This window comes from Aythya ferina, assembly GCF_964211825.1.
Source record: "Aythya ferina genome assembly, chromosome: 16".
In the NCBI taxonomy this organism is placed as follows: Eukaryota; Metazoa; Chordata; class Aves; order Anseriformes; family Anatidae; genus Aythya; species Aythya ferina.
Window position 1 is genome coordinate 6456607 of NC_140315.1, and position 134935 is coordinate 6591541.

At 38.3% G+C, this 134935-nt stretch overlaps 2 protein-coding genes and 1 long non-coding RNA gene across 5 annotated transcripts; all 3 read left to right on the forward strand.

Annotated features, from left to right (window-relative positions):
* The first annotated feature begins 2800 nt into the window (after positions 1 to 2800).
* Positions 2801 to 47418, forward strand: LOC311445876 (uncharacterized protein). 2 transcript variants are annotated; one of them, XM_084538413.1, is made up of 17 exons: positions 2801 to 2922; positions 18846 to 18950; positions 20407 to 20493; positions 22084 to 22257; positions 23771 to 23919; positions 25868 to 26044; positions 26659 to 27082; positions 27281 to 27443; positions 30661 to 30772; positions 34907 to 34997; positions 35645 to 35731; positions 37968 to 38120; positions 39758 to 39887; positions 40043 to 40075; positions 41944 to 42047; positions 42945 to 43028; positions 46597 to 47418. In XM_084538413.1, exons 1-17 carry the CDS (start codon positions 2851 to 2853, stop codon positions 46699 to 46701), a joined length of 2250 nt encoding a protein of 749 aa, XP_084394539.1. In that variant the 5' UTR covers positions 2801 to 2850; the 3' UTR covers positions 46702 to 47418. The 2 variants fall into 2 exon arrangements, with proteins under 2 accessions (XP_084394539.1, XP_084394540.1); XM_084538414.1 differs by lacking the exon at positions 2801 to 2922 and adding an exon at positions 6711 to 6870.
* A 6255-nt stretch (positions 47419 to 53673) lies between these two features.
* On the forward strand, positions 53674 to 65517 carry LOC311445802. The gene is made up of 3 exons (XR_014698633.1): positions 53674 to 57025; positions 59928 to 62486; positions 63317 to 65517. It is a non-coding gene; the product is annotated as an uncharacterized lncRNA (long non-coding RNA).
* Positions 65518 to 65874: 357 nt separating this feature from the next.
* CBLN4 (cerebellin 4 precursor) lies at positions 65875 to 121109 on the forward strand. 2 transcript variants are annotated; one of them, XM_084537770.1, is made up of 5 exons: positions 65875 to 66224; positions 67745 to 67861; positions 70663 to 70798; positions 96698 to 96770; positions 121085 to 121109. In XM_084537770.1, exons 1-5 carry the CDS (start codon positions 65943 to 65945, stop codon positions 121092 to 121094), a joined length of 618 nt encoding a protein of 205 aa, XP_084393896.1. In that variant the 5' UTR covers positions 65875 to 65942; the 3' UTR covers positions 121095 to 121109. The 2 variants fall into 2 exon arrangements, with proteins under 2 accessions (XP_084393896.1, XP_084393897.1); XM_084537771.1 differs by lacking the exons at positions 96698 to 96770; positions 121085 to 121109 and having other exon boundaries at positions 70663 to 71031.
* Positions 121110 to 134935: the final 13826 nt, after the last annotated feature.

Below are 134935 nucleotides of genomic sequence, written 5' to 3' on the forward strand. Positions count from 1 at the left end.
TTTAAAAAAGAAGCAAAAACAAAACCAAAAAAGCTCTCATCATTTAGGCAGCATGTACTTTTCCATTTTAATGAATAGATATAATCTCTGTCTCCTAGGTCCTGTAATTTTATTTATTTATTTACGTACTCTTCTGGGTTCTTACACTACTCATGCAAAGCGTGCACACTGAGTTCATTACAAAATTAACCCAAATTACCTGAAAAAAATAGAATGCGATAAAACGATGTTCTACAGGAAAGTATTTCTTTTGCTGTGTTTCTGGTGAAACATATAGAAACTATTCAAATTCTCTGCATATCCAGCCAGTGGGGCTGGCATGGCCTTCCCCTGCCCAACTCTGGGGCATCCCTGCAGGCTGGCAGCCCCCAGGTGTCCAATTGTCCTGCAGGGTCAGACACACGGCCCCGCTGCCAGTCCTGGCCTAGCTGCCTTGTCCCTCTCAGCTGTCCCTGTTTGGCTGTCATGGTGAGTGTTGTCCAAGCCCTGGCACATTTGTAATCTGTACTTTTGTGTGGACAGGCTTCAAGGAAGGAGAAAGAACTAGCTCAAGTGACCTCTGCATTGAAAACACCCCTCTCTCCCCTGCCCCCTGCAGAAAAACTGCAGAGATTGTTATGTACATTCAATTAACTTGTCCAGCAAGCTTTTTCTTGGTCCTTAATTCAAAATCACAAATATGAACTAAACAAGAAAACTAAAATGAAGTTGAGAAATTCTGGCTTACAGCCTGCTTGCTCCTGACCTGGCCAGGAGGATGGGGAGTCTGAGCTCCCACTTGCCAGGATTCAGACATGACCTAGTCTGAGTTCAGGTGGAAAGGCTGAACATAAACTGCTGCTTCTTCATATCACAATATGTTATTTTCACTTTCAGCTTAAGAAATTTACACTAATGTAGAAGAAATTAAGCATTATGACTTTGTGTACCTTGTGAAGGTTTTATAGGGGAAAACATTGCAAATACTGGCAACAGTTGTGTGAGGATTGTGTCTGAGCATCACTAGATGTCACTCTCAACCTGAATTTAACTTCATGTACTCATGCTTGTCAGGTTTTCATTTTAAATTATTAATCTTTCATTCAACTCCCCACCTCCTTTATTTTCTTGCATTTAATGCACAGGGGATCTTCCAGTTCAGCGTAGCACAATCTGTTGCGCATAAATATTTTTCTTGCTTAAAACCAGGATCAAAATTGGGTCAAAAAGAAATACCTAAAACTTGCAACATGATCAATTTCTGTGCTAGATATTCACTGGGGAAACAGGAAAGGCAAATAACCCTGAAAGAGAGTTTGCTTCTCACTTTTGTTTGGTTTTCCTGTTTCGTTCAGTACTTGCTGGCATGGTCGCGGTATCCATCACATGTAATAAAGATGAGAATGTCCATGTCAGCCTAAAATATCCACTTTGCTTCAAAGTATTGGATTTTTGCATGTGTTAGAAAGCAGAGGTGATATTTAGGTGATTTACGTGATTTAATTTAAAAAGCATTTTCTTTTAAATTGCCAAGGGTTTCTGTTTGGATACTTCTTGGCTTCTCCACTGAGTCAAACATTTCCACAGAATTCAAAGCACTCTGAAGGAATTTGCATATCATCTGGGTTTTATTCACCTGTGTCTGTAGAGGCAGAAAACTTGGAAAATATCCCCTTCCCTCACTTCCTCCATTTCTTGCAAATCCTTACTTCTCTCGGTAAATACCTCTGTTTCCTTGTAGCCAGCCCAGCATGCTGCCAAGTGACTGGCCACTGCTGCTGTTTGTGCTGCAAGGTGCAGCCCCAGTGCCTGTGGCTGCTGCAGACTCACAAGCCGTGACAGACACAAGATCTGTCAACTCTCATGGGGATTTTTACTCAGCTCCTTAAAGGAGTCAGCATATCATTCCCTGGTCATATGCAGCCTCTTGAGCTTCTCTGACAGGCCAACCCAAAGGGAAAAGATGATGATGACAGCGGTGGCCCTGGTGGCCCCCAGCGGTTTGTGCTGCCCCAGTGCAGCCCCTCTGCGAGTATGCAGAGAACAGGAGAAAGTGCTTACTGAACAGGCTCTGAGCCCAGACTGACTCTTTTTAGATAGTGGCAGAGGCAGGAGAAAGTCACCTTCACCTCCTGGCAGGGAAGCAGCTTCTCTCCGGCGCAGGGGTGAACCCTGCTGCCTCTCCCCTGGGAGCAAGGTTCTTTCTGAGGTGGCTCTGGGCTGTGCTTCTGTCCCTCTGTGTGCTGTGCTGGAATCAGCTTCCCTGTGAAAGGGAACTGAAATGAACGTATCTGTATCAGGGCTTTCCATGCTCTCTTGCTGTACTCAAGTAGATTGAGGGAGAATTACCCCTTCCCAAATCCTAGGCATAAGAAAGAGCCTTCTTGGCTTTTTTCTTATTTATTTATTTATTATTAATTAATTATTATTATTATTTTAATGCAAAGGTGTTTGTGGTGTCTATAGGAACTTACCCCTTGAAATATTTATCAGTGGCCTTCCACTGTTCTCATCCATCACAGGGTGGAGAGGGAAAGAAGGGGCTCTAAGCACTGTGAAAATTTAAACTACCCCTACAGCATAGCCCCAGACATCCTCTGTCTCTGTAAAAGTAAACATGCCTGTGTGAGGATTAGCACTTTCAGGTGTGAGGAGGACCAGGCTGGCCACTCCTTTTATCCTCCCCTTTCAGCCTGGAGGATCTGGCTGAGACTGTCTGAGTCATGGGCTGCAGCATGCTGGCAGGGCTGCTCATGTTGTAAAGCCCCCCCAGGGCTGCTAAACTGGTGGCTTTAAAACAGTAACTGAGATAGAATAATTAAACCCCCAAACTGTAAAGCTTCTGTGGCAGGAGGAGTTGGGGGAGGAAGGATGCCTGTGCTCAGCCAGCTGATCACTGCAGACATTTGGTGTAAAACATGGGCCCAGCAGCCTCTGGGTCTGGTATTTTTGTGGGGTTCTCCTTTGCACCTAGGAGTGTCCCTCGACCTGCCCTCCCTTCTCACTGACAACCGTTTTTGTCTATTGTGTTTGAAGTTCAAGGCAATGTCTCTCCTTTGGTTGCTGAGCAGTGCATGTAAGCGCTTTATTGTGCCAGCCCTTAATGCCAGGATGTTTCTTTTTCGGTATCTCACGTAGTTCCTTGCTCCACCTGTTAACCTAGCTAAAACCTGTATTTGTGATTACGATATGTTTCCTTCAGAGGAGATGTTCTACTGCTTCTGGGCCTTTCAGCCTTTTTCTCCTTTCTTCATACCTCCATTAGAAAAGTGAACTGTTCTCTCTTCAATTGCTCATCTTCCCCTCCTCCATACCTCCTAAGTTTTTTTTTTTTTTTTCCTTGATTTACTATTGGCACGTCTCCTCACTTCACTGTCTGCTGATTAGCACCCTTGGTACGCTTGCAGTTGCACTAGGTCAAGCCTCACCTTACACAATGGAGTCATTAGGAGTTGCAGCTTCCTCTCATTTTCAACACCATTGCACAGAGGAAAGAACGAAAGGGCCCACTTATAGGTTTAGGCAGTAATTCTGAGGTAAAACAATTTCCAGAGAAAGGCTTTGTTTCTCAAGTCTAAAATATTTTTGGAGGGCATTCCAGCCTTGCTGAAATATTTGTGCTTCAAAGAGAAACATTTTTTTTTAAATGAACTTATTTATTTATTTATTTTTAAAAGGGGGGATGGATCATTTTGATGTGTTGAAACAAGACTAATTTTTCAGCCTGAAATGACTTATTTCATTATGTCCTTTTCTTCGGTATACAGATGTTTAGGAAAATTCTTTAATGAAACAAAAATTTGACACTTTTTTTGTCTTTTGCTTATTAATGAAATATTTCTGGTTGATAGAATAAGAATCATTTAGGTTGGAAAAGACCTCTAAGATCATCTAGTCCAACCTTTGAACTAACACTGCCAAGTCTGCCCTTAAACTATGTCACTAAGCACTATGTCTACGTGGTTTTTGAAGATCTTCAGGTAAGGCAACTCAACTACTTCTCTGGGTAACCTGTTCTCATACTTCATAACCCTTTCACTGAAGAATTTTTTCTTAAGACCCAACCTAACCTCCCCTGGTGCAATTTAAGGCCATTTCTTCTCGTTCTATTGCTTTGTGCTTCTGAAGTGCACTTGTCTCAGAACTTTTTTTTGAAGTTCCACAAAAACACAAAATAAGTTCATGCAGTGTTATCCACAATATGCTATTGGAAAACTCATGTGGATTTAGCATGTTTAAAAAGTGGGTAAGAAAATATCTGATTTTTGGCATTTGAAGTCATGCCTGCAAGGGCCCTGGTGGATGTGAGAAGCAGGACAGCAAATCAGGAGGCTGACATGGAGGTTCACATTTGAGGTTGGGCATGAAAACCAAGGAAAAATCTGTTCAAAATCTCTGTAAATCCGAGACATCTTAATTGTCTTTTTAGGCTAAAAAGTCTAATAAAGCATGACAGGTTTGTGCTGGAGGGAGTGGGACTAGTCTTAGTAATCGTGGCCAGCAAGTCAGACAGGCAACAGCACTTTCAGCAAGGTCAAAGCAAGGCAGGGTATGCTTCTCCATGCAAAAGATGCACCTGCTTGGCAGCAAATGCACTTAGTGTAAGTACCAAAATAGAAGGAAAAGAGTTTTCAAAATCGTCTTTGACACCGTCTTTTTCCTATTGCCAGAGTTGTGTATGTTGCTCTGAAGTAAAATAAATGTTTCTGATACAAAACATTTACTTTGTGTATCAGTCAAAAAAAACCCACACAGTGTTCTGGCTCTTGCGTGTTGGTTCAAAACCCTTTTCTGTATTGTTTTCTTCTTCACTGGAGGTTGTGTATATAAGTACAGAATTTTCCCATGTGTTTGCTGCAATGCATGATCCTGGCATATGTTTGAATCAATTAACTTGGAAGAAAAAAAGAAAATTACACCAGAGCCTTTAATAAAGGAAGGTGTAATTAACGACTTCAGATTAATTGAAAATGTTTGCTCTAAAAGTAGCAATTGAGCTCTGTTCTGATTAACTACTTTCTCACATACTTCGTAGCCTTGCAGAAAATGCTGTTCAGCAGAGAGCAGAGGGAAAAAAAAAGCCTATCTAATATCTCTGTAGAACCTTTATAAGAGAAACCTGTCATTTTCCCATTCTAAAATATTCTGCAGTACTGTAATTACATTATACAAAAACATTCCTTGATTCTTTCATTTAAAAGGAAAATCAGTCCCTCAGGGGCTGGAGACTCAAAGGGAGAATAGGCCAATATTACAAATTTGATTCTGGATGAACTAGTTGCTATTTTATTTTAAGCAAATGACTTAGGAGAGCTGTCAAAGAAACATGCTTCCCATGATTTCATTTTCCATTTTTTGTGAAAAATTTCAATCCTGTCATGCTGGACATAGAACAGTCAGAACTGAAAGCATTAAAAGACAGTCTTTCAAAAAATATTTCTTTAGAAGTTCTGGACTTAGTTGGACCTTGTTACGTTATTGACCTTTGTTAAGCTAACATTCTTTCAAAGAGTAGGAGATATTTTTTAATTAGTTCAAATGATTAAAAATTGTTTATATTAACATATATTGACCTTTCTTTCCATTTGTATTGCCTTTAGTAATCTTGGGAGAATTAATTTCTAATCCCTTCCCTCCCACACATTTGCTGTTGTGGTCTCTCTGGGTGTGTCTACAATTTACAGCAAGTGTGAGCTTAAGGGGTCTTGTTCATGAAGCCGTTGATCCTCTGTGGCTGTCAGATCCTGGTCTTAGGCAGAAATTTCAGACCTTTCTCTGGCATCTGAAGACCTGCCTGCAATGTGAATGGGTTGGCCAAGTCTCCATCCTATTGCTCTCCACAGCTTGTCTCTGACTGCAGCCCTAGTTCAGGATGCCTTGCCATTGGTATAGTACAGAAAAGCTGAAATGAGACCCACCATCAGAACAAAGCTTTTCAATTCCTGTCATGTTTTTAAAAATCGAATTTTGGGGATTTTTTTTTTTTTGTCTTCCTTTTTGCTTGTATTTGTAGCAGAATAAATTTCCAAATATGAAGAGTCTGCCTTTCAGCCATATCTGTTCAGAAATTTTAATCTAATTTCCATAAAGTTTTGTGTTAATAGAAGTCACCATACACAGTAAGGGGAACCAAGGTTTATTTTGTTTGTAGCTGCTAAAAAACTTTTGTCAAATCTGGGGTTAGATTTCAAGAATGTTTTACTGTTAATCCACTCTTCTAATCACTAGACTCTCTTCAAATACAGATTACAAAGGCAGAGTCTAAAATACTGTTCATTTTTACAGAAATCTTGTAAGATAACCTGCAGGTGCATTTATGCTTTGATCCAATATGCACATACTCATGGTAGAGTTTAAAGACATACATTAAAGATAGCTGCTGTGCATAAAAATATTGCTGTGAAAATTGCCTATTGTATTTGCAGTTCTTTAGGCAAACTTTGCCACATTTAGTATAGAATTTGTTTTGTTAACTAACGTGTTAGATGTCGAGATAGATCCAATGTGCAGTAATAGATCATAATTTTAACATTCATGGCTCAGTGACTTTAGGAAGTCTCTGGAACATAAATATCAGTTCAAGAAAAGCAAACAGCTTCTACTTTTTTGTCTTTTCACAGAACTGCCATAAGGAAGCAAAGCATCATTATTGTTTCTTTCAGTTCTCAGCAAAAAAAAAGGAAGTAAGACTTAATAAAAGCCATTGGCTGTAAGATTTTATGAGAGAGAGAGAGAGAGGCAGAGAAAAAGGAAGAGAACGAGAACCTTGCTGTAGAAAAGCAGGTGTGATTCATGAATAAACTATAGTTTGTAACCCTATGGGATACTGATGAAACAAATAGAATTTTCACAGACATGGATAATACAAGAACACAAGACACTTTTTCACAGGTAAAGACAGAAACTGTTATGGCTTATGTGAAAGTGCTATTTGTTGTGCATAACTGAAGAGGTGGCATACGAGAAACTGAAATGACTTTGTGTTTTATTGGTAGGGAATTTGCAGTAGATTGTTTAATGTAATTCATTAGCACATAATATGAGCGTGGACTGGTTTAATATATCAGAAATTGTTTGCAGAAGGTGGTTATGAAACAACATTTTTCTGTACTCTGCTTTATTCTTAAGAAAGTTGAAATGTGCAAGGTTTTCCTGATACGAAGGGGGAAAAAGAGAAGATCTGTCTTTCTATTGCTGCTAGAGAGGATTTATTAATACTATATATTATCTGCACTAAAAATTTCCATAAGGTAATTGGAGGGGGAAAATAGTGTTTTATATTATAGGCAAATGCAGTTTTTGATAATCATACTGGTATTTGATAAGATTGATATGTCAGAATTGAATATACATCAGCTTGCAACACTACTGCATTTCTCTGAGAGTGCATGACAGATATATAGTCTTTGTAGCATTCTGCTGGTTTCAATACTTGCATGTTTGAAAGTCTGTTACCTGGAGAATTAAGCCATGGAAAATTGCCCTCTAGCTAGGAAAGCTGATAGCATATACTGGTGGAGAGTCCCTGGAGTAAAGAGCAATTAGAAGGAAGGGGTGTGTTATGTGTAGGTTGGAGGTGTGATGGAGTGATCTAAGTTGTTTCTGGGCAGCTACCAAGAGTGGCTTAGCTTGCAATTACTATGTGCTTTGAGAAGAATATGGTATCTAAGGAGAAGTCTGCTCTGTTGGTGTACTTCTACTTTTATGAGATGTTCACAGAAAGGTTTGCTAGGTGAGGCTCTAGGCAAACTCAGAGTGAGAACACAAATGAGTATGAAGCCTCTTTTGGTTTATCAGCATCTTTGGTTCATCAAAGAGGAAGAAGGGCATGGGGCATATTTTGCATTTTGTTCCCTCCATGCAACATCACCGTGCATGGCCTTTCAAGTGTTTTTTGAGGGCAGTGTAACAGGTCATCCAAAGACTGAGTCAGCTTGGCAGATATTAATTGCTTCACCTGAGGAGATGACACCTGAAATGTAATAAAGTTACAGGTCCCATCTGGCACTATTCAGTGTAACGATGTGCTGGGATCTATTTGGAGAAGCTGTTGATGACAATGCTGTTGAAAAGGCACACATTCAGACTGGCAGTGTTTTCTCTTTCTTTACTGTCTACAGCCCCTGTGTTTATTGCCCAACACTGACGCGCAGGCCTGAGGTGCAGCTTATGAATCATTGCTCTTATTTTGGCAGGTACTGCTGGGGAGGTCAGGGGCAGCACAGATGTGGAAATAACCAAATGCTTGCTACCAGAAAGGGCTTACATGAATGAGAATCAGAAAACAGGAAGCTGTAACCAGATGGTGATATTTTTTCCTTTCTTTCACTCCCCAAGGCCTGCAATAAAGCATGTGCATAAAGCTCAGGTTGTATGTTCACCAAGTGATTTGCAAAGCTAAATTGAGCCTGAGAAAAATGTTTGAAACTTTTTGTGAACTTCTCTTAAAATCTGACTGCATGTCTTTCTGATGCTTTTCATCTAAGTCTTCTGAGGACTGATGTAAGGTGGAACAGTTGTCAACCCTTTTGCTTTTCTAGACTGCTTTACTTTAATCAACCATTTTAAAGTACTTTTATCCCCATGGCTTTCCCATACAATTTTTTTTGCTAGACTTTTAGTTAAAGGCCACCTCTCTTAGGTGATTCTTTTCTTTTCCTGGTCTTTTCGAAGGTAGCTTAAAGCAGATATTCACTGTGTATATATGTCAAGGGATCAATTCTGTTTAAATAAGGCCAAATGATTCCATATCTTCTGACATATATATTCATGAACATGTACCCAGCCTCAGGAGGAGCTCCTGTAGCTTTGGAGATGGGCTATTTTTGTGAGACTACAAGTAAGAAATCCAATTTTCTCCTGACCTTCTGGGGCTTCTAAAGACTTCACATATTGGGTGGTCAGTCCAGCTCAGTTATAGATCTGGAGCAATCTGCTCCTTGCAGCTAATGTCAAGTGTTGATCAGAGCAAAGGACTTTTGAGACAGGTCAGGTTCCTTGGTCCTGCTCTTGTTTTGAACCTAGATAGTGCATGCTTTGTGGAGGCCGCATTTATATTTAAAACCAGAATCAACTGTAGACAGAGTTAAACATCAACGTGAAAATACTCTGTGTAGGAATCAGAGCTTGCTTTTCCTTGATCCATCTAAAAAATCCTCAAAACATGGGAATATCTTTCTTGTGTAAGGTAAGATCAAAAGACCCAGGGAGACTGCACTGAGTTCTCTTACATTTTCTAATCAGTTGGAGATAGCCCATTGAACAAAGAACAGGGGAAATGCCTGTGGGAGAGGGGCTGAAGTGCATCCTCAGGTATGTCTTCCTCATCATCCTTACAGCAGTAGGTGCTGACATCCCTCAGTGAAATTTCTTGCTACAGAGCCATTTGGACCTTTATCTGTCTTGTCTCATTCTCAGTGTGGTACAACTTCCTGAATGTGGCAGCACAATATATGTCGTCAAAGATCTTTTTGAAGGGATTTTTTTTCCCTGAGTTTAAGAAAACACTTAAAGACACAGTATAACTAGATGTACAATGAGCTGGTTCCAGGAAAGTTGACCTTGGAAAATGGAGTCTGCTTTTGTAGGGAAGCCTTAAGAACTTGGTGAAGTTGTGTAAGTTGTGTATATATAGACAAGGACTATATTCTGCTAGATCTGTTGGAGTATAAGGGGAGACTATAGGAGAGGGGGAGGCAAGGAGAAAGAGCCTCTTTTTACCTAAACATTTTGTTATGATGATTCATTAACAAACCAGAATCCTGGGATGAAGGGGGGGGAGGTGGGAGGGGGGAAGGAGGAGGAGGTTAGGTAAGAAATGAGACATCAGCAGAGAGATACTATTTTTTTTTCCCTTAAGTTTCAGACCTTATTTTGAATGGAATATAATAAAGAGTTTATTCATTAAACATTTCAAACAGTGTAGAATTCATGGAGACCTGGTAGTTCTCACTTAAACATTCATGAAATCAGTATTGCCTTCTCTGTTTTGCACTTCATACTTGTTGCTTAGCACATGTTAACTAATGTGATCTAATAAACCTTGAGTATAATGAATCGTGTATTGTTCAGCTTTTAATAATTTTAGCAGCCAAATTCTTGCTTGATATGCTTTTACAAGACGCTAGGGCACAAGATCAGATTGTAAGTCTGTGAAGAGAAATATTGCATACTTTTCTCCAAAATAATTAGATGTCACTGCTTAATAGTCTGGTAATCTTTGTTTTATCACAAGATTAATTGGACCATCATGTTAATAAGCAAATATGATAATCCTTGATAGTTCTTATCACTGTGGATTATTTTAATTGCGACAACGAAAGGCATGGAACATTATTATTTTAGTAACAAGCCGAAATACTTCTATATGAACTTCCTTTATTCTATTTTAGTCCATTTTGTAGTATAACATTAAAGTTTTACCTTAACACACCAAGAAAATACACAGTAAATTCATGCTTACTAAGTATTGTTTTGAAATGAAGTGTCATTTAATGTATTCAGGACATGTACTACATGTTTCTGTGGTGGCAGGGAACTGAAATCAATGGGAGTTTTACTCCTGTATTCAGTGTGCCGAGCATAAAACTATAACTGAATGAAGGCTTTGGAAAATATTCCCATAATATCTACTTCAAAGGCAATCTGCACCTATTTACTTAATTCAGTTGCATCCTCTTAATTAATTTGTACTGACGACAATGTTCAGCAAGAAATAAAGCTATCTTATCACATTAAAAAATTACTTAAAAGAAAAGATTCACTTTGTTTACATTTTTAATGTAATTTGTGTCTGTAGAGGCCACCAACATTTTGGAGGAAAACAGTGACAGTGGAAGAGATAAACTTCATTTAATGCTTAAGCATGAAGGAAAAAATGAAAATTGAGTGAACCTATATTTTGGTATTGAACATGGAACATGTTGGCCATCCTTCACACAAGCTGGAAACTATTTCACACTGAGAACTTCTGCATTTTCATTGGTGTGCCTTGCTGCAGCCCTGATAAAAACAGTTGAAAAGCTTTCGATAAATGTTTTCCCCTCCTATTCACAGTAATATTCTTTCTTAGTATACTTTTAGAATAAAATAAATGGGCCAGTTAACTTTTTAATTATTACAATCTATGTGAGAAACAGAAAAGTTTCACTGCTCATTGTATGGTGCAGATGCTGTGGTTTGTCCCTCTACAAACTTCACACACATCCAGGAATCTTGTGGTGTGTCAGTGTATGGCAGGAGGCACACAGGCACTTCAAACATGCACCTTTCAGGCACAGAAAACTTCTTATCCTACCTAAATATTCTGCAGTCTCAATTTCTGTTGTGAGCACTGCTTGTGAAGATATTTTGGTAGCTATTTGAAGAAAAACAGTAGCAATTCAACAAAAATACCATGTTAGGATTGGTTAAGTCAAGGTTGCACCTACTTAATGTGAAGTGAAGCAGCAAAATCACAAAATCCATGAGTTTTAGCAATAAAACATGTTTTTAAATAGTCAAAGTTCTTTCTTTTATTTCTTTGTAAGCAACTGGACTGAGATATAAAGAAGGTGTGAGGGGAAAACTCCTAAAATACTGTTCAAACTGCTGTGAATTTTTATTTGGAGCTTTAGAACTGTAAGACTGTGTCTTTAGACTCCGAGATTGCTGCTTGGAAACATCCACCTTTGCTTTAGTTGTTAGTACTAAATAAACTGGATTGAAAGTTGGAATCTAGTGTGGGGCAGAAAGCAGAATAGCCATTGATATACTGGTCCTATTCATCTCAATGAGTGCTGAAGAACCAAAGCACTGTGGGCTTGGCTCTGCACAACTGAGGGCATTCCCTTTCCTGCTTCAGATTGCCCATGCTGTTAGGATAAGCCTGGCTGAAACAGGATCTAGGATATGTAAGTTAGAAATTGGAAAACTTCTTATATTTCTCATGATCTGAAGCTTGCTGCAAAAGGTATCTCCATAGGTCTTCGTTTGCTTGTTTGTTTGTTTGTTTGTTTGTCTTCTTGCTTAAACTCTAACCATGAGTGTTCTGGTCTCCCTCCAACCTGCTCACCTCTTTTTGGGAGATGTGGAGAACATCACACTCTTCCAGCAGAAGCCTTTATTAGTGCTGAGTACTGGAAAGATGACAATGTGTTTTGCAGACTATGCTGCCATCTATAACCTCCCAGTGGGATGTTTTATTGCAACAGCGTGAAGCTGTTAACTTGTGTTGGTTTGTAACCTGCTATAACTTCTGAGTCTTTTTCTGAAGAAAATATGTTCCTCAGCTACCCTGTGTGTAGCTGGTAATTCTGCTGAACTTTCTCAAGATACTTTTTTCCACTTGTTGAATTGTGCTTCTCTAATTTGTCAAGTTTGTTTTGAATTTGAATACCCGTTGCAACCCGCTGTGGTTCTTTCCACCTTCATGTCTGTGAATTTAATAAGCAAAATCTCTGTTGCCAGATTGTTAGTGAAAACATTGAATAGAACAAAATGAAGTCAGTCTCCTGTGCAACACCACTCAATATACCCTTTGGTTTTTCACCTCTGGTAATTACTTTCTGAGTGTGGTTTTCTGACAGGTTCCAAGTGCTATTAGAACGAGGGTCCTGCTGAGAACGTGAGGGCCCGTTAAGTGGTGATTGAGGGAAACACCGATGTAATTGCTTCATGTTAGACCTATAAATCATCAGGTTTTCAGAGGGGACTTCAGGAAAAGTTTAGGTATAGAGATTCTTCAATATGGAGAAATCTTCAGAACTGAAAGAAAGAATAATCACTTTGTATTGTGCACTGTGCTGTATACATTTCACTAGGATCCAATTTATGATTCAGATTCCAAAATATTTTTGAGGCTAGCTCTTTAGGATTTTTTGATGTAGTACTTAATTTTTACAATAATGTAATAAATTATATGAAAATATCTTTGGGCTCCTTCAGCTCCTGCTGAAAGTGGCAGAATTTCCAGTGTTTTCGGGGAAATCAAGCTACTGTTTGATGAATACCTTCTTTGAATAAATGTTGACAGATATTATTCAGCCAGATATAGATCTGAACAAATAATGCAAAACATTATTACAGATGGATAATTTACTTGATGAATAGCAGCACTGTTTGACAAATAATATTAGTCTATCTCTATGACTGGCTACAAAAGATGGTATTGCCACACAAAAATATCACATCAGTCATCTGTATTGGTATTTCACGTAAATTACAAGTGAAAGTTTTTCAGATACCCCCAAAACATAGAAGACAGCCACTCCCCTACAAATATATGGGAGTACTCAGTACACTTTGGGCCAAGTTCAAGCCTGGTGAAACTGAATACATTAGGAGATAAAAGTTGATAAGAACTGTAACTTTTAAGGCAACCAAGATTGTGCCTGCTGTCTTGAAAATCATTTAAATGACATGTTCAACATGCAGGCAGAGTGGAGTTCAACATCGTACTGTAAAGAAGGCAAATACTCACAGTAAACTACAGTAAACTAAGCCAGTGCCTTTGATTTGGAGGAAAAAAAAAAAAAAAAAAAAAGCATTTTCTTTAAAAGCACAGCTTGGAGAAGGAAGTTGTTGCTTGAAATTTCACCCAAGGTCAATCGCTGCATTGTATCCTGGCACTTATTTTTAAGTTTCTCCACTGTATTTGCTTTCCAGAAAGTGTTGTGTACTGCAGCTGGAAGGCACTGAGTCAACAGAAAATCCCCAGAAGGCTTTACCTCTAAGTCACTTGTTCCTCCTTTGTTAGGTAGAAAAAAAATATATTATTAAAAGCTACATTAAAAAAAAAAAAAAAAAAAGACTTAAAAATGAATGAAAATATTTCACTATGCTGGATGAAAAAAAAAAAAGCATCAGGCAAGTATGTTAAAACAGAATATTCATTGTTGTGGAGACAACCAGCATTCAGTCAGGCTAATGCCAAGAAATTCATGAGACCTCTGTAAAGAAATGCATAGTTTCTACTTGGCTCTTACCCCTTGGTTTGAGCCCCCTTGTCTCTTAAAGAACTGATCTTAGCAGTGCTAAAAGGAAGATGCTTCTGTGGAGTGCAGAAGAGGAGGAAGCCCTCCTCCAGTCTTCCCTTCTGGGTCCTGCAGCAGCCAGACACTGGTTTGTCTCCTACCCCTTGCAGCTAACAGAGAATGTTTAACCCTGTTAATGTTTAATAAAGACAATGTAAGGAATGCTTAGCAAGAGCAACTAATAGCTTGACTAGATGTGAATGAAAATATTTCCTCATTTGTACAGGGAGCAGGATTTCTGCATGACATGGTTTTGTTGTCACAGGAAATGATAGAGCTCGGTGCATATTAGCTCTGATCTTCACCTGAGTAAACCTGAAATAATGTTTTACTGAATCAGCCCAATTATTGCAATAATTAAGATCATATGTTTAGCTGACTAACAGCCAGATTTCTTGCTCTTCAATTCCATGACTGTATGTGCACACATTCCAGGAGTCATTTTGCTTTAGATTACTGTCATATTATTAAAAAGCAGGTAGGATGGTCAATGGAATAAGAATGTGCTGAGAAAAATCACATAGCTAAAATGCCTCTGTAGGTAACAGAGAAAAAGGAACAGGTCTTACATGTGCTGAATTGCAACCTAGAGGGCCTAAGGGATGTCCACTGATTCTATAGGGGTCAGTGATGCTGTGGTGGGTTGGAGGATGTGAGCCAGTGGGCGTTACAGAACAAGAGTTGGAAGGAACAGGCCCAGGAAAACATTAGCCTGTCTTATGCCTCAGTGGTTTCCTGCACTCTGTGTGCCTTCTGCTGCTGTGTTCAACCAGCTGTAAAAGACTCTCCTGATGTGGCCGTAACCCCTCTTTCTTGGTTGATGCTCAGAAGATTTGGGGACCTTTTCTGATATTTACCACTGCATTTGGACTACGTGTAAAACCTTTCATACCTCTTAGGGCCTGTTGTGAGACCATACTGGGTGGATGGAGAGTGGTAGGAAGTCCTGTAAAGTGTCGAGAAAAGTACTGCATTAGCAACTGCCCAAGAATAAGCCAGAAATCTCTCATCTTGCCACTAAACACATTTTACACTGTATCTTGGACAAATATATGAACAACTCGTCCTATAGAGTAATGGATGTATAGAGAATTCCTGAAGCCCCATGCTCTTCCTTCATCTGTGAGTGCTGATTTTTCTTTAAGATTGGCTAAGTGGCTATACCAAATTTTGGGTGACTGAAGAAAATTTAGTCTGTATTTAATAAACTTCTTTAACCTGGCAAGTAAATGAATGCATTATTAATGGAATCTCATGTATTTTCTTAATGTGCATATTTTATAATAGAAAAAAAAGTATTTTCTAAGTCTTGCTATTCAACCTGGTATAGAAGCATTCTGTTTCGCTGCACCAGTCACATTCTATTAGGCAATACAACATGATCTGACTTAGTGGCATTTTGGTGGATAGTTTGACAAAACCTGTTTCTTTTTAAGAAAAAAAGAATGTAACCAAAATAAACACAAATATGAGCATTACAAAAATTGTGATGTGCTGAGAGAAAAGCCCCACAGATACAAAATGATAAAGGGCAAGATCTGTTGCTCAAGTTTTTTTGCAAGTAAAAATACTGTGCTAAGATATCAAAAAACAAAGCCAGATAGACTTCTGACAAATAATTTTGACAGATCTCATAAGCTGAAACGTGCCTTTTTTTGCCTCTCTTTTGAAATGTGTCGTGTCCACCCTCCCCCCACCCCTTGGCTTACAGATGTGCAGAGAGAGAGCTAACAGAGACATTAAAACAAGAAGGTGCTGTTAAAAATAACCTGTACCAAGCACGAGATTTTGAGCACTCTCTGGGGAATGCATTAACTGTCAGCAGTCTAACTTACTAGCTAACCTTCCTGAATTTGCAATATAGAAAACAATTTGCTCCTTTTTTGCAAACATTTGTCTTCATACATTATTGAAAAAATTAAGAAATGTTTCCTGTTTTTTTCAAGTCATAGGCAGAATTTCATTCTGGTCTAAAGATGGCTTTGGTGAAAGTAAGCAAAACGAAGAGCTGAATATTTTGTAGATAAAAAAATGCATTAACTTCTGTGAATTTATATGAATACAAATTTTGTACAAAAGAAAAAAAGAGCTTTTGAAAATCTTCAGCAATGCAAATCAGAAACACAATGAATTACAAGAAAGGGTCTTGGTTTTGGTGGATATGTTGTGGTGAGGTTCCCTGGTGCAGGATAGACTATTTGCCTGGAAAGACAGACCTTAAAATAGCCAGTGCTTGGCACACTGCAGAGTATGGAGCTGCACAAGAACAGAGATGGTGGACGAGTCACCGATATCCTGTGGGGAAAAAAAAATAAAAAGACTTCAAAGCCTCATGTTTTGGAAGCTGAAACTCCGTTTTTTGGCCATTCATAGGAAGCACCCCTGCAGATGTGCACAATATGTTGTGTTGTCAAACACCACTGTGAAATTCAAATGAGAATTGAGCTCCTACATTAAATTACGTGTGTGCTGAAGCGAAGGAGATAAATCCTTCTCTTGTTTATGTGAATCAGACTGTGTGTTTGTCATAAGGCTATGATGTTGTCTTTATGTTATTTTTATCCTGGTGCAAAATCTTTGAACCCTTCACCATAGAAAAGGACCTAACAGTTCCAAAAAGACTACCCAACTTCCTATCAAGAATTGCAATCCTGCAATAGAATCTTGCACTTTAAAGCTGGTAGAATTTAGCCCTAAGGAAACGATATTATTCAATTCAGATATATCCGTATTCTTGTTTGCCTACACAGAGCCTGTTCAGTAGGGAATTATCTTGTTAAGATCTAATCGTATACAGTGTGTGTGTGTGGTGTAAATATATGGCCATTTAAAATTCAAATACAGAATGTGGAGGTCATTGTAGAAACCTTATGTGCCTCAGCAAGTATGAATGAATTATCAGACTGCTTTTATTCTTTCCTTGCTGTTCACATTGCTATTTGCAGCTGGGAGCTATGCTATAAGTTACCTTTATATTAGCATTGAAAATTCCAAGACTTTAAAAACAAAATATTTCTTCTTCTTTTACTCCTAGTTTTATTTGTGGGCTGCAAAAAACATGCAGCATGTCTCTTGATCAGAAATGGGTTCTTGTGTTGGAAATCAGGAAAGCTAAAGTGTGCTCAGTGTAGTGTGACTGGGAAGAAGAGACAACCTGTGGATTTACGAGTCACTGACCTCTGGGGTGTAGCTGGTTGTTTTACATTGCCCATCAGGCTTGTGCTAAGTGCCTGTGGTGCTTGGATGGGTGGGCAGCATCTTGTTCAGCTGCAAGGCTGCTTTTCTGGGGCTCTGAGCAGAGAAGTTGCTGTATGCGTGGAGAGCTGTGGACATAGGTAAAGGAAGTGGCTGGTCAGGAGAGGAAGGAGCTGGGGGTGGCAAAGCAGCTGCAGCCCTGCTGCTTGCTCCATCTGCCTCTGGTGTCTGGGCAGCTGCTTGGGGGCTGCTGCTGGGCAGTGATCACCAGTTTTGTGTGGTAAAGCTGGTAGGGGGGAGCCCCCACCTCTGCTTACCCATCCCCTCCTGGGCAGCAGCTGGGCAGCAGCCCTCACTCACCAGCAATCCCTGGCTTTAGCTCTTTGCCTTCTTTTTCCTGTTGCAGGAGCAGCAAAACCAGTTGAGGTCTCGGTGCTTCATCCTTGGGGTAGCCAAATTTGGATTTGCTTGTGATACTGAGGTGCTTCTCGCTGCACAGCCAGGGCAGTGCTCCTGGGGAGGGCTTTTCTTATGGGAGAGCCCCACGTGGAAGAGTTTAAAAAGGATGATTTGAAAGAAAGATTTTAGCACAGAAACTTATCTCCTGGTGGGGAGGTCATTCTCCAGGGAGGAAAGAAACATCCTATATTGTAGCTAATTGAATGTTGTAGCTAATCCACCAGATAAAAGAACCACAAGTGCCTGGGCTGAACCTGAGCGTATCTGCTGGAACAAGCAATAGACGCGAAGATTTGGTAAAAGTAAGCAGAATGAGGAGTTGAATATTTTGTAGAGGAAAAAAAAACCAACCCACTCCTTTGTGGGAGTGTGACTTCCCTCGTTAGCAAGCTTCTTACACAAGTCCCGAGCTCTGGTACGTGCTCTTTCTAAATTTCTGGTTCTGCTATTGCTCAGGAATGGCTATTTTACTGGGGAAATCTTCAGTCTGTCTCAGAGGGCTGTTGTTTATTCCTCCTATGAAGGGCTGTGAAAAATCTTCTACAGTGTAAGTGGCCTGGTTACTCCACTTTCCTTTTCTCTTGCTTTATTCTGGTTTGGTATTGCAATTCCCACCCAGTTCATTTTAGAGTAACATAAATTAATGTGTGTAAGCTTATTGACAGTGCAACTTTTTTTTTTTTTTTTTTTTTTTTAAGCAAAGGAAAGGGGGAAGTGTAATGCCTGCTTGTTAACGTATTTAGATAAGTTCAAGTGACGGCTGTACCTGGTGGTACAGGTATCAATTTCTCTCCCCTTCACCCTGAAAATTTCGAATGGTCTGATTTTGCTTTCATGTTGTTTATATGCAGTACTTTTCACTACGGGTAAGACACAGGCAAGCATGCAAAATTGATGTTTTCACTTCTTGCCAGATTTTCTAACTAAAAAGATTTCCTCCTGGCAGTTCTGTCTCCAGATATTACCACCCCATCTTCTAAAATTGTAAAAGCCCCTGTATATTTGATATCTTGTGGACTCTCACCAGGTTTCAAAGGGGGATTATATTTGCTGGGCAGGTTGTCGATAGAACATAAAATATGAGTGAAATTGTAATTTTATGGCAGAAACTGTAGCTGCAACTGTCACAAGCAGTCAGTATCCTCAATAGCCAGATGAAAAAACAGTCTTTAAAAACATTTGATTGATTTTTTTTTCCAGTTAAGCCAGGAAAAAATCCTCAAAATTATGAACATGGTGAAAAATAAAGAAGTGAGCATTGAAGGAGCTTTGCATTTGGCACAGAAAGAGGTGTATGCTGAAAAGGTAAGGTCACTGTTTGATCTATTTTGCAAGACATCCAAATGTACAAACATGTTCTGGAAAGCCTGTGTTTGAGTGTTAGGAGCATATCTGTGCTGCTTTCAAAGCTGCAGCCCCGATTTGTGCAAACATACATTTCCAGTTTATTCCAGCTCAAACCAAATGTGTCTGGTACTAAAGGCTAAAATCTGCTGCTACAGTTGTCCTGTTCAATGGATATCTCATGTAAGTGCTGTGGCTACATTCATGTCATTACCTGGATTAACTATTTTAAATTTAGATTGGATGTGTCCATACAAACCTCCTTCTTCCCTGAATATGTTACTTGTGTACATTAATACATCAGCCTTGTACTCCTCTACTTATTCCCCGTCCAGTATCTCCCTCATTGCTTTCTATCTCTATCCAGCAGAGAATTCCTTGGAGAACTTTTCACTAGCTAGTTCCCTCTCTGATCAGGGTTTTTGAACCACCCTCCCTATGGGAGAATCTCCAGGAAGGAGTGAAATCTTATGATGTGCTAATGACACAATCTGAAAATTTCTTGCATGGCAGGAACTAATAGCAATTTTGAGACAAACCTGAGCTTTTTGGAATTTTAAAAAATATCTTTCTGAACTGCTTATTAACTTCTTGGCTGGAAAAAAGTAGAAGAAGCAGCAAAAATAAGTACTAATAAAAGTGGCATAAATTTTGCAGAAAGGCTGCAGACAACAAAAATATTGAACTCAGCAGTGTAAGACTATGTGGACATATATTCTCAGAGTAAGAAAAGAAAGGGTTCCTTTTCTACGTTTGCCACATTAAAGATTTTGTGATAGCTAATTATTAGAAATAAATGAAACTTAATATATTTGGATCATGACCTTCCCCTTACTGCATTTTCCCAAAGATGTAAAATTAATCATTGTCCATGCAAATGATATAACTGATGTAAGAGATCAGATATCAAATTGTATACCCTCACTTAATATCAAGGAACAAAGATTTGCCACTTTAATGCACCATATTCAAGGGCTTGTAAATATTTTTCTTTAAAGTCACCAGCAGTCCTTGTTTGCTAGTTAGTGCCTTTAATAAATGACTTATACTCATGTATTTTGAAATGTACTTGGTAAAATTGCATGCACTCTGTTCTTTTCTTCCTCTCCTTCCTGTTTTCTGCTCTCTATTTTGTTTTCCAACCAAATCTGTGATCCCTCCATTAGTTCAGCAGGAGTTGCAGATATTCTGTGAAAATCAGACCAGGAGGGTGCTTCCACATATCTCTGTGTGGAGTGTTTGTACAAAGCCCCCAGCACAGTTTGATCACTGTTTACTGAGGTGATTTCACCTGAGAACATGATTGTATTTGAGTGTACGAATAATAATAATAAAAAAGCAAAACAAAACTACAACAACAACAAGACAACACCACACGCAGTGTGGACATATTGCTGATTTCTGTTCTGTTTTTTAGGATTCACCGGATTTGCTAACTGGCTCACAATTTAACTTTAGTATCTACAAATACAAGCACTATCGGTGGCAGAAACGAATTCTGCAGGTAATTAAAAAAAATCTTACTTTTGAAGAATATCAGGTGCTTAAAATATTAGACACTTAGGTTGCTCAATAAATATTACAAGATGACTTTATACCTTCTGTGGTTCAGTGGGGTGCAAGATAACGAAGAAATATTCTCCATTTTACTCCAAAACTATTCTGGGAATAATATCTGAAACTTCTTTTACTGAGCCTCAGACAGGGCTGTAGAGTGAACTTGATCATCTAAGGGGTTGTTTCACCTCTAAGAAAACCCCAAATTTCTCACAAAGATAATTTATTATTATCTTTGCCTTGGAGGTGTTGTTATTTGTTACTTTGCTAATGTAATTTCGACTGCAACCCCTAAAACCTACTTACACACTTGGGAAGAAATGTACCCAGGGATACTCATAATCTCAGGCCCCACTGAAAGTAAGAGGAACTCAGGAATTCCCAATGACAATACACATTTTGGCAGATCTTTCTGAAAATTTTTCATTTCCAAATAATGTGTTTAAGATTTAACAAGTTGTTTTCTAACATTTATTTATTTTTCAAATGCTAAAATTGATTCCCCAACAGGTTCACAAACCCTCCATCACAATATTTTCATTTTCTGGGCCAGGCCTCAGCAGGTGTAAATTGAACCAGGTTCATCGACTTCAGTGCAGTCATTCCAGTTAACTTCATTCCAGTTGAGAATACAAAGCACTGTAAAAAGGTTTTAATTTAAAAATGACACTTTATTTGGTGTAGATACTCGTTCATCACAGATTGTACACATACTTCACACATTGCACCTTTCTTTTCTGGTGGAGCTATGTGACATGACTAGAAACAGGAGGATTTTCTGGTCAATATTTAAAGATTCTGATTGCGGTTTTAAAAAAACTTGGTTTTGATCCTAGAATTGTGTCCCCCCAGTGTATAAAGAGAGAAATTCAGTTTTCAGGGCTGCCAAATTGGGCTCTGTGGGGAACATTACATTCCTATTTCCTGGCTATTCCTGGCTATTTGCTAAAATGCAAATGTAGATTTTAAGGCAAATACCTTATTGACTTACTCTGCTCATAAGGTTATCAGTTTTTTTTGTTTATTTGTTTGTTTTGTTTTGTTTTACACACTTTGGAAATTTGGAGCAATTGCAGTCCTCTAGTTACCAGTAGCTATCAAAAGTCACAGGTAATAATGAGAGTGATTCTGCTTTGGAGATTTCCTGCTATAAACAGAAATGAGGAAAAGGCCATTAGTCATGCCATTAGTTTGTGCTACCACTACTGCTATGGGAAATTTCTGCATTGTGTTTCATAACAAAAGGAGAATTTCAAAAGAATTAATATTTCAGAATGATAAATCGATACATATTCATCTAAAGAAATAGATAGTCATTATAACTGTGTTCCCCCTGTTTGTTTTGTAGCTAAAACAAATACATTACTGTATCTCGATGATGGAAAGCCATTTTTTATTCTAATCATTGGCAAAATAGATATGTATTCTAAGCTGATCCTTTATCTAAATGTCCTTGCATGGTTATATTGGGGACACTCTCTTTCCCTTCCAATGAAGAGAAGTGACAGAATCAAGTAATGAGAGCTTTCTGTTCCAGATTGATTTCAACACAAAGACAATTTTTAACATTGAAAAAGGAATTATTAAGAAACAGTTCCCTTTCTCACAAGTCAAAGCCTGTGAAGATACTGAAAGAAGACGCTTCAGCATTGTGTTTCATGGGCGACAAGATTATGAGCTGGAAGCAGTGTCTCTTGATGATAAAAGGAAGGTAAGTTTTTATACTGTCACAGATAGATTGCTATGAATAACAGCTAATATTATGGTATGGACCCAGCAGGTCCCAGTCATAAATGGGAATTGTTATGCTGTGCATTGTGTAATCAAAGCAGTAGGCATGTCTTTATTCTGTGTATGTTGATACATAGAGCAAAAGGAACGTGAGTTCAGGATAAAGTTTGGCCACTAAGACTAAAAATCTACAACCAGCTCAGGATGTAACATGAAGATAGATCCATTTTTTTTCAACAAGAACTTGAATGCAGTTGGTCTGACGTAGTTGTATAAATCAAGCAAACAAAACTGATGTCACACACATTTGGATTTTAACTGAAGTTTTCTAAGAGATTGTTTTCTTTATACGAGACATACATTTATAAAAATGCATACTCTTAAGAATGAATGAGGCTAGCCTCATGCTGTGGGTGGAGTGGGGAGAGGGGGAAGAGCTAGTGGTTCCTCTTTCACCATCAAAGCATACTGTACTTATAAAGTTATCAGAGGAAGACAGCCTAGGTATTTGTGCAATTAATTTTTGCAAGATTTTGTATGAACTGTTTCAGCTCCTTTTGAGTTCTAGGCTGAATCAAATATTCTAAGGAGTTCGTGTAATTAGGCTCTACACTGAAATTTGAGAAACTCAAGTTGTGAAATTAGCCTTTCACCTGAATGCAGATACTGACTGTGTTTGGGGGTGGGCCAAGTATTGGAGTTCATGCCATCCCACTGCTGAAGCACTAAAGTCAGATGCACTATTCAGGCTGAGATATAGACTCTTAAAAAACATGGAATAGTTTAGTAAGAGTTTAGACTTTAGTAACCTGTTAGTAAGAAAATCTTTTGCAGACGGGTTTCTCCCTCATGAAGCTTATCAGTTTGCAACATAGGAAGGAACTTTTATTTCAGACAGCACCTCATGGCTAGTTAGCTTAATTTTCAAAGTTTTGTCTATCAGAAAAGCTTAAAGGTATGCTTGTTCTGTGGTAAGAACACTCAGATTAGGCACGGTATAACAACAAGAGTCATTTAAATTCACACCCACCTTAATCCATGCTACTTTCATCTATGCCAAACTTTCATTTTTCTTCTGGGTTCATTTGAGATTTCTAATTAAATCAGTCAAGTACTACTTGGGCTTGAACTGAACTGAACAGAAACTTTGTCTTAGATTGCTTTGTATATGAACTATAAAAGTAAAATTATGTTTTAGAGTAATGCCTCCAGAAGTTTTATTCTCCTTACACAGACAGGTATATTCTCCTTATACAGACAGGTTTAGGATTGTGGACATGATAAAAAAATTGCAGTTAAGTAGTTAAGCATCATAAAAAGATCCTATTTATTCTAAAAAAAATAAAAGTAAAAATAAATAAATAAAAATTACCTATTTGGCCAGTTCTTATGGTGTAGACAATGTTTTTGTAGCTGAAAAATCCACCTGTTAGTGTCTGATTCAATGGAATTAATATGGAAAATATGCTCTCTCTCTGGCACTTATTATATAGATAATATACCTTCTGAGCAGAATTATACAGAGTAACTCATACAAAAGACCAGAAGAGTCCTGCTCTAGAAGATCTGCAGAATGTGATGTGATACATGAAGGACTGCTGGATTTGCAGCAGAACAGTTTTATATCCACTGAATGGGTGAAGTATGAACTATATCTTTATGGACCTGTGGGTTGTAGATTATGTTGAATTGTCTGGCAAATACTTTAAGATTTTATTTTGTTGATAATAAGTTAATTGTTTAATTTCTTTTTAAAGTTAAAACTTAGATGCCCAATTTGCATGAGTTGAAAACATTGAAATTAACTGTTAGTGTAATAGTGGTGCCCCAAATGGTGGAGTCCTAGCATGTTATACTAACACAAGTATATAACAATGATGGTTGTCAGTGATTTTAATGATGGCACTTTATACTTACCTATTTACTTTTTATTCAATTTGCAGTCATAGTAAAAGGAAAGAAAGACTGGGAAAGCAGATAAGGAGTGTAGGAGTCGTGCTAGAGAATGTTGACTCGCACTTGCCAAATGGCTGCCCGTCCTACAGAGAGCCCACTCTTCTCTTGAGCCAGCTTCTAAAATATCTTTTTTTTCCCCCATGGTCAGGTATTGCTTATGTTATCAAACAAGAGAAAAAGAGGGGAAAAAAATCCATCTAGCAGAAACTAATGAAAAAATTTAACATTGTAATTATCTGCATGGGGCAATTATCTCAAAAGACTTCACAGTTCACATAAAATGATTTTAATTGTTTTTAAAAGGCTACTATTGTATGTCTTGTAAACACTATCCTCAAGTGTGTCACAGGATTTGTTACCTTGCAACATTTAACAAGTTTGTTAACAAACAAAAATTGATTTTTATTTATCTTGTGAAGCAAAGCCCTTGTTGCTTCCCACTTGATATTAATCCTCTCTTTTTTGGCAAAGTAAATAATGGTGGAAACATCTGGAGATCCGATTAAACTATAAGTCCCTGCTTTAAAGAAAGGAGAGATCAATATAACTGCCAGCTCCATTAAGCAATTCTTATCACTTTGACTGTTTATGTGGGAATAGATGCAATTTATATTTTATGTTTAATTCTTCTGGTGTTGCAAAACTTATTTAAATTCTTCATATAACACCTTAATCAACTAGCCACACCTTGAAGAGAGAGTAGAGGGAAAGAAAGGTCTGATAGGACTGTCAGAATGATAAAGAAATGCATTAACCCTCAGGAAAAGTGAGAATTAAAATGCTTAAATAAAAATAAAAAACACATACAGTAAAACCCTGCACTTGTTGAATGTGGGGCCTTTGTTATAAGCAGCAGAGCAGAATCCTAGAGGAGAGAATGAAGCAGGAGATTTCACTGTCATAGAAACTTTATGGTGAGGCAATTTGTGCCAGGAATAATTTATCGTTTGAATCAGTAATACCCACACTTTGGCATGGTGAATTCTGATGGAAGCCCTTGAGTGGAGAGCATTTGCTCCTTTCTCCCACATGACTCGTGGGAATGAAGGGGACCAGGATCAGTCCTCATGGAGGGAGAGCATGCACAGAGGCATTTCCAAGTGGGAGAGTTATTGGGCTATAAGGCTGTGCACTAACTTATATCCTGGTGGCTTGTTTATAGCTTGGTGGCAGAAAAACCTGGAAGACCCAGAAACTGAAGCTTCAACATATTATGCTCTGATCAGCCACATAATAAATTGTGTTAAAAGCTACCAGTCCTAAGGAACTACCATCACAAGCCAATGAGAAGCATAAAATGAGTCGGGGAGACAGACAGTGGCTAATAAATTAACAGGATGTATGTGATTTTTAGTCAATAGACAGATCTTGTTATTAATTTTGTCTAATTTGATCACAGACATAGTCAGGAAGTTAATATTTTATGTCACTGTTTACTCTGTGTCAGATGAGAGTAAGAAGCCTTTATCTCAAAGATTTTGTGCTTTAGTGTTGATACTTGTTGTCTGCTCCATGGAAGATGGTATTAAAATGTGGTGACTCATTGACAGTAGAAAATTCTTTAACAAAGACAAGGACTGTGTAAATAAGTAGTCTGTGAAGAATGAACAGAATCTCTATTCCTTGCCCTCCAGGTACTTGGTACAACTACGTGAAGGAGAATTGACTTTGTATTGCATAGGTCTGGGAAGAGAGAGCAAGAATGCACACTCTGTAATGAATACAATTAATTTGTCAGGTGGTGATGTGAGTGTCATCAAGGAGAATGAATGTGGTACCTTTTCAGTCCAGACCAAAGAACACAATTATTTGTAAGTATAATTGGTAATTAATAATCTGTTAAAGCAGAACAATTGAAAACAAGGTCAAGCAGCAGAGAATCTGTGTCCCAGAAGAAAATACAGCTAGGGGGGAATGAGGCCATCAAATTTATGTAGATAAACCCATAGCCATACAGTGATTTGAGTATTTTAAGAGTATTTTAAGATGGAAACAAAAGCACCACATAGTAGAACTGAGAAGGGGCATTGAAATGCTTCCCACAAAGGCTTGTCTAGTCCTTGTGTCAGGAGTCAATAGAGAGATACCAATCGGCTTGATTGCACACATGTGTGAAGAGGTTCTGACCAGCTTGTGCACCAAGCTCATAAGACTTAGCACATAGTTCACCTTCCCTCAAGGTGGAGAAGAGGAATTACGAGGTAACTGCACCACAAAGTCAATATATGGCAAAGCTTCAGCTCTCTAACCTTAGACACGTAAGCAATTAACTCTGTCTGAAAAGGTCAGAGTCAGCAGCACTAGGCTCCTTTGACAAGTAAAGCTGCTGAACAACATTCTGCTTAATAAGAAATATCTGTGGTTGTATTAGTCAGCATGTTATTTACACTTCCTTACATTTATATATGGCATTCTTAAATTTCAGGTTTCGAATACCCTTTACTGTCCAAAATAACAGGACAGAGGATGTCAGCAAGCTCCAGAATGAATGGGTGTCTCTCATAGAAAGGTACTGTCAGCTGTGCAAGGGTACCTCTCTCTCTCAGGAGGGATCTGAAGGAGACACCTCCTCTGAAGCTGATTACGAGAATGTTACCATAGCTCTGAATGAAGAGAAAGAGGAGGCACTCAATTTCGGTTTGAGTTCTGCAACAAGTGATTTGAACAAGCCTTCAAACTCCTGGACAAAGCCTGCAGAAGGGGAAGCAGCCCTGGCATCACCATCTCCAATTCCCATAAGTAAGGCAGAGGTGCCACCAGCCCCACCTGTGTTCCCACAGCCCTGCAGCCTTTCTCCCTTGACAAAGAGAACTAAAGCCTTTCACTGGGATGTTGTTCCTTGTGATAAGGTAAGGATGAAACTAACAATAGCTGTAAAAGAGAGGAAAAAAAAAAAAGGGAAAAAAGTAGTTTGTATTATCTTTATAATTATCATAAAAGTACAGCTGTGCCACAAACAAATGGGATGCACTTCTGTATGTTTGGGTAGAACAAAGTAACACTGTTATTTTGTCTTTTTCTCTTCCCTGTCATTCTTATGTTTTTAGATTCAAAAATCCATCTGGGGATCATGTGATCCATGCAAGAAAAAAATAGACATTTCCAGACTCTGTGATCAGTTCCAGATCCAGGACTTGGCTGTATTTTCAGGCAGTGAACCTCCAGTCAAACAGCACATCCTGTTAGATCAAAAAGTTGCACATAACTTCAGTAAGTGTATTAAGAACTGTATACTCCTATCTGAAGAACTGGGGTGAGAACCATATGAATTTGCTATTTGTGATTTCTACCATTTGGTGGGTAAAAGAGACAAGCTTGGGTCTAAAGGCTCAATTGCTGTAAATGTGGTCTTTAATGATGTAGAATAGAAGCACCAAACTGCTCTTCCTGTACAAAATATCTGGATGCGCCCTCAAGCTGTGAAGCTGTTTTCTTAGGAAAGACATGTAAAATCATATATGACACCTGTGAAATCAATGTTAAGACCCTGACTTTAAAGGCTTTCAAAATGTCGTGGGTTGGCCAGGTGACACAAGTCACCAGAAAGCAGGTTAGTAGTTTGCTCTTTGGATGCTGTGCTCAGTCTCTCTCCAACACTGAGTTAAATATTCATGTAGGTTGAAATGGGTTGGTAAGAAGCCTTTGAGATAGCTACAAGCCAGGTTGTAGGAACTCTCTTGGCCTCTCTCTTCAAGCTAACTCAGAAAACTTAGACTGTGAATGACTGTCTTGAATGATCGTGAACTGGATCCTTCCCTCCCATAACCTTGGTATGATTCTGCCAAAGGCCTAACCTAGAACAGTATTTTAAAACTGATGAAACAGTTCAACATGCGGTTCTAGTCTTGCTAATAAAACAATATAAAGGTCTTTCAAGAACTCTAATTAGAAGTATTGGATACTAAAGGAGCAAGAATAATTGTTCTTCAAAGACTATAATGGTTTCTGTTGCAGAGATGGCTTTCCAAAAAGTTCTATAACCGAGCACTGTTTTAAGAAACGTTACATGTGTAAAGAATTCAGGGCAGTTAATTTTGAAGTTTTAATGATTTCATCTATGAATATTGATAAGAAGGAATATACTTTGGAGATTGTGTAAAGTTTTAATTGAGAACTGTAAATAGAAATAACTTGTTGGAATTATTACATCCATTGACTAATAATTCGAAGGATTAAAAGGAAGTGAGTGATACAAAAGTCTGGTTGTAGATAAAAAGAATCCTGTAATAGCACTTTTATCTGCTAAATTATTGCAGTTTCTTTTAGGAAAATTCTTTCTTTTGGTTTGCAAATAGCACCATTCTTCCTTTTGATCCTATTCGTCTTACAACTTTTTTCATTGAGACATTCTAAGACCGTTTCTTAATCTTATCCTTAAAGTCCCATCATGTACTTATTATAATGGACAGTACTTAGATCAAAAGTTAATTTGATCCTGAGAATTCTGATTAATCTTCCTGCAAGTGTTACAAACCACAGTCCTTAAATTAATGAATAAAAAGATGAAGCTCCAAAATGCCAGTAGGTTAAAATTTCTTGAGAATTTAAGTGGATGTCCAAACACAAGAGAAAAATGAGAGTTCTGAGAGAAGATCTACACTATAAATTCAAGTCTGGAGTATGAGAAAATGCAGATAAAAGCTAAGTTATCAGGTGGCTTCTTGTTGATAAACTGCCACACAGAGAACAAAGTGTCAGAAAGTGAGAAACAAGAAAGACGCTTTCAGTTTACCAAAGAAAGAATCCAGGGAGGTGTGTGTTAATTCAAGAATGTGGGATTTCATTGGTGAAAAACTGACTTAGGATAGAAAACTGCTTCCGTGACTTGATTGATGTCTGTTTCTCTGTAAAAGAACCAGCTTCCCATATGTAAAATCCTTATTTTGCCTAGGAAAATATTTTGAAACTTAGGACGATGTGGTAATTTTGAGAAAGATTTCAAGTTTTGAGAAAGATTTCAAGAAATGGGTAGACACTGAGCAGTTAATTAATTTTAATTTTGAAGAAAAAAATGTTGATCATTTTTTGGAATGAAAGAAAATTTAGAAAAGATGCAAGGACTCACCTCTTCAAAAAAAAAAAAAAAAAAAAGGTGTGTGTTATAAAAGAATAGGGCTTTTCTTTGTTTTAAAGATAAACCACCATATTCAGAAAAACCACTGTTCATCCACTTTGTGCAGGTTTTCATGGGTATTCTGGAAAATGAGTTGAACAGCTGTAACATTTACAGACACAGTGAATTATGAATGTGTATATGAGATTAGAAAACTAATTCTGAATCTGTGCCACAAATATTTTCATTAGAAATCCTATTCTCAGAACAAGTGCAACCATGACAAGGAGCTGAAACAACCCTGTATGACCTTTGAGTGACAGAGAACATCTCCAGTTTTATTTGCAATTGATTTCTTTTGTGAAGTCTGACGACTAGAAATTATTCAGTTGCTAATTTCAAACACTGAAAATATTCAAGAAAGCCTTAAATGCTTTGTGAGTGGTTTGAGAAAAGGAAGCACTAAATTTTAAAATCAATATTTTACTATGAATTATTCACTGTGTTACTGGCCATGGATATCATCTTACCTTTAAAGCTTCTCACTTTCTCTGTTTAGCCCTTCTGTTCACTTCCTTGGTGTTTCAGATGTTACTTCCTCATTTTTTGGTAATGATGATGGAAACAGGCAGTAATTTAACAAAAAACAACTGGTAAGGCAAAGTAGTCTTGGGATCAACAGCCTTACTAGTGGTTCTTCACCTGTATGCAGAAGAGAAGTCTTATTTCCATTTTCCTATTGTAACGTGTATTATGAGCCAGCGCCAAGTCAGCACACATCTTAAACATTATAAAAATGTAATCAGATTTTAGAAGATTACCAAAGAGTATCTGTCAGTGAAGGTCTGACAAACACAGTATTAAAGCATACTCACTGTGCAGTGAGGAAGAAGTTTCCCATGTTGCCTTCATTTGATTAATTTTTGTTGCATGGACTCCAATTACCTTCTTTTGAACCCTAGAAATTAAACAAAGCAAGTAAACAAAATCCAAACAAATGAAAAGCTCAATTTCTTTAACATTCAAAATACTACAATATGCCAGTATGTGGTGTTGTTATTCAGAGAAAAAATATTTCGAATGTTAAGCTGAGTGCAAGAGACATATATAATAATAAGTATTTGAGTGTCATCTGATAACAGTATCTTGATAGTTCTGTCTTAAGCTTTGACTATCTTCTGACATAAAATATATTTTTGCTTGACTACTGCTATGTATATTAAAAAGAAATATGAAGACTGTGTTTTTGTTTTAGCGTTAGCAGCTACTAAGTGATTTTTTTTTTATAATCTGGAAAATAAATATGAAATGTTTTGATTTTTTTCTTCCCCTGAGCATTTTCTTCCAAGTAATTTAAGAATTGTTTTTCTGCAGACATTTTTCTTAAAAGTTTTCATATAAAACCAAGTGAGTTGAAAGAAAAACTATACATTATACATGAAGAGAGTGGTGGACTTACAGATGAGCAGATTACAGCACTACGAAGGTAATCTTTGGGGTTCAATTGTTTATTTATAAGATTCTATGTTTTGGAGAGGGCATAATTTCATTCAAATAATGGGTAGTTCAGGAAAAATGCTACTGAGACATTGAATCTATCCTGACCATAGATAAAATGTTAGAGTTGCACACAGAAATCTCAGTTCTTGCAACAGACATTGTAGAATGTTCTTCCAAAATATAACTCTTCCCCATGTTGTGTAGGAAGGGAACTGCAGGACATGACAGCAAATCTGACAGGACTTTGTCAAACTGGTTACAAGGAGCAGAGTTAGTAAAAGAATGAGTGAGCTCACCTGCAGTGAGCAGGTGCAGCAGTCAGAAAACTTCACAGCATCTCTTACTACAGCCTTATTGTCTATTGTGGGCTCAGAAATGAAAGAAAAAAAATGAATTCTGTTCCCTGTTTAAAAACTGATTTGAACATAGGAAGCCAGACAAGTGTTAAAGGAGAATATCAGTATTTCTGAGTGGCAGAGATCTGTGGGTTTAAAACAACAAAAATTTTGATATCTTAAAAAACAAAGTAAAAACCCACAAAAACAAACAAACAAACCAACCAACCAACCAACCAAACAAAAAAAAAAACAAAATAACTATACTGAGAGTAATACATTTCAGGAGTGTAAGCAAACTATAGGCATGTGAAATTTGTAGAAATTGGATCTTCTCTCTGACTAGTTAAAAACACAGGAAAAAAGTGGGTCCTAGAGTAGTATCCATTACACATCCAAGTTCCCATGCAAAGCATGTGGTACCAGTGCCATTTTATTATACATATTTTTATGAAAATTTGAAGTGAGACTGCTTCTTGCTTCTAAATGAGAAAAATGAGTGTTTTGTTAAAAGTGAGCTTAGAAAATCATGATGCTAGCAAAAAAAAAAAGTGAGGAAGTAGGTAATTTTTTTTTTTTTTCCTTCTATCAGTGTGCCTACTTTTTGTGCAGTGATTTTAATCCTTAATTTTAAGCCTTAAAATCCTGGTCCTAATCGCTAAAGGAATTTTAAAGTTTGCAGAATCATGTCTGCACTTAGAAAGTGATGAGAACAGGAAGGACAGATGTGAAATGCATGGAATTAATGTCATTTGTTGAGATGGCTTGTAGAGAGCTTACCTGAAGTATGAAGGGACATGGACAAGGCACTGAGTAATGAAATATTTTAAATATGCCAGTGTTCTGGAGGAGGTTTTCATGCTTCCTACATGCTTTACCATCTGTACCCCACATTTGTGCACAGCAGATTGTGAACTAGTGAAATGTGTATAACTCCACTATAATAGAGCTCCATTTTCTTTCAAAAGCTTGCTGTTTTTCATATAAATAAACAAGTCTATTTATATATTAAATATAACTGCACTTTCTAATTGCAGTGATGGAATTGATGAGAGTGTAATTGCAATGAAATACCTTGAACATTTGTGTTTTCTCCAATCACAGAAGTAATTACGGAGCTGGCAGAAGTGAGGGAATGCCCCAGTCTGAGCAGCCTATTTCTTGAGGGCAGCCACTGCTCATACCTACTTTTGCAGGAAAACACCGAACACAATCCATTGTTCAAGCCATTGTACAGCACTGCAGATTTGGTACAGGATCTCCATGCTCTTGAAATTAGTATAGCACCACTGAGATCAGTGATTTATGGCATCTGGACTCTTTGCCATCAGAAAACAATAATAACAATAATAATGCTGATGATTGTAAAGAATCTTCAAAGATTTTATTTTTACAGCGAAGATTTCAGAGTCTTCCTTTGATAGCAATAATGCTGAGGTAATTTTTCTAGCAAAGGAACATGTACCAGACATTGGCTGCTGTATTGCTGTATGTTCTATAGGATCAAGGATTCTATTCCTGGGATTCTTGTTTATTGTCAAAATCTAGGAAAATGTGTACAAATCTTGTAGGGAAAAGAAGCTTATTTCTCTCAACCATACAGATTTTAAAATATTACTGAAATACAAAGAGATGCATTCCCTGACTGGGGGTGGATTTCCAAGACAGTTAATTGTCTTACAACTGCCATTCAGACATTTTATTGAAACGGCAGATATTTATCTGAAAATGTCAGCAATCAGCAGTTTCTCTTGTAAATGCATTATAGTGGAGTTGCCATGATAGAAGTAGCAGGACGTTTAGCATTTTTGAAAATCTTTCCACTTCCTTTAGGAGTCATGGTGGAAAATTTTACCATTGAAAACTCCAGTCTCCAATTAGCTGAGAACCTGTGGCTATGACAGGAGTTTAAACAGGATGGTCAGGGACAGGAAAACTCCTCTGCGTGCATATTATACCTGTCATATGAGCCTGAACAGGAAATCTGAATTCAACTATCACAAAATGAAAAATATTTAAAGTCAAGAACAAGATTACATTTCTAAGAGCGACCAGTGAGCAAAATGCTCTACTCAGGTGTCCAATAAAGGTTAACGGAGGTAGTGGAATATTATTAGAAACTTCAGGACTTATTTTAATAGCAAAACTTTTCCATAGTTGTCTGAATGAATTCTTTATCCTGGCATTTTTAAAAAACAAGGTATGCTCTCTCTTCAAACTTATTTTTTCAGAACAGTGTGAGATTTCAAGTTACAAAAATTCCCCTGTAGTCACATTCATGTAAAAGATATTTAAGGAATGCATTTATATATTCTTGTGCTTCCTTTCCCCTGGCTTGCATTGCTTAATGCTTTAAGCTGTAAACCTACTAAATACCCTGTTAGTTTCATTTCATATATATAATATATTAAAAAAAGAAATGCCAGACTTCTGATTAAATGAAGATATTTGCTGTCAGTTTTTTTAAACTTTCTTTGAATTTGCTCCAAAAGTTAAACCAACTGTTTTTAATGATAAATAAAACTCTTTTCATTTTCCAGCAGATAACTGGTATTTTAAAATGAGATTTTTTTTTTTTTTTTTTTTTTGAAGATGAAGGGTGATGAATGGAATATTTTCTAATCTGCTTTAATATAGATTTAATAATTCAAAACCCAGTAATTATTAAATTGAAATGTCATATTAAAATATTGACAACAGGAAAAAAAAGGCTATTGTTTGTTCTGTATTTAAAATGCTAAAATCTTAGCTTTATTTTTCCATCTTTGAATAATTTTCCTTACTTTTAATGGAAATGTATATTCATCCTCATGACTATTTAATCATACTTGCTATATTTTTTTTTTTCCAGAGAAAAAGGAGATGATAGTAGACCTGAATACATATTTAAAATTCTTAACAATCCTTCTCATATGTTAGCTATAACATCCATTCAATTTTTCTTTTAGATGTGTTGTGAATTCCCATAGTGTATCAGGCAGGCAGATTTCCAAAGGATGGGAGCTGTGGTGTTGTGAGTTTATTTTTCTAAGTGCAGAAATGTTTAAAGACATAATTTTTTTCTAAAAATCTGTGGCTCTGGAGTGCTGTGGGAAAATATTTTTTTACCTTATTAAGAAGGAAGAAAGTTTGGGTCTGTATTATGTGCTATCACAACAAAAACGAGAAACAGATCTCGGATGTGATACAGTGCTTAGAGAGACAGAAACACCATTACCCACCTTTGTTCCATGGGCAATTAAAAATTTTTAGATGTACAGGGGTTGGTCAGACTGTGGAGCCCACTGACTAATCACACCATAACCTGAGCCTGCTCTGTTTTTGTGCTAATTTTTCAAAATTACTGCTGGAGATGAGCTGAACGAACATGTCCATAACTGCTTAAAAACTCTATGTTGTTTTTAGGTGCTTTTTAAAGGTTGTCAGATATGTTCATCCAATAAATGAAACCAAAGCATGTATATTAGGCACAGAATTAATGAATATTTTAGAAAGAATAGCATTAATTCCCTTATGATACAGTTTTACCTTTACCAAAACCCATGACAGTGTAAATTATCTGTAAGTCTGCAGATATAGATATGCAGATCTATCTGCAGATCATTTTTGTTTTCTGTTGCACCATTCACTCAAATGTCCAAAAAGTACCATTGGTTAAAGACTAAATATGCAAAATATAAAACAATAAACAGTGAGGAATTCTGATGTATGGAATGGAACAACTGTTTTACGTTATGGCAATATTCAAGGAAAAGGACATCTGACTTACATTTGTTGTTTTACAGATACATGCTAACACCAAAAGATGCAGAAAGATACCAGTCATTCAAGGGATCTCCTTCAAAGCTGCATGTAGTTGATCAGTTTATGTTAGAGGTAAGAAAACACGGCATTAAAACACACCATGCACTATTTCTGGGACACCTCCTTCTAGATAAAACCATTTCAAGAAGCTGTTAGTTGAAACTTAAATTTACAGCCTTAGTCAGAACCATTATAAGAGGATATATCTGATAAAGAGTTGAGACAGTAAAAATTATGAAGAGAACTTTACAGATCCATTTTTTTTGCATCTCCAATTAATATCACAGAATCACAGAATCACAGAATTTCTAGGTTGGAAGAGACCTCAAGATCATCGAGTCCAACCTCTGACCTAACGCTAGCACTCCCCACTAAACCATAAATATGTCCTCTTCTTCCCCCAAAATAGGAGCTAATTTAATCTGAGCTAGATTTTCCAAATCTCTAAATGTAAAACTGTGTATGTGTAGCTGTTCTTGTTCATGAGAAATGAGCACCATTGACTTTAATAGTGTCTGGCCCTACCAGCATACAGTGTATTGTTGGATATGCATACATAAATCAGGCATAGACAAGCAGATTGATTTTATTTGTCAGAGTATGCCTATAGTCTTAAGGCCTAGAATAAAATTAATAAGTGGGCACAGAAATTAAGGAAATTATGTTGCAGATGAATTGCTCAATGGGTTTTGTTTCCTGTTCTGTTCACTTCTATGCAGATGTGTAAAATCCCCCACTTGGGCCAGAGGCTGGATCTCCTGCTTACCATACGTGAACTACCTATGAGCATGAGAGACTTGGAGCCTGTGAGTGACTGCTTTAAAGTGACTGCTTTTCCAAATGACTGCTTTATCATTTGTTTGTAATCAAAATCTACCAATTAGACAGCAGGAGCCCAAGTGGCCTTGGTGCAGATTTCAAAGCTGTGTAGTTGGGATATATATTTTTTCACTTTAGCAAAATATTTCACAGTCCATAATGTAGATAATACATAGTGTAGGAATCCAAGAAGCCCAATGTATAAAATACAATTTAACGACGCTGTTCAAAAATGATAAGCAAAAAGATTAAAAAATAAAAATAAGTAATCTTTATAGATCATGGCTTTGATAACAAAGGGATTGCAAGTAACATGGCAGTTAGAGACATGCTGCATTTGAAATACAATGCCACTATCTGAATGCTTTTGGGAATCTGAAACTTGGGGTGATGTAGTCACCTGCAGAAAGCAGAATGTAAGCAACACGTAACAGAGATTGGATCAGCTAATACGACCCCTTTCCCTGGGTACTATGGGAAATTCAGTATTATTTATTTATTTATTTATTTATTTTTAATATTAGCTAGCAGAATTGTTCTCATTTTATTGTGTTTTGTTAATGATAGACTGTTCCACAGTACTGGTTCAAAACAAAACACAGTAAAAACAAAAAATAGATAGAGACATATGAAGGCTGTGATATGCAGGTATATACATGCATGTACATTTAATATCATCCTTTTTCTACTAATGGGTTGGTAAAAGATATTCACATTTTTATTTGGGGTTCCTAAACTTTCTTTTTTCTTTGGCCAGATAAGACAGAGGCAAATTTCACCATTAGAATTCAATTCTTTGTGTAGGGAGATTCATGCCTCAGCAGCTGAAAGAATTGGTCTAACGACATAGATACTTGAGTGAGTTTATTGCACCAGCATCTCATAGATATTTCTTATTTTCAGAAGATTGAAGGAGGATGTCTATCCTGAGGACTACTCACTCATTAAAGTGCAGTGTTGCAAACCAGACTTCAAGTCCCTCTCTGCCTTTTTCAGGATGACCTAGAGGATGGGGTGGGGTGAGGGTATGCAAATAAACAGTGTGCAAGTCTCATGGACTGGATCTTCCTGCTGCCTTACCAGTCAGGGTTTGTGTATGCTTTGATTCAGTTAAAAGGTTTGCAAGGTTTTGCTCTCATTCTACGTGGGAATGAAAACAAAATTTTAAAGTTCTGCAAGTCAGAGTTGTTCTCTTTTATTTGTCTGTGGCTAAAACCATAGTAACAATGAATAAAACTCAGAATAGGAACAGATGGAGGACGCTAGGGAGATGAACAGATTCCTGACCCTGTCTGGTACCATGCTACGCCTTTGCTATCCTCCACTGAAACCAAATATTAGAATATTTGGAAGCTATTATATACTGGTTGCTTTGAAGGATATTTATTGTTCAATATCAAACAACTGATTCAACAACTGATTAAATGCCTCTTTTCTTACTTATACATACTAACATATTTATAATGTGTAGAATGCAACTAAAATTCTATGGTACAATCTTGTATTGTCTTTCAGCACCCTTTGGTCCCGTGCTATGCTCTGTAAGTTTTGACATGGGTTTTCAGTGCTCCCTCATGTTTCATCATTTCTCTACTTTTAAATTTGTGTGACAGCTGAAGGCAGGTGTGATGCTAGAAGAATATATGTTTTCTAATTTCAAAATGAATTTACCTCATGTGTCTATTGCTCTAGAAGGGAGGTGTCTTCCCTGGGAAAACAGAAATTGATACTGAGTTTGATTACAGGAAATTATTATTCTTCCTTCAGGGGAAACTGTACTGAGAATTTTGATAAGTCTTCAGCTGGTATAAGCAGAAGGGAGAGAGGTGAAGGATGGAGAACCTTGTACTGCGCTTCGGGCTATCTGCTTCCCCCGATGCCTGACATTTGGTGCAATCTGGTGCATTCAAACAGCAAAAGGCTTTTCCTTTAGATGCGTTTTAAGAGATGAGGTTGAATTTCTTGTAGCAGGGCAAGTTTGGCAGCCACGGAGGATCTGACCTTCATCTAAGGCAGGGTAACTGTGCCAACACCAGCTTTATCTTGGGAGAATTTAACTGCTCCTTCCTGAAGCCCCCCAGCTTGTTCCCCAAAGAAAGTTCAATAGGAAGATAACAGCTAAAGTGTGAATTCAGGTGGGACAATGAGGCTTGGCAAAGGACAGGTATAGCACCATTGTTTTACTTGCACATGTAATCTGAACTTAAAGAAGATTTGTTTCAGCTAATAAACCAGAAAATCCAAGCAAGTAAGCAGCTGCAATCCAGCCAGAAATTTGTTGCTGTCTTGGAGTACATTTTAGCCATTGGAAACCATTTAAATGAAAAGGCTGGAAAAGAGAAAGCTAAAGGATTTCGATTGTCATCTTTGACCAAAGTGAGTAAATATTTTTCTTTTTATTAAAATCATCATATTATAATGTATGTTGGCCATTAACATTAACTCAATTTTGCCCTGAGTGTGGAGAAAGGCAATCATTTTTAATGAGTAGCTAACATTTTAACATCTGCTCTTGGTTACACTAGAAACAAAATCTGGTTTAATAATGTATTCTTTAATGTGTAGTATAACAAGATGCATTTCCCCATACTAGACAGCAGCGCTGTCTAGATGGGGGCACTGTGGTGTTGAATGTGCTATGTTTCTAATGAGGTAGAACATCAAAATGCTGATGTCCCTGATAGTAAGATCCCCTGGCAAGAAGAGATGTCTGAGCTGCAGGCCCTGGCTAGATGCAAGTTTAGATAAAAGTGTGTTTTGCTGCATTGTGCAGAGCACTGTCGTATGGACCTGTTTCATTTCACTATGGTCACAGGCTGTAGCTCCAGCATTTCTTCTGCAGGGCAGCACTTTTATGGCACTGGAGTAATTCCTTCACGGTGCTTCATTTTACTCTAAAGCAAGAGCCTTTTGCTACAAGTGCTACCGTGCAATGTCAAGGTCAAGTTTCAAAAGCAAAGTATAAATAAATGAACAATTACAAAGGGAGGAAACTTTGCCTGCAATGATTTAATGATTTTAACACCTCCTTGTACTCCCCATCAGTGCTCTGCATGGAATGGATGGGTGAAAAGGTTGGCTTTTGTAATCTTTTGCCTTTACTGATAGAGATGTGCTCTATAAACAAACAAACAAACAAAAAACCACCACCAACAAAACAAAACATCATCTACCTGTTAGTTCTTTATCAGTCTCGTCACTCACCTACCGCTTACATTACAGTAGGCTGAGCTTTCCATCAATTTTAAGGCAATGGCTTTCCTATTTTCACCATAATATGCCACTGGAAAATTCTGCCACTGAATACAGTTCCCACACCCCTGCCTCTACCTGACAGAGAGCATTATTTTTTACCCTAAAAACTAAGAAATAGATACAAATTTCCTAAGCTGCCTTGTAACTTTAACACCATTGTAAATAGAAGAAAATAGTTTTTTTTTTTTTTTTTAAACGTATCTTTTCCATCTGGAGACTTTAATATATGAGTGAGTGATTTATAACTCTAGTGGCAATTCTGAGATACAACTTTTTTATTTTATTTTATTTTTATAGCGGTTGTAATACCACATCTATCATAATGAAAAATGCCAAGAAAATCATTTTCTGCCACAGAGCATCTTCCTAGATTTAATTAAGAAACTTTACTGTCTTCATGAACACAGCACACGGCTTTTAAATGGAAAGGAATAATGACTCTGTTTGGAGGTCCAAAATCAGATGCAATCAATTAGAATACCTTAAGTCAAAAAAGACCTCTGTGAATAGGAAGAGACAAAAAAGCAAGGAAGGTCAATGGATATGAAAGTGTAAAGCTGATCTTAATTGAGAATGTCTGAGAGATGGCAGTTTGAAATGGAGAGGTTTAATTTCATTGTGTTTTCTATTCTTGTCAAATTTACATGGGAGCTATCAAAATCCATGCTGTTTTTTTTTTTTTTTTTTTTTTTTTTTTATATATATATATTTTTGCATAATAACTCAGTCTGTCAATCATTGCTGTATTCTACTTGCAGTTATCTCTGTTGCGGGGTAAGGAGAGGACATTCACCTTGCTTCACGCCCTTGTGGAACAGATCTTCTTACATGAGCCTGATTTGGCTAAATTTTCTCAGGAGCTGACAGAATTTGAAGCTGTTCCTGATGGTAAGTGGAGGGACAAAAACAAAAACAAAACAAAACAACAACAACAACAACAAAAAAACAGATAAAAAATGAAATCCCTCAACTTTTCTGGAAACCTCCATCTCAAATTATGAATGATATTATTAGCATGTTTTTCCATCTCTCTTCTTTTCCAGCTTCCATGAAGGGCCTAAGTGCTGAAGTTGATGGTATGTAAATGTGATTTCTGAATTCAGAGAAAGATTTTCATACTTTGTGCAGTCATTTGGAACAGGTTTTCATTGCACTTCTGTAGTTTGTAAAGAGGTGTAAAGGCTCAAAATATTGAGGTAAAGTGTTGCTATGGTGATATTTAACCTGCCATGTTACTGTGAAGAATTTTAAAAAAGAAATATTAAAGTGTGTCCAGGTGCTTTCGGAATATAAAAAAAATATACCGCCCATGGGAAATAGAGTTTATCTTAAAGTACAGATGTTAAGTGATACAAGAGCTCTGTCAAAGTTACAGCCGTAACAGAGTCTCTGGGAGCAGGCAATGCAGCAGGAGAAAACTTTTCACAGTTCAGTAGTGAAGTTCAAGAATTTCTTTGAACCAAACTGGTGTCCATCTCTAGAAAGGAGTCCAACATTAGTGAAGTCAATAGGAGAGAACAGAATAAAGTCACTCAAATGTAAGACAGACTTTGGAAGATATTCAAAACTTACCTTTGAACACTACTGTAAGTTGACCAGTCAATGGAACTTTTGAGAGCTGATAGAGAAGGTATGTAAGTGGATAAAAACTTGTGTTGTGTTGAAAATTTATAAAAATTTGTCTTTTGAAAATGTAGCATGGATGTTGACTATGTCACTACAGACTAATATATCCTATTTCAACCACTCATAACATATGTAAATGCCACTTGTTCTCAGCTTTTGGTTTGAAAAGCCCTTGCACCTATTTTGCTGGGCTCTGTGAGTCAGTCAGGCATGTAGCTTAACACCACTAAATAGTTTTTATTTTGTTCCAAGAATTTCCAATCAATTGTTTTAGGAAATATAAGTAACTGAATTTAAGAGTACAAGCAAATATACTTTTGTATTTATACATATATATATATTCTTCATATAAGTAAATATACTTTTATACTTATATATATAAAGTACATATATATATGTGTATAAGTAAATATACTTTAATACATATATACTTTGTTATATATATGTGTGTGTACCTATATATGTATATATATAAATCATTTATGTTCAATCCATTGTGTTTGTCAGGCACAATGTTGGTGTAAATTCCAAACAAAATATTTTAAAACCAGATATGTAAAGTCATGCTTAAAGTGGTGGAACAACCTTGGCATCAGAAACTGTTGGGGGCTATCAAAGGACATGAATTATGAGACCCTGAGGAGACTGACTGGCCTCTTCCCTCCTGGATTCCTGATGCAGATTTCTTTTTTTTAAGTACTGTTCTCCAGGGCAGAGAGGGAAAGTGGTGGGCCAAAAGCTACTGAACCAGCCTTTCCCACCATGTAGTTCAAGGCACATCCTGGGGCTCATGTGCTCAACTGAGCACAAGAGGAGAAAGAAACTGGACTGCAGCGTGGGTCAGTTCTTTTCCCCACATTTCATACAGACAGAACCCTCACAATAGCAGTCTGGTGTAGGGCATAGTGCCTACTGACAAGATTTCTTACTGTTACTAATAGGGGAATTTTTATTCTTTTATCTTTAATGGAACCCTGAATTTTCTACAGAAAGATGTAGTTTGGAAGAATGTTATTTTCATTGCTAATTCCAGTGCTAAAAAGCCAGGAAAGGTCAGATTTACAGCTGCAGCATAACCATACTATTGACCTCTTCATTATTCTGCAGTTGCTTGTGGTGTGATCATATGCTATTTCTTCCCCACAAGACCTATACATCTTTTAGGATTTCTCTTTGAAAACAGAAGGTTAGTATTGCTAGGTGATCATGTTATAGACCCATAATTTGCTTTTTTTCCATGTGTTCTAAATTAAATATTTGTACTCCTTTGAACACAACTGCATGCTAGTGAAATTGCTCATTTTCTTTATTTTGTTAGTTTTAAAAAAAGAATTGGAAAATGTTATTCAGTGCAGAAGGCTTATTAAACCCAAGACTATGAAGACAACACCCCAGGAGTTACAGTTCTGCAAGGAACTAAAGGTAACATAACCATAACCTTATTGTGGACTGCAGATAAAGGATGAGCAATCTATTCAGTTTTCACTGAATCCCACCCTAACAAGGGGGTCAGGAGCATCTGAGGAAAACCTTGTATTCTCCTCTGATAATATTTCATACCACAAGCTGCAGCATGGAAGGTCTTTTCAGAGGTTCTACTTCTCTTGCTTTTTCTTCACAGGCAAACTGGCTGGAGTGGATGAGGAACAGATAGTTCCATGGTCACCCACATTAAACACTTTGGAATAACAGCAGTTTTTTTTTTTTTTTTTTTTTTTTTTTTGTTTTGTTTTGTTTTGTTTTGTTTTGTTTTTTTTTTTTAGTTTGTAACAACTCCCTCTGCCCTCAGAAAACAGCACAGAGAAACATCATCCAAGAGCTTGAATAAGTTGTGATTATAGATTGATCTAAGATGATTCTGTCCATGTTAATGGCACAACAGGATGGGTTAGAGGATGCTATGAGAAGTGGCTGAGCCCCTATAGGGAGGCCAGTATGCTTCTTGAATAAATACTAGGTTGTCTTAAATGCATACATTGCAAAGGACCATGATCAAGAAATTTTGTTTTAAAAAATAAGGCTTTGCTTTTGACAAATGTGAGTGGAAGTTAGGACCTTATGATGCTTATCCAGTTCTGTTAATTTTAATAGATTTGGGTAGTAACATTAGATGATATTTTAATAAGTTATCTAACTTTTTTTCTTTGATGCCTTAATACTTGCAAGGAAATGTGTGTGTTTGATGTGTACTTATCTTTTGTGAAATGTGAAATTTTTGTGACATGAAAATTTTGACTTGAATTCTCTTGTTTTCACTACTGTTTAATATCTGCTGTAATACTATGCTCCTATATCAAATTAAGAAGTTTTTTATTACAGGATTTAATTCAGAAATATGAAGAGGATCTATCCCAGCTGTCAAAAAGATGTGATGAAATGAAGAAGCTTTATAGCAATGTACTGGTATGTGTTGTATTAAAGTGCAATGAAAATAGATCTACATTTCTTAAGGAAAAAAAAAAGAAAGATGCAAGAAGTTCCCATGCTTCTACATGCTTTATAGTTATACTGTCCACAGGAACTGGAAAAAAAAAAGTATCAATGGTGGAATGTTTTGAATGAAAATATGGCTTTTACTTTTCTTCAGGACTTATAGCCCACATTTAAGAGGTTTTATGGCCCAAATATCAGAAAGAAAAGTGGATGTTCAGCAATTTTGTAAGTCTAGCCAGTTTAATGGTTGAATGTTTTCAAGATATTATAGAAAACAGCATGTTTTCCAGTGTCTAGCACAAGTTGTATCTTCTGCTTGTAGAGCTTCTGTTACAAGGGCTGAGGGCTTTTTTCTAGTGACAAGCCTATAGTCCATGGCATTGATTTAGTTACTGTTATTTGAGGGAGAGAGAGGTGGAGATGTTGGTAGTAGCACAGATCTAAAAATGAGCAGAGCAAAAAGGGAGCTCCTTGGGCACAAGATTTCTGATAAACTATCTGTTCTTGCTTGTTCCTATTACATTCTCCCACACTTGCACTGGAGAAGCACCTAATTTTCTCAGTCAATTTTTGTTCTGAAAAGAAGAAAGTCATCTAGGTCCAAAACAATAGGAAATGTTTTTTGGGGTCAGAGGGTCACACCAAAAGGAATGATATAAACTCCATGCTGCAATTTTTAACAACATAGTGTGAAGAATCCTCATTTTGTACAATGTTCTCAGAGAAATTTGGGAGGCCTCTGCTATTGTAACAGTATTCTCCAGCAGAATAGTCTCACTGGGAGGTTTTAAAGAAAAAGGATGGCTTTGCTGAAACGCAGAGCTGATCTTGGAAACTAGGAAAACTTCCTGGCATTTAGACAGAACTTTAAGGCATTTATTTATTCATTTATTTATTTTGGTGTGTGAGGTCTGTGTGAAGGGGTGAGAGGGGGATTAGAATATAGGGAGGTTTAATATAGGCCATACTATATGTATATTTTATAACAAGAAGATGCCAGCAGGATAACCTTTGGGGACCTACTTGAAGAGACCGTGAAGATTAGAGACATGTTTGACCAAGGAAAATTAATTAGTAATGTTTTACTAAAAGGAATATTGTAACCACATACAAGCTTTTTTTTTTTTTTTTTTTTTTTTTATTTATTTATTTATTTTTGTGTGTGTGTATGTGTCTCTTGCAACCTTTAACAAATGGGAAAAATGACACAGCATAGTGTAACAAGACGTAATAGTATGGTAGCACATAAGCAAAGAACTCAGTGCCCAGTAGGTGGAAAAACAGTCTAAATGAGAGAAATGAGAGAATTAGCAGTTGATGAATGAAAATTAGCAGATGAATGAAAATGGTTGAAAAGCATTCATCAAAAAGTAGGGAGACTCCTGTTGTAAAATCATCTAGGGACATTGCTTGCCTGGGATATGGAAGACTTTGACCATTTTACCTGGAAGTCAGTTTCCAGAAGGAGCTGGCATGATGCAGCTGGTCCTGCTTGTAGAGCTGTGACATGCCCAGTGAGTGATGGATGTATCCTCCTACATGTCCATGCTCCTGTCAAACTCTCCCTGCACAGACATTGTTTCTGCCCAGCCATGAATACTCAGCCAGGGGGCATTAAACATACAAATCTATAGCACAGCATCATCTGTGAGATTCTGCTTCCCTTGCTTGGAATGGGAAATCCAAGACTCTTATTTGCATCTGAACAGGATTTCATTTTTTACATGGCTGGAAGTTTCCTCAAGTATTTACCCAGTTGCTTTTTGCCTCCCTTCCTTCTTATTCTCTAAAGTTAAGCTTTTGATATATTTCTCTCACTTGCATTTTTTTTTTCTTCTGAATACTGTTATTGCTAGGCAGATCTTTTTGTATATTTATAAAGCAGCAAAAACATAAAGCAAATATAAAATAGGATGGGTGATCAAAGACCAGGCTATCATCTGAACAGCACTAGGAAGGGATAGTCCAGCTTACCTGGGGGGATACCTGATGTAGAAATGTGTTGTAGGTGGTCACAGAAGTCATGTTGCTCATAAAACAGAAATCCACAGGCCTACCTTTATGATTTTATATTCTGTTTATAAAATCAATAATGACCTTGGCATGTGACACTTCTATGGAATTAACAATAAATTGTAGATAACTGCCTGTGGTATAGCTGTGGGCTATCAACTTCTCACAGATGGTCATTAGCTCCAGGAAATGTCTCTCTCATTACTGTTTAACTGATGGTACGCTACAGGTGAGTGGCGAGGTGTGCCAAAGATCAAGGGCTTGGAGCACCCAGGAGGTGCAATTAGGAGCACAACAGGCAAAAGTATTAATCAGGTATCACTGGTTAACGTTAAAGTTTTTGTGACTGGATTATATGTGAGGGGTTTCTTTTACTGTATTTATGAGTTCCAGGCAGAGAGATTGCTTCTAAGAGCATCTTAGATGATGTCCAGGTGAATGTGTCTAGGTAATGACAGATACCTGTCCAAACCTTTCCATTTCAGTTGCAATTTGAGATACTGAAATACAACTACATTGCTATTCAGCCTTGGGAGAGCTGTATCTCCCAATTACACAGTAGCTCTCAATTACAGGCAAGATAAGAACTTGCAGCAACACAAGATGCCTTTTTAAACCTTTTGTTGAAGCCTTTGGAACATATTCTCTAGATTTCTTCTGCTCAATTAGAAAGCCATTTTAGGTGCCCTTATGTTCTTTAACTCATTGATATCATTAAGGACAAATCATTGAAAATGATGGCAAGCCTCTTGAATTAAACCTCAGCAAGAGGTTTAAGAGACTGAATACTAAAAATCCTTTTCTGTCCTGGAACTGGAGAACATATGGGGAAGTGATTTTAGTTAATTCAGAAATCCCTCTCCTAGCACTGAACTTTGTAGAATGACTGCCTTTTACCTCTTGTTTTACAATAGAGCAAACATGATGCCAATATTGTTCAGGTTGCTTTTGAAAAAAATTCAATCCATTCAACTTTTTCAGGTGAAAAGAAGAACAGAGCAGGGAAAGGTGTCTCTTTGATAAATTACTTTTTCTTTCAAAAATACACACATCAAAGTGAATATTTTTGTTTATTTGCAAAATAAAACATCAGAAAATGAAAACATTTTGGCTTGAATATACTGCTACTATGTCCACTCTGGAATATAAAATATTTCCCTAATGTACACTTTCGTTTATGAATGGATTTAACTAACAAACTGCAAAGTCACGAAGCTGCATGATTTACTGATTTTCTCCTCTTCAGCTGGAGATCTGTAGTTCAGCCAGAGAAGCTGGTTTGTACAGAAAGCCAGGAACAGGCTACTGAGGTAGTTTAATGACAACTCCTGGGACCACTTTTGCTTGAGATGTTTTGGATCTCAGTTTAATGGATTTTTTAGACAGGTCTAAGTTTTCTACTAAATAATAATAATGTAGATATTTAACCTTTCTCTTGCTGTTTTCCTTTCTTTATGGTCTTGGAGATGGATAAGCTTATTTGGATAATATTAATGTTAAATATGTTTCTCTTTCAAATTTACAGGTAAAATTTGGGGAACCACAAGACATAGACTCTCAGGAGCTATTTGGATGGATATCTTCGTTCATTAGTGAGTTTAGGAAGGCCTGTGCTGAAGTCATGCAGTAAGGACAACCTTATTCTTATAAAGAGGGGAGAGAAAGAGAAATCCAGGAAATGTTTGAGTTAATTGTTTGGAAGTGGCCCTTCTAATAGGGAGCAAATACCATATAGTCTGCACATCAGTATATTTTGATTTTGAGAGGTATTCAATTTCTCACGTGTAATTTTGTAAGCGGTATTTGACCTGTCGGATCACAGATTACTTATGAGACTCCTTCATTTTTTCTCATCTATGTGCTTTTGTACCTTGAGATGCCTGTACACTTAGAAAGGAGATGTTCTTGACATTTTATAATTTCTTTTTCATCTTTTTCTTTGATACCCAGTCTTCTGACATTTAATTATTACTTTCAGTGAATGAATTTATACATGGTAATCTAATTTGTACTTATTTTTGCTGTAGTTTTCTAAATAATACTTCACAAGTTTTACAATGAAATGGGGAGCTAGTCTCCACTGTGGATAACATTTAGCAAAAATTCTTGGTTGTCTTCAGCTATTAAAGCATTGCAGCTTTAGTATTTAATGGTGAAAATGTCTGGTTGGGTGCTTTCTCCCCCCCCCCCCCATTAGTACAATAAAGCAGTGCTTTTTTTTTTTCTTTGGCTAATGTAATGAATTTGGGTAAAATAATGTAGAAGCCAATCAATATATGAAATTTGCATTGGTAGGAAGAGAACAATATCAGAGCAGTGAAATAAAAACATGTCATGAGGCATCAAAGTAATGGATACTGGAAGCAATTACTGATGGTTTTCAAAAGCAAAAATACTTTTGCATTTGTTGGCTTTTCCATATTTTTAATTAGAATAATTACATTGAGCTTAAAAATATGAGAAGAAAAGGAAGATTATAAATGCAAAGACAGAAATGGATGTGTTAAACACTGAAAGCAGAACACAGTTCTACAAGGTCATTGATAAAATTTAGCATTTTCTGTACTCCTTCTACAAACAGTGTTGTATGATAAAAAGCATACTCCTTGACTTACTTTAGATCTGACTGCCCAGGCCTCACAATGTTTGGGCTTTAATAGAAAGCCCAGTAGATAGAAATGAACGCTGTCCCTGGCTTTAATACTAGAAGGAATTAGATCTGATCCCTCTGAAAAGTTTAGTTGCACTTAAATCTAAAAATTACCTCCAGTAAAGAGCCTGGGCACCCTCCAGTTAGGTGCTACAATGCTTAGATTTTTAGTGCTGGTCGTGACAGTCAGTAAGAGACAACTACCAGAAATGTAGACATGCTTTGACGCTGTCTGAAAAATGGAGATAAAAGAAGCCTCAGTTTTTTTTCTTGTCTTGGCCTCAGTATTTTAAAGGACATCGCAGGCTGCAGTTACTGGGAGCTTAACAGCTTCTGCCGTGCCATGACTAGTGGCACACCTCTACACAAAGGCTCAGAAAAGCATTCCTGTGGTTAATGTGGGCATCAATACAAAGGCAATTGCTCTATTTCACATCAGCCATGATACATCTGCACAGGGAATAGGATGCATCAGAACCCTTGCCCTTTGCTAGGCACTGGGTGCTCCCATTTGGAAGCCAAATTTGCTCCTGAGGGCAGGTGCACACAAATTCTGTTTCAAAGAATTGAGCAGGAATCACACATGCACTTGTAAAATCCTAGTTCCAACCTCTCCTTTGAATAATCACTGAGGCAGTGAATTCTGCACTGGAGGATTCAAATCCTTATAATCCACCTCTTAAAAGTGTTCTGGCCAAAAGGTGTGCTATGCAGGTGTCAACAGGAGGTATCGGGTGTTTAGCGAGTGTGCTGATGAGCAAATGTGCAACTGCTCCAGCTGTGTCCTGGAGGAGGCAAACCTGGCACCACCTGTGAATGCCAATGGGCCTCACTGCTTAGGTTTTCTGGGTTCAATCCACCCAGAAATTTAAAAATTTAGAAATCTCAGGGGATTTCTAAAAAGCTTTTTGAGGGAGGAGCTCAACACATTGTGTATTTCATACACTAAACATCATTTTTCAGGCACCTACTTCTCATGTATAGAAAATGTTTTGTGTGAGGGAGCGGATGCCTGAACTGCATTGCAGCAGACACAGAAGTGCCAGCGGATCAGTGCAGCCCCTCACCCCTGTACCACTGATGTCACTGGTGTCCATAAACTCTTGTAATTCTGCATTAAAAAAATGCATCATTTTGGCTTCTCAGCAGTTTTGTCAGCTTTATGCTTCTAGTTAAGAACATGCAGTCATATTTCTCAGAGGCTAAAGGAATGCAATTAAAATATATATAGGATAAAATAGTATTTCAGATACTTATTTTACAAAACATTATTTACAGAAACAAATAAAGGGATTTAATTTTAGAGATTTTTTTTTTTTCTCAAAAAAATGGCTATATTGGTCTCAAGTCAGCATCAGAACAGTGATACCTGGTTGATGCTGAAGTCAGTAGCATCTCTATATATCAGGACCTATAGCATCTATATGTAGTGAGAGCTACAGCTTAGATCAGTCCTTTTTGACTGGAAGAGGAAAATTAAGTTCTTTAATTTCTTGCATCTCTGTCTCACAATGCACTATTCAGTGCATATATGTACACAGAAAACAACATTTGCAGTTCTTGATGTGTTATTACTGTGCAAAAATCTGAGCCATCTTCATTTATATGTGAATCATGTAAGATAATTCTGAATACAAGTGTCATTTCCATGGTATCAAGATCCCTGAATCCCTGAACAGCATTCGTGATGGTCATGATAAGTTTCATGTTTTTCTACCATTACCTTAGCTCAGAAGTCCTGGGAAGTCTCTTTTAACTAAATAGTTTTTTTTTCCTCTCTCTCTCTCTCTCTCTCTCTTTTTTTTTTTTTCTTTTCATGACTCATTTTTTTTTTTTTTCCCCTAGTCTTTTTTCTCTCTTATTATATCTAACAGCTTGTACTTGTTTTATAGCTTGGCTGGCATGGCTTCTTCCAATTAAAAATATATTCTACACAGTAGTCGATATCTGTGTCTTTGTGTGAATATCCTGGAGCATTAATTTAAAAAATTAATGACCAAGTACCTCCTTGGCAAGAGATTCTAGCCCCTTCAGAGAGCATGAAGCTTTCCTATGGAGTGGGAGCTTACAAAGGAGACGTGTTTCAATTTTCTCAAACAAGCTATTTCTTCCATTCCTGTGAGTTTCAGAGACATCCTGATTTATATGTAAAAATAAATAGACCTCATTCCCTTGTTAATTCTTTTTTTTTTTTTTTTTTTTTTTTTTCCCCCCCAAAATTTATTTTGCCTAAGTCTGGACTTCTCAGGTCTCTTAAAGCCAACTGTATTACTGAGTTTTAATGGTATTTATTTGTAAAAAATAATGACTGCTACACCTCAACAAGATCTAAATCTCCCTGTGGATAATTTCTGTGGAATCCTTCTTTAGCAGATGACAGTTTTATCCTGCAAACCTGCAGTCATAAAGTCAAACTTTCAGGTAAGCCTCCTGTTTGTGGAAACTAATACAAAGCACCCCTACAAGTTCTATCATATTTTTAACTCTGGGTAAATTGTTGCCCTACAAAATGTGCTAAGCTTACTTTTGGCATATAATGAAATACAAAAGCTTAATGATGATGTAGTTCTGTTTAGTAAAATTTTTCTCAATATTCACTAGTGTGAAGCTAGGCTGTGGGTCAGATGCTGTATGATTTTTGGGTAATGACAGCCCACCTGTGTAAGAACTGCTTGGTATAGAAAGAAATAGAGATCTCTTTCTTAGAGATCTCTATTTATTTGTCATTTATTTATTTCCTTGAGATACACGGTATGTACAGTACTTCAGGGAGAACAGGAAAGATAATTTCTCTATTTCATATTAGACATTAAGTATCCTCAGCAAAAGCCTGGCAAGAGGGAAGAGCTGTTCTCTGGGATGTGACCACATACGTAGGAACCTCTGACTTTTTCCACCTGCTCAGTGTATCAGTGTATTCAAATCTGCCCTTAGAAACACAGTGAGAAATGGAGCTTGTATAAGCATAGGTCACTGATTTGACTTGAGCTCCCAAAGGGACCTGTGTTACATGTGTAGTAGCTCTCACAAGGGCTTTCCAAGAATTCAGTTTGAAATACAAACCTTTCTGCCCAAGACACAGACGTTTTCTAGAGTTTCCTCAAACTAAAAACAGGTGTAAAGACATGAGACTATCCAGCACTAGATTCAGTGGGAAAAAAAGTTCCATAACTGGACAAATAAATCCTAGGACAGTGGCTGAACTTTGTTTTCCAGCTTTCCTATTTCTTTCTTATTTGAACTGAGGAAGGCCAGGCAACAGGCAGAGTGGCCCTGCATATTTTGTATAAATGAATGGCACAGCAAAAATAAAAATTATGGTCACTTGTAAGGTGTTCTTTGCATAAAAGCTTTGAAGTCACCTATGTATGCTGGTGTTTTAGTTTGAATCAGTGCCTTTCAAAGACAAACACCGATTGTATGAGAAGAAAAAGAGTGTATTAGACAAAGAGAATAAAAACTTTGGGTGTAAAAAGGGAAGCTGTTGGGCACTCGCTGTAGAACAACCAAAGCCTGAAAGTGTTCTTAGAAAATACTCACTCCTGTGTTTAAGAAGTAAATGATGACTCAGAAGAACCACAAACAAATTTCAAGCTGCTTGCCTTAAAGAAGAATGTATTAACAAATTCAAACTTCAGGCTGCTTTAACAAAGTGCTGAGGTTCTCCAACTCAGAAAGCTCTTGGAGAGATCCTTCCCTGCATCACTCATCAGAAATTTTGCTGTGGATATTAACAGAACCAAGATTTATTTCTCTGATTGGAAAGAAATATTTAGACTGCTGAAATGCTCAACCATTAAGGTTCCTTATCATATAAATGCAATTTTTTTTTTTTTTTCCAATTTTACTGGTCAGTACCCAATTGGAATGTACCAAAAGTAGAACAGCTTATTTTATTCCTGGGGTAGCAAAGAAAGGGAGGCATTTTTTTAAAGAAAACTCTAACTCTTGCAAGCATGGATGCTCTGTGCAAACAGGAATTTTTTTAGCATCGAACCTATTTCCCATCACAACATATTACTGCAATTGACGTGGTACATCTAAGAAGCTGACAACTTTTGGGGTATTAGATGCAATGGTTGTAGGGACCAAAGATTGTGCCTAAGCCTTACACTTAGTGCTTGTTTCCCCAGGCAGCAGGGATGAATTTTACCCATTGAGAATATTTCAGTCAAGGACAGTCAGCAGTAATTAAAAAACAAAAAACTACTAAGTAGGTAAATATTGTTTTAAGCTCATTTTACAAATAAGACATTTGAGACAAAAGGTTTCGGATGCAGATTTCAAGTCTCTGGATGCAATTTATAAATGCTCCATTGTGTTTCAAAACATAAATATCTGATACTCCTTTGCTTACACATGGATAAAGAACTGGTGGTGTATGTTGTGCTGATGTCATTTGCTCATAAGCACTGCACTAAAAAAGGAAAATGACCCCTAAGATTATTGTCCAAAAAGTTCAAGTCCTGATGAACATATTCATACCATTTATTTATTTATTTATTTATTTTTGGTAGCTTATAGAAATTTTCCTGAACAAGCTCTATAGGACTTGGCCTGAAACAATGTAATTATAAATAGAAATTTTCAAAACAGAACCATTTTTTCCAGCCAGTAAATAATTCCCAGTTAATATCCCAAGTTGCTGTCATTAATGCTTTAATTGAACTTTGTTATTTGGAATTCTGCCATTTAAAACAATCTGATGTCTTACTTTGTTGTCAGGAATTAAGCTGATTAAGGAAATTAAAAACAAACAAAATCCTTTTGATTATGGATTTACTGAACTTGCCCTACAAAAGGACGATGGGGCTGTGATGACTGCACTCTCCAAGCTGAAGTACAGCTCTCACTGCATTTGATGGAACAGCCCCGTGATCCTGCAGTGCACTGAGCTGACTGATGCTTCTCTGGATCTCAGAGCTTCCCATCGAGAGGGACTGCTTGCACCACATCCATGTGGGTGTGTTGTGCAAAACAGACATTTTGGAGAATGAAATTTAGAAAACTATTGTGATTTTTTTGTTTGTTTGTTTTCCAACCACTCCTCTTGCAGCTGTGGAAAAGTATTGATGTATTGAGCTGCACTTGGAATGTGACTATCTAGAGACTGGGACAGTCAGTTGGAGGGAGTAGACATAATTGCCAATCAGACAAAGAAATGTTTGTATATTTTTATATTAAAATTTCATTGTCTAATATAAAGAGTGCCCAGTGATACAGAGGACACAGCTCACATTTATCTTGCTTTGGGACAAGGTTGTAGGCTATAGACTGAGGAGCTAGGATCCCTAGAGCCTCATTTCCTCATTTCATGCCCCTAGAGCATCGTGAAACCAATTCTGGATCCAAATGCTCAAATTTTATGCAGAGCCTGTGTTTTAGGACCCTAGATCCTTTCTACTTGTCCCTCCCTTTCTGCAATCCATGAGCTGAGTTCACAGACACTCAGCTTGCTGCCAGGAAGAGTGTTCTGATACCTTCCTCAAAGGGCTGGAACACATGCGAAAAGTCACTTCTATGTTAAAGCTTTTTTTATTTGAACCCTTCAGGACTCAAATAATTGCTTATTAGCATTCATCTTGATGAAGTCATCCAGCAGAAAATCTTTGAACAGCCATTGAGAGAAAGCTCAGCGCAATGAACTCAGTGAGATTTTGTTATCTGCTGAAAGAAAGGCAATATTTCAAGCTGAAAATCCCATAGATAGGCTTCTGGTATTCAGAGATGTGGTAGTTGGAGGGTTAGCTTCCCAAGAATAAAGCTGGGAAGCAGGACACTAAGTATTATGAAAGGGCTTTCAGAACAGGACTCTCAGAAAGGACTTCTCCATCAAGTATATCAACCTCACTGGTTACTGAATACTGTAATCTCTTCAGAAGAAATTAGTGCTTATATTCATTTCTTTTCCTCCTCCCCCCTCCTCTCCTCACTCCCTCCCCCCCCCCCCCCCCCCCGTTTGGCTCAGTAGTTCTTTTACAGATTTCGTTAGCTTCATTACTAAAAAAATGAAAAAAAAAGTTTCATCAGAGTATCAGAATGGTTGAGGCTGGAAGGCACCTCTGGAGCCTGCATAGTCCCCCTCAAGCAGGGTAAGCCTGAGCAGGAGTGCCCAATCCAGACATGTTTTGAATCTCTCTGAGGTTGGAGACTTCACAATTTATCAGTGTGTTTAATATTTCCAGGAGTTATTAGCTTAGGACAAACAGAAAGAATGTGAGCTCAAGCCTCATTTCCTCAAGAAAAGTGTTAGAGAAAGTGACAACAGACTTTTGCCTGGGAAAGACAGCTTCCAGTCAAGGGAGAGAAATTGGTAGGTTCAATGGACTTGTTTCCTTAGCTGTGAAATAGGGGTATTGCTTTCTTCCTTGCATCTTTTTAAAGCATTCACTACTAAGGAGATAGATATTTATTGTTCTTGACAGCTTTACTTAGACTGAATCAGAAAGGTCTGGTTAAAAATTACTCAATGATAGAGTGAGGAAATTATTCAAACATAATGGAAAAATGCTATTAAAAGACTTGATTTTTTTTTTTTTTCATCCCAGTGGTGGCTACAGTTCATCCATAAGGAGTTTTAGATTACATATAGTTAATTATACAATGCTGGTGTCCAGTGAGATGAATTTGCTTTCCTTAGCAAGTGTGGAGGGGATTTAAAGGAAGACTTCTAACCCAGCTCTTGCAGTGCTATGTGTTTGTATCGGCTGATTGTTTTTAATAGTAGTGTCTTGTTTGGCCCTGAATTGTAAGTGCTTGGTTTCCAGGATGCTTTCTGGGGGCAAGACTTGTAAAGCATCACATACGCTTACAACTAATAGTGGAAAGGGCTGTTCATGAACAATTATGAGAGTTTACCTTTGGGATTAATAGGCAAGCTTTGCAGGACAGAAAGGGAATATGTTTTCCTGTCATGCTGCTGGCACAACTTTTACATTAAAAAAAAAAAGATGGAAGGATGGAAGATGGAAAAAAATCATTTGATATTTCTGTACTGAAGTGGCGATGTGTGCACAGCACAGAGGAACACTGCAAATGTGGTGTCAGGCCCTAGAGAGGTTTGAAAGTGCTGAAAAATATGGATGTATCTAACATGATCTTAATATTTTATTGATACCTCAGGGTGTGGGGATTTCTGGGGATTTCTTGTCCTTATCCACATCTAATAAACTACATTTAATATTTGGAGCAGTGTAGTATCAAGATCTGGCGAAGGACTGATTATGCATAGTTCTCTCTTGAAAAAGAAAACAAGCAAAAACCCAAGCCTACCCCCTCCCCCCTCCCACTAAATAACTAATCTCACTGTTTTCTTGCCACATACTTTCTATGACAAGAGCAGTTTTAAACATTTATGGGGACACACAAACAGAAAGCTCAAGTGTGAAATAATTTAAACTCAGTTTTGAATACCTGATCAAGAAGAACAATGCTTTTCTATTAGCATTCTGTTTTAGAGAGCAGTAGAAGCACTAGTTATGCCTGCTAGAGACAAATAAACCTTGGAAGAAAATCCTGCATCGCTTTGCTTTGATTAAGAATCATCAAAATATTTGAACAGATTAATCAATTCCCATCTGCTACAAAGGTTAGGCCATCCATACTTAGTGTGTTGCTAACTTATAGCTGAAAATTATCACTCCAACTAATGAAATAAAATAGAATATGTTCAACGTGAATATTAGATATGCTGTCTGTTATATGCTGACGGCTAATTTAAATTGGTACATGTTCACAGAAGTCATCATAACTTACAGGGTGAGGAGCTGCTTGTAGTGTTGCCAGAGAGACACTTGGTGGGACCTGTTCATTTTTAGAGCAATATAGTAATAGATGGGGAAATAGATATCCCCATATCTCAGAAATGATTGTCTGGAGATAAATAAATAAAACAACAATAATAATAAACAAGAACAAAACATTCTTTCTTCTAAAATCTATTAGGATTCACTTCCAGACCATGCTAGGTAATGGTACAAATACAAGACAAAGTGAAATTTAGTCCCAAATCCTCAAGCAGCTAACCAAGAGACACGTGTAGAATAAAAGACTTACTTTTCATGCTGCCTGAATAGTTGAAAAATTTACATAGTATTATTTTCTCCGATTGAAAGTCTCATTTACTCATCTTCTAGCCTAAAACCAATTGTGAATTGCAAATATTAGGACTGAATAGATGCTTGTTGTTAAATATTTTGCAGATTTAAGTTACATAAACTCCATGTACTCCATAAGTTAGGACCACAGTTTCTCAAAAATAAGGTGCATTGAGATTATAATATTTTTAATACAAATGAACTAAAAAATACTAACCAAAATACTAAGTTGAGAAAGTTATACTGTCACTATAAAGGATGTGTACTTTTGGGAAAATGGCAGAAACAGGCTTTGAGATTTAGTGTTCTGCCTCTGAGAGGGTGAAGTAAAATTTGTGTATTGAGCAATGAGATTGAGATATTTTTGCACATTCCAAGTCACAGATAATTTCTGGAATGATAAAAGTTTTTAGATGAAATTTGTTAAAGATTTGGTGTCAGATTTTCTTCTCTCCCTTTAGAATTGCTAACCCCTAGAAAAGCCAATGAAATAAATGAAATAAAAGAAATGAAAAGAATTTTGAAATCCTGAAATTACCAGAACAAAACAAATTTCAACATTTTTCTTTCTTTGTTCTTCAGAAATTTGAAGACATTTAGTCATAAAGAGCATGTAGATAGAACAAATCATTGTACTTCTCTCAAAGAAGCCATTTGACCTAAGACTTTTGCTTTCTTTGAAGCGGAAATAACATTTTTGGTACTTGATCTCCAAATTGTTTTGTTCCTTTAAAATTTTTACTTGGTTGATTCATTGAAAAAAAAATTAGCCACTCATCTTTGCCTGTTTAGACCTCTCTATATGAACCTCTACTGTGGTGGTTGCACTCTGCCATCCCAGGGGGCTGTGACACCAGCTCTGCTGAGCAGCTCAACTGCTGCAGAAAGGTTAAAGAACCTGCTGGAGGAGAGGTGAGAGGGTGTTGGAGGACACATACAGGGCAAAAGAAGGAAAGGAAATGGTAGTGGATGTTTCTGTTCCAGTTGCCAAGGTATTTCTAGAGAAGGCTGTGCCCAGCTTTGGAGATCTGCTTTCATGATATTTGTTCTAAAATGAGAAGAGAGAAACCAGATGACTTGGAGGTACCACACTGTGATTTTTATGTGTTTCCCAATAGTGTGTGAATATAGCAGGACAGTCTGATGTGACCCGTGCTGGAAGGCGGCTGGAAAATAGTCTTAGTAGCAAATGACTGCAATGAAAGTTGGTAAGTTAAAAATGAAGCCTATGATATACGAAAGATCAGTTTTTTTATTCTGTTAAAGTTGGCACATCTCAATAGATGGCACTAAAAATCCTAATGCTAAACCATTCCCTGTGGCTTCCACCCTGAATATCATCACAAGCCTTCCAGTAAATTCACTCCCTTTTAAATATCAAACAAGCAATACAACCAATGAACAGTCTTCTAATTCACTATCTTAGACACTTGCTTTAAAGCAAATTATTCCCACAGCAACGCTTTTTTTTTTTTTTTTCTTTTTTTCATTTGCACTTGTTATGAAAACCTCTCAGTGAGGAATTTATCTGGGACAACTGAGGGGAGGTAATCTATGTTCCTCTATTGATGTCAGAGGAGAGGTACTAAATTACACCACTTCAGGATCCAATTTTTTCCATGGTTTCCTTGACATCAAATTAGCAAACTATATCCACAAAATTTATTCAACAGTTTAAGCTAAATTGAGTGCCAGCAGATTACCAAAGCCTTTGCAAACTCCATCCTGAGTGTGCTGTGCCCATGTTGCTAGGTGGAATGGGCTCTGAAGCTCAGAGCAGGCAGCAAACCAAGTCCTTTCCTCTTCACTCCTGTTTTTTGATTATTATTATTTTGATTATTATTACTTTTTAAATTTTATGGCTGTATCATCTCATTTTATTCCTTTTGCTTAAAAAACACACTTTTTGATTCATTAAAATGCAATTGAAAATCTAAGACTGCTGCATATGTCAGTGCAGCATTTCCAAAATTATTTATTTCCTAAAACTGCACAAATGTATTAGGTAACTTACTTGAAAACACAAACTCTTTTTTTTTTTTTTTTTTTTTTTTCTAGACATGAACTGAAATGCAATAGTAAAACAAGAATTTAATTTTACTTCATAACAAGTTATAGCGCTTTCAGTACCTGCCATAAAGGTGGTTAATGTATGCTAGTTGCTTTTACAGTCTCAGGCCACAGAAGCCTTGTTTTTACAAGTGGGCTAAACATGTAAATTAGTAAGAGATTTACTGGAAATATTTTCAATAAAAACTCACAGAAGAAATATTAAACTATTTGTGGACAGTCCACAGCCAAGTTTAGTTATGAAATTTACTGGCTTATTAATGTTGCAAACAATTGACTCCTACCTAGGATCTGTGAAGGAGTAAAAAGAACCTACAGAGTCTCAGTTTGACATGGATATAAATCTGGAGTAAATGTATTGGACTTAGTATAACTGTGGAATATTTCCAGAGATCAGTCAAAGAGTAACGGCAGAAACAAACTGCTGCAAATAATCACAGAATCTGGCCATGAGCATTTCAAACCCTGATTTGCACTTTTTGCTTGGACCTGCAGTGTGCTCAGGTTTCCAGTATCGGCTAAACAGAGGGTTTGGTTGTGTAAGAAATGCTGAATAAAGACCTCAAATGCCAGAGCTGTCAACATATCTGAACATTTTTACCCTTACATGCATGCAGACATCCTGCTGACTTTGTTTTTTTAAATCACCTTTCAAATTCGCATAGAATTAAAAAATTCTCTTTCCACAATTTGTGTTCCATTGAAACACAAATTTTATGTAACAGAATGCCAGGGAAATTAAACAAGCTCCAAACATATAAGTAGAGATTTTTTTTTTTTCACATTGTTTTATCTGTTCTGGTGTTGCAGAAATTTTTAAGAAATACTTGAAGGTGGAATGGGAAGGGAAGGGAAGGGAAGGGAAGGGAAGGGAAGGGAAGGGAAGGGAAGGGAAGGGAAGGGAAGGGAAGGGAAGGGAAGGGAAGGGAAGGGAAGGGAAGGGAAGGGAAGGGAAAGATGGAATAGGATGCTGAGAGCTACTTTCAAAATAGACAGAGAGAAAGCGCTTACTTAGAAAGCCAAGCAAGGTGCCAGAGATGAAGCACACCCATATGCATCTATGGAGTAGATTAAAATAAAGCGAGGAAAATGTAGGCTTCGTTCTGCATCTGCCCGACTTCCATAGCAAAAAACTTTTGTTCATTTTAGTTACGCCAGCCGTATACATATATATGGCTGAAGGTTTTATTATAGTTCTATAATATTTCCATGCAATTTAAGTCTAAATAAATGAAGTGAAACTTACTTTATAAAATATTAATGGAATCTTCTTAAGAACCATTAAGCTCATTAGCCAGGTGAATTGGTTTTGCACTCAGCCAACAAACTGTTTAACTAGCTGAGAGTCACGGGGCCAGCTGTCCAAAAGATAAGTTAGTCTGTACTGCAGCCAACAGACAGATGGAGACGGCAGCCAAATCAGGAAGTACAATATTTAGCCTGAAAGAATGGCAAAAGACAGTAAAAAGTCCAACCCAGCACCGCCAAGCTCCGTAAGCACAGCAGCGTGGTTTGAGACTGTGTCCTGCCTTTTATTTTAGCCTTTCTGCTCCCTTTCCCTGCCTCTCCTGCCCAGTGCACCTTGCACGTCCTCACTAGGATGAGTTCAGCAAGAAGGCAAGGCTGGAGTGGGTGATTTTAATCCTGCGAGGAGGCTGACGGGTGCTCAGCCAGCTCAGTACAAAATCATGCTCCACATTCAGCAAACAGAGAGCTCAGCTTGACAGAAGGGAAATATAATTATGGTGAAGAAAAAAGGAAAGGAAGGGAAGGCGGGTGCTTGTTACCGAGGGGTTTGGAGAATCCACACAGCCTGTAGACATAAGCAAGCAGCTCCAAAGCACGAGAGGAAGTCTGAGGGAGATGATTTCTCCCTTTTGTGTGGCAAATGACTAATTATACAAAGCAACATGTTTCTTTTCTAATGATTTTTGAAAGGCATCATGCAATAATGTACAGAAACCATATTTAATTCATGTTTACAAGTCAAAAAATGAAAGAAAATGTAAACATGATGTTTTCTCTCTATTCTCCCTGCAGCTCTTCCCTTTGTCAGAAAACTGCCTAATGCCTTCTCTGGTGCAGAAAGTTCCCTATGAAAGGGCAAAATGCTTCCAGCTGGAGATGGTTTTAGGCCACCACAGCATGTGTCCAGAAAGGGAAAGAAACAGAGAGCTAAATCTTACCAAATTTCCATTCTTGATTTTTTTCTATTTATTTTACTTGTTTTTATTTTAAAGGAAGAAAGAAATCCCTGTTAGAGGTAGAAGATCAATACCAAGAAATTCTTTGTCAGATAAAATGAGGGCGATCATTAACCTTGCTGTTTATGAATTAAATCCAAACATCATGTTTCAACTCGTCTTTCCCACAGCATCCCCAGCAAACTTCTCTCATTTTGTACAGCAATTAAATAACAGCCCACCCATCCAAAGAGCACGAACGCTAATAACCTTTAAGCTGTCTTCCTGCTGCCTGGGTGGGAAAAAAAGAAGGAGATGTTTCGTGATATGGCTCAAACATTTTGCGGATGGGAGCTCTTCAATCTGTTTACTTACGCATGGATTTGGGGCTGGATTATGTATGTTATCCATAGATCCACTCTCCCTGGGAGTGTCATGTACCGTGCCAGCAGCTCGGCAACGGTCGATGTGTGGGCTGCCTGTGGCCAAGATCAGGCCCTGCCTTCTGCAGGGCAGCCCTAACAGCCCAGTTATAAACTCGGAAATTATTGATAGCAGGCAATGTTCTCTGTTTAAGTGTTTGAGCCATTGCCTCCAAGAATTTGTTTTAACTGCCACCATTACTTGCTGAGTTGTGATTTGGTGCCGTGTCTGAACAGTCAGAAAAGACACCATCTACAGCATTTTTCAGTGTGATGCTTTTGATTTTGAATGCCAAAAATACTAATTTTATTGGAGGTTATATTCACTTTATTTCCAAGAAGAAATCTTTTTCTTTTTTTTTTCTCATTTCAGCTTCTCTCCCAAATACACTTTCCCCAATGACTTCTATTTTGCTTTCCTTCTCCCAGAGCAGAGGACATTTATTTGACATAAGATTTCTTTTGCACTTGTAGGACTCGGCTGTTAAATCAGGATCGCTCTGTCGAATTTTGCTTGTCCTGTTATCTTGCTGCCTTCTTTCCATCTTGCAAATGGCTTATTGCTAAAGAAAAATTTTAATAGTCTTATTCATCTCTTGAATTCATATTGTTAATAAATGTCACCTGAAATCTCAATACTGGTTACCCTTTGGGGAAAAGAATACTGAAACATAGTGCCAGGCATCGAGTAAAATATCTGATCAAGCTGCTGCTGGTTCCCACGAGGATAGAAACTCTGTAGTCCCTGGTGCACGCCTGTGTTCCAGCTACCGCACAAAAGGGACAGTCTTGCTGCACCTGAGCCTCTTCTCAGTCCAATTCCTTCAACTCCATAACACATTGAAATTGCTCATTTTACTGAGGAATAATGAAGCCAGAAATCCATCAAAGCCAGTAGTACTGGAGAGCATGTTTTGGTCATGGAAAAGAAAATGATTCACAAAGCAACAAAAGGTTTGTCCGTATCCTTTTGTAAATCAGAAGAAAATAAAGCGACATATCCTAAGTCAAAGGCACCAAGACAAGAATAATGTCTGAAGTTTCCTCCACACCAAGACTGCAATTCAAAGGGTCTTTTTTTTCAGACAACACAGGATTCTGAAACGAGAACTGTCTATGAGCATGTGCACGGCATAATTATGGGCAAAATATAGGGGCAGAACCTGACCCTGTTTTCATGGTATCTGATACTTGGCTTTAATCACGGTCTCATTGAAGTGCACCCCAGTCAGGTTGGGGTACCGCTGATGTCCAAATTAAATGCCACCTGCCAAAGTATTTTCAGATTTTTTTTGACATTCCTGAAAATTTAATCCACAGTGCAGGACAGAGCCCACTTTGGTCTCCCTTTCATAGATAAGAAGGAGTACGATGTTAATCATTAATGTTTGTCTCATACTACCCATGCAGCTGACAGGTAATTCTAAGAGAATTCTTGTACTTTCTGACTTTTCCAGAGTAGGTTGCATGAGATGAGCAGCACTTAGCTTTTGCAGGCTGTGATCTCAAAACAGGTTTATAACCCCATGCAAACATGTGTGCAAATGTCTTCCTGACATGCATTTAACTTTATCACAACTGAGCTCTGAAATGAAGTAGCTGTGTTCACAAATGGCTGTAATTAGTTAGGTGCATACTTAATTAATAATTTGTTCACACAGCTCAAGGAACCTGTATGTACAAAAAATGCACACACAGCTCTGGGAGAAGAGCACACCAGCGAGATGTGCTCTCAGCTGGATGTTGGCTGCACTTTGCTGTCCGCTCTGTGCAAACCAGCTCCACAGGCACCCAAGGGAGAGCAGTGGGATGGGCACGTGGTGTGGCCACGCCAGCCTCAGCACGTGCTTGCAGCTGCAGACGAGGAAATGGGAAAGTGACCTTCCCAAACAGCTCCTTCAGCTTGCACATCGGCCCTTGGACCACTTCAGTTTCTGATGGTACTTTTTTCAGTTGCTTCATCTAAATTCTGCCTATTTTATTGTCTTTCCACTGTTGAGACAGTTCACAGAATCACAGAATTTTCTAGGTTGGAAGAGACCTCAAGGTCATCGAGTCCAACCTCCAACCTAACGCTAACAGCCCTCCACTAAACCATATCCCTAAGCTGTACATCTAAGCGTCTTTTGAAGACTTCCAGGGATGGTGACTCCACCACTTCCCTGGGCAGCCTGTTCCAATGCCTCACAACCCTTTCTGTAAAGAAGTTCTTTCTAACATCTAACCTAAAACTCCCCTGGCTCAACTTAAGCCCATTCCCCCTCGTCCTGTCACCACGCACGTGGGAGAACAGGCCAACCCCCACCTCTCTACAGCCTCCTTTAAGGTATCTGTAAAGAGCAATAAGGTCACCCCTGAGCCTCCTCTTCTCCAGGCTGAACAAGCCCAGCTCCCTCAGCCGCTCCTCGTAGGACTTGTTCTCCAGGCCCCTCACCAGCTTCGTCGCCCTTCTCTGCACCCGCTCAAGCACCTCGATGTCCTTCTTGTAGCGAGGGGCCCAAAACTGAACACAGTACTCGAGGTGCGGCCTCACCAGAGCTGAGTACAGGGGGACGATCACCTCCCTAGCCCTGCTGGTCACGCTGTTCCTAATACAAGCCAGGATGCCGTTGGCCTTCTTGGCCACCTGAGCACACTGCTGGCTCATATTCAGCCGACTGTCCACCATCACTCCCAGGTCCTTCTCTGCCTGGCAGCTTTCCAACCATTCCTCTCCCAGCCTGTAGCTCTGCTTGGGGTTATTGCGCCCCAGGTGCAGGACCCGGCACTTGGCCTTGTTAAACTTCATGCAGTTGACCTCAGCCCATCGGTCCAGCCTATCCAGATCCTCAAAGTTGATGTCATTGTCCACAACAAAAACGCATTGGAACAATTTATTTGAACTTATTGTAAAATTCATAGTCTCTGGCAAATACTGGAATATTCAAAATAGACAGAAGTCTCAAATTTCAATCCACATTTATATATATACTATATGTTATACATACAGATTTGTTGTAATTTGTGCACTGTTGAAAGGCTGAGCAGCATGAGGTACAGAAGAGACTATACAAGAGAGATGTTGCAATAGTGTGGGATTATTTATACATGTGTATTTATTTACAAAACATTGTGGAACAGAATCTTGCTGTTTTCACACAGCTCTGCTTCGCATGAGCCTTCCAGACAGGTGTTCCTATGCGTTGGCATGAATCTTTTAATCTGCAGATCCAATACAAAAGGAACAACGTTGTGAGGCAAGTCTTCGCCTCCTTTCTTGTCTCCTTTCTTGTTTACAGCAAGTGGTTTTTCTCAACTTGACTTGTTTTGTTCATTTTTGGTGGTGTCACTGTAATAAGAGGATATTGATGCATTCCTAGAGAACAGTAAGATTTCTTTTTACCTTGTCTGAGCAAAGGCATTCCTTAAAATTTGCATCTAGCTTTCTGAAATTTACAGAGTATTGTACTTACTGCTAGCTAAGGGGACTTTTTGGCTGTTTTACAGCTTCTTGAAGACTGAATTCTGCAGACAATGCTTCATCCTCACTTCTCCACATCACCTGAAAAACAGTCCCAGCTCACATTTACCCACAGAGAGCCTTTTATTCACTGGAGAGTGGGTTTCAGTGCTTTTTATTACTCCTCTTAGCTTCCTGTTGCTTCTTTAATTTCACTTGTCTATTAAGAGCCCAGATTTATGGCCAGCATTTGTCAGTGCATGGAGCTGAGGTGCTGCGGGAGCCCAAGCCTCTCGGGAGCCCAAGCCTCCAGGGAGGCAGCAAGCTGTGAGGGCGTTTGCAGCTCCCAGCTGGGTCAGCACAGATCTGGCTGGACCCAGGCAAGGATGGGTATGGACAAGAAGTACACAAAGGCTACTCTTACTTAATGGCTGACATGGGAAATATTTGTTGCAAAACTCTTATATGCAAAAATATTTGTCACATTGAACTTCATCTATCCAAAAATCACACTCTCCATTTCTTACAAGCCATGGACACTTTGCTGTTGCTGCGAATGAAATTCCATTGAGCCTGTTCTGCTTCTGGGAGCACTGTTTCATTTCTACCAGTCCTTCGATGGGACTGGGTTTCACCAAGAGATGTTTTCAGTGCATCATGGGACCAGGTGATGCAAGAAAGATCTGCTCTAGAAGCCGTCACCAGTGCCATACCAGTCAAGTCTGTAATAATCTTGGTGCGTGGGAGTACTGAGCAAAGGCACCTGCTTGTTCTTCCCGTCCTTTCAGCACACATCCAAACAAGAAATATCACTAGACAGGGGAGTCTAATCCAAACGTTACCAGCAGCAGCCATTTGGCAGCACCACGAGGCAATACCTGGCAATATTAATCCTCAAAGGGAAGACAGGAAAGTCCTTTCAGTGATGAGGGGTCTGAGCGAGGGGCATTGAGGGGGGCTGCTTCCCTCCTCCTCCTACCCAGTGCCGGGCTCTGGGGCATCAGTGGCAGTGCACACGGGGTCAGGGTGTCGTGCCAAAATGCAAGCCACAAAGAAAGGCACGGCAGGTCTGTGCCCCGGGAGACTCCTCCAGGTTTAGAAGCACGCCTTTCCACCAGGCTGCAGTTCTTACCCCCGCCTCCTTTTGGAAACGAGGGACGTTGCACTGATTTGTTGCTTTCCCTTTGGCTTTGCAGCTGCTTAAAAAGTTGCCTGGGAGGACAAGTGTGCGAGTCGGCGGAGGGGGCAATTTGAAGAGGAGGGTCTCTGTTAATGGAGCCCCGCATCTGCCCAGCTGGGCGAGGGACGGGCAGGTTTGTTGTGACATAACTCTTTGGGGAATTGTGGCGGAGAGAGGCAGAGAGAGAGAGATCTGGAGTCTGCAGCACCCCGGCGGTGGTATCAGACACGGGATCTGGCAGCTGGGGGGAAGCTGCCACCTCTCCGCTCCGCCACTCCGAGCATCCTGGATCTCCAGCTCAAAGAGGAGAGCGAGCCGGCAGCGGCAATCATGGCAACGCCAACTGGTTTTATTTCTTCGTGACCCCTCTATTCTCCTCTCTCTCATCAATAATTCACCTGAGGGCTTTTTTTTTTTTTTTTTTTTTTTTTTTCGCCACCCACCCCCCCTCCTTCTTACTTTCTTTTTTTTTTTTTTTTGATGTGGAGAGAGGAGAGAAAAGGGGGCGCCGGGAAGTGTTTATTTTGTCCGGCTGCTTTTTTGCGGCGGGTTTGAAAGAGGAGTCGGGTAACAAAAAGAAAAAAAAAAAAAAAAAAGAAGACACAAAGTGGTGGCGGGGAGGGGGGGGGGAGGAGAAGAAAAAGAGAGGGGGAGAAAAAAAAAAAAAAGAGGCAGAGGGAAGAAGCCGGAGGAAAAGCGAGAAGACTTCGGAGCGGCGGTGCCGGGAGGTGCGGGTGCGGGGCAGTGCGGGGCTGCCGGCGGGGCCTCCCGCGGGTGCGCGGTGGCCGGAGCGGGGCGCGGAGCGGCGCGGAGGGGCCGCGGGTGCCGACCATGGGCTGGCGGCTGCTGCCCGCCCTCCTCCTCCTGGCCCTGGCGCTGGGCGGCCCCGCGGCGAGGGCGCAGAACGACACGGAGCCCATCGTCCTGGAGGGCAAGTGCCTGGTGGTCTGCGACTCCAACCCCGCCACCGACGCCAAGGGCTCGTCCTCCTCCTCCCCGCTCGGCATCTCCGTGAGGGCGGCCAACTCCAAGGTCGCCTTCTCGGCCGTGAGGAGCACCAACCACGAGCCCTCCGAGATGAGCAACAAGACGCGCATCATCTACTTCGACCAGGTGGGCTTCGGGACCCGGAGGGGGGTCCGGGGGGATCCCCGAGGGGCTGGGGGGTGATCAACAGGTGCCGTCCCCTCGTGTCCCGCGGAACCGGGGCGCCCTGGGGTGATGCTCGCGGGGAACCCCAGCCCCAAAGCTGGGGAAACGGGAGGCTGGGGTCTCCTGAGGAGCAGGGGGCTTTAATTCCAGCCCCCCCCCCGGGAAAGGAAGGGGCTGCCCGCCGGGGAGGGCGGAGCGGGGCGCGGAGGGGGGCGGCCGCCGTCGGGGCTCCGGGGCCGTGCGCTCCGTGCCCTCCGGCCCCTCCCGGCCCGGCGGTGGATGGCACCCGGCAGGGTGGCGAGGTGAAGCCCGGCCGGGGGGGCTGCGGGGCCGGGAGAACCTGGGGGAAGACCGCCGGGGCCCTGCGAGCATCCCCGGGGCAGCCCTCGGGGACCCCGAGGCACTGGGGGACCGGCGGTGCCCGGGTGCGGGCAGCCCCGTCACACTTCGGTTGGCTGGTGGAGCCTTGGAGGGGGAAGAGAAGAACAGTTTTTAAGGAAAAATAATTCCAGTTTTCTCTAAAAACCACAGGTTCCTAGTACAGCCCCTCTCAGTCAGTCATGCTTTAACATGCAGGTTGCGGCACGTATTTCATATGCCAGGTCCTGTCCTAGGGCAGGTAATTGAGACTGATAGTCATTTTACTTCCTAGATCATATCAAAATGAGCAGTAAATTATCCTGACAGCCGAAGCCAGATTTGTTACGTAGCTTTATGCTGGTGATCTGAATCACCCTAACTTCGTGGGCATTCCTCGTGGCTTTCTAGGGCTGTGTCTGGCATAAAGGAGCCTGAAAATACCAATTAAAAATAGAGCATAACCGAGTGGGAAGAAAGAAAATATTAGTCATTTAAGAAGAGATTTAGCATATATGTGATGATCTCGTCTGGTACATTCCTCTTGGTTCCCTGTCTCTGTTTAATCAAACCCAAATTATTATTAGTGCTTACAAAAACAAAGCAGCAAAAGCTCACAGCCAGATCTCGTTCATATGCCAGGTATTTTGGTAGCTCAGGCTGAATCTGAACTGGTGAATGAATTACAGCATTCACACACAGCCTTCCTCACAGTTTGATACTTTCAGGAAGGTGGTGTTTTCTTGGCCAGTGCTTTTTAGCCAAAACCAATATGCCACTCCCAGAATCAGAGTTTTGATGTCATTTTTGGGGTATGATGAACAAAAAAAAAAAAGCCTTTTTTTAATATCCTCTAAGCATGTGTAGAAGGAAGATCTTGTAGGTATGACATAGTAGCAAAGTAAGAAACATTCTCCCCCTAGCTTACTTATAGTAAAGTTGTACAATAAATATAAATAAACATCCATTTTATCAGTAATATTTCAACTTAGCTGATAGAACAATGAATGAAAAATCAGAGACGTAGATGGACAAATATCTGTGGGGAAACATTTAATAGTCTATATGTATTATTTAGCTCTGAACACCTGTACTAATTCCCATTGTGTACTTTCTGTTTGTAGATCCTAGTAAATGTGGGCAATTTTTTCACATTGGAATCTGTCTTTGTAGCACCAAGAAAAGGAATTTACAGTTTCAGTTTTCACGTAATTAAAGTCTATCAGAGCCAAACAATACAGGTACGTTGATCAAGTATAACTATAAAATCTTTTACTTAAATTGTTTATTCACAATAGAATCTTGACGGAACACAAGCATTTAACAAACTTTCAAGGAAGAATAGCTTAGTTTAAAGTAACTTGTGGTGTACAGTTCCCAGCAGTGGAGTGAATGTATTTAAACCATACAGCTGTAATGAGGCAGGATTCTCACCTGAAATAAATTGCCACAGCTTCACTTCTGTACTCTAAGTACTAACTATCTGGTGTAGTGTGAAATGTTGAATAGAATGAGACAATCAAGGGTAAAATATATCTCTGAATTTCATTTGATTGCACAAATACTATTGAAAAGTCATATTTTTCTACTGGTTAAACTCACTGTCTTGAACACAGGGGTTCTGGGAATACCTACCACAGTTGCTTATGTTGGTAATATCTTGTCACCTGGCTGTCAGATCACGATGCCAGATAGATGCTCATGAAACCAGACTGCTGCGCTCTGCTTGTTCTGCCACTACACCAGAATGTTATGCTGCTTCTAGGGAACCTTCATGGCATTTTAAACTTGCTAACTTGCTTCACTATATAATGCATAAAAGATACCTCATATACTAAAAAAAAAGTGCAATTCTATGTTTTCATTTGCAGCTTAATAGCAGCTGAACTGCTTAATTAAATATAAATATGTACTATCTTTGAGGAAAAGCCTCTAAGTTCCTCAACATCGCCTTGCTGAGCCAAAAGTAAATTCCTTAAAATCATTCCTTAATCTTCACCCCAGGTCATGCAATTTCTGTGACATATATGCTGGCTTTCTAGCTTTGGAATAATGTTTGTAGCTTCTCCTGTTTCCACCTATGAGACCATTGGATTCATAGAAGTATCTGACGCTTTTATCCTGCTCTGATTTCCTCCTGAATGTGGTTTCCAGTGTACAGGGCTGAGAGGAAACTGATTTCTGCAGGAGGTGTGATCAGCCCTTTCGTTGTGGCAGCTTTGGCTTTGGTTTGCCATGTGAAAGCTCCTGAGAAAAGTGTAAATGGTACAGGAGGCAGAGGAAGCTGGTGTAAGACACGTTCCCATCCCTGGGGAAATTCACCTTCAGTTTACAACTTGAAATCCTGCTTCCATTCAGGAAAGGTCTTCCATTCAGATAAAAGTCTTAGATGAAATATTGACATCATGAACTCTCCTATAATGAGCTTGTAAACTATTTAATAGGATCAAATGATGTTCCTCTCACTCTCTTAAATGCTGAGGGTTGAAATGGCCTAGAATAACTGTATGTCATTCACCTTCATCAGATTAAAAATACGTATTGCCAGGAAAGATGTTCAGGCTTGGATTCTGGAAGCCTAGTGCAGCCTTCAGTGCTTTACTCCCAAGTACTCAAACCTGATAGTCTGGGGCCTATAACAGGGAATTTAATGACCTACCACATGACTTAAAATGTTTCATAGATCAAGATTTTCAGAAGTGATGGATGAATTTGGTTAGCTCCATTTTGGCACAGTTAATGTAAATCTGAGGCAAACCTGTGGTATGTCTTCTGCTGTAATCCAAATAGCTGTAAGATGACCTGCAGGGAAACCCGAACAACAGAGATGGTACAGAACAAATAAGATGAACTTAAATTAAGCAACAAGTGAAGTCTTGATGACCTTTTCATGTGTGTGATAGTGAAGGGGAGGACTGAAAACCATTGCAGTAGAGCAAACCAGCTTGAGTCTCATCCACATACAGACAAACACCACTAAATCACCTGAAGGCTTCCTACATAAGTGATATTACTATGCCCCTGAAACATCTGTTAGTGCCATTAAGTATCATTAAACCGATATTGGTTCCCTGGGGATATCTGATTAAGTGGATTTCCCAGATAAGCAAATGCCAAATCAGGGCCAGATTCTGCTGCCCTGACTTATGCTGAGCAGTAATTTATTCCACTGTGATTCCCATTAAAATTAATATAAGCATATGCAAGGCCAGAATACTCAGTTTAACCAAGCATTTCTTAATTCACCCTTCCATGACTGTATTATAGTCATTTAAAAAGAAATAGAAGTGGAAAACTAATAGGAAAAATGAAAATGCCTGAATCTGTCCATTCTTTTGACCCCTGCCCAACTTTTCATTTACACAACTGTCTGTGTAGTGTGGCTTTCATAGAAGAGGCCCTGTGTACATCCAGAAGTGTTTTATGGACAAATGGATTCAGTATCAAAACACAGTGTGGTGGTTCCTAAAGCTGAAGGTCTGTCCTAGACTTTAAAATTAAGCTGCAATCAATAATGGAAAGGATGTATGTTTTGCTCTCAATGAAGTGTAAGCTCCCAGCCTACTGGGAAATCTCATTAGGTGCCTACATTGTATCTCTGGGTGCCTAAGTTTCTTGAAAATGTCTTCTTTGTTCATAAAATACTGCCTTTAAATACCTTCTGAAGTAAGCAATGTGAAACAAAACTGAGGTACTAGCTTACAGGTCTGTATCACCAGAGAGTTAGCATAGATAGGGCTGTTCTGCCAACAATTAATGTGGTCATGCAACTGATGACAACAATATCTCATTTACCTTTCACACTGTCTGAGCCCGGGCCGTTGTAGTCAGTGGGCAGCATCGCACTGACCCCATTTAGCCGCAGATCAAGCCCATGAAACAAGTCCACACCACATGAATGTAATTAGTTAAAAAGAAACAAACAATAACAACAGCGAACAGCAGGACCTTAAACAGACCTCTGGCACTGCAGTTAATATTCATTGAGACTTGTTGATGTTTTCCTGTTAATTAGAGCTTTTCAGTGTTTTTTCTCTTGTAGGTTAATTTGATGCTAAACGGAAAGCCAGTCATTTCTGCTTTTGCTGGGGACAAGGACGTCACACGTGAAGCTGCCACTAATGGAGTCCTGCTCTATCTAGACAAGGAGGATAAGGTTTACCTGAAATTGGAGAAAGGTAATCTGGTCGGTGGATGGCAGTATTCTACGTTTTCTGGCTTTCTGGTCTTTCCCCTGTAAAGTCAATTTTCCTGTGACATTCATCCAGGTGTGGACTCATCATTGCCCCTTTTACATGAAGATCATTTTATCATCATGGGATTGATGTTTCTTTATTGTTTTTTCATGGGTGAATATGGATTCTCTTTATGGATTTTGGCCCCATCTGAACTACTCAGAAGTTTCACAGAATTTCGTGTGTTTAAATACAATATATTTGGATTGAAACTAAAGCAGACGATAAATATCTATGCTTAATGTTACAGTCTAAAGCTGCCTGCAAGATTTATTCAGATTTCATTTACTGGACTTATTGGATTCATGAGAGAAGTGGATTTTCTTTAATTACAAAAAGACTGGCAACCAAGTCTATAATTTAGGAGAGTTTGAGTTCAGACTTCAATCAAGAGTTAGTGTGTTGCTGCCAAAGAACTGTATATTGATATATTGGTCATACATGTTTTTGTCACTGGGACTTAAATGACATGATTTATTCCATTGTCTTGAGAAAGGTAATTATTATTGATACGTAATTGACTTTAATTCTTCTCTGCGTGTAGTCTGTTGGATGGCTCACCCATATATCTATGCTCTGTCACAAGTCACAGTTATGTCTAGCTCACATAAAGCTAAGAGGTTATGATTGTATTTTAGTTGTGTATGTAAGGTATTCCTCTTTTCCACATGGTGTTTTCTAAAAAGAAGTGCAGATTATTATAACCATTAAGAAAAATACTCTTACCAGGGTTAAAGGTGATCATTCAGGCACAACTTTGCAAAGCAGCTTTGCCCTTCAGGAAATCTCACACATTAATCTCACAGTTTTAATTAATGTGATTGATAATAACTGCTTTATTAAAAATCTAAGGGATTCCTTCCTTAGACACAGCCACTTTATTAGCTGGAAATGAGACCCCCCTCTTTGTAATTATGTCTATTTTTCAAACCTTTTGTTGTGTTAAAGGTATTATCTAGTTTTGCCTTAACTCCACAAGTGTATATAATTTTAGATCATATGTTTAACAAATATTAACTCTAAATAGCCTGTACCTAACTTGGTGCAATATCTTTTTGGCTTTTTGTACAGGTCATATGAACTCATAAGCTTATTTATTATGTCATTGTTACATAATAAAGATTAATATATGTTAGCTGAATTTTTGACCTTTGGATTTTGGAAGTCACTTCATGCTATTTTTTTATTGGATATAATTATTATATGCAAAGTGTAAGCTTTTAGGATTCACAGAATCTGTCCTCAGAGGCAGGCAAACTGTCACAGTTTAGTCTGGCAGAATCCTACAGGTGATCAGAATGATCTAGAAGTAACCTATGCATTTTATTTGAAAGTATTTAGGTAGAAATCCTGGCTTCACAGAAGTTAGTGTTAAGAATCACATTGATTCCAAAGGATTTTGGATGAGACCTGTGCTTTAGGTTTTGCCATCAGCATTAAACTCCAGTGCAATGACATCAAATATCAATTGAAAATGATCTTCACACGAACTGCTAATGAAACCTCCCTTTTCCATGTCCAAAAGTACACAGTGAATTTGATGGACATTTGTGCCTTGCATATCATGAAGGATATGGTTCTAATTTAAAACATACTGTGTAGTTGAGAAAAATTCTGGATGCAAGGATATCCAGAAATCTAGGACCTTTTCTAAAATCCAAGCTTTGGCTTGAACTGTTGTTTTAGTTGTTTCCAATTCCTTCACTTGTTACCTAAGCGTAGAATATCATATTGCTCTAACTGTTGCAAATGGTATTTCACTGATATAAAGTCTAATTGTGGCTGATGGTTGATGCTCCTGATAAAATTTTAGAGAACCACTGGCATAGAATAATGCCCAAATTCCTTATTTTTCTGGATCCAAAGTACAGGGTGGTTTTTATTTTTACTTATTTATTTATTTATTTAAATTTCAGGAAGATAGGTGGGTATGTTCACTCTCCTACAGGATAAGTCAGATGAGGAGAAGGTCATTTAATAGACACAGTATAGTTTCTGCACATAACACTGAAGTTTGAGAGAACTGGAAAGACCTGCCAAGAAGGCAAATGATTTACTTATTTGAAAAACATTTAAAAATGTTTGTTATGATTAATCAAAGTATATCACCACTACACCAAACAAATGTGTATATATAAGTATATATATCTTAAAAAAAAATGGGATTGCAGCACATAATATGCATGATACTATGAAAAATATATTTGCCATAAGAGTTGATTCAGAGGGGAACATCAGTATTTTGTATAAAATCAGTAAAATCTGAAAGCTCACTTTACCCATTGGTATATATGTAATGTAAAGGAAATATTGTTCCTGCACAGATGGAAGAAAAATGATATTAAAGGTGTCAGTATATGTTTTGGAATGATCAAATGCATCTAACTTCTTTAGTTTGTAAACATCTGAACTCTAAAAGCTGCCTTTAGCATTCAGCAATAATACTCAACTATCTTAATACACTGTTGATTTCCCCTTGGCAAAACATTTCTGATTGCTTGAGTCATTAGCAGTTATTTACTTTAACAAGAGAGTCTAGGAAGTTATTCAATTAAAGAGATATATTTTGATGGAAATGCCCTAAATTTTTCTGCTCAGACTCTAAAACTGGAATTCCTAGCTAATTATTTTGGTAGTGAAGGGAACAAAAAGTGTCAGGGAAGTCACTGAGAAGCAGCTCGTGTCACCTGTGCACAGCGCTGGGACCTGAGGTGGCCTCTGGAGGTGGGCAAATGCACGCCAGTTGTCTCGGCTCACATTTAAACATTTCAACAAGGACAAACTCTGGCTTTTAGGTTATAGTTTGAGCTATCTTCCAGACCCTGAGCTCATTTTCACTGCGTTGTCCCACACTTCAGTTGCTTCTGTAGGAGTTTCTCCCAGAAGAGGTATTTAGCATAGCTCATCAAGCCTAGAAGGAGCTGGGTTTGGAAATCACCATTTTTCCTTTCTTTCCTCATTCCTTTTCCCTTTGTCTTCCCGTGTTAATGCTACAGCAGTCAGCTTTGTAGCTGATACAGAAGGCTGAGTGTGCAAGAAAACATTCTGGCCATGTGTGGTTATCAGTGTTATATTGTTATCAGTGGATTCTTTACAAATGAAATCAGTATTTTTACCTTTTTATCTGTATTTCAGTTATGCTTCATCCATATTTTATTATAAAACCAAGGAAATAAAAAGGAACACTTTGTCATGCTTAGGTGATGTTTTTTAGCAGAGTTAGGTATCTGGGAGAGCCGGGAATGCCCTGATTTCCTAAATTCATCCTGTATAGAAAACAGCTCTCGTCTTTGAGTCCTGTTTGCCAGGATGAGTTGAGGATGTGTGTGCCAAATGGCTGTGGAGCCAAAACTGATACTGTTTAAAAGAACCTGGGTAACAAAGGCACTGAGGTAGCTTTGAAAATTTCACAAGCACTTTTCTCTTTCTAAAGAAAGGAAAAGCTAACTTTGAAGTATGGAGAAAGAAAATGCAACATTTCTTTATTTTTAATTGTTTATTATTATTATTTAGGCAATAATTTGTATTTGTTTTGCATTATGCCATTTTCTAGTAGTATCAGAATATATTCTGAGTGTCAATTAAATCACCTTCCCCAGGCCATGGCATAAGTCTTGTGACTTCAGTGTCACTGCTGAGAAAAGGGGAACGGGTTCAGGAAACAACCAGGGCCACATTCAGAGTGCAAACACATCCAGTGCTCTTGCTTGCTCCTGTTCAATCTGTGGACTGCTCCTTTTTCTGACAGAAGACATTTTTTGAAAGGATGTTTTGGAGTGAATAGCATACTGCTATATTTCCTCTTACATATTATCTAGATCTCTATTTTGAAGAAGATGAATGCAGCAAACCTGGATGGTTTTAAGTGTCCTGAGAAACTCAATATTAGTTATTAACTCTGTTTTTTTAAAGTTATTTTTATTTTTATATTTTCCAAGTCCATAGAAGAACACAGCTGCGGAATGTATACTATTTTTACAAACAGAATTTAGGATAGAGAAGATAAATGCAAGAAGCAGTGTATCATAATCACAAGATGGAAGATGAACCATTAACATGAAATATGGGCTGAGGCAGAGAAGCAGATATATTACTGAGGGTTTCTGAGTATATAAGGGTTTCTGAGTTGGCTACATGGTTTACTTTAGCAATTCATTACACTTGCCCTTCATGTTGTAAGAGCTCTTTATAATATTAAAACTCTTTGTCTTCTAAGGACAACGTTAACCAAATGACTCAATGTAAACAAATTAAGATCCCCAGAGAATGAGTTTAGTGGTTGGCACGTGCCACGATACTCTATATATTTGTATCTTTGTTATCCAGATGGAAAAAGCTCCTTTGAGAAAATGCATTGTTAGACTCTTAGACACTGAGCTAAAGTTATGTATCTGTTGCTGGTTAGCAAAGGAATGGGGTGGAGGGAAAACCTTTCCTACCCTAGAACACTAAGGGGAATGCATACAAAGGATAGTGATAAAATCAGTCACCGTTATATAAGCAATGGATGAATAATGGAAAGGTGGCTTGAATAGTCTGGTTAGTGAAAGCTGTGATCTAAGGCGTTTGATGGAAACAATCACTATTTTAATCTTCATAGTCTGGGGAAGGGAAAAAAAGCCAGTTGCATCATTTTTAACAGGTTCTTCTCCTCCTTTTTCTTTTCATCTTGTTGTTCAGCTTAGCTGCAAAAAAAAAAAAAAAAAAAAAAAAAAAAAAAAGTTCATTTCTGAGAGGGAGATGGGATTATTTTATTTTATTTATTTATTTTTTTCTCCCCAGTGTCTAATGTGGGAAAAAAAATCCATAAGAGGGGAGGAAAATGACAAAGTTCACATTTATTCAACTTGACTTAACTCAAATACATTCTTGACCTATTGTCCAGTTTAGTGAATTGCCTGTGTTCTGCTTATATGCATAATATTTTTCCACAATGCATGATGCTGACCCATCCTGTTAGGGCTACCATATTGTAATCTGATGGCTTTTATCCTGCTGGAGGAAACTAGATGTAGAAGTGTAGTGCAGAGCACTGGAGATTGGCAAATAAAGCAGCTTTATCTCTGTACTTACACGTGTGCATGGATTTACTCCTGCAAAGCAGGGCTGTCATCCCTGGGGCATTTGTGGTGCAGAGGGCAAATACGTGTATGAACATTTACACACCTGAAAACAAGCTGAGTGTGGTGATTTCTGAATTCGCACTGACACAAGAAAAACTCAATTCTAATCTCATTGTGAGGACATTTAATGTCCTGATGCTGAAAGGAGGCAGATCTCCATGGGATCTGGGCAGAGTGACCAAAACTCTGTAGAGGGGACAAGACCTGATGGCAGAAGGAGGGCCAAGGTCTTGAGGCCCTCTATAGAAGTTTTTGAGCAGTTTTATATCAGTTGGGCATGCTATCCCTCCTTAAGTTTTACTCTATTTAAAGGTCAATTTATTATTATTATTAATTATCTAATCCCTTTCTTTGCAAATGAAGATCTACTTACAGTGAACATATTCTTAAACAAAGGCAGTCTTTAAAGTGAGCACTGTCTGAAAAATAAAGCTATGAAAGAGATCTCCTAAATACATAGCAAAGCTAAATTTCTCTTAGATTGGAGGCATGCAATTAAGTATCAACACAAATTGAAATAAAGATACATCTCCTACATGACCAAACGTACAGGAACAAAATTTGTTCTGGCATCTATCCCACAGACCTGCAAACCAGCTGAAAAGCTCGGTACAACAGAGTAACAACTCATGATAGTGGCTGCTCCCATTGGGCAGCAGCAAAACCACCTGGCTGAACTGATCTGACTCCTGCTAATAAGATGCATTTTGGCATGAGGAAGGCTGGTGCTGGAGTCAGAGTGTGCTCCTGCAGCAACAGGGCTCCATGAGGCTCTGTCAGAGCCTCTCAAGCACCTGAACAGACCTGACCAGCCCTTGAAATGCTCCAATCTACAGCAGAGTGAAAAAAGTTCCTTGAAACAATTTGCTATCAGGGAACACTGTTTGGATTCAATTACAGTTTGCAAAAAGCAGACCCATTAGAAGAGTTTTTATTTTTTATTTTTACAAACAAAAGGAAAGAATTGTTTTGGATCACAAAACTTCAATAACTTCAATATTAAATTTTAAGCTCACACTTTATTTTGAAAGTTAAAGAATTAAAACAATAAAACATTTAAACTTTTGAAATAAATATTTGAAAATAAAATATTTAGACTTGTTTAAAATAATTTATTCAACCAGAATTTCATTTGCATAAAGATTATACGGTTTTGGTGGATCATTCAGACTTTTTGAATTATTATATTTCCAAATCTCTTGTTATTTTTTATTTTGATTTATTTATTTATTTTTTAAACAGAAAGCACAGGTCTTCCCACAAGCTTTACTTCAATCCTATTCACAGATTTGCTAAAGCACGCAAAACAGCTTATTGAAAATTCTGCATAAAGTTTTCATAAACTGTAGTTTTTGATTTCAGACAAAATCCTTAATAGCATGAGGAACTGTGGTTTAATCTTTGGGAAGGATCAAAGTGCAAATTTCCTCAACTGAGAAAGCCCAGCTCACGTTAAGCACACCTGGCTTAGAGGTTTCACTAGAGCCTCACTGAAGTTCAGCAGAAGGCTTGTGAAGACCTTCAACACAGGAGGGTCAGGAGGGTCCAGTTGTCACACAAAATATGACTTTGTGCCCACAGCCGGACTCCACCTTCAGCCCCAGTTACTGCTTCAAGTTAGGGCCACCCAACTTAGGTACAGAAGGGTCAGGTCAAAGTTTCGGCTTTCCGCTGAGCTTGTGTCTTTTAGACCTCAATAAATCTTTAAAGCCAAAAGGTTATTTGGTGGTAGGTAACAAGGGAAAATCTTCAGAGAAGCAATGCCCATCCAGATCAGCCGAGCCTTCACCTCAGCATGACATGAAATAATGCTTGGTGCTTTGCTTGCTTGGTGCTCTTCGTGGCTGTCAGATCTTGTGCTTTACTGGAGGTTTCTGCTGAAGGTGAGAAAGCCATCTGCCCTCTTATGAGTAGCTTTCAATAGACACATCCTCATCCCATAGAAACCTATTTTTTACATAGTAAATAAATCAGTAACCATTTAAGTACTGTAGGGCTGTGCAACTTCAGGAGCAAGACAGAGTCGCTTAGTCTTTTTCTCTCTATTGTAAAACCGAGTTTAAGGTGTTCAAAAGGCATTGTTAGATATATTTTTTTTTCTGTTTTCTTCTGGAAAGGCCAGCTAAGGAATTTGGTTTTCATGATGCCCCTTAGGGTCCCCACAAAGTAATAAGTCAGCATCATTTTCTAGCTGCAGTTGATAACATTTATTGCTAATTCTTTAAACCCTTCTTTAAAAGAAAACAACTCTGCAACCTGCATTGCACCCACAGGAATAATCTTTCTTTTCCTCAGTTTGGTAATTCAATTGTGACTTGTAAACTTGTGCAGTTGTAGCAAAAAAAGTATACAGTCAACTCCAATCTATCTTGAGGAAAGTAAAAAGTGCTTACCACTACTGGTGTAGTAAATCCTGGCTGCTTTATTAAATAAATGTAGAATTTCACTCAGAAGCCTTAAGGAAGAAGAGTTTTAGAATATCTGAACAATTTAGCACATTTTAAAGCTGAATAAAGACTGATTCAATTTCCAAGTGAGATTTAAACTGATGGCATACCAAATCCAACTTAAATTAACTTGAAAAGTGTGGGCATTATTTATGTCTTTTGAGTTGTGAAAGGCAAACCAGTCTACCGGATAAATTCTTGAGTATCGTAATCTTTTGGGTACTGGAAAAATAAAGACTCTAAAAAAAGATCCCACAACAGTTTATAATTTTAAGTCAGCCCTTAAATAGTCTTTTTTTTACATAATCTTTACACATGTGAGCAGGCCAAGACCCAGTGGACAGTTAAGCACAAGCATAAGGCTAACTGCTCAAGTCACTTCACTGACTTTAATATACCTGTTTCTGTGCCTAAAGTTATGTCACTTCTTAATTCTTTGTTTCATCAACAGAAAAGACTTTACAGGGATAGAAAATACTTTAACAAACATTTTGACATGTTTCTCAGAGATGAAATGTCCTCCCCTCTTCCAGGAGCTTCTGAGAAGCTGATTTGTGAACAGTGCAGGTGGACTTAGGCACCAGACCCCACCTTCAGAGAATAATGCAGCCAAGATGACTCACTTTAGTATTCATGCAATATCCGCTCTATTCTAGCAAAGGAAGGATTATGACAAGATAGGAAATATTAAAAACACTCCCCTTATAAGCCAGGTGGGACTATGGGAGCAGATATTGCTTTAGCTATGGTGGTGCTGCCCCCAGCTCTCACCCTACCCAGGCTCTGAGCTGGGAAGAGGACCGATGCCAGCACAGGACCCACAGCAGTGCCCTGCCCTTCTGCAAAGACCAGGCATGGGAAGTTGCTGGCTCTCACAAGGATGTTCTCATGGTGTAATATGTTGGCACAAGTCACCTGTTGTTCCTGGTGTCAGGGAGGAGAAAGAGGTCCCTCCTTCTCGAGCTGTCCCCAGAGGGAAGTTTCTTTCCCTTGAGGACCAAAGGAGTTGATCTTGAGGTCACTGCCCTCCCATCGGCGTTGGTGAGCCCTCTCCTGTTTGGGAGGACTCCTTCTTGCCCAGCTGGTGGGGAGATGATCCCTGCAGATTTTTTTTGTTGTGTCTTGAAGCCATTTAATTTCTCTCCCACTTGCCAAGAGGAACACAATGAGGGTTTCTTGCCAGAGCACTTGGTCTCTTAACTGTACCATGCCTGGAGACTTGGCTCCTAAATCATTTTGGGTGCTCTTGGAAAGACCTTCTGCCAGGTGAACTAAAAACTGGGTGTGATCCTGGGGCATATTCCTGCAGCAATAGGGTATTCCCCTTGGCCCGGGGAAGCAGAGCTGCTGGCCAAAGAGCTGCGACCCTGCTTTCCTCTGTGCAGCCTGTGACGGGAGAGTTTGCTCTGGCAAAGCCCAGAGAAAGGGACCTCTACAAATTTATAGAAGGCAATGTATCTTGTTCAAACAAAGAAAGGGGGAAAATAAAGACAGAAAAAAAAAAATCTCCTATGAGCAGAATTTACTATCATTACTTCTTTCACATTATTGGAAAAAGCTGGTGAAGTCTTACAAAAGAGTCTTCCTAGTCTTTGAATGAGTCATGGTAATAATGTGAACCTTATGCTGCTTTCTCCATCTGTGGAACCTCTCTTATCTCAATACAGTCTAACAGTGCAGAGGTGTCTGTATTGTAGCTGTAGAGAAAGAGAAACTGAGTCATAGACAATTTGCTTGGTTGGTTCCCAGACACAGAGGGAGCTGTTATCAGACAAGGACACAGAGCTCAGGCTCCCAGTATCTGTTCTCCAGCTCTAATCAATCCCTTTGCACCTAGCAATTATGACTACTTGAAGCAATGATCTTCATTGTGATCTCTCATATAGACTTCTGCAAAGATGATCTCCAAGCATTTCATGTATTTTTATTCCTGCAAATAATCAAGGCTGTTGCCCGTGTAAAAGTACTGGCACAGAGTGGGTTACAAAATATATTGTCCTTTAATGTATTAAAGATACTTTCTCAAAATTCATACTGGCATTGGGAATAGACAAACTCCCTTTGGCATTCCGTCTGATGTTGTCTATACGGATTGAAGCGAGTGGTTGGCATTTATCTTTGAAATGGTTAGGAACTGGATTATTTATGTATTTATGCATCATGGTTTTGAGATGCTTATTCTTTACCAACAGATAAGGAGTCCCAGTTTAGACTTATGAATGTAAGTCTGGGTGAAGCTGTAAAACTGGAGAATATTACTACACTGCTAGGAACTGTTTTGTAAGTGAGATTAATTTCTGTGGCAATGAGTTGCCAGGTCACTGGCCTTGAACATATCTCTGTGGTTAAAATGCAGTTGAAACAGTACTTTAGAGACAATTATGAATGGCCTTCAGTATTGCTCGTATGACTGCATTTAATTAGCTTGTAAAATGAGATTTCTGTGGGAAGAGGCTGGCTGTCCTTATTAGTTAAATATGTAAAAACTAGTTTTGTCATTAAGGTGAGCTAGCTAAATCTAAAACTGTGTCCAGTAACCACTGAATGTAGCTGAAAGAGGGGGAAGGAAGGAGCACTGCCTCGTGAATGTCCTTGGACTCTTCTTTAAGAAGCTGCTTTTGGGAGACTGAGGACCTGAAATGAAACAGTTTTAAATCATTTTAATTTATGGCCAGACTCCAAGTTCAATTCTCCACAGCTGTAAAAGTTGTAGCAAAATGATGCTTGCCCTTTAAACACTGAGTGCTCAAAGTGCTCAAAGGCAATGCAAAAACTACTACACCAACAATATAATTTTTTCTTGTTTGAAGCTGATGAATTTTGGAACTGGTCACAGAGAAAGTGAGAACCAGACAGCACAGGGACATTTCTTTGCTCCCAGCTTTCTTCCCACCTACTATTTTACACAAAATATTGCAGAATTCAACAGCTCAGTACAGCAAAGTTTTCCTTAGCTCTGTGCTCATTACTATGGTTCTGTAGGCTACAGAAATGCCTGTAAGCCACATAAAAACATTAATGCACTAAGTGAGTGTCAGATCTCAAAGAGCTTAAAACCTGGTGCAATGTTCTGCTTTAGTCCAAATCAGCACACAGGTAGGGGACCAGTGGTACAAAGGCCACCAGTGTGAGCAGGGCTGGGGAAGGGACAGTTCAAGCTGTGCCAAAGCCAGAAGGATATGCGCATACTCACCTTGGCTGCTTAATTTGCAAGCCTGGGGAGATTTAGGGCTATAAAAGGAGCACAATTGACTGCTGAGTCCAGGATTGGAAATCAAGCAAGCTAAAGTGTAAGAATGAGGTCACAGGAGCCTCCACAAGTTTTTTTTTTTTGTTTTGTTTTTTTTGTTTTGTTTTCATAGAATCATAGAATCATAGAATATCCTGAGTTGGAAGGGACCCTTAAGGATCATCAAGTCCAACTCTTGACACCGCACAGGTCTACCCAAAAGTTCAGACCATGTGCCTAAGTTCACAGTCCAATCTCTTCTTAAATTCAGACAGGCTCAGTGCAGTGACCACTTCCCTGGGGAGCCTGTTCCAGTGTGCAACCACCCTCTCTGTGAAGAACCCCCTCCTGACGTCCAGCCTAAATTTCCCCTGCCTCAGCTTAACCCCGTTCCCGCGGGTCCTGTCACTAGTGTTAATGGAGAAAAGGTCTCCCGCCTCTTGACAACCCCTTACGAGGAAGTTGTAGACTGCGATGAGGTCTCCCCTCAGCCTCCTCTTCTCCAGGCTGAACAGGCCCAGTGACCTCAGCCGTTCCTCGTACGTCTTCCCCTCCAGGCCTTTCACCATCCTCGTAGCCCTCCTCTGGACACTTTCCAACAGTTTCATGTCCTTTTTACACTGTGGTGCCCAGAACTGCACACAGTACTCGAGGTGAGGCCGCACCAGCGCAGAGTAGAGCGGGACAATCACCTCCCTTGACCTACTAGCGATGCCGTGCTTGATGCACCCCAGGATACGATTGGCCCTCCTGGCTGCCAGGGCACACTGCTGGCTCATATTCAACTTGCTCTCTACCACGACCCCCAGATCCCTCTCTTCTAGGCTGCTCTCCAGCGTCTCATTGCCCAGTCTGTACATGCAGCCAGGGTTTCCCCGTCCCAGGTGCAGGACCCGGCACTTGCTCTTATTGAACTTCATGCGGTTGGTGATCGCCCAGCTCTCCAACCTATCCAGATCCCTCTGCAAGGCCTTTACGCCCTCATTTGAGTCCACAACTCCTCCAAGTTTGGTGTCATCAGCAAACTTGCTCAAAATACCCTCTATTCCTACATCCAGATCATTTATAAAAATATTGAAAAGTACCGGCCCTAAAATGGAGCCTTGAGGGACCCCACTGGTGACCGCCCGCCAGCCTGACGCAGCTCCATTTACCATAACCCTTTGGGCCCTGCCCGTTAGCCAATTGCTCACCCATCGTATGATGTTTTTATTTAGCTGTATGTATTTTGTTTTTTTCTATTCTATAATGTGATCTCAAGCCTTCAAAAATAGGAAAACCTATGCTTTATTGCAGTGGTCTGGCCAGAACTGACCTACTCAACAGATGATACATGTGTCCAACAGATCCTTAGAATGCAATCTTCTGTCCTGTTATGGAAAATTCCTTCCAGAAAGTGGAAAGAATTACAGTGATGTGTGAAGAGAGTTCTAAACTGCAGTCTTGAATTTTAGATTTCTAGGGAAGGGGGAACTGAATTCAATGCTCAGAATCCTAATTGACCCTTGTGGTTTTAGTAAAAGTCATATCAAAACCGAAAATGGAATTACTTCTACAGAAATGGTGGGAAAGTAATCATACATATTTCATATGGGGACTTCAGCTTGATTCATTCTTATTCCAGTTTCTGCATATTTACAACTTGGCAGAGCTCTCAGTGTAGACTGGATGATTTGCCTTGAAGTATGTGAGATTTGTCAGTAATTTGAGACACTGATGTGGATGCCCATTTACTCTGTCTTATGTGTCCCATATTTTTGTTGTGAAACAGCATGCCACAGCTTCCAAATGAATGTTCTGTTTAGGGATAAAATAAGCTTGCAACTATGTAAATGAATTTCAGAGGAGTGGCGGGGAGGTTTATGTTGTCCCATTCTTAAGGCACTTTTCTCCTGAGCAAATACATTCAACATTTTTAGTGTACTCTAATTTGTATACTTTATATCCTTGGTTGATTCTCTTCTCAAACTGCTTCTATGCAGAAAAAGCCATAAGCAAACAGCAGCACTGGGAGAGCTTGGTGTATTTTGCCTCGACATGTTGTGCAGAGCATTGTGGCATGGTCCCCGGGTGTGCAGATGTGCAGGTTGGGCAAGCCGTAATCAAGGGAGCAGCAGTGAAGAGCAGAGAGCTGACAACCCATGCAGTTAGCATGGCCAGTAAAGCACAGATGTTGGGACTGAACCAGGTATTTGGTTCCTTTCCAGACCAAGAGTTTGTTCATGACACTCATTCAACAGATTTAAATGCAAAGCATTTACAAATGCAGAGGCAGATTCGCAAGTGTCTAACTTGCTGATTTGTGAATTGGGCCAGCTCGGCTTATTTCCACTTTCCATTTGACATGGCTAAAATCTTCTTACTTGCTTACACGAGTCTTTGGCTAAAGCCTTCCATTTACTGGGTCTGCAATTTCTCAGAAAGAGAGTGAAGTACTTTCTTTCAAACTGGGATTTGAAACCTATATAGACTTTATTCCTAACCTGAAACTGAACTATGTTTCCTTTCTCCAGACCTAGATGTGATGGCATTTCAGCATCACGGATAAGCTATTTTCTTTATGAGAAAGACTGCAGAGCCTATAAAACAGAAGTCAAATTAACAGGCTTGAAAACAAGGATGCAGAGAAGTTGATCTGGTATTTCTGTGTATTGGGGATTGACATTTGCTTTCATTATGGTACTAACAACTGAAGTTGTTTGCCTCATCCTTTCTGGATACTTCAGGCATTCAGTATGTGGTCAGAGCTTAGAAAAGCTGCATTTCAAGGAACTCAGTTGCATGTCAAGGAAATTAGTCCTAATTGTTAACCAAGATATATCGAGCCACTGATGCACTCAGCATCCCTGTTACATCCTGCTGATTGCTTTCACAAAGTTCTGCTCTCTGCTGTCTGCTGAGGTATTCTGAATGCATGGTGTAGGCACAGATAGCACTGTCTCAAATAAATAGCAGGTTACTGATAAATCTTCAGCCTATTTACTAAGACTGCCCTCCAGCAGATTGCTACACTGAGGCAAGTTGTTGGACAAAGAGTAGAAGAAGGCAAAGAGCTGTACAGAACAGGAAAGGGGTTACAGAAAATCTACCCCAGAGAAGAATACAGCCTGCTTCTGATTTCTGTCAGGTCACAACTCAGTGTCTTCAATGCCCTAAGTAAAAACACAGGTAAATGCATCTGTGTCTGTTCGAGTTCACCCAACAAAGCCATAATAACTACCACGTGTCTGACTAAATAATTGAGGCTTATATAGTTTAAAAATGGCTTTATTGTCGTATGGGAATAGATATTTTCATGTTTGTGAGGGACAGCAAGGGCTACAAGTACTGTGAACAAGAGACCTCATGTAACAACAAAATTTAGTACTGCTGTAATACTATTAGGAAAAAGTCTTGCTGCAAACTGAAATTGTAATGCTGGATCATAACCCATGTGTAGTCTGGTTCTGAATGTGAAGATTACAGGTCAAAATTGAAGGCTAAAAGTACAAAAATAACATTTCAGGGTAAGCAGCTAAAAGCTTTTATAAATAAGAAGAATTGAAGGTTGCAGGTAGTTTCTTTAAAAAACAGCCCTGGTAAAGGACAGTGTTTGAAAAATACAAGTAGATTCCAGTAAGAATCTGGAAAGGTGAGTCCTTCTTAAGTCATTTGTTCTGTTAAATGCTGATGTTCTCCACCAGTCCCTTCCTGTCCTTACCAACACCTATGGATTTAGCTGTGCAAAGTCTTTAGGATTCAGCCCTGAGAGGATCTGCAGCTTTTCTTGATTCTGGTAAAAACAAACCCTGCCTCATTGTCTTTTATGAAGCAGAGCAGCAGCAGCAACATCTGGCAAAACAGACACCGGCTTGTGTTATGTGGCAGCTTTCCTTGTGGTGCTGTTTCACCCTTCTGTAAGGTGCAGAGAGCAGTTTGCTAACATGTCAAGTCGCTGGTGAAAGCTGAGATCTTTTTTGCCTTGCAGTGTTGCAAACTGGGCCATAACTTAGTCCATCCATGCAGCTGCCTAAGACCGTTTAATTGCTTTATAACTGAGAAACAAATTGTGGTGATTTAACTGTGTTATAAAAGAGGCTTTGATATCATTTCTTTGCAAAGTGCAAAACCCTGGCTTTTTTTTTTTTTTTTTTTTTTTTCTTCTTGAGAATTTACTGTCTTTTAAAATTTCATGTTAATAGCTCTTCTGACAAATGTGAAAGAACTGTATTTATGACATTATCATCCTAGTTTTTACATACCTCAGTCTTGGGATATGTCAGCACTTTTATTCAAGTGTTAGCTTTTGTTGTATTTTTTCCTTATTCTAGTTTTAATGAAAATTTTAAGAATGTAATGAAAATATAATCCTAATGTTTAATTATGGCATTTGCTTGTAGGGTTTATGCATAACAAAAATGTCAAGGCCCATATATTCTACTGGAAAACCTTACTTTTAAGCAATGAGATTAATTATTCTTGAACATCTCGGGAGTTTATTGCTTCAGATATAAGCATTCAATGCAGCTTTTTTACTATGATTTCTCAAAGACAAACAATGTAAAATAAAGATAATTAAAGTATCTTGGACACACTTTTTTTTTTTTTTTTTTTTCTTTGTAATGAAGTGTGTTGCCTTAAAAAAAGAACCTCCTTAAACAAATTTACTAGAAACCACTTTGCACACAAAATTTCATGCCAGGCTAGATCATAATTTACTTTATTCTGTGCCTTTAAATATACCATTGTTCATTTACATTGCTGATCTAGATGCCAGTTTAATTATCTAATGTCAGCTTCTGTGAGACTGATAAAACTATTAAAACAGAAAGTCAGTGCTAGGGTGGAATAGCACTACTAAAATTGAAAAATAGCCCTTTAGTTCTGTCAGCAATACTGACACTGCTAAATTTCCTTCTAATATAAAAGGTGTTCGGTGTAAGTGCTACTGAATGGAAGCCCATGACCATATTATGAAGACACATGAAGCTAAATCTGAGGGCTGCGCCTTCAAGAATTGCACTAAGCTATTTTACTGTGGTTAGGATTTTGACACTAATGTGATTGACTGCTGTATGCATCTTCTGGAGGAGGAAAAAAAATCCACTAAAACGTTACACTTAAATAAAAGCCCCCAGCAAATTACTTGCTGCAGTGACATGTTTGCATGAGAAAGAAGCAAGGACATAAGAAGCTTTTTCAAAGCAGTGGTATACGTTTCCTGATTAAATGTGCAGTTCTTACCTTCTCATTGTGCATTTTAGTCATAATGTCTAGTTATAACAAATTCAACCTGATTTTTATCAATTTGATTTAAAAGTATATATCTTTTCCAACAGCCAGATTTAGTTTCTTCTGGAGCAGCTTTTATTTTGTTTAATCAATGATATTGATTTCCCTTTAAATATAAGGATTGCACAGTTCAACACTGGATGTAACAGTATTTTAAAGATGAAGTGACTGCCTGGTTTGCTAAGGTCTCTTCTCAATAAATCTCCCTTGGTTTAACAATTTTGGTTAGAATGAATCTTCATGAATTAGTGTCTTTTGATCCTTGATAGTGAAAGCTTTATAATATGGAAAAACAAAGCTCATAGCTTTTCTGTATATGTTTTAGATTATTTTTTTCTAATTAATTTTAACTAATTAAAAACTATGATATGGAATTCCTGGGCCTCCTTGAGTTTGCTTCTCTTATTCTTTTAAAATATTCTCTTTTTTCTTCCTCCTGTCGTTTATGGAATTATGAAAAATTACTAGCCTATGGTAAGCTCCTCCTTGTCTCACTTTTCTAAAACTTTCTTGTAAAAATGTTGGAGAAAAATCACCACAAACAAACAAAAAATCCAAACTGGATCCCCAACTTATCCTCTTATTATGTTAGGTGTTTTTATTCAGTGCATGTAAAGGTCTACTTAATATTTAGGAATATATATATATATATATAAAGGTAATAAATAGGAATGTATTCTCAGCCATCCCTAGTCCCCATTTTTCCTTCTTTTTTTTTTTTTTTTTTTTTTTTTTGGCCTTCCACCATTTTTTCCTGCAATAAAATAAGAAAAAAAGAGAATTCTTTATATTTTCCCCATTTCATTTTGTTACAAGTTTCTCCAAAAGAATTTAAGACATGTTAGATAGTGGTAGTTGTAGTGAGGGGCCTCTGTGCTCCAAATAACTCTAATTTTCCTACACAAGAAATTGAAAGGACCTAAGCTTTTAATTCAAGTTATTAGACTGGAATGCATATGAAAGAAGAATGCCTATTTCATTCTGGATTGAAACTTCTGAGAAACCTTTAATGGAAAATTTCTGAATGGATTTTGAACACCAAAAAGAACTACAGGAAAAAGAAAGAGGAGCATTTGACCATCTGCAGCATGACATGTTGAAGTCTGATCTTTTTATCCTTGTAAAGAAAGGCTGAAGCCTTTTCAGGAGAGGTATTTTCAGTTTCTGCCGTTCATGGTTTCTGTGTGCTGCTTTAAGCTGAGCTCAGAAATCTGGAGGGCTAGAGATGTTCATTCTTAAAAACATTAATATTTATTAGATGTAATTAATGCTTTTACACACTACTTACACCTAATAGAAAAGATCTGTGAGCTTGCTACAAGGTGTGAAATGCATTTATTTATAGTATTCAGAAATACATTAAGTACTTTCACAGCCACTCTACATAATCACCACGAGAAAAAGGAAGTTATAAGAAAACAAAGAAACCCAAAGCTTTTGAATGAAGCTCACTCCTGTATGGAGGGGTGAATTAAATGGGGATTCAGCGAATCAAAATCCTTGCACTGATGCTGTGCAAAGGGGTAAAATTCATCATAGTGGAAATAGGAGGGAAACTATAGCAAGACTTGAATTTGGAGATATGAAATTACACCACTAAATTTTATGAACTTTTAAATTCCAAATAATACATCTAACATAAAAACAACAACAAAAATGAAATAAAGGAACCAAAATATTGGTTTCTGACAGAGAAAAAAATTAATGAATTATCATGGCAATGTGAATTGCTGAATATTTTTGCTGAAGGTAAGACAGGAAAAGTACTGGTCAGAAGATTATCATCCTTTCCCATATAAGTATCTGGGTTTGCTCCATGCTGTCCTGTACAGAGCTGAGTTGATTACACTCATCTGAGAATCACTAGAGCAAGCTGTCAGTAAGACATGAAGTGGGAGTTAGAAACATTTGCTCTCCATATGCTCTGATTTGAGAATATCTTCAAGAGGATGACTGTGAGCAAGGGCTGTGTGTTTGGTGACTTTGGGTCTTCCTAACAGAACAGCAGTTATCATAGAAAACACACTGTGCTGATAGCAGACTTACAGATTGAATGGCATATACATATTAGCACAATTAAGCATGCTTCCTTTAACATCGATGGTTTGTATGAAATCAGTGGACCTACTCTGATTTATTCTACCTGGAGATCAGGATGATATGCTTTTGTACAGTCTCAGGAAAGAGAGCAAGATCCTGTGGTTTAAGTTTAAGTACTTTAATGTAGTTTAAGTAATCCTTTAGTTTCTCTAGCTCCCAATTCATGCTTGTGGCTTCCTGTCTTTCCACTTTGTCCTGGGACTCTCAAAATTGTCTTTCTTACATCATCAAACCCTGTTAGTATTGCCTCTATAGCATAACACATTTGATATCCTATAATTCAATAACAGTCAACCGGTCTACTTTTGACATCTGAATTATATTAAGAAAGGAAAATCATTATAAAGTGAATATGGTGAGTTTCCAGGACTCTGGATGATGCCCTCCTGAAGGCTGCTCATGTGCCACTGAAGCCAAGGAGAAAGAAAGGGCATCACAAATGCCTTGAAGATTTTTTGACAGTCATAGTGTTTGAATATGAGCAAATTCTTATTTACTTTGTTCAGTGCCACTATTAGTGAAAATCAAAGTGTCCGTAGCTGCATTTTATACTGTAAATTATTAGGTAATTAACCTTAATGCACCCTGCTCAGACTCGACAGCTTTCAAACATAGCCAAGAGCATATTTCAAATGCAACAATACATATGACTGCATCACTGCTTAATTATAAATAAAACAACCCTCTAATGCAATGTGAGGGATTTGGATGGTGCTAATGGAGAGTGCAGGAGGAAGAGGGAAAAAGAGAGATAGAGAGAATGAAATCATCTTTCAGCAGAGCAGAAAGACAAAGATTCATATCACAAGGATGCAAATAAAAGAGCATCCAACCAAAGGATGCACACTGATTTATTTTATTATGTTCATTATCTTCCACAAGGGATTCTGTTTATTCTCTTTCACATGCAAAAGTGTTTTATATTTAATAAAACATGGATGATAAATAATTAAACCAGACTGTCTATAAATAAAATTGAGATTTTAAAAATCTGTATCAGTGCTATCCATTTCTGGTTTTATGTCAGAAGTGGGCCCTAGCAATGCCAGGGACCGCAAGACCAAAACTGGTACCTTCACAAGGATTTTCACAGGGAAGCAGCTAATGTGATTAGGTTTAATAGAGGATCCTGCCTCCTAACAGAGAGTAGGAATGTGCATAAAGTAACAGGACCTGCTTAGATTTTCCAGTGTAAGAGTGCTGATGTACTCCTGGAGGTCGAAATATTTCCTTCTAAGTGTACCTACTGTGTTTGACAGGAGCAAGACAGCATTAATCCTAGCTACTGGAATTATATTATGTGTATTAAATAAATTATTATTCTCTGTATTTGAGATGTAGGGGAGAGAGAGTTTGTATCACCGCTGGCTATGTAACTTGATTTCAGTTTGAGGCACTGAAGTTGCAGTACATGAAAGTTTTACCCTCCACATCAAAAAGCTCAGACAGGGCAGCGCAAAGCAGCTTCACTTGCAGTGAATTTTCCCCCTCCTGGACAAGATGGGGTTTGTCCCCTAGATCATTCCTTTGCACTTCACATCTGTGATAGCTGGAACCCTATAAAGAGCAGTGATACAGAATAACCCAGGAGGGATGCACAACATCTGTAAGACAAAAGTGTTACAGGTGGGGTTAGATGAGCTCTACGTTAGGTAGAAAACCACCATCAGAGGCAGAGCACAGGAGGGCAGACTCCCCTTCTCTTGCTGCAGCAATGTATCTTATCCCAGATGTGCTCCACCTTGTCTGTGAAAAAGCTCATCCAGATTTGTCAAAAATTAATGTGTTACCTTTTGGCTTCAGCCTTGCATCTGGAGCTGTTAGGTGGAAGTAACTAAATTATGACTTACTATCCAAATAGTATTAATATGAGAAATGGGGTATTTTCCCAGTGAATGGAATTGCTGTGACATTGTGTTTGTATGAAAAAAAAAAAAAAAAGAGAGGGAAAAAGAAAAAAAAAGACACTCATTTAGTAACACGTTGCTGGCCCCATGGCTGTTTCAAAGGACCAAATATAGGCCATTCTTGTGTAGTCTGAAAGGGGAGGAAGGAGGAACAGGTCTGATGACACAGATGAGATCTGTTGTTAAATTACAGCATTAAAAAGAATATTTCAAGATTTCTGCATGCACACAAAGAACTGAAAGGGCTATTTGTCCCTCCATGGGTATGAATAACGCCTATTGACATTAAAGTCATAGGTTTAATTTATGCTCTGCACAGCTCAAGGGGTGAGGCTGGTTTATGTGCTGAGTAACAGTGGTGAAGCTTGCTGGAGGAAGCAGAATAATCTGAGAGGAGCTGCTAAATCTGGCAGAGCCTTCAGCTCCTGCGTGCTGTTAGCAATGCTGTACTGTGTCAGCTCTCCACAGCCGAGCAAGGACTGCAGACTTCTTAAAACAAGGGACTTGTAGCTGCAGGTCCCCCACTGTGAAAGCAAGTATAAATGCAAGTGTCAACACAAGAGTACAGGGCTATGAGGAAATGGCAGGAAACAAGCTTTTACACAGCAGATTATTCATCTCCTGTGCTGTAGCTTTCTATCCTGTGCGCTGCCATATAATATGACTGCAAATATTGCACTGTTCACACTTTAAAATACACTAAATAACATTTATAAAACAGTCAGAACTGAGAAACAGGATTATGGATAAAATTCAAGACTGTTGGCTCTGGATCTGCTGTACACGTGGATGCTGCTGCAGAGGTTGATGCTCTGCATGGCATGAAGAGGAACGCAGACCGGTGCCCAAATACCAAGCAGCAGGGTGGGTAAAGGCTCCCAATTTCAGTGGGAATTTTCTCTGGAGTCCCAGGGATGTTTTGCCTCCATACAAGCACTATTGTAAGGGGATAGGCAGGATGGAGGACTTTTGCCAGTTCCAACAACCAACCACAACTACTGCTACCTTGCAGGACTTCTCTTATAACTCAAGAAGTGATTATTCTCCTCTGTTATTTCAGTTGTCACTAAACAGCCAAAGCCAGCAAGCACCTTGTGAGTCACGGCTTCAAAAATGGCTCGTTACAAAACGGCTATTCCTCTAAGAGCTGAGCAGCACAGGTTAGGTCCAGACGCTGTCTGGGCCTTTACATCAAAAGGCAAAGAAGAGGGAAAAAGGCTTTTCCCTTGTGATCTTGATCCAGTCAGCTGTATTTTTGCTCTGTGTGAAAGAAAGTACCAGACATGCTGTCTTTCCCCTATCCTAGATCTCACTTGGAGGCTCAGCATCTTCCTCAGCATCAAACACAGCATTGTCCCACCTGTGAGGGGAACAATGTTGCCCACCTGTTTATCCCACAACTCCACACAGTTATAACAGTTATACTTCTGGAAATGTTGTGCCAAGACCAACAGCTAATATTTCATTAGGACTCATTAGGACTTAAACAGGGAGAGATTTAAAATTGCCAGGCTACACACACAGCTCCAGCAGCCGTGTCACCTTACATCAATGGGATATCTGAGGCCAATTTCCCTAACCAGAGGTCATTGACTTTTAGCACATAGAAAGGGAACATATTTTTATCCACTTTTTTTTTTTTTTTTCCAAATTAGGTGTGTCTAAAAATGTCCACAGTCATGAAAGACAGCTCAGCAGAAATGTACAATATATTATATAAACACACTAGAACACAAATCAATTTGAGAGGTTGAATCCTCTGTGCAAAACAAGGAGCTCAGTAACCCTCAAAGATGAGTCACAGAGAAAGAAGCTGCAGAACTGCAAAAATACAAAATATAAATTTATCTGAGAATAATCACTATTGTTTGATTACAATTATAATTTAATTATAAACCCAACTTTACAACAATTTTTTAAAGCAGGCAGTTAGCATTAAAGTATTTTATATGCCATTATCTGCTATTGAACTTCCTCATTATACAACAATTGTTACACAGATTTTCCCGTTGTTTAAGCATATTTTTTGCCACTTGCAGATTTCAGTTGTAATCTGATAATATAAACTATTTGATCCAAGATCAATGGCACTATTTTACATATCACATTGCGAGAAATGGTTGTTGAGTATTTGATATAATATATATTGATGGAGAAGCTCTTATTTTTTCCTTTTGCATGCAGATGGACTGACAAATAACAAACTTTTGGATATCTGATAGTCTTCCGCACCCCCATAATCTTTCATCTTAAAAAAACGAATCTATTTAATAAATCAGAAGTTTACCCCATGTGAGGGCCCCTACTCTTCAGCAGAACTTCTAAATAGAAGAGGAACTTCTAAGAGCAGAGCGAAATCCTAGATTAAAGAATAAATGATCTCAATTTCATGCGCTAATCCAACTGGTTCAAACCACTGAAGCTTCACTGACTTCAGCAGAACCAGGGCAATTTCTGTTGTTTGAGAATCTGTCACCTAACTTCTAGAAAGAGAATAAATTTCTGCCTCTTGCAGTGCACAAAACTGGCTTATCTCACAGGTGTGACAACTGGGTCTCCAAAATCATCAGCAGCTATTCCTTTGGGAGAAACATTGCCTTGTGGTGCAGATGCTGTTCTGGTAGGTAACATCGTGCAATCAATATGTAGAAAAGGACCTCACATTTCATTTGAGCTTGCAGGAGCCTGTAGGAATTATATTGTGTAGGGACTTTCTTATGATTACATATTGACTCTTTTACAATATGATAGAGAGAGGAAACTATTTCATTTGATCTCACTGAGAGAAAGGGGAGGAGGTAGAACGCAGATTTTTCTCATCAGGTGTTCCCAAGGAGGCTCTGATTTTTTATTGTGTATATGGTAATAGCTTCGGACAATTTTAGCAAATGGCATGAGTTGCACCTTATGGGGAAAAGGATAAAGACATTCTTTCACAAAGAAAATCAGAACATATCAAGCTATAAGTGTTTGGGGATAGTTGCGAGCACATTTTAAATTTGGGTGACTTTTTGTTGAAACTGCCACATTGTGGTCTGCAGTTCTGAAAGCTACAGAAAGAAAATCCTGTGTGAAACAGGGCCCTGGCCGTAATAATCAGTTCAGCCCCTGAGCAACAGTGGTTTAACAGTGCTATTGAGAGGTTCCTGAGGCTCTGCAGAAATTTCTCATGCTTTTCCACACATTCAGATGTGTTGGGAGAGGTGTTTGGTGAGGCTCCCAGACATTTCTTCAGCTCCATGGGAAGACCCAGTCAACACGTGGCTATGAGTGTTGCCAAATCTATTATATTTGCAAGCACAGAAAGGCAGGGAGAAGGGGAAGGGCTGGGTTTCCATGTGGCATATGCTCTTCAGTTTTCCTGCTCTAAACTGTCATGCAGAATGATTTAACAGTATTGGAAAGACTAAAAGAAATTGATTTAGCCATTAAAGAATAAGAAGAGCTCTCAGTGTTGTATCAGCTGTAGCTGGAAGGAGAGTTCAGGCTGGCACTAGAAAATTTATTAAATTGTTAGAGTCCACAGAGAAGATGAACTTACAAAAACTCAGTGGTTGATCTATTTTAGTATTTTTGGAGAGCAGCAAAGTGCTCCTCTCCTGAAGTACCAGCAAAGATTTCAGGGAGATTTTTATACAACCATAGCTCTGCTTTAGCAAGAAGGGTAATACTGACAATAATAATATATACAGTTCTATTATTTTTTTTTTAATCTGAGCTATGAAAGGCATGAATATCCTGTCCCCAAACTGAGATACATCATTTGGCTTCCTAGGGTGGAGCTGGAATTGCTCCTAAATTCCACTGGGATAAATCAGAGAACAAATCTTTAAGTTTTGAATGAAAATGTTCTTCATTGAATATGATTGCGTTTAATAGAAATAAAACAAACCCACAGACATACTAAACTAGGGCAAATAGAACTCAATGAATAATACACAAGTCTTTGAAGTGAAGCTTCCCACTCAATTTTTGTATCTATTTACACTGATACATTAATTAATGCTAAGTAATTCCTAATTGTAGTGATTTGATGGCAAAATTTTAAGCATACTGAAAAAGGGAAGAATAATAAATAAAAAGAGGTGAAAAATTTCCAGTAGCCTGAACTATTTTCTACTAATAATTTCACTTGAATGTAAAATACTACACAAAGCCAGCTAGTCAATTAATTAGCAGTTGGTGAATAAACATACATTTTACTTCTGGAAGATATATGTAGTTATTGTGTAGCATCTATATTCAGGAAGCCATTGTAACACGAAAATATACCTCACTGCTGTATTAGTAATCATAGAAATGTTATTCTGTCAGCATTATAAAATATTCCTAGTTGAAATTTAAGCTGGTAGGATGCAAGCAGGTATGAGTCAGGGAGTTCTGGGTTCTCATATACTTGAGTCGCATTTGAAATAGGCGTATAAGCACAGATTTCTCCAGCTCTTACACGTGTAGACATTTTTAATGCTTTCTGCTCAAAAAAAAAAAAAAGAAAAAAGAAAAAAAAAAAAAGAAAGAAACAGAAAAAAGCTCTGCCCTTTGTGCTTCCCATTGTGAACAGAAATTGTTTTCCCTCAGATTGATAACTTATTGATAGTTACCTTGCTAATCTTTTGGAGTTACGTCAGCTGAATTCATTTAAACAGTGCTGTTCACTAAATCCCTCTGATCTCAGAAAGAAAGCAGGGCTTGAAGAAATCAGAAGGCAGCAAAAAACTCCAAATTAGAGAGAGCATCTGATCTATGGATGATGAACGTCTACTCCTTCAGGTCCTCCTGGATCCATCTTGAGCAATGCAAGACATAGACTTGACTCTGATTGTCTGAACAAATGACCACCAAAGGGTTTTTGCTTCAGGAATAGCATAAGCAATTTTATAATCACATATTACAGACTTATACGACAGGAATAACATGGGAGATATGATCATCATAGCTTTGTACTGTTCCTTCATATTTAAAAGCACAGCTGGAAACTTTCTGGGGATGAAAGATATAAGATTCAAGTAACAAAGTACAAGAATCTTAGAGGTATGAGATAATATTGCATATATCACAGAACAGTCACTCACTGTCCCCAGATTAGATAATTCAAGAGACTGATTTCCATGAAGTTGAGATATGCAGTTCATAAAATGCATGTGTAATTGCTTTCCTAAACTGATTAAGCAATTCCCATGTCTGTGCATCCCAATCAGTAATTGCAGACCTAAACATCCATTTGCATATTTTCTGTTACCCACTCGGCATATACAATCACTGTGCTTGCAAACTAAGAGCAGTATTTTACATCCTAACAATTTGAGAATCAAATCTCTAAGCCTTTTTCTTATCTAACTTTTGTAATAGGTTTCACATTGTTATATTTAAAGTGGATTTTGGCCATTCCTCCTTCAGAACAAATAATAGGAGTCTTTCACTGTAAACTGAGATAATGAATCAGACACTTTCTGGAGAGGTTTCTGATAAATATCTCCTGTAATTAATAAACCTAAATGAACACGCATTGATCTGGTTACTTCTTGTCCACCAGTGATACCAGAAAAATACAAAGTTTGCGAGGAAATTTGAATATTTATGTAGGAAATTAATAGAAAAATAATAGAATACAAGATTCCTTGTTTCTCATTCTTTGCATGTCTATCACCTTCTCTTTACCACACTCTTTTATTCTTTTTGTCAGCTTCCTCTCCCTCCACCCCAAGCCCGCTCTAAAAGAAAAAAAGAAAAGAATTAATTATTATCTGTTTACTTTGTCACCTAAGTTCTCAACTGCACCTGCCCCAAACTGCATGTAGACAAAAAACAGAAGATAGTTTTGGAATGCCTCTCCTCAAGGTAAGCCTTTGCTCCACCCCATGTAAACATTAAATCTGCCTCTTGTTCAGAAGTGAAAAGCTTCAACAGGGAGAGGGAGAGTAGCACCAACTTGGGAACAAGGGCACGTTCCTGGGCCTCTGTCTTAGCTCCCCATGCAGAGAGTGGAACTGAGCTGGGTAGGTGTGCTCCATCCAAAATGAGCTGTGTTCTGCTACCCTTTGTTTATTATAGTAAAAAAGTGACCCTTGCTTCCCTTTAAGAAAAAAAAAAAAAAAAAAAGATTTTTACGAGGTAACTCCTCAGGTTACCACAGAGTAACATAAAGCAAGAGAGGCAAATGCCGTTCTTTCCCTTCCCAGCCAGTACTGGCAACCCCCTTACTAATGTGCTGTACCTCATAAGACTTATTCTGAGCTGTTCTGTACCTCCCCTAAGCTGCAGATGGATGCATGCATAAATCCAGAGGGGACAGCCACTGACAGATGAGATGCTGTGATGCTTCCTGATGCCAATGTCCAATGTGGATACGCTTATTTGTTGTCTTCTCAAAAGCAGTCAGAATTGCTCTTCTCTGAAACTATTTAGGTGGTTCAAGATGCAGATAATAATGACAGTGTTTTCTGGTCTCTAGGAATAGATCCAAATTTGGGATCCAGATCCAAAAGTTAAAGTGTTGTAGGTATTATAGTGCTCTATCATCACCCATAGTACACATAGGGAGGAGATGGGTCCCCACCCTCTCCATCATCAGCCTAATGCACAAGATTCTGAACTAACATGAATCAAAGCTGCAGGAGATTTTTCTGTATTTGTAATTTTACCAAGTCAGACTTTATGGATAGAGAAAATGAATAACCTCATTTTTAAATGGGTCTATATCTCTGAGATTGTAAATGCATAAGCCACATCAGTATTAATGGAAGTAATGTGCATGCATGTGTAGCAGAATAAACACATTAAGTGCTGTTAATCATCACTTAAACACAGAAATCTCTTTGAATAACAACAGTTCTGGCAGCTCCCTTGACTACCACGTTTTGGGATGCGGAGCCAGAAATGTCTTTCACTTTTTAATGATTTTTGAAATTATGTTATATTTTATGGATTAAACTCTGAGGAGGTGTGAACTGACTTAGCTGCACTAACTTCTATGGAGTAGTGCCAATTCATTCTTTAAGGCAATCTGTCTCTTCATATGAATAAGAGGGAAGATCAAATGTAGATAATATGGCAGAATCACCTTATTTTTTAAAAATACAGAAAAAAATACTTCCTCACCATATTCTTGAAAGTAGCCTTTTGTAGTAAAATAATTTAGATTTTTTTTTTCAAAAAGTTGATTTTATTATACTATAACAAAATATACTATAATATACACTTATGATTGTTCAAAAATAGTTTTCATATCTTTGAAAAGAGCTGCCATCTTGAGTGCTGCACGGAAAGGTTACCATGGACAACATTTTCAGCCTTCCAAAGTTCAGTTTCATTACAGCTATCCTACTTAATCCAAAATTAAGCTAATGAAGCTTGGGTCAGAAGCACCACAGTTGATGCAGTAACAGTAGATAATAAGTTGATATATGGGAACTGCATGCAAGGTGGAAACCTCAGGCCAGTGCAGGAATAGTAGGGACTTTATAACTGTTAACAGCCTTGAATTTTTTCCAAAGCCATACCCTACTATATGAATTTATGTTTCTTATTGATCCTTTTACATCATAGAGAACCCGAATGTGAAAAAGTAACAGGAGCTACTGTACACTTCAGATCCAGTGACTAGTTACGCATATGTGTACACAGGGTCTGAAGCATGGACTCATACCATACTTCATGTCCGAAGTATGAAGGCAGAGTTAATTTCAGTGTCTTGGTTGCGTCCCTGTTTCTGTTTGGTACACAGAGCCTGATAGAAAAAGACATTCTTCAAAGACTCACTGAATCACTTTTTTGAGTACTTTAGAGCTTACACATTTAATGCAGGGTGCTTTCTCCTGATTTCTTGACAGTCGCTGGCTACAGTCCCAAGGAAAGGTGGTAGAAAGGGAGAAGATACAATCCACAGAATGATCCACCCCACTCAGCCTTAATCTCCTTTACTCTCGAACTGTATGGTTTATCAAAACATGTGACAGCAAAATAACATGCCCAGCCTATGTTTTAAGACATAAGAAATTAAATTATTTTGCTGTATTAATTATATTCTTCTAGGTTCAAAGGTTATACTGTAACTCCTTTAATCATACCAAACTGCAGAAGTCCAAATTACCTAGGCCTTCCAAAGCCTTTCAACCCTTCTCCCAGCTTTAAGTTCTACAAAACTAAGATCATTAATATAGTCAATGTTAGGATTCAGATATTGGCCAAGGAGCATAACATTTCGGTCTTCTAAAACACAGATACCATCTGGAGGCCCTAGTTGCCACTGAAGTTAATACATTCCAGGGTAAGATGTGTGAGTCAGCCTCACCACATCATGCCACTTTGAGAGCTAGCTCCTTCCAGATGAAATGTATTTCTGTATTCTGTGACATGTTATCTACCTCCAGCTCTTTGAATGAAGTTCAAATCAGACTGAGACTGTCAAAAGGAGAAATAAACAGAGTTTCAAGCTCAGTTTTTCTAATGCAGCACTGGACTTATCACTGCCAGTGCTGAAGGCTGCCAACTCCTCCTGCAAGTCAGATATCTCAGATAAAGTCCCAGACAGCTTTTCTTTGAGGTCAATACATAACCAGAATATAGCTGCAAATGTTATAGGGTTTAATTAATCAACTGTGATTTTTGAGGAAAAAAATACAGTCAATGACCCCTTGTTTTTTTTTTCACACAAAAGATTTTATATGCAGAGACAGTAAATAATTTTATATTCTTTCTCCTCCAATGCCTTTGGTGGTCCTCATGAGCAGAGCTCATCCAGAGAGATTCTGTTTCCAGCAATAAGAGATGAATGTACCTTTGATACATTCACTATTTGGAGCACGCTTTATTGCCAGTCTGCACTGTGTATTTGCTTGCCAGGGAAGTTATAACACAACTGGGAGCACCAGAGTGACTGTTTTATGCACAACCAGGATTCAAGTGTGATTCCATTCCATTGGGCTACTAAGGAAAGAAAGAGAATGAAATACCTGCTGAAGTGGATAGCCAGAATTTCTTGTCTTATACAAGCCATTTATTTCTGTATCATTTGTGGGGTATGTTTTGAAAGGATAAATATTTTTAAAACCAGTCAGTATTTTACTGCATTGTCATAACTTATTTAAAACCTCAAAGCAAATTTTTTACTCTATTACTTTATATATGTATATATACATATGTATAGAGAAGACAGCTGTGTATCATCTGTAAAAATATCACTCACTATTAGTTTCTTCTATTAAAATGCAACTTTATTACCTACTGCAATTGTGAGAAATTTAGGCTGGTTCATATATTTTCCAATGTATGGAGAATGACATCATATTATTTTTGCTAGTAGACAGCAATGCATTGTGCCTTTCTCATAGCTAAATCTAAAATTATATACTAAGACAGTGATTCCATTACAGAATATAATTTTAAGATATTCTTCTAATTTTTTCATTAATGGCTTCAATGGTCACAGCAAATTCCAGATGATGTGTGGTAGTAACTGCTCTTCTGGTTCAGATACGAACCATCACTTAGCCTAAGAATTTCTTTCAGCTCGGCTGTGATTATATATACAGAAGCAGAGAAAATAGTACTTCTATTAGAATCAGTGACAAGCTAGCATAAGTCATTGGGACACATCAGCAAAGATCACTCATATGAGAAAAAGCTTTCTGGATTGAGTCCTAAATCTTTAGGATGAAATTCTGGCCCCACTGAAGAACTGATCTAAATTCTACCTGTGTGTACAAAGCAGCTTCTCTCAAAGCAGGTATTTCTATGAACCTACTTCATTGTTTAAAAGTCTATTTGCATTTTCTAAACTCCACGGAGCAGACTGAAGAGAAGAAATATTTTTAAAATTTAAACTACTGAACTTGAAAAGTTTTCTGGATCTCATGCAAAGGGAAGTTAATATAAATAAAACAAGACTTCAGTACCTCTGAATTTTTTATTATAATAAAACAATTTTCACTGTGTTCACAAACCTGAGGCAAAATATTACTCTCAGTGATGTAAATAGGAATCTTTTCAGTATGCATAAAAGGTACCAGCCAAGTCCTAAATTCATGTTTTTATTAGAGAAAAATGATCAAAAAAGCTGTTTTTAAACATTATTGGGTTAGATAGCAACATCATGCATTTCCATCTGATAATCTAAAGTTATTTCTGAGAGTTCTGTCTCCCATGCTAGCATTGCAGAAGTATCCGCCAAAGGTCCTCAATGTTTTTAATTTAAAAAATGCCTGAAAATGCATTTTACTGAATTTGATGCTGTCACTTCAGGAGCAACAATGTTCATAGTGGGCTGCATTCATGCTTGATCAGTGAGAGATAAGAGTGTAACCAGGGGGAGGTGGAAGACAGGCAGATTTTGGGTCTGAGAGCAACAGGAACAGTATTTCTCCAGGACATGTGCCAGGGAGATGGAAGAGGCGAAGCCTTTTAGGCTAACAGACATTTGAATGAGCAAGGGATTGGACTGTAGACCCGAGCTGAATAGCCTGCTTAGTATCCAGAGAGGGGTTTGACTGCGGCTCTAACAATTTACTAGACCCTTAATTACTCGAATAATTAGTAGGTGATCAATTTGATGAATTTGGTCCATCTGAAGTCAAGGCACTCTACTTTATTTATTTATTTATTTATTAATGGAATTAAACTGTGTTGTGATAGATTTTTCGACTTTGCATTTGTAACTTATAGCATTCCATCTAACATAGAGAGGCAAAAGTTATGTTAAAGCAAATCAAGTATAGCTCTGCCTTCCTTTTCCACTTTTTCAGCTATGGAGAAATATATTGCTAATCAACATGAAATGCAATTTTAACTGCATGAAAAGTACTTTTGCAACTTTAGGCAATTATAGCAAGTCTATTGAAAAAATTTCACTCTTGCGGTACTATCAAAATGCGGTATTTTTCAAATTACACACTGGATACAAACACTGTATTGAACTGACTTTTTCCACTACCTTGGGATGGACTCTTATGTCCTTATCCCTGCTGAATAGGTATTTCTTGAAGAGCAAAGCTATTGACTTCTGAGGTGCTATTTGCAGTATCAAGTTTTAAGAAACTCAAAAACTCATCCTGAAGCTATTTTCTCTTGGTTTCAGACAGTTATTAGACAGAACTGAGAAGGGGCCCAGGATCTTAACACCCAGAACAGCACCCAGAGCTCCCTCAGCTTCTGCCTTTGCTAATTCAGAAAGTATTTCACTCAGCAAAAAATATTTTCCCACTTTTTTCTAAAGTCAGTATGAAAGCATTCACAGGGACCTGGAGATTAAACTTCCTCAGCTGTGATTGTGTGGTCTGAGAAACTGGAGCCTGGGCAGTTTTCAATGCTGAGAGTAGCAGCACAGGCAATGCTGTAGCCTGGAAGAGGTAGAAGGAACCCAATGTTTGCTGTGTTCTGACCCATCAGGATCCAAACTTTCTCTTGCTTTGCCTGCAGAAGTCTCTTGAGTTCCAAAACTGAGGGAACAAAAGCTGATTTTCATCCTCTGGATATATTTTCTGATTTTAAAAAAGCTCATTTCCAATGTGATTAATTTTAAGAATACACTCAACTCCCATTGCATTCGGGGGGGCTAGGAGCATAGTCATGGCTTTCTGGATTAAAAAAAAAAAAAAAAAAAAAAAAAAAAAAAGGACTTTACCACTGCCTAAGAGCTGTGATTTACAGTTTTGTTAAACTACAGGATTTCCCACAATCTCACTGCCAATCTCACTCCAAGTTCAATGAGCACCAAATTAGGCAGTGTTTGCATGCAGTGGTGCACACACTGCTCAGTGACTGTACACAAGCTTCTGCTATATTTGCCAGCTATGAATCACACTCCAAAGTGGATACTTGGTTCATCACACTTATTGTGCTGGCAGGTTACTGTTGCTGGAGTAGGGTAGTATTTCTTATAGATGATTAAAATGATGAATGAGTTAGAAGAACCAGAAACTGGACTGGGAGCTGAAGTTCTGTACTCAAAGCTTATGGGATTATATTTATTGGGATGTAACTCATGAAAGACAGGGGCTCTTTGGAGTACACAGGGGGAAGAAGCTCATCTATCTCAGGTGTGAAGGTCCATAAAGCAACACGTAACAAATCACTGGCAGAATTGTTGGTGGACAGATGGGTAACATGCACCAGCCTGCATCCACCATCCACAGAGTGTCTATCCTTAATGGTCTCTGTCTACAAATCTGGTCTTTATTGCTCTTAACGTTATTCATAGAAGAGAGTATGCAAGCTGTGCTGATGTATAATTTAGAGGTTCACAAGTGTAATACACACCTGGCTTGGGTTGCAAAACTATGGCATTTATTCCCAGTATATAAGGAGCGGCACTTGATATCCTTTCAATTAAAGGAATACTTGTACATAGCCCAGAATCTTATTACACAATTCAGGGCTCCTTAATCCTCTCTAAATTCTTTTTTTTTTTTTTTTTTTTTTTCCTGTCTTCTTCCAAGAATTGTTTTAGTCTTCTTTCTTATATTTTTTGCTTTAATTTTCAGTTTTATTCATTTTTATTCTAATTAAGCTCTGAAAAGCCTTTCTTCATATTATATTCAGATTGATAATTAGTTTGAAGGCATTCATCAGCCTTCGTTATAGAGGAGTTTTTATAAAAAAAAATAATAAAATATTGCTACCTTCTCACTCCTGAGAAGCCTGTAATCCAACTTCCACAAATAACAAGGAATAAGCTCTTAGTCCTGATTTTATATCTTTTAAGCTTTGGTCTGAGACCACAGAAGATATATAGATTTATATAGTCAAACAGATTTAGATTTATATCAGTCAAACACTGACACACATTTAATGGAAAACAAGGGTAATTCTAATAACATTCACTTAATCTACGACAGTTAATACTGACTTCCTTTCTTCCTTCTATTTCCAGAGTCAAAGATGGGAAATCCAAAAACACAAAAAATTTTCTCCCAGTGTATTAGCGGTAGTGTCAGGTTATTTGACCTTCCCACTATCTCTGGACAGATTTCCCCAAACATAGTAGGACAGGAATAGACCCTTGACAAGAATGCTAAATTAAGTAATCCAGCAGCCTTGCAAGTAGTGTTTCAGATATTTGTTTGTATTTATTTATTACCTTACCAGAGCTCGTTAGAAGACTCTTACCAAGGGCAACACTGAAGCTGTTCATGTCCATGTAGGGAGGCCTATGTGAACACTGATTCAGTGGGGCTGTATAAAGTCCTACAGAGCATTAGTCAATGCCTACCATGTTTTAAATCCCTTTATATGCTGCCATGCACGCAGCTCCAATTGGCTCTCTTATAAGTGAAACTCCTTGCAGACATATAATGAGGATTTGGTATTTTCTTAATAGAAAGTACTAATACTGAAACAGATGGTAGAAGAGGGGGAAAGTATCAAGAGAGATTATTGAGTTTTTATCTTGCAATCTGCCAATAATCGTGAACTGGTGCCCTGGGATGAAGACAATGAAAGAAATCAGAATTAGCAGGTGAGGTCAGGCCTGTGAAAGCAGAGGGGATAAAAGTGCTCCCCCACCTCCCCACACACACTTGACACTTCAGGAATCAATCTATTAGTCAGTTTCTTTAGGGAAAAGCAACAGCAAAAAACAATTTGCAATTAATTTTCCTCCTAACAAACTTTATAATAGTCATTAATAGCTATTTATTTTGGCAGTTTGATGAAGAAATAGTCCTTGTTTCATATAGTTCCTGTGGTTACTGCTGAGCACCCAGCGGTGCTCCCCAGCACATGCCCTCCAGATGTGCTGTGCTTCTGCTGCACTGAGCAGCCCAAGCACTGGTTGGCACTGGAGCTCCCTCCCAGCACTTTGGTGTTCTCCCAAGGAAGATGAGGGCCTGTACAAAGAAGGAGGAAGATGGGAGAGGCCACAAGTTTGGACACCAACAGGAGCATCCACTTATCAGTATTAATGAAGGCACGTGACTCATAGGAAGCGTACGAAAAATGAACCTGCAGATTTCATCCTTCCCACTGCTAACACAGAGAGTCAGAGCCTGCTATGACCAGGTAGTAAGAAAAGTAGTTTGAAAATAATTATTGCCTAGCCTCTTGAAGAATCAGGGAATAAGACAGAGAAATATGCTGTGGCCCTGAACATACATTTTATAAAAGCCAAACAATATTCTGGCTTCAAAGGATTTGGAATGTGCTGTAAATCCAGAATAGGGTGTATGCATTTTTCCCTTCGTGAGAAGCAGCTTCTTAAATCCAGTCTGAATGTGAAAAAATGAGTCAAAAATAGGCAGGTTGCTGACTGTTAGAATTAAGGAATTCTGATTCCTATGGATTTGTGTTGCCTGATTAAATAACTCTGCCTGAATTCTACCAAGGTTTCCTGTCATCTGCATATACCACTTTCTGCATGCAGCTACAATCTCCTGAGTTAGATATATTGATATATATCGACCCCTGCAACATTTTCTAGCATAGACAAGCCCCTGGAGTCTGGCACTGCTACACTTATAGAAGAGTCCTGAGCAGCTTGGCTTTACCCAGCCTCTCACAGTTCCCATCAATAGTGATTTCTGAATGCTAGGAACTAAAGCAAACCACAATCCCCTTCTTCCCTCCAATCCCATCAGCCCCAAGCACTGAACAGTCCCCAGGCTCACCGGTTAAGGCCCTTATGCAGCAACAGATGTTTCTCCTGGCTGGTGCCTGGTGTCTTCACACTTTGAAAGCTGTTTTCTCTCAGGTCACAAATTCACCCCATGTGAATTTGCTCAGGAAGTTGTATGTCTGTGTAAAGCTTTTCCAGTATTTTGAATCTTGAAGTGTTTATAATGCTGCTGGCTGCTGTAGATTCTCTGGTGTTTAATAAGCTGCAAACTCCCACTTTTCTCACTTTTTTTTTTTTTTTTTTTTTTTTTTTTTTTTTTCCCCAGAGAAAACTGAAATGAAACAATGGGAATTCTTAGAAGTGAACACAGAAGGACAGATGTACATGTGTAAACCTCCCACCCACCCCCCAAAGTGAGGATTTCCTCAGGGAACCAGGCTCAAAATGAGAGAAAACATCCTTAAGAAAACCCCCAGTGTTTTACATATCTACAAGAGACTGCAGTGCCTTGACTACAAAATGGTTGTCTACCTCAAAAGCCAAAGGATTCCTTAGAGATTGAAAGGTATAACATACAGTGAAGGAATTTGTAGTAGTTATCTGGCTCAATACAACATTCAAGCATTTTTTGGCAGAATGAGCTTTTCTATTTCTGCTCTAAAAGCCATCCAAGAGCAGAACAATCCTTTAGCAAATGTCAGCAGCAAAAATATATATTCTGTTTTTTATTAAGCTAGTCTGTGCTAATCTGTTTTAGACACTGGTTTCAAATTCTTTAGCCAGAGTCTTTTTTGTTGTTGAGAATGGGGTGATTTGACATGCCAGGTGCAGAAGTGTCTTTTGCATACTAAGACATAGTCTGAATCTCTGCCAGCACTCAAAGAAGGTCCTGCTGAGACCGTGCTACAGAAAACTGCTTCTGAAGCTGGAGAGCTTCTCTTCCACAGCTCGTACAGATGGTTAGGGCTCATCTACTTGACTTGTCAGCACTAGGTACTGTCAGTTGTGCACTCACCTGGAGTTTCCCAAGGATCAGTAAAGCCTGATTGACTACCTGGCTCATGATTCAGAATAGAAGGAAAATTCTTGACAATGTTACCCAACTACCCTCTCATTCCCTTATTTTGATGTGTGTGCATTTTTTTAGGGAAAGGGGTTTTCATGCCAACAGGCACAGTTGGCAGCAGGCTGGAAGCCTCCTCTGCACAGTGCTGGCAGCGGATTAGCTGAAGATCACAGCCTCCACCGAGCCAAGGAGGAGTTCAAAGAGACAAGGACTGCACTCCCTGGGAAGCTGGTGTAGATAAAAAGATGAGGGGTCATGTAGTGTTTGTAGTTTAATAATTTAATTCAGGAGATCTTAGAAAAGTTTGTGATGTTTCTTTGTCCAATCCAAGCAGGTTGATAATGGGACATGCCTGGCATTCCCTCCTTAAGTGGCCCATTTGCCCTCTGTGTGAGACTGGGCAAACCATGAGGGACAAGACTTTTGTGCAGTTCTGAGGTTTGACATCTGTGGCTCTTCATATAGATCAGAGTTTGGCATATTGAAACAATTGCCAGCCTAATAAACCTTACCTACTGTGAACATGCTAGACTTTACTAGGAGATTCACAGAAATAGCTATATGGTTTGTCTCACAACTTAATACACGAAACAGCCATTACAGCCATTCTAAGCAGTCAATACTGAGAATTTTTTTCCCCAAGATGTCAGCTCAGAGCAATAATTTTGGAAATAAATGTAAACAATTCTTAGCTTCTGTCAGATTAAAGTGGTTTACACTGTGATACTAAGCATATCTCAAACGCACCAAAAAAAGCCAACTGTAATAGTCTAACTAACTATGATTACTTATATTTTGCAAAATCAGAGATGTTACATCACATCTAAAAAAAGGAAAGCTCATCCTTTTGCTGGCTGCAGTATTCCCTGAGTACTGTTTGTTAGAGACTGAACAAAGGCTTCAGGCATGAAGCAAACAGCCAAGAACAGACCTATCTAAATTACGGTACTTTTGAAAAACAAAACAAAACAAGAAACCCCAATAAAATCCAATCCCAATTTTATTAAAATACTTATTTGCATAAAATTTTCATTTCACCTTTAATGCCTATAATTGGAAGACCATGACATATTGCCAAGGCCAGTGTATATCTCCAGAGTTTGCATGCCATGCAGAATGAGATGCACTATTAGGTAGGGCCACCAGGCTTGTGTTGTATTCTTCATCTGTGACACGTTAATAGCATATGTCTAGTTAAGAAGTATTGCTCTGTATATGCGAGTTGTAGTCCAACTACAGCAGGGAATTCTGCATATGAAACAATTAGGAAATTTCATATTTTTGGTAATGCTTATTGCTTATTTTAGAATGGAGAAGCAGCACGTCAATGTGTTTGTTTATCCAAGGTGTGTGTAAGCACCTTGTGCACGGATGGTTAACCTGTGAATGATTCACAGTTTCCCAGTAGATCAAGAACAGAGGCTGTATTTGTTGTTGTTGTTGTCACCTTTTGCTACATGTCCACAGTATCAGGAAAGTATGCTGATTAGTGGGTTTTCAGAAGAGCCAGAATCTGGCACCCAGTGCATTTCATAGAGAAACCCAAGATGGAAGGAACAGACAAGGATAATTGAGTTCAACTCCTATTTCCCAGTTTCAGTGGGAATTTCCTACTCTGCTAGTAGCCATTCTCTGTCCATCACAGTATATGTATCTTTAGTTACCTAAAAGTCCTTCTGTCTCTCCGTTCTGTTCTTTCTTCAAAGTCAGTCATTTTTCATGTCTAGAGACTAAATAGAGAGATTTGGACTTTATATTACAAGCACCCAACAGTCAAATACATGAAAGAATGGAAGTCCCATACAAAATTACTTGACACGCACAGATTTTCAAAGATTTTGATTTTAGGGCATTTCCAAAATCCCACGGTTACATACATTGGGTTTTAATTTATATTATTTTCTCCTACATAAATCAGGAATAATGCCACTAGGGTCAGTGGAACAGCAAGGATTTAGAACCGTCCTTAAAATAATACATATTGAAAGGTTGCATGGAAGCACATTCTTGAGTGCAAATGTAACAGGAATTTGGTACAAACCCTTACATAAAACACTCCTTGAGAATCAAACTATTCAGATTACTTCTGCGTCTACTTTTCTAAAGCTTTGCCTATCAAGCTATATTGGAAATGGCTAGATTGATTAGAAGCCTTGGCAGACATCAGCAGTATATTGTTGAAGGTCTTTTGGAGATCAGCTCATTTTCAGTAATCTTTTCTTTCTCCATGGACCTGAAGGGTCTAGGTTCCATGATATTAAGTAAAGCTAGTGCTTTAAAATAGCTCTTTAAATGTAGTTAATGTCTTATTCCCCAGAAGTTTATGCAAGAAAGTAAAGTAAAAAGATGAAGACAGTCAAGAATTTTCAATGAGAATGGTGGTTTAGCAACCATCATTTCCTGTGAGAAAATATAATTTTCATCAAAAATTTGATGCATCTGGCATCTGACTCTTCTCCAGGAAAAGGGAAAAAACAGAAGCCAAAATGCCCATTTGATGTCTCTTTAAAGAGTTTTTTTCTTTCTTTCTTTTTTTTTTTTTTTTCTATGTAAAATTGGAGAGAATTCTGTTTGTTTGGGAAAGGGTTGTTTTGAGTTTTGTTTTTGTGGTTGGTTGTTTTCAATCCCACATTAAAAATGAGATAAAAATTATGTTTTCTGGCCATCACTACTGGCTGACTTCCGTATGTATCTTATTTATTTTATGATTCTACATTCTTTCTTTTATTGCCAATATAGACACTTCCATTACTATTGAATACAAACTAAATGAAAATCTGTGGTCCATTGTACATTCCCTTTTCATTGCCTAGGAAACCATGAAAGATTAGCAAGGCAAACTTGTGAAGACACATAATATCCATCATCTGTATGGCTGTGTGAAACTTTATCTCAGGTATTAATGCTTCTATGACAGTAAGACAGTGGATTTTTATATCCAAGGCAAAAGGATGTCAGTAAATCCCTTCTGAAACTGCAAAAGTGAATAGTTCAGGTGATGTGGCCTTGGATCTGGTCTTCATTCCCAGCCTTGCCCCTACTGTGTTAGCCATAGCAAGCCACTGCAACATCCTGTAAGTAATATTATCCTAGGCTTCTTTTTAGATAAAACTTTATTCTAAGGGCTATCTGCTGTCCTGTGCCTGCTTTCCCCTAGGGCATGCAGATTCTAATTACAACTGAGGTGTCCAGACAGTGCTGCAATATCTGAATGTAATGAAGCACCATGCAAAACCAAACATATTTTTTTCCTCTTCATTTCCTTAAAACCTTCCTCTTCTCTGTAGACATCATCTCACCTAAAGTACAGCCCATCTGACTCAACACAGCCTTCCAAGTCTTGTTGAACTCCTGAAGCCTCTGCCTTTGTTGTACAGAGGACTGGACCAAGCAGGGGTATGTCCTAGAATAGCATTTCTTCTGCCTTGTCTTACACCTGTCTACATTGAAACATGCCATGGGAGCCATTAAAATCTCATAAGTTGCAGTATCTCCTTTTTAAAGTATAAGAATATGTTACAATTACTGCAAATGCCTAAGGCAATGAATCCCAAGCTTTTAGCAGCACCCATTGTATGTATGTTTTACAGTCCTTTTTTGCAAACCAAATATTTGACGGAATTATAGTTCTGGCATCATGAAAGGGAATGGTTATCTGTTACTTTTTCAGTGTTTCCCAGCCTGGGGCATCTGTCTGCAGATGACAGCAATAACACAAAGAACTCTTATCCCAGTAACCTGAAGTGCTCTGGATCTCAGACACATTACAGATTTACATTTACACTTTGTTGGTACCCCGATGAAAAGAACTGCAAACTCATCATTATAAAGAGATATGCAAATCCCTCTTTTGTTTTCAAAGAAACCATTTAATTGTCTATTTTTCATCCTCAGATTTTTCCCAGCAGTTTCATTAGCTGACATGACAAAATGCCAGCTCATTTCATATTTAAATATAGGACCAATTTGAAATAATATATCTTTACTTTGGGAGCAAATTCATCTGTTATTATTCTATGAATAATATCCAAAAGAAAGAACTTAAGCCCTTTTCTCCTATTTGCATTATACCGTAGAAATGCAGGGTAAGTTGACAGACAATTTGAAATTTCTGTAATAAAATAAGGTGCTTTTAGTTGTTTTCTTTTTTTATTTTCTGCAACTGTAAATGTTTAAAAATAAACAATTATCAGAAAAATTGAAAGAATCCTATAAAAACTAGCAGCAACATTTTCTCCAAGCACCCACATTGACTGCCTATTTTAATGCTCTGTGTGAATAGTAGACATGTCTTAAACCTTACATTTTGATCCTCAACCTTCTACTGAGAGAGAGATAGGTATACATATGTATCTTCCTCATTCTCCTTTTCTTCTTAACCAAAAAGCCTTTTCAGAGTTCCTTGTTATAATATGCATCCAAAATAACCGGGCCATCATTCTGGCACTCATGTTTGTCCATGAAAGTGACTAGAGCTTCCAAAAACAGTTCTACCTGCTGTCTCCACGCAGTGGGCTTGCTAGTACTGGAGCTTGGAAGTGAATGTTGGTGAGTGGCTCCCCACCAAGGTGGCTGTGTGAGTGACAATACACCATTGTCCAAGGCAGCCTGCAGCACCCAACAGCTGTTTATAGATCCCTGGGTCCTTCCTGACTCACGAAGAATCAGTGGGAGCCCTGCTAGGTTTCTGAGAGGTTTTGGATCCTCCATTGTTGAAAGAGTTTAATTCACTCCTCCCGACTTTTTTTTTTTGTCTTTAACATCTGCAAATATAGGGGGTGTGGAGCATTGTGCTTCTCCCTGCAGAATCCCTGTCCCTTCCTAAGTGCCGATTTTACTGCCTTTTAATGTAAGTCTCCCTCTTTCATGCATGCACAAAAAGGAAAAAAGAAATGTAATTACATACATTGCTATTGATATTTCCATTGAAGTGGTGGATTTTTTTGCTAATAATAGACAATAAATGAACACAGTAACAATGGATCCCATCTGAACTCTCACTTACACCAAATTGATAAAAGCAAATTCCAATTTCTTTGCTATTTTTATCAGATACTTTCAGTGTAAGTGACTCATACGGTGGATAATGGTTTCCAATCCCTGCTGCAAGATTAATGCCTTAGTGAAGTCCATGAATTTACAGAGAACATATTTGTAAGGTTTGAAGCTTGGTTTTGTTCTTAAGAGGGGACACAGAGAGGTACATCTTCTAGGTTCATTCACAGTTCTACTCTTACACAAGTACCTAATGATTTATGTCAAAAGAATTAGAGGAACATGCAGGCAGGAAGCCTATGTACTCTCTGTCTTACTAAGACAATTCATCCTGAGACAAAAAATCTGTAAAATGGTCTGTGGAGTTACTTAAACCCAGCTTTAAGCACTTTGAATAATAGAGTGAGGGGCTCTGTGTGATAACACTGCCATTTCTTAAAACAAAAGAAAGCAAAACAAAACAAAAAAGTTTTCCAGCCCTGGCCTACAACTTACAGTCTGTGAAAGTCCACAAAAACCCATGGAGTTGCTTCTAAAAGGAGCAGAGTGCATTCATGATCCTTCTACATTTCCTTCTAGGCTAAGCAGGTTTTTCCAGGAAAACACAAGTCAAGCAGATATATAACAGGTAGGAGATGTTGCTTTCATTCTGAAAAATCACACTCTAGATACTGCTAAGCTGGTTCACCCGGGAGTTGAAGATGAAAATTTTCTGCGGAAAGTGAAATAATTCCTTTTTACCCCCACCAGAACATGTTGACTCATTGAAATAGGAACATTTTCCAAGTTCAGTTTAACATTTCTAATGAAAACATGAGAGAGAAGGAACTTACATAAGACACAGAAACCCTGAGGTCATATCCCGCCCTGCCTTATTATGTCCAGATAAATGTCCTAATTGCAGAGCTATGGGTAACTGGGGCAGATCTCACTTTCTTTTCTGAAAAATTTCAAAAGATCTGAGTTTCATTCTCTTGGAGAACAAAAAAGTCTGTTTCAGAACTCCTGATATTTTACAAAATACATATTCCCAGACAGGTATAATGCCTGAAATCAGTGAGTTTCAATTTTTACTTCAAGGAGGACTTTAGAATATCAACCACCTCACATAACCTCCTCAGTTGCAGACATACAACAGCAACACCCCAGCCTCACGCACATCTGCCCACTACGGTCCATTTTTTGTAGGAACTGTGCTATAAATATCTTTCCAGAGTAGTTTAGCCTATGGTTGAGTGCCAGCTACGAAAACTGCAAAAAATTCTTATTTCAGCCGTAACATCACAGGCAATAAAATCTGGGGAGAAATCTAATGGGATATAGCATGTGCAATGCAGTAAAAAGACAGTGGCTGTAGCAGTGTGGCAACAAACCTAGGTAGGTGACTGGAAGGCTTCAAGGCAAAGCCCTGCCTTTGTGAGAGGCAGTTAGATGGCATGTAGTTTTGCACAGCCAAATATCATTCCTGCCTATTCTATGCTACATTAAGTTTTGCTTTAGCAAGTCACTGAAGAACACACTTCAGACCAATGATACAAGGAGTTTTGTACCTGGAAGACTTATTTTCTATCCATAAATGGTATTAATTTTTTGCAGTCTTGAATGTTGTAATTGTTCTCTTTTGCTTTTGTTGTGCCCTTAATTCCAAGCAAAGCATTTCCTGTTGTCATTACCACAAGCACCTTTCACGATGCACTTAACCTTGGGCACATATCACTGTCAAAAAAATGGTATTTCAGTAAAACTGCATTGTCAGTAAAACAAGCACTGCTATTTTCATAAATATCTGCACCATGATATTTCTGACAAGGACTGACAACAATTCCACTCACTGACAGTCCATAGCAGAATAATATAATTTTATAGGAATGATGAGGAGTAACATTATTTCACTGTTTGACCCAAATTATTTGGTATTTGACCAGATATCTTCCTTCAGTATAGCTTTTATTTCTGTGAGGGAAGGGAGCTCTTTTGGGATTGGCATGCACTGAAGTTCATAACTCATCAAAGATAATGTAATCATGGTGTTGTATTAATTGATCTTATTCAAAATGACTGCTGCATGTCATGCAGGCTGTCCCTTAGCTAAAGCAGACAGTAGGATACTCCTTGATATATTATTTAGGGCAGGAGAATTCACTTCTGACAATGCAAGTTTTTATTCTACCCAACAATAAGGCAAAGCTCTGATCTCCTTTGTCATGAATGATGGAAGAAATCTTAGATTTATTGCCTAAAATTTCCACTTTATTAAGCTGTCAAGTTTTGCTTGCTGGCCTACTACAGAGTGAAATACTAAATTTGATTTAAAGGTCAGAGGAGATGTGTGGCACCTACAATCTGCCTTTGAATTGTTTTTGTAACACTAAATAGAGTTTACAAGGAGAGAAAATTGGAACTGGTCAGCATAAGTCATTCCAATCACAGTGTCTTTGAAAAGACAGCCCTACTTTTAACTACACTAAAGGAGATAAAGGAAATGGATACATTAGTGTGTTGCTCTGGGATTTATGAAACTCCGAGCAGAATTCTGTGACTGTAATTGTAACAGCTAAGTAAAGGAAAGGCATCAGGAAAATGGTTCAGGTTTTACTATTAGTGCAGTAACCACAATTATAAAACAAACAAACAAACAAACAAACAAACAAATTTGTGGAGATGTTTTAATCTGAATTTACTAGAGGTTTAAATAAACTTGCAACAATAAACTCTGACCACTCTCCCAACAGACCTTATTATTATCTCTGCTTCTCTACATCTTTTAATTCACAAGCCAAATAGGGCCCCAGAAGAAATTACTTTATTTTAAAATGATTTTACCACTGATGCTAAATATATTATCATGTTAATTAAATATATGAAGTATAACAAGGGCTGAGATATACATTTGTGGAAGAAGGAAACTTAATTTAATGTCCACATTTTATATATAAAACTCTTGAAATATAAGAACTCCTAATATCCCTGTTTACCTCTTAGTACAGTCCTTTATCATGAACATTTCATTAGTCACATAGATAAAAGAAAACAATTACAAACTAGCTGTTAAATCTATATGAGACACTGCTAGGTAACAAAATTTGGTATTATACTAAGTGGAAATTTGTGTTTCAGAAAAAAAAGAGAGGCAATTTCCTTCTGCCTCGTTAAAGGAAATAGAAGTTCACTCATAATCACTATCTAATTCCCTAAAGGTGTCAGACTTCGTTTTCTGATTTTCTTGTTTGGAAATGTAGAAGAGCATATCTCTTGCCTTGATTAAGAATCCTGAAAAAGAACTAAACCTTCAAGGACTTATTCTGTTACATTGCTCCTCTGCAGATAGAAAAAGAACAATGGCAACACTGAAACAAACGAGAATATTGACATTCAGCTGAGAAAGGATCAAGGAAGAAAATTTGTCCTAAACTTGCCAATGCTACCTCCTGATAGAGGCAGTGAAACACAAAACAACTTGGGTTTGCTGCCTGGGAGCACATTGCTCAGATTTGGCATAATCCAAGATCAGAGTAAGCAGAAACACACTAAGGGTGTTCTCTGTGTTTTTATCTGACAGTTGCCATTTGGGCTGTGTAAAACTTCATTTTGGAAAGCTCACACTTCTCCTCTCCCCAACTGTTTTACACAACTTTCAGCAAAAATGTCTGTAACTATACCTAGCAGTACAAACATTTTAGCTTCTGTACTCGAAGTGCTGGTAAATTCGAACATGACTGCAACACGGTATATTTTGGGACATGTTGGGAATAAGACGCTGTAAAATTAGGAAATGGTCACTATTTAAAGCTGTCCTGAACCCATCAATAAGTCACTGATCAAAGGATTGCACAAATTTTAGCCAACCTTGGCAACTTTAGTTTGCAGTAGAAATAAACAAAAATTAATGTCTCTGAGCTGGGGGGAGAGAAGTAACGAAGCAGAAGTAGGTACCATTTCTAAGTCTTTGTAATAACGAGTCTGACATGCCATTATGTTGGTTTTAGAAAAGGAACTCACATAAAGTAAAGTAGGTTAGAACTGAAGAACAGCACCAAAACAAGAGCCCATAACAGCGAAGCCTGGGTTTGGATGCTCGTTCTGGAATGGCACAAGAGAACCTTTGGTGTTTGCTCTTTGTTTGCTGCCAAGATCTCTCTGATACCTCTCAAAATTGAGGCCAATTTCTCTGCTGGAATCAAAGATATAATGTCACAGAAATGCTTCCCAGAAGTCTGTCTAAAGTGCCAAGCTAAACACATGCTAATCATCCGTCAGATTTCATTTCTTATACAGAGGTGGATTCTGCTAAAAGGTGTGAGTTTTGGAGTGTCCTATAGGCTAAACAGTGATGGAGGGATTGCTTTTCAAACAGAGAGGGATTTTTTGATAAATGGGGCTGGTGGGGTCTGGACTTTAAACAGTAAAGTGGTTGCATGCCAAGTATGGCAAATTGCTGAGGAAGACAAAAATTATAAGTATATCCTTTTGGTTCATCACTCAATCCCTTAGGACTGCCCCTAAAGCAGTAAATTCTGCATATAATACATAGAAGTTCTACAAGCATTTGAAAGATACTGAGTGCCCTCAACTTCTATTGATTACAGTTCTGCATCTTTGCAGAATATAAATGATGAATTGCTTGATTCAGTAGCTCTAAACAAAAGAAGAGCCTAGATGGAAAATGTTTAGAAGAACCCATTTAATAAGCTAGCACAGAAAAGATGTCAAAGCTTTCTTCATACAAATACTTTCAGCAGCAATCATAGAAGCATATCCATGGATTTATGAACTCTCATTATTTTGATGTATTGCTGCATTTCTGCCTAAAAATAAAATGAAATGTGTTAAGTTTGGCCTGAGATGAAATACTGAGTTTCCCATACTAAAATGTTTCAATTATTCATACTGAAAGATCAGGAAACTAGCAAGGAGATAAACATTGTTGTTCATATACTGACAAAGTGTGCCAACTGTTAGAAACATGTGTTTCTATTTCAGAATAATCTAATTAACATTAGCAGGAGTGTCAAGTCATTAACATATTCTTCTGAACAAAGTTATCAGGCTCTGATTTAAAATTCACTTTCACTCAATTAAATGTATAGCTAATTTTGCCATCATTCAAGTAATACTCTCTTTTTTTTTTTTTTTTTTTTTTTTTAAAAAAAATTTTTTTTTTTTTAAAAAAAAAAAAAGGAAAAGGAAGAGAGAAAGAAAAAGAAAATCATACATCATACACCTGTTACTGTAGACTTCAAATTTCTATATTAAAATGTCATTTTCAGGAGTTCTGGCCTGAAGTTTTGATTCATAGCTATCTCCACATAAGAGTGAGCACACGCAAATCAGAATGGTGTTAGAGAGAAACCTGAGAGCACACTTGAGATACATACTTCAGAAATATCTTCACAGGAAATAACTCAATAACTAAGATTAAACAACTTGGGGTCTGGTTTAAAGTAACCTTGGTTATATCTCTCTCTCTCTCTTTTTTTTTTTTTTTTTTTTTTCCTTTTATTTTTTTATCTCTGTTTTCCAGTTTATCATTAAACTTTGTGAGAAGGCTCCTTTCATTTTAATGGAGTCACAGAAATTTTAGAAGCAAGATGTGGTTATCGCTGCTGAAATTAAACCAAGGAAAGAGAAGATCTAGTTAGTAGTCAAATAAGCACTATTTATACTAGAAGACAATATTTTTCAAAACCTTTGAAGACTGATATTCTCACAGCATGAAGGACAACAACAATGTTGTGAGGTAACTACAACTAAGGATTAGTAAGCAAACTTCAATGATCAGCAATCCAAAGTTGTTGGAAAAAACATTTACCTGTCTATCTCTATTTATTTATTACCGATTATCATTAATTGCAAAGCCTCTGACTACTGCAATATCTGACTGATCATTTTTCATTTTTCAGGAAGATCATTAGCATATTCATCTGGATACTGCAAACACTTTCAAGTATCATAACTCAGCTGCCATACAGATTATCTAATTATACAGCATTCACCTATAAAGAAAAATAACTCAGATATGAGAACTATACTAATAAAGGCAACAATTCACAGTCTGATTGGAACTTTATTTATAATTTGCAGAGACGGAAGTAAAAACATACTCAAACCTTTGGAAATTCAAAAACAAAGCCCCTTGCAAACAGCACCTTCAATTCAAGATAGCAATGCTCAATCTGCCACCTGTGTTTTGGTACATAAAATGATCAGACTGTGATTTTTCTTTGAACCTGAGTATCGATGTTTCTTTAAGTTGGGGTTTGTACAGAGCTTTTATGATAGTATCTCAAGAAAAAAAAAAAACAAAAAAAAAACAACAATGGGGTAATGGGAATGTCTTCAGTTATCTCATAAATACCGTTGATCAGTTCTAGTTGTCAGTGAGGGATGACATGATTTGCGAGCCAATTCCCACACAGAGGTTGGAATTGGGGGCCACTGTGCAGAATGGAGATACTCAAAAATTGTACTCAAGTTTTTTTTTGAAGCTGCTCGGTGCCCTGATTATTTATACAGCAGCTACAGTACTGTTATGGTTTTCTTTACTTTCATCTATAATGCTGAAGTATGTCAACACATCCCGTAATAGTACTTTCAGCACCCTGAAAGCACTCCCTGCTGGAAACCTGCAGCTTTTTGTTTCATCCTCATGCTTGGATGGATGCTCAGATAACTTTATGGTCATCTTGCATGTTACTTGGCTTTCTGATGAGACCTCTTAAACCATGCAATGGCATCAGGATTCAAATTCAAACTCTCCTTTTCCAAAAGTATATTCTAAACTGAATCAACCATTAGTGGGGCAACATTTGAAAAAGAGGATGGTTTGTACAATTGATGGAGCTCACCCCCTGTATCCTCACTAGTTTGTTTCATCTAAAAAAGTCCATTATATATAATATCATATACTTTTGCTGAAAGTTTAATAAGAAGTTACTTCTATGAAGCTCAGTTAGAATAGCAACAGTAAAACAGAAAGATCCCTATCAAACTACTGAAGCAATGAAATATATATCAGAGTCCCAAATGACCTTCATAAATCCTTGTTCACCAACAGTGATATTTGTTAACAGCAAAATTAACTTTTATTACTTTCTTTCTCTGACTTGTGTTTGCCAGCACTCATTTTTGAAACTCCTCAGATCAAGCAGAACAGATAAATTAGATTAAATTAATTTCAGTGGCCAAGATGTGAAGACACAAACATAACTCTGAGGTTTATATTAAGCCATGATTTGAAGAACTTCATATAATGTACTATACACTGGAGGCTAATGGAGAGAAAGAAAAGGAAAAGAGCTGCTCTATCTGATGTTTGTACAACATCTTCTGGATGCTGTATACATAAAGAGCTACCTCCCAACCTGATACGCAGCATATAGTACTCTGCATGGGGGGGGGAGAAAAAAAAAAGCCTAAATAAAATCCAGTCTTTCACTGATGAAGTGGCAATAGGACCATGCTCTGAGTAAATACTATGGACAAGTTTTCAAAATAGAGACAAAGATGAGACTCTGAGGCGCCAAAACAGCAGCAGACACAGTCTTCTCTTGATTCAGATGAGAGTAAAAAATGTCAGATGCAAAAAAGTGTTTATTATTTCAAACAGGAGGGGAAATAAAGTGTGAAGGTCATGCAGGTGACAACAGTAACAGATAATCATTTTTGGAATCTTTTTTACTGGTTACCTCAATAGCCACAGCCATGAGACTGTTGAACCTTGAGTACAGAACTGATGGGCAGGCCATGGAAAGGCCAGAGAGATGCAACAGGTGATCTGAGCTGATCTCTTGTGGTGGGGGTGGGGATCAGTACTTCCCACAGGACCTGAGGGTCAAGAATGAAGCGTGTCCCCCTTCCAATCACTTTATTGCTTCCTCTTTTCCCATCACTCATGGATCCCTGCAACCTTTTCTGCTCCAGCCTTTCTCTGGGGGTACCTGAAGGGCCAGGAAATGCAGGGAGGGAGAATGGTGTGTAGACACACCTGGACAGCTTGACACACCACGGGGTAGGATCATGACACTTTTTATAATGGTACTGTTGCTGACTACTGGGCATACCTGTGATGTTATCATGACACCAGTATTGTACCCCTGCAAGGCACTCATCTAAGTGAGAGCTATAGTGTCTTCTGAGTCCTGCAAAGGTTACCATGGGAAAGAGCCTCAACTAGGCTAGTTTACTTGTTTCCTGTTGTTCATACTGGTGTCTTTGTCTCAGTGCCAAGGAGATAGACTTTAATACAGCACCACTGAACACTAACCTTGGCCCTCACTGTGAAAAAAATGCTAAGTGATATATAACAGGGAAATATGATTCATTTTTATCCCATCAAGATTGTCTACAGGCAACAGGCAATATGTTTTTTAACATGCTGCCTTTATACTGAAGCTTTCCTTGACATGTTTGTGCTGTTTATGAAGAGGAGAGGTTAGGATCCTTGGCAGAAATGTAAATTGCTTTAATATTTTCTTAACAATTCTTTGGCTTGAATTTATGTGAGAAACCAGGTGTGAGGATTTATGAAGGACACTTGTGACAGGTCTGCTCTGCAAAAACTGAAGAGCAAAAATCAATAAATAGCATTAAAATAAATAAATAAAGACAAAATAAAAGTTGAAAGTATCTCAAAACCACTCTGCTCCATCTGTAAGCAAGTTCCTAGAAATGCACAAATATCTTCTAGCGCTCTGCCTGTGCATTAATCAAATTATTTGAAATGAGACAAGAGACCAATCTGAAGTGCAAAAGAAACTAAAGAGATAAAATTAATCTTGCTCCAACTTGACTTTCTATGATTTTGCAGCTGCTCCAGTATTTTGTAAAGTTCCTGAGGTTTATCTAGTGAAAATAACTATGAAGTACCCATGGGTAAATGTCAATGCTTTAGTGTAGATTGGCATGAGGCCTTACCCGGCTCTCCCTCTGATGATGTAAATCCTGTATGGGGTCTTGCTTTGGTCCAGTGAAGGGGAAAATCACTATAGCCTGACCTGGAGATGTGTTTGCTTGGTTTGCCAAGAATGCAAGTGTGCAAAATTTCTTAAAGAAGCTTGTTCCTAAAACATAACCTCTCAATGTGCAAAAGCAAATTATCTGTGAGTCCTTAATTTTACTGATGGGTGACTTTTGGCATGGGACATGTGGCCTTTGAAAGCAGAGGGTTATTTTTTAAAAAGTTAATACCCATATATATATACATGTGTATGGGTATATATATATATATATGCATAATATATTTATAATATATGTATATATTTGAGAATCTCTATCTACAGATAAGGAAAAATAAATAAAATCTTGCCTCATGGAGAAAATAAAAAAATGGCAGAGCTAGGAGAAACATTATTTCATGGATATCAGAAACCTTAGTCTAAAATGACTGTTGCATGAAAATATTTTTACTATACCAGAGCAGGGTGCCCAAGGAGCTAGCTCAAGGCTCCCTGTAGCTTTTTCCCAGGTCCAAGAGACTGGTATTTCTAGAATTCCCAATTCAGACTAACGTATTGTTCTTACTCCAAAACTTTGGTGCTTGTCTTTCAGTTTCAATTGAGAAGAGCCCAGTGCTGCAGTCCCTGTCCTGGATCCCGGGCACAGAGCTTTGATCAGCTTTATATTTCACTGTGAAGCTTTGTGGTAATGTCAGACCCAGAGATGTTCTCAAACGTGAAATATTAGAGCCAGACAATAGTTGTTCGGAAGACAGACATATGTGCTCTATGCCGAGACTGCAAAGCAGCAGCTGCACTTTTAATTAAAACTTATGTCCTATATATCTTTGTATGTTTGAGTGTTTCTTTGTTTTTAATGAATTTTTTAGATAAAGGGAGCTTTTTTAATTATACTTCTGCCTCCTGGTGCACGCCTTCCTTATTCATTTTTGCTATCATGGCTTTTTTTCAATTTACGTTAACAGATTAGGCCATATCAGAGCTTCTGAGTATATTAAAGGTGACGGCAGCAAAACACAGCTCTGTTTCTTGATCTATTCAGTAAGAGTGTCTTTAGTCACCCTTCTTTGTGCCCCTCCCCACCACACACACTGTAATTACTGTGACATATACGGATCTTAAGCATATTTGACAAAGTGTAATGAATGAAGTCTCAACGATCATCAAGAAAATGCCTCAACATTTGCTTAAATTAACATTGCCATCATTCTGGGGATCTGTAGGTTAAAGTTTGGGATTTTTAATTTGGGTGATTTGACTGTAACAGCAATTCCTGAATAGCTGTTGTTCCAATGGATTTCCTCACACAGAACAGTTTGAACTTTGGAAGAGCTGAACTCGTGTCCAACAAAAGTCAGGGGAGATTCTTTTTGGCTGCTTGAAATCAAAACCTTAGATCTTTCCAAATGGGCAAACATGAGGAACAAGGAAACTAAAGGAAAACTCTAGTGGGAGCTGGAGATAAAGCAGATGGAAGCCAAAAGCTTTAAAGTGAAAGAAAATAATTAACCAGGAGAAGAAAGAGTTGAATCTAATGTGAAGTAAAATTGAAATTAAGAAGCAAATCACAAAAGAATTGAGAAAGATAGCATTAAACACAATACATGGATGATGGCCTAGGTCTCCAGATATGGGACTTTGTATTCACTGTTTGGATGATACATGAAAGAGAATTCCTTGCCATTAGCTCGATAACACAACAAGAGGTGATAGGAATTTGTCTGCTTGACAATTAATAAATAGATTCAAGGAAACAACTGAACTATATTAAAATGCTGGCAGCTAATTTTTGTGATGTTTTCTATCTTGCTTGCTTTTTCTTGCCTATGCAGACAACTTCTTTAGTTTTCTTTTTACAGGCTAAGACAAAAAACAAATCTTCCTTCCTATGTAGAAAACAGAACAATTTTAGTAATTCTGTCCCTTGAAAAACAGGAAAATTTAATTTAATTTGGTTCCAGAGAACTAGGCAAGAAAAAGGATAATTGGGATGAAGTAGACTTAGTTCTGATTTCCCAGTCTTGAGAGATTTTTTTCTTTTTTTCTCTTCTGTCAAGACTCAATATCTTACAAGCTGCTTGCTACAATTTTATTCTTCATGCAAAATAATTGCTGAGCATAAACTATGTTTATATCAATCATTGTAGAAATGAAAACAAAATAGAAGCAGTAGAATTATGAATGAAGACTTGATTAAGAAGTGACAGCAAAGATTTGTGATAATGAAGGGATGAATAGCACTTGTTTGGTTATGTGCCAGTTACTTGCAATTAATTTTGCTAGCTAGCGAGCAGGACACCTGCTGGCTTGCAGTCAGAGTGGGCATTTTCTACTCATGTTGGTATGCATCTATCGATTTTTCTGTACTAAGACATTTGTAATTATTTATGATTATGGGCTGGAATAACAAAAGCACAGAAGGCCTAACAGCCCTGACAGTAGTTCCTGTTGAATTTAGGTGCTCTAATCATAAACTGTTCTTTCCAGACCTTAGAGCCCTGGCTTTTCACCACAGGTGCTCCTGCCTGCCTGCTGACAGGTATGCCCAGAGCCCCCACTTCATGGGGCTGACAGAGCAAGTTCTCAATTCACAAAGTAGTTGGAGGGTGTTCATCTTTCATAAACAGATAACGGGGCACCCTAGATTGATCTAGCAAAAGAAATCTACACCTTGCAGATGTGAAATGAACGCTAAAACTTATTATATAGTACCAGTCAACGGGAACGATCCTTTGACTCATAGGAACATTGTCCAATGCGTCAGCTGCTTGCAGCTTGGACACAAGCCTGGGGAGCAGGCACTGTGCCCTGGGTGCACTGACCTTATCACAGAAAGGTCAGATTCTTAGCATTCTTAGAGTGAAAATAAGTGTCACAAAAATGCCATAGCACAGGGTAGTCACTTGAAAAGGGGCCGATATGGGTCCTGGATCCTGCTCAGTAAAATGGTTAGCCAGGACCAAGAAGCCTGGCTTTTCTTCCTAGTGAACCCATTTGCACATAAAAACAGTTTTCCATGGTGAATTCACGAGTTTTCATTTATAGAGATGGATTAACTGAAATGGATAAGAAGAGAAAATGTCGTATAATTTATTTTTTCTTTTTTCTTAAAATCATGCAGCAGAGTGACAAACCAGGACAGCATGCCCGTGGTGTAATGATACTCTAGTCTCTCCTGATCACATGCCTATCTTGCAGCTCACTTAAAGAAAACCAAACAAGCCTAGATCAAACCTCTGGAAAAAAAACACATAGCACAATGTGTCCACATGTTCAATGAAACTATTCCCTTATGCTCCTTAAACAATAAAAAATGCACATTTTTATCTACTAGCTGAAGTATTTAACTAGTCCCAAATGTAGGGTGATGACTAATCAATCCCTGGCCAATCAATCTATTGAATTCAGGAACAACCAACAGCCCACCAGTAGCTTTGCAAAAGCTAGTGTATGAGAAGAATTTCAAAACAAGATGCAAGTTTGAACAGGTCCAATGTTTCTTTCTGTTACAGACAAATTACAAAGAAAGTTGTCTGAATCATAGTGTAGAAGGTAAGATTATTAAAATGCAGTGGTTTTTTTTGCTGGTTGTATGATTAGGATCATGAAGGAAAACTAGGATGTGAAAGTAAAAGCAGGAAACCTAATGATTCTTTTAATTAAAGGGCTGATTAAACTTGAAGACTTGTTAGACCTCACATTTTCATTAGCAAACATTTCTATTTATTTACTTATTTATTTATTTTTCTTCATTTGTTGAAACTCTTCCAGATACTGCATGCAATTTACTGAGTGTGATTTATGGACCCAGCCCAACCTCTGCTGAAATCCACAGGAGGCTTTACATTGACAAAAGTCACTGCAGCCATAGCTTTGTGCATCCCAAATGTTTTTATGTTAAAGACCTTTGATGTCACAAAATTTTAGGAATGCTTTCCCCCTCCCTTCCCTCCCCCCCTCCCCCCACCCAATATTACTTAGATGTAAATAAACTTAGGACCTATGAGTGGAGATTATAAATTTCCTTCCCTGTTATTATATCCAACTCTATGTCATTGTAAACACTGGACATAGTCAAATTATTGAGATGTCTTTCAGAGAGCCAGCTAATATAAGGATAACTGCTAATTTATCAGAACAATATTAGCAATTAATGAGGTTGCATTTAGTTGGTGCCAAGTAATTAAATAGAATGTAATGAAGTGCTAAATATATCTAAAACTTTAAGCTTTAGTATTTTAATATAGAAGTTGTGTGTGAGAGAGAAAGCAGGAAAGAGAGAAAGAAAGAGTCAATATCATTTAATCTTCTATGCTTCTGTCATTTAATTTTCAGCAACCCATTCACTGAAATATACTTAACTGCATAGCCGAAAACTAGAGAAATGAAATATATGTTTTAATTTGTAGTTACAGTGAAACTTTCCTGAAACTCACAGATTTAGCTCACCTGAAGTTTTAGACAATTAAAACTGTTAAAACATGGTTAAAACTGCATGTACATGTTCATGCATACATCCATACTAAATAATTACAGTTTTAAAATTAAGTTTTTCTCAGAGGTACCTTTGCATACAAAATTTCAGATATCAAAGTCCAAAAGACTAGGTGAAACTTCCCCCAAATCTTTGGTCACTAAAGTTTGACAGAAAATCTGCAGAACAGTGAAGCTATTTGTTCTGTAGAATTTCCTGGCAGATACAACTCAAAAGCACCCTCTGTTTTGGCACATATAGCTCAAAATGGAGCAAGAGTAAGTCTGGTCCTGGGAATGGTCCAGTTCGGGATCCATGCCTGGCTTTTGCTAGGCAGGAACTGGAAATTTAAAATGCTCAGTGTTTTCCCTACCTCAGGCTGCTGCACATTCTCTATTTGTTCCTGATTCAGTATCTAACAGATACCATTTTATCTTCCCAGTTAGATAACACTATGTAATGTGGGTGAGAAATATAGTGATCATGTACATGATCATGAACATGTAGCTAATTGCAGACTGGAAGATATTTTGATTCCAGTAGTTCTTTATGGGTTTGAATTAGGTTTAATCCTGCTCAGAACTCCACTTTCAAAATCTTGCTTCCAGTATTTGGGAATAAGTCCACTATCACTCACTGCTTGTTAAAATACATGCATCGGTAAAGATTCTTCTTTAATAAAATTTCATAGTTTATATATGCAGAAATGCATATACACTAGAATATATGTGCTATATTTTAAAAGCATTAAAAACACACCATTTTATTGATAAAAACACTTAAACTCTCTCCCTTTCTCTCTCAGTGCTTCTCTTGGGAGCTTTAAACTCAAACGACTCTGATAAAATATGAAAGCTTCCATTGATTTATTGTTAATAGCAAATAAATAAATTTAGGGGAGAAAATGTACTTTAAGGCATTATTGTCACTGAGGGACCAACAATATCTTCAGTTTTCACATATCTGTACAGAAATCTGTTGAGAATCTCTTTTGCATATTCATGGACATGATCATTCTAGTAAACACTATCTGTAAGTAAAACTTTTCATTCCTTTACCATACTGCCCAGTTTATAGAGAGAGAAAAAAAACACAAACATTAATATTTTTTTTGGTAAAAGGTTGATATTAAAAATATAATTTCTAGAATGAAGCAAAGAGGATGCTTATACAAATTATTAAAAAAAAACAAAAAAAAACAAAAAAAAAAAAAACAAAACTACAAAACAATAGTATCAAGATCATTGCTTTAGAGATTCTCTATGAAATTAAATTGCCATGTCTTTTTGTCACTTGATACACAAATGCATGTTGTGCCTTTTTTAGTGTTATTTTGCTACCTTTCCTCTTAAGTGTTGTTATTTCTTTGAAATGTAAATTCATTTGTAAAATTATGATAAAGACATACTTAAAGCATCCTTCAGAAGATTTAAAAGCACAAAACTTTAAAAGCAAACCTTTGCACCTTTTCTATGAATTGTGAAAATAATGGAAAGAAGCATACCCAAAGTTTTCATCTGCTCATGTGGATCGCACCACTGGCTTCCTGCAGCCTAATCTGCACTAGAGCAGACAGCAGTGGCAGAGTCTGAAAGAAAGAGCTCCTTTTCATTTCTGAATCAATGCAAAGTTGCCAGTAAGATTTCCATTGGACCTCTTGGGTCTCCAAGGGCACTGCAAAATCCTATGGTGCGTGGATGTTAAAACACAGGCAGACAGTTTTGTGGCATGGTGAAGGAAAAGTACTTTGGAACACCTAAGGAACATCTTAGCCTGATTTCAGAATCAAATGTCCAAAGCAATCCAAACGCTATGGTTGTACAAGAGAATACAGACCGTTGTCAACTGCATTGCTGAGTGAGATTTAGAGCTAGCAATCTTCAGCAATTACCCCATTCTAGCAGCCACTACTCAAAAGTAAGAATCAGATAGAGAAACCTCACTGGGGTAGGCAGTTTTAGTGACAGCTGTGAGTTTTCCTAGACATTTTTTTCCTACCAATTTATTGATCATTTTGTATAACATAATTCATTTGTATTAGTTGGACCTTTGGATGGTGAATGTTCATCAAGACCTTTTGCTTTTGGCAGAGACTGGGTGAAGATGACCAACTCCTGCTGCTTACTCAGCACTTAGCTTATGCCTGAGACTAACAGAGACCTAGAAATGAATTTATCCTTTGCCTACGTCTGCTGAGGAATGAAATGATGAAAATGAAAATGAAAGAAAGGTATTGTCATGGCACATCTAACGCACTGTTATAAGCTAGTGTCCTATGAAATCAACTGGATATGCGCACTTTGTTACTTTTTGAAATAGGACCCCTAATATCTTGGTAGAACACCAGAGTAGTGCAATAAGGCTAAGTCAGGTTGGTTGAAAGTTGTCTTTGGACTTCGCAGGCTTTGGGACTTTATATATGTATGCATATATATATATATATATTTATATATATATGTACTTTTAGTATATATGTGAATTTGAAAGGATCACAATGTCTTTGAACATTTGGCCTTCAATGACGATATGCCCCCATTTACCTATCGGTATATTGATAATGATTACCTTTTACCTTTGAGGTCTGCAGATCAAAGAGACCTTCTGAAATGATCTCTAAAAAGAGATCCCTATTAACTGTAAAAGTTAAAGCTTACAGAACCCAAATCAAGTTCATATTAAACATAATATTTTTATGGTTTATGCAATGCTGGCTCAATGTTTCCTATAACTTCTGATTTCTCTAAGAATTTCTTGGAAGAAGAAAATTCTTCAGAAATCACCATTTCTGACCAAAATGCCGTTGAAGACTTTTTTTTTTTTTTTTTTTTTTTTAAGGGCCTTTGTGCCTATTAAAAAACAGTGCAATCAATTGCTGTAGCTCTACAAGGTTTTCCTTTTCTTATTCTAATGTTAATAAAAAAGGAACCAGGAATAGCTTGAACTGCTTTATTTGATAAGGGTATTACTGGCAATGTATTTGCCATAATGAGAGAAAAACCAACACCATTGTGGACTTTTGTTTTTCTTTTTCTTCTGTTTTGTTTATTGCTGTAGCATTTTAAAGTACTTTAATTTCAGATTCTGTGCTCAATTTAGGGCTTAAAGTAAATATTATGCTTTGCACTGCTGCTCAAATGAAACTCATAGTGTAGAACCTACTGGCAGTAGAGTGTGACTTATATTTCACATTTCACAAATGTTATGAAGTCTTACTTAACAGAAAATCAGGATTTCACAGCCTAAAGCTTGTTATTTAAAACCAACCTTTTTTGGGTAAATCAAACTCAGTACAACACAGTAATAAAATTTTACCTCCAGTACCTCCATAATTCCTTACAGTTTCTGAATAAAAACATGCTACTGCAATGCCACCCAGCTTTGCCAAACATTAAGAAAATACATCAGAAAGCATTCTTTCTTTCTAGTTTCACAGAGATTTATGAGTGAAAAAGAGAAAAAGAAGCCCACTCTGTAATAACTTTTTGCAGCTGAAGGCTTATTTACAAGAATGTGATATTTGTCTTAGATTATAATTCACTGTAAGTAGAATTATTTCAAAGATTTTTCATGCAGATTGTGTGCTACACATTTTGCTCTAATCCATTTAAACAAGACTATCATTCCCGCAATCTAGACACAGACTGTGATTCACCTCATGTAATTTCAGCCCTGGAGAAAGATCTGGTTTACAGGGGAAGCCAGCGGCTCAGCTCCCTCCAGAGCTGAGGGAGGGAAGCACAAACCTCTTGGGAGCAGTTCCTCTCCTTCATGCAAGTCTAATGACAGGTGGAGAGCACTGCTTTCCGTCTGACTCGAGAAGGAGCCTAAATGCTGAGCTGAGCTCCAGATCTGGGGGTCACCTGCAACCAAACCTGCACATCCAAACCTTGCACAGGCATCCTTGCATCCTAGCAGCACAGATGTGTCTTCCTCTGCTGGTCACCCAACTGGGCCTTGTGTAACAGGGGCTGTAGGAAGTCCAAAAGAACAAAGAACAATAGCAATTTACTTCATTAAATGATTAAGAAGAACTACAGTCAAAGATTTATGTTTTCCAGAATCCCTTGCACTGGTAAGCTGTAGCCAAGCACTTATATTATAAAATCCTTGGACAGAAATTGAGACCTGCTTGAAGTGCACTTATTACTGCGTGGTGGTAGATGACCTTGGATGAGGTGGCTGGGTACCAGTTCAGATAAATATTAAGTGGAACAATAAACTTAATGGTTCTTTTGAAAAATGCAGTGTGGCTCAGACTCTAATATGGTTTGTTTAACAGTGAAAAACATTTTCCCTCATAAGCTTCTTTTTTTTTTTTTTTTTCCCCCTTGCATGGACTTAGTTCAATTGGAGACTTCTAACTCCGTGCTACAGAAATAAAATGACTTAATGTGTACCTTTAAACCGGGTCATTAATCTTCCATCATTCACCTCCTGTATTATGCCTTAGCTTACAGTTAATGGAATATTTAACTGCCTTAAGAGGAACAATAAATTGAAGTCAATGCTTCCCTTCAAGATTTTATCCATCATTTAAAAGAAATAAAAGAAAAACTGTTGACTGGGAACCATTGTGATGTTTTCTTAATAGCATTTTTTTGTGAGCATACAGTGAAATTCCATTTCAAAATGTGCTAAAAAAAAAAAAAAAAAAAAAAAAAAAAAGAAGATGGTTATAATTCCTCGTCTTCAAATGCCTCAGAGTGTAATGCATAGAAGGGTTTTTCCTTGGCTATCCTGGAAGACCACATGCTTTTTAGTGCTTGATGCAGGGTTCTAAAAAGAAAAGCTTTTTTCCCTTGATTTTGAATAATATATTGTTTAAAAAATAAAGCACATCTTTGAGGACAGGTATCCTCAAAACGGTTTCTAACAATAATGAATTCAGAAATTCCTTTTCCACTGCTCACACCCAAATTTCTTTCCCCATGGAGGATTCAGATAATAGTAAACCTTTTCCAACCAAAACCTCACCCCAAGTATTGAAAGATGGAGCATACCCTGAAGATAGCAACACACCAGGTAGAAAACAATCCGTAATGATTTTCTACATAGACTACAGATCTATTGGCTGGTACTTCACGCCTACCACCAGCCCTCCTCTCACAGGGAAGTCCGTGGGGTTTCTGCAGTCAGGAGGGGTGAGTCCCTCTGCTCCTACAGAATGAGCACATGGGTGGCATCACCAAAGAATTGTTTGGTGGAGATGTGGGATGAGATCATAACACCATGAAGCTCCCCTCTGTTCCCAGTCACTCACAGGGAACCTATTTCACACTGGAAGAGCCCCAGAGTCCTACTCGGGCTGCAGCTGTCCTGGCACACTACCTGCAGAACAAGACCCAGCAAAAGAGTGTTTTCATCCTATTACAACTGCCAAAATCATGCTCACATGACAGTTATGGTTTTATTATGCCCTGCTTGACCTGCCGCTGTGCCACAGTTTTAGAAAAATGAAAACAGTAAAATCCCAAGAAAATATTTCAAAATGCCACATGTAAATACTCTGGCAGCTTTGAGATTCATTTTACCATGTGCCAGGATGGTGGAGAAATGGCTCTGCCAGTGGATTTCTACGGACATTAAGGAGACATGCTGGCTGTCAGCTGACTCTACTGAACAGCCTTTTCCAGGTCAACATCCTTTCCTTTCTCTTTCTTTCTCTCTGTCATTTATTTATTTATTTTATTTTTTTTTAAAGGAAGAGTGCCTACAACATTAACAAATAGCTGTCACTTTACGTATGCCATACCTCTGTGCCCACCAGAAAGATGGGATGTGCTCTGATGCACCCAGACAATGATAAAAAAACTACAGCAGGGCCAAAGGGTCTGTCTGTTGCATCATTATTGACCAAAATTTTTTGCATTATGACACGAAGAGAAAGCAGTCTCTTGCCCCAACCCAGGTGAAGAGGCTGACTGACATTTGCCACTTGGACGTTTTGCTGCATGAGACTGGCCCTTCCCCGGTTACTGCAGGCAGCAGTTTCCTGCTCTGTAGGTTTTGACCTTGTCCAGATGGCCTTCACAAGTTTCAGATCCTTTTACTCATTCCTCCAGGAAGTACAATTTCTGGTGGCATGTAAGTGCCAAGAAGTAGGATCAAACTGATAGGTACATGGAGCGCAGTGTGTAGGCTTCCACAGACAGCCAGGTCAGTTGCTCTGCTCTGCAAGCTTTACATATAAATCATGGTTATTGTTATTTACCCTCTAAGCAGGGAATCTGGCAGAGTTAGGAGTGAGTCCAATGCATCTGAACCAGATGGCCTTTGAAGAAGTTGTCCAGGAAATCATATATTTGTATCAAGTATCATTTTTTCTGGGAGATTGCAAAATAGAATCCTCGCCCAGATTTCTTCCCTTTCTGCAGACAGCATACAAGATTAGTCCTAAGTGTGAAAATCCAGCAAAGGGTAATACAGAAATGAACATAGCCTTGGTGTGTGCCAGGGACAGGGTTGCTCAGGGCTGAGGTGACACGTGCTCCTGCTCACCGTGAGGCTGGTGGCTTTAGCACGCCTCCGGGATGAGCAGTCACAGTGCTGTGCTCAGCACCTGCCAGCTACTTTGTCAGGCTCCGCAGGCTCGTCAGCCTTGGCGATGCCAGGGCAATTTGTGCTGACGCAGGTAAAGATCACAGAAACCCTAGTCACTTCTCTTGGCAACCTCTGTAATCACAGATGTGCAGAACAGGCTGGGACAGGATGGGGTGTCAGGAGTCAGAAGTAAGGCCAATTCAGATCATTAGGAACTGTTTTCCTCTGTCCCTAGTTTCTGTACATGGAAACAGCTCTTCTTTTAAGGCTAACCTTTCTGTTATCAGGGAGTCTCTGGCCTCTTTAAGGACTTATTGGGGAAAGCATTCCAGAGAGGTATGGCTATTACACTGTTAGATGTGGAAAACCATGAACATATACTACAGGTGTGTTGCCAGATTTCACTCCTGTGTGAACAATTAGAGTTGCACACATATTCTGTGCAGATATTGTTAGAGTTTAAAATGTGCTTAGCTTGCATGCTGACTGGAGGCACACTGCTTGAAAATCTGCCTTTGCTCACATCTTCTACTGAAAAGGAGAGAGTAAGGTGTTAAGACACAAGCCTATATATATATATTGCATATGTATATGGATATATGCAAATTTCATGCTTTGCAAAGGAGGGTCAACATATAGGCTTCACCAAAAGGAAGCAGCTGAGCCCTCCTGAAAGGGTGCACACCTGCAGTGCTGCCACACCAACTCTGAACTGGATGTGGTGGCATGGGGGAAGCACGCCACAAAATCTGTGCAATGCACACATGGGGCCTGCCACATATGCTCAGCTCTCATCCTACCAGGACTCTCTCTTGCTTCAGGGAATCAGGATTTGTCTCTTAATAGTGTTTGCTCCAGTCTTTGCCACTGCTATAATGTAGACCTTAAGCAAAGTTTTGAATAAGACCAATTAGGAAAGCAACATTATTTTTATTAAATCACATTAAGTATTAAGGGATCATAACTTACACATAGTCAGCATACATAATCTTATTCCTAGGGCAAAAAGTGTAACCCTAACTCAATATTAAAACCAGAGAGAAAATGAATCTGCATAATATCAAATTATTTAATGCCTAGACACAATAACACTTTGCAGGTAGTGAAAGTTATCTGGGCATCAGGCAGTAGTGAGTCAGCTTTAAAATGGTTTATATTAATCCTGGAAAATCAGTAATTCTATCTGAATTGGTATTTTCTTTTCACAGCTTTTGTTTGGATAAGTAAAAATTTAAAAAAGGAAAACCATTTTTTTTTTTAAAACAGTATCATAGGGAGTTGAATAAAATTATTCTACTCTTCACTAACTATAGAAGAGGTGTTTTGGTTAGACGCTTATCTAATGTCCTCCTCTTCTAGATTTTGTATGTTGTGAATGTTTGAGTATCAGTTAGGAATGGAATTCCAGGTGGCATAATGGATGTAAAAAACTTCTATTCGAGTCCTACAGATAGCAATGACAAATTGCTGTAAAAAGGTGAAATACTTTGTGACAGTTCATCTCACTAGAGACTGAGTAGTTAATGAAAACCTTATCCAGTTGTTGCACGTTACACTCTTCCCTGGAAAATTTTACTTTTAACTTCTCTCACCCCCGTGACTTTTACAGAGCAGGGATTTGCCTTTCCTCCAGAGTTTAATGAGATAGAGAAGGAAGCAGATGAAGATGGTATGTGACATGGGATGGACAAGCATGGAAAATATTGATAGTAGCTCAGTATACACAACAGCAAAGGGTCAAATGGACAAATACGTGCTGGCATTAAGTATCAGCATTTCCAGCATGTAGATAGCACTTTTCAGAAGCAAAGGGCACAGTCTGCCCAGCCCCATGCCTGCATTTCCATTCTGAACACTGAGAGCAATCACGTAAGCTCTGATAGCATTTTGGTAGGCATGGCCTGTTGTGATGAGTTGTAATCAGCGTTTACTTCACAGATAAAAAGAGCTCTAAAGTCAATGACAACAGAAACACAATTTTTCCTGTTGATTTCTTTCCTTTTGTGCTCCTAAAGTGGCTTCTTTTCATTTCAGCCCAAAGAGACCACAGCTACGGTTCACTTCCATAATGACACAGCTAGGAAAGAGCAACTCATTTCAACCAAATCCTGCTTGTCCTGGAGGCCTCAGACACTTAACCCTGGCAGTCTCTCTTTGAAGGATAAATTATCGTTATGCTAGTACTACTGCTCAGGAAAAATTGTGTATAGTAGGGTTTACATGCCAAATGGCTGATTCTAATCTACTATTATCATCATTTAGTAATCATAAAGGTAATAGGTCTGTTAAATCTAAGCATGTTGCATGAGTGTATTGTGTTTTGGAAATCCCAGCCATATTTCCTGCTCACCTGGTGCATGCTATAGGACAAGCAGATGTTGAAATATGAGTAACTATTAAATTTCTATCAGTTAAACCAAAATAGGATGCATGTTTCTAGTTTGAGGCCCCTGCTATTTGTTCTGCATGTAGAATGTAGTTATTTTTTTAAAATGCTGTTTTAAAACACAACATCGAGCCATTTTAAATGATTACCAATACTTAGCAGAAGCCTGGACTCTGACCTTTCCAGGATACACTACCACTAATGATACACCTTAGAAACTAGCAAAGCTCCTTTATCCGTTATGATTAATGCAGTTTCACTTTGACCATACGCTGTTCTTCCAACGTTAGACAGATCTGATGGCACGAGCTTAGGAACTGGCTTAACTTTTAAAGATATAAATAGCCTTACTGAAACCAGGGAGAGCCCAGTACACACTAAAATAAAGCCTGTACTTAAGCAGTATTCTCCATTAGGTTTATAGGTGTGAGAGAGAGAGACTGAAAGTTAAGGTCTCATGTGCAAGAGACTCAGCTGAAACATGTGTAATGGGCACAAGTGAAGAAAGTGGAAAAAAAAAAATAAAAAGGGTGTTCAGGGCTGTACCCCACATCCCAACACAGAGCAGAAAAGGTGCGATGCTAGAGGTAAACCTGAAAGTAGCATTTAACTGACAAATGTCAGATGTATGTCCCTAAGTTTAGATCCCCAGACTGCCAGTTCCCAACACCACTGAGCCTCAAATCTAATTGCTGCAGGATTTACGTGCTGCTGAGGCTCCCTTCTTCATCCGGCTTGCAGAGGTCAAATTAGCAGGCACTTTCAAAATGAACCTAGCAGAGTAATTTTTTGAACAAAACACAACCTGGAGAGCAGAGAACCAGACAAAGATACTGCTCTCGTATCAAAGCAGCAGTGTTTTGAGGACCTGTTACTGCCCCACAGCTGCTGTGGCCCCAGCCCGCAGGTGGCTGAGCAGAAGGGACAGTGCGTGGATGCAGCCAGGGAAAATGGTCACTTTAGAAAATTGTGCTCCATTCCTACCCCTTCATTGCAGCATCCCTGACAGCTGAAGAGCTGCGATTTGATCAGTTTCTGCACTG

What these genes read in the sequence shown, in the direction of transcription:
- LOC311445876 (XM_084538413.1), top strand. Translation starts at nt 2,851, where the DNA reads ATGCCTGTGCTCAGCCAGCTGATCACTGCAGACATTTGGTGTAAAACA. An exon ending in CTCTTGATGATAAAAGGAAG is followed by an intron (nt 22,258 to 23,770) that starts GTAAGTTTTTAT and finishes CTTATTATATAG; the next exon opens with ATAATATACCTTCTGAGCAG. An exon ending in GATTGTCATCTTTGACCAAA is followed by an intron (nt 38,121 to 39,757) that starts GTGAGTAAATAT and finishes TTCTACTTGCAG; the next exon opens with TTATCTCTGTTGCGGGGTAA.
- CBLN4 (XM_084537770.1), top strand. Translation starts at nt 65,943, where the DNA reads ATGGGCTGGCGGCTGCTGCCCGCCCTCCTCCTCCTGGCCCTGGCGCTG. An exon ending in GCATCATCTACTTCGACCAG is followed by an intron (nt 66,225 to 67,744) that starts GTGGGCTTCGGG and finishes TTCTGTTTGTAG; the next exon opens with ATCCTAGTAAATGTGGGCAA. An exon ending in ATCAGAGCCAAACAATACAG is followed by an intron (nt 67,862 to 70,662) that starts GTACGTTGATCA and finishes TTTCTCTTGTAG; the next exon opens with GTTAATTTGATGCTAAACGG.